Source organism: Macaca mulatta, chromosome 2 (assembly GCF_049350105.2).
Source record: "Macaca mulatta isolate MMU2019108-1 chromosome 2, T2T-MMU8v2.0, whole genome shotgun sequence".
In the NCBI taxonomy this organism is placed as follows: Eukaryota; Metazoa; Chordata; class Mammalia; order Primates; family Cercopithecidae; genus Macaca; species Macaca mulatta.
Window position 1 is genome coordinate 165,807,248 of NC_133407.1, and position 144,179 is coordinate 165,951,426.

Sequence of the window (144,179 nt, forward strand, 5' to 3'; positions counted from 1 at the left end):
AATATTAGCTGAATATTATGCTTAACTCTCAGTTACTTCCTCTGTGCTTCAACTTTCCTACTTCAGTGATGTCTCTATAGGTACAGTGTTGACCCAAGTTATAATTACAGAACATATTAACTCAATTAAGTAATACCAGACCTGTCCTGTATCATCTACTTTATCTCCAGTTATGGGAAAGGTGTATATCCTACATTAATATGTTTTCCAGCAAATTGAAGTTTAATTTGTAAATAAGAACTATTCATTGTAACAATTTTGATGTCAATTTTAGAAACTATACACTGCACCCCCTGTATTCATAGAGTACAATAATTGCTATTCAGCGATCAATGACCTAGACCATCAGTATAAGTAAGAATCGTACTCTGAGATACTGTGCAAATGATTTCAGGTCTTAAGTTATTTGAATGTGTTTCCAGGTGGCCATTTAGTGACTGTGCAACTACCTGCATAGATTAACATAATGCTGACCATTTAAAGATGTTCACACCGATCCATTCAAAGATTTATATTCACTAATGGTAGTTTATGTAATGTGGTATTTCTTGCATAGTTACAGGTAGTAAGTATTATGTTTGAACCTACCAACACTAACTCAGATTTTATATTGTGAACATTTGTAGAAGAGTAGATATATAATGTCTTATAGGTTACCAAAGGATTATATTATGTATAATATCTTACAGGTTACTAAATCCTGATTGTTCCTACTCTAAATGCTTCATAAGTTATTCCATTTGTTTTGCTAATTTCTCCTCCTCTTTTCCCAGAGTTCTCATTTTAAGTAAAATGCATAGGCTTTACTACATGATTCCTTGCCCCTCCCTACTTTTTGGTGCCTTAATTTTCTGTTCATGCCAGTTTTGAACTGACCATGAGTTAAGTTGAGTTTCCCCATGGATCAACAATGTGCAGGTAGTTGATTTGGGAGATAATCTCAGAAAAAAATGAGCAATAGAGTGAGGAAGTATGAGCAGGCATACAGGGAAACCAATAAAGGGTGTGTTGTGTACCATTAGTGCTTAGACCTAATGGAAATCACTGGAACTCTGTGAGAAAACCAGTGTCAGAATCTTCCTACGTAAAGATGAAGAAGTGAGGGAGCAGGGCCTTTGTCTCCAACTTCTGTCTGTCATTGGATGGGAGCTATTCCCCAGGGCATTTACTGCTCAACACTTTTAACATGCTACATGAAGGCCAAAAGAAAAGAAAACCCTCAGGTGGAGAATCACAAGAACTTGCAGTTTGCCATGGTCGGCAATTTCTGAAATGGCATGTCCCAAGTGAATGCGAGTAGTTTATCAATAGTATCTGCAACAACCAGGTCACCAGTAAGGAACCTGTGACTACGTGGTAGCCTGCTGTATTTATTTACTCTTTCTTTTTTGAATTCCAAACTTTTTGTGACTAGATATTATTTAAAATTGTCAGAACAACCTGTGATTCTGACATAGGCTAGAGCTACATATGGCCACTTTATTAATAACATTTCAGCTTAAATTTATTTCCTTTCTGATTTTAATGTGCATATGTTAGATGAATAACATCATAAATCTGATTTGTTTACTGAAAGTACTTGACATGAGTTAGCCAGTTCTCAACAGGGTGCCCCGTATGTGGAAGACACGGTTAAGATCTTGTTTACCTCTGACAGGTGAATTGCACATGCCCTGTAATATGCAGTACCTCACAGCCGTATTCATATGGCATTTTGCATAGTCTCTGCCTAAAAAGCATCCTGTGACTTTTTCTTTGGTACCATGCTGCTCCATTATATGTGGTAACTTTCCACTAAATGTCTTTGTCCTCTACCCTCTAAGTACATATCATTTGTGTATGAGAAAACCATCTTTTCTTATACACAGGCAGCAGATGTGATTAGAGGGAAACCTAATTTATCTGGGGTACTCTAGAAATGGAAGGAAATTACTTCACAGCAACATTTACAAATGCATTCATCATAGGCACCCAGGCATTCCAACACTACCAGATGATGGCTTTGTGATCTCTATGTGGTAAGTGTCGAACTGCTTTCTAATGGGCTATATAAATTTCCTCCGTTTTATACTTATGTGTTGTGCTTGGAATACAAGACAAATGTGTTGGACAAGGGGAGGTTGGTCAGGTATGGACAGAATTTTATCTTTGGAGTCTCTAATAGTGTTTCTAATTAGTGTAGCAAAGGCCTCTGAATTATTTGTTAGGTTTATCTAAGTATGACTGTTTGGAGAAGATACAAAGAATGACTTGTTATCCCTTTTCTCTTGTGGTAATACATTTTTAGATCTCATGTTACCTTGAATTGATTAATTTGTACATTTATGCATAATTCAAGACTTATTTGATCATATGCTGTGTTAGGCATAAGTTATCTGTGTTCACTGGACACCCAATACCCATCTTATCTGCTGTATGTACATGTCCTCAGGTGGTTAAGCGAGAAAATACGAGGGGGGAAAATGTAAAAGAAAATGCTGAGTGAGTCCTGGAAGTCTTATACGTGTCCTGTAGGGGTGAAAAGAGGAGAAAGTAGGAGAGGAACTTAGATTTTAAATGCAAAACAGAGTGGCAAAACCGGGACTAAAGAAATCTGTTAAAAAAGGTAGCTGCCTTCTGGTCCAAGAGCTGAGGGTCAGAAACATTAAATGACACTGGTCTGTTGCTTCTGGGTCCAGATATGCGTCTCTCTGAGACAATAGACGAGCCCCTCCGAGCCTCAGTCTCCTCGTCTGTGAAAGGAAATGTGTAGATTCGATTATTTCTTCCAGGTCTGTACTCACATGAGGCCATCTGGCTTTTAAATGCAGGCATATTCATATTTTCCTTACCTTCAATTCATATTCTCCCTTTTATTCATCTCATTTCTCTCTCAACCACAACAAAACACAGTTTAGTAATGTTTGTTATCGGCTCACTTTTCTTAGCTGTACCTAATTAATAGATCATATAAACAAATATAATATACTGAGAAGTAGAAAAATACCTGTGTTGCAAGACTAATGTCATTATACATAGCAAAAAATTCAGAATACAAAGAACATATTACCATTTATAAACATTAAGGGGCAGGAAATAAATGTCACTGATGGAGATCTATTTATACGTATCAGACTATAACCTGGTACTATGTATTTCATTTTTGCATTTTGCCTTTCTTATAGAAGTTTCTCAGAATGTTACGGAGATTAGAAATAAATGAATGCCCATAAAAATAATATCTCCAGGCAATTGCAATATCTGATGTAAAGAGTATCTGCAGGTTGTGAATTTTAACCACAGCTGGCTTGCAGCTTCTGCAAATGCTTATAACAAAACCCAGAGGCACTTAAATTTGATGTATTCAATGGTTTGGGGAGCAAGTGGATAGATGTTCTCAACTTATATTTAATTGATATATAATAGATTTAGTTGTAGTCAATTTTACTTTGGATAAGATGGAGCAAATCCAATTTTGCTATGTTTTCTTAACAGTTTGGAAAACTAACTTTGGGGAAGGAGTCAGAGAAACAAAAGATGAAAATACTAAATGGAAATAGAATTCAGGTGATATTAGGTTTCCTAATATCAACAGACAATATCAGTAGGTTTTCTCTCTCTTCAAATATACACGTTTAAACTTGTTTTAAAACCAGAAAATGTGGGTATCTATACATTGAAAACAAAACTGGGACGTGAATGTAAGACAAAACTCACATAAACAGACAAAAAATAACCCTTAAAAATGACCATTGTTATTTTTACAAAGGAATTCTGTCTTACACTTTACTTTCACAATACTGGGTTTTAAATCTAACCAAACTAATAGAAAAAAGAGACACTGGGAAATCTGTTAAATATTTATTTACTAAAAACATAATTTTTCAGAGGGCAGTCAGGGAAGACAAAGCTGTGTGTTAAATATGAGCTCCCTGTCCAAAAGAGAATATACATTGGCTCTGCTTTGCAGCTCCCCACCCCCATCCCCGGCTGCAGATAAAGAGCTGAGACCTTACTCACATGCAATTATTAACACTCCCAATAAATCCTCAAGATCCCGATCCTCTTGATATATGTCATGGCAGAAATAGCTCAGTACACGAAACGACAAGAAATGCTGTTCCTGTCAGTGGAGAGATACTGTCGTCCACGTTAAATCACAGGCAGATGGAGGCACTGAGAGCCTGAGTTCATAATGCCAGGACTTCATGTCTACCAGAGTTCCAACTCTATCTCAGACACGTGTTCTTCACCATGGCTTTGACAGAGGACACTGCATCTGAGATAATGTTGCCAGTGATTGGATCCAATGCCTGACTGGGTTTCTGACTGGTTTGTCTGTCTGTTTTGTTTTGTTGGTCTTTATATAAACTTTTGACACACTTCTAGGACCCTGATCAAGCCATTTCATCTTCATTCTCTGCAGTTTTATCATTAGGGAGACAAGGTATAGAATATTTACTTTGTTCTACAGGAACGCTAGGGAAATTATACAACCCCATTCTTCTCCAGTCACTAGGGAATACAAGTTCATCTGTCAAAGGAAAAATATCACCTTCAATATTGCTATTCTTGGATCAGGCTCATTGGTAGCCTAAAAATAGAATCACTGAGATCTTGAGAGAGGACTTTGGCCAAGACACTTCAGTACCTATTCCCCATTAGGTGTGAAGTGACACCTTGGGAGTAGAAAGAATGTTATAGGGGCTAATAAGCTTCTAAAGGAGATGAGATAATCACCTGTAATCATTAATGGTGGTGACTCTCCTCTACTTTGCTTCCAGGAGCAAGGAGTGGTGCATTCAATTAGTGGACAGTTAAATTTTTTTCTCCGATCCCTATACATGTCATGCAAAGTGAACACCACAACTTAGCTGGTAAGAATTCCCCAAAGAATATAGTGCCATGAGGAAGGGGATGAGGACACAGAGAGAGGGCAGTAGGAAGGCAAAGCAAGCTATAGTTCAGTTAGCTATTCTGTGACAGAAAGAGAAACCACAACTCAAAGATTATCAACCACGTGCTGAGTGTGAGCAGAACATACGATTTGCAATCAAAATCAGACAACGTGCTACTCTCAAATGCCCAAGTCAGGGTTTTAGTTATTTTATTGAAGGTAAATCTGGAAATGTCATGGAAAAAGACAGACTCCCTCTATGAGTAGAACCATGGGACTTTCCACTTGAGACTGTGCAAAACAACAACAACAAAACAAAAAACAACAAAAAAATGACCTTTGCATGATAGTCTGGCCCTGGCCTTCCAGTCCTTCCAGGGCTATGAACAGGCACACAATTTTGCAGTGTGAAAAGAAAAAAAAAGTTAGGTGGAGATTAAGATGAGTGTTTTTAAAAGCAAGTGAGAGTGTATATGTAAACTCTGAAGGTGGACCTGGTACCACGCTGAAAAAGGGATGAGATAAATAAAGGAGAAGAAATAAAAAGTCATGGACTTGAGAAGGGACAGTCAAGTGAGGTGCAGCCTGGATGCTGATGTGGGGGTATGCTTGGACAGCATATGTAAGCAGACAGTAAGCACAACTGAGATTGTACTCCCATCATTTTTATAGCTCCGTTAGGAGGATGCCACTTTCTATCCTTTTTTGCTATTCTTTTTCTTTTTCCTTTTGCCAGTTTTTTTTTTTTTTTTTTTTTTTTGCCAGTCAGGTATGAAAGCCCAGGGTGCCTTGGTACTAACTTAAGTTGCTTTTGATTTATTGTCTGAAGCCAGGTTTTCAAGTTCCAGAGGCATTTACTTTCTCCTAGCCATTAACCATTTGGAATAGTAAACTCGCTGTTCTGTGAATTTTTTTTTCCAGTTCCAGATGAACGACTTTGACCTCTTCTCTACATGGTGAAAGAATTAGAAAATATAACCCAAAATGAAATGGCAAAAAAAAAAAAAAAAAAAAAAACACAGGGTATTTTGAATAAATGCAGATAAGAGGGAAACTATAGCCTGGCATTTTGCAGAAGATCTCTATAAAGACAGGACAGTACAATAAGCTTGGGGTAAATGGAAAGCACTAGCAGTCTGTGGGTGAAGATATAAAATGGTCAGTCAGTCCAGTTTCAAGTCAGTCAGAAACACTCACACAGATACTGACATTTCAAATTCTTGAAATGCAATATTGCTATTTTCAAACTATTGAGGTTCATTATTGCAAGCATTGTAGTGGGGGTGTTGATGCTGCTGCTGCATCACACAATACTGCCTTTAGGAATGGGTCAGGTTCTCAGTCTACAGAACTATGGAATAGAGGTTTGGTTTAGTCTTATGGCCAGTGTGAAACTTACAGTTAACCACTTTGTCCCGTTTACCTGGGCTTCTGGGCAATTCAAAGCCAAATGTGCTGCCTAATTCAAATGTATAGACATCTATTGCGTACTGCCATTTGTTTTCTTTTCCAACTACTTTTTGTCACATTTGATCTACTTCTTTTATGTATTTGTACGTATTTTTGAAACCTGACACAAATTTTTGGAATGAGGCTTATACAAGTAAATCAGCTTATATCACTAAATATTAAAGGTATACACAGGGGGTGAGGACACTCATGAGAAGGTATACCTGGGCACTGATCTGGTTATGTGATATTGGCTCTCATATATTACATATTTTACCTATTACAGATAACCTTTCTTTGGCTCTTACCATGTATCATATGCATTATTAAGCACTTTTGATTACTAGTACTTTATTTTCATAATTTCGTTTGCACTTCATTGCAATTCTATGTTGTTATGCACTTAGTGACAAAACGGATTCAAAAGAGTTCTATGTTTTATCCAAGATCAGTCATCTAATGAATGATGGAACTGGGTTTCCAGCCAGGGCAAGGCTTGCTCCAGAGTCTATTCTCTTAACCCTGGGGATAATAGGTCTGAATTCAAATCACTGTTCCATCATATAGTAAAGATGAAACCCTGGTTAACGACATAACCTTTGTCAACTTCTGTATTTCCAGTCTCTAAAATGAGAATAGGAATAATAATAGTACTTAAATCAAGTAATATTTAAAACTTTTAGAATGGGGTTTAGAAAGTGCTCAATAAATTAAAAATATTAACTATTGTTATATTTAAAGAATACATACATAGTGTACATAATTAAAATTATTTTCCTACCAGTAGAGACATTTTTTCAATATTCAGTGAATCACATCTCATAACTCCCGCACATATGCCCCGGCAGTGACTGTTCCCAGGAGAGCCAGTGTTGGAATGCACATGTCGACATTTCAAATGTAAGGTTCTGCAAGGTCAGTGTGTCCCAGGAGAAGGCCAGCTGCCAGGAGACCTTGCAGGGCAGCATTTCCAGGGTGAATTCATCACAGCTGGAGTCCAGACCTTAGCATTGCAGGTCCCAGTACTTGTTCTGGTTAATGCCCCGAGCTGATTATTTAGGGGGGATGACTTGTACCAACTCACAAAAGACTGAAGCACATAAATTAGAAAGCCACTATAGTAATTTACAATGAAAAATATTACTGTTAACCGGACCAGACATTTGCATCAGTCTGGCCAGTGAATTTCTGCCCTGCACACAAGCTACACAGGGAGTCACATTAACAGAAGGTTGCTTGGGGAGCAGGATGCTTGTTTCAAATGCTTAGTCTCGTCAGGTGCTAATGGCAGCATGCATCCATCTCCATCTACCTGTCAGAAAGAACAGACATTCTGAGCAGCCCAACAATGCCGAGATGTCCCTTCCTTGGACAGGAGCAGAATAGACCTCTGTGTTTTCATATTTCTATAGTTATGGCTGACCAATCTGTGCTTTGGATTGTTATTTTCTTTCTTTAGGCATATTAGCTATCACAGGAAAGGTTATTATGGTCCAGAGCCATCCTGCCTCTTAATGGTAATATGGCTCGATTTCTGTTTATTTAATAGTTTAACATTTAGAGGGCACCTTCATTGTTAATCTTTTCAAATTCTTGTGGGTGCTTCTTAAACTACATACACAATGCAGACTCTACCTAATGTTACTACAGCATCATCATTTTCTGATGGTTTTCTCACCATCCATGTAAATTCCTACTAAATGAATCTCCTTCTCTCTATTAAAATACACTAAGGGCCGGGCGCGGTGGCTCAAGCCTGTAATCCTAGCACTTTGGGAGGCCGAGACGGGCGCATCACGACGTCAGGAGTTCGAGACCATCCTGGCTAACACGGTGAAACCCCGTCTCTACTAAAAAATACAAAAAACTAGCCGGGCGAGGTGGTGGGCGCCCGTAGTCCCAGCTACTCGGGAGGCTGAGGCAGGAGAATGGCGTAAAAACCCGGGAGGCGGAGCTTGCAATGAGCTGAGATCCGGCCACTGCACTCCAGCCTGGGCGACACAGCAAGACTCCATCTCAAAAAAAAAAAAAAAAAAAACACTAAGAACCTATACTTCAGCTGTCATAAATGCCAGTGTTACCAATGCCCCATAGGTTGTTACTAGCCTTCTTCAATATATTTAAACAGTAGATCTTAATATGTATTATATAAACTTGATATTTTATTGATAAAAACTTTATGGAATTATTCTAATTATGAGACCACATTAATCACCACCATGTTAGTAAGATCCTAGCACCATTTTTGACCTTCTTCTTGCTTCCCATAACATCTAGAATAAACTTAAATATTCTGGGTATGGTCAAGAAGAACCTGCATAATCTTGCCCTGGCTGCCTCTCTGAATTAACTTTCTCCCACTTCTCTTTCTCTCACACAGCCTCCTTGATGTTTTTGGAATATGCCAAGTGTATAGCTACATCACATCCTTTGCCCTTGCTCTTCCTTTCTCTGGATGGGTCTCCCTCTAGGCAACTGAATCTGGTTCATTATTCGCCCTGTTCAATTCTGTTCAAAAGTGACCTTCTCAAAGAAATCTTCTGGCCATACTGTCTAGCATAGCATCCTCTCACACTTTATATCCTTATCCTGCTTTGTTTTTCTTCTTTGCAGTAATCACCACCTGATATATTATGTGCATTATTTGTCTTTCTGAACAGGATATATTTCAAGTGGCAGAGGATCTTTTGTGTTGTTCACTAACTGCTGAATACCAGGTACTTAGATAATATTTTTGAACGAAAGAATGAACTTGGTAATATTTTGGTGATAATCAGATTTTCCTATTTTTCTTGTTGTGCCAGCCATACAAGCTTGCCTAGAATGTTGTATTGGTGCTAACTTTTCATTTCTATGTTATTTTATCATGGTTATATCAAAGGAAGCCAGGGTAATGGTCATACCTGCCCAGAAACTCATTCAAAGCGAGTATCCAAATCGTATCCACTGTCAAGCAGCTTCCATGAATTGTTACTTAATTCTACCTATTCCATTTCTTTTGCAACTTATTTACCTTTATATTTCCTCACTATTAAGGGATCTCTTTTATATCATCCTTCAAATAGTCATCAATACTTTTTGACATTTGTTCTCATGAATGATAAAGTGGTGAAGAGACACTTCAAAGAGTCAACAAGCAATTACTGAACTCATGTCTCTCCATTCTCCAACAGCTGATCTGCTCTTGCTTTCAGGCCTTCCTACTACCACCCTCTTACGATTAATCTCATCACCTTATGCTGTAAGTGAGAAGCTGTAGTGTTTGCTCTCATCTGACTTTCGGAGGACTTGTTATAATTTCCCATTAAGTATCACAGTGTGCATGAGTAGAACTGTAAGATTGTACTGTCTTTTTAAAAGTGATTCTCATTTTTGTACTGTTTTCTACCTTTTCCCACCTTTATTTCCCAATGATATTAACATGAAGATAATTAACTAGAAAGCCTAAAACTTTTCGTTTTTACTCTCCTATCCTTCCCAGGGAAAATTTGGGATTTTGAACACTGTTGACGTATGCCACGTGTAGGTGTGGTTGGAGAATCTAATTTAATTTGATCATTAAGGAGAAAACTAATTTTAAAACTACATTTGAACATAAGGTTTTCGGGGGGAGGTATGTGAGGCCAGGACTTGTTGGCCTATTAAAACTCCACAGATCAGTTTATAGATTGTTAACTAAGGACAACTTTATTCTTCAGATCTGTCTGTACTGAGTGGCATGACATTTTGCTAGACAGCAGGTACTAAAAGATATACTCATCCTTCAGATTGACTCATCCCCAGACTACTCAAGGTATGCCACTGGGGTATCTTTGAGCGGGTTCGCTGATGCTGCTTGGGATAGTACACAGTATTAAATGCAAAAAGGAGACGTTTAAAACCATTAAAAATGCCATGAACTGTGAGAAAAATATGAACTCTATTTTAAAGAATCATGGTTATAAATGCATTGGCACCTAAGAGTGAGAAAAAGAAATATCAAGTTTGTTCTTCAACTATTTATATGTATATAAAATGTGCCAGTTAACTGTGTGCATGTGTGTGTGTGTGTGTGTGTGTGTGCATGTGTGTTTCTTAGTATGTATAACATATGAACCCAGGAATATGGACTCGTGACTTTGTTATTATGTTTATGTGTCACTTAACATGAGGACACATTCTGAGAAATGCAGTGTTAGGTGATTTCATCATTGTGCAAATATGACACATAAAGTATATATACACAAATCTAGATGATATAGCCTAGATTTTAGCCTGGGAGCAATAAGCTATACAATAGAGCCTAGCCTACACACCTAGGCTGTATTGTATAGCTTATTGCTCCTAGGCTAAAAACGTGGAAAACCTGTTATTGTTCTGAATACTCCAGGCAATTGTAACACAATGATATGGCAAGAATTTCTGTACCTTAACATATCTAAATATAGAAAAGGTACAGTAAAAACATACCATAAGAGATAAAAAATGAAGCACCTCTATAGGGCACTTACCATGAAAGGAGCTTACAGGACTGGAAGTTATTCTGGGTGAGTCAGTGGGTGAATAGTGAGTGAATGTCAAAGACATTACTGCATACTACCATAAACTTTATAAACACTACACTAAATTTATTTAAAAGTTTTTCTTTCTTCAATAGTAAATTAACCTTAGCTTCCTATAACCTTTTTTACTTTATACATTTTCAAATTTTTAAAAAATTGTTTGACTCTTGTGTAATAACACTTGGCTTAAAACACAAACATTATACAGCTGTGCAAATATATTTGTTTTCTTTATATCATTCTATAAGCATTTTCCCATTTTTAATTTTTAATTTTTTTAACTTTATAAACATTATTAACAACTAAGACAAAAGCATACACATTAGCCTAGACCTACACGGGGTCAGGATCATCCATAGCACTGTCTTCCACCTCCACATCTTGTCCCACTGGAAAGTCTTCAGGGGCAATAACATTCATGAAGCTTTCATTTCCTATGATAACAATGCCTTCTTCTGGAATACCTCCTGAAGGACCTGCCTGAGGCTGTTTTGCAGTTAACTTAAAAAAAATAGGTAGAAGGAGAACACTCTAAAATAATGATAAAAATACCTTCTGGTAAATACATAAACCAGTAACATAGTTGTTATCATTATCAAGTATTATATATTGTACACAATTGTATGTGCTATAGTTTTGTGTGACTGGAGTACAGTGTGTTTGTTTACACCTGCATCACCACAAACACATGAATAATGCATTGCAATATAGTGTTAGGATGACAATGATGTCAGCAGTCAACAGGAATTTTCCAGCTCCATTATAATTTTATGGCACCACCATGGTATACGTGGTTCATCATTGAGGGAAAAGTCGTGTGGCACATGATTGTATATGATCAACGTGGGTAGGCTGGTAGACTGTTCTTTGCTCTAGGATGGTAACTCCTATCTGGACACTTTTCATTTGTTACTGTTTGACCTCTTTGCTTGCATTACTCGCTATATTTAAAGAAATAGATAACATTCTCTCTGAGGTTGATTTAAACCAATATCCTGTATGTTGCTGCTACAGCTTCCCAACATTTTGTGTAGGGGGATGCGATTGAAATTGTGTTTTAATATGGAGCCACACTGTTTTCTTTCTCTGACCCAGTCTACAGTCAGCCTGTCCCATGGCTGCCATCACAGAGAATAGCTGTGTTGGAGCTGTGTTGTGGTAGGAATCACTTCTGTGCTGGTAGATTTTCGAGGATTTCATTGGTGATGATCCTGTGTTTCCTTTCTATGTGATAGCTGAGATGATATAAGTCAGCCTCTCAGATAAGGGAAGAAGGTGATAACCTGTATGATAAGATTTGAGAGGTAACAGGAGAGCTATTTTATTCCTAATTAATTACTATGTAAGTATCAATGTGTCTCAAATTTCATTTCCAGAAACATTTCTTTTCATGTAAATGTTGCCCCCTCTCCTCTCTGAAAGGATCTAGTCCTCTTGGCAAGGATTGAACACTGATGTGATAGAGTTAGTGATACTATTAGCATCATTTGGAAGAATCTGGGTTCTGAAGAAGACACAATTGTGGAGAACCATTTACCTCTTATAAATTTTAGGCAGAAATTTTCCTCATGTTACAATTATTAGGTCAGATAAGAATCCCATGAAGATGGAAGCAATACTTTCACAACATCTACCATATCTATTTTTCCACTGAAGTAAGTGAATTCAGATAAAGCATAGAACAGTAGCTATGCTGAGACAATAACATATCAATTCTGCACATACTGAAGAGCTAATGATGACTGTTGTGGCCCTGTTTTTGTTTTCAAACAGAGTGGGAAAGGATGGAAGAGTTTCAGTTTCTATGTCTTCAGTATATGGCATCCTGAGGAACTGAGAGCAGTTAAATAAGTTTATTCTTACCATCAATAAGAATTAACATGAAAGCATTTATTATGAGTTATTCACTCTTCTTGACCACTGAAAATATCTCAGCAAGAGTCCACTGTAGGTGCCCAGATAATCAAAACCAGAATAAATGTTTTCTGGTCTTCGCAACAGCCTTATAATTCTAATAATAAAATTATTATTCAAATTGTGATAGACCCAATGGCTTACCATGATAATAATAAAATTATTATTCAAATTGTATTTAGTTTTTTGATAGTAAGTGATTTGCCACAAATTTTATACTTACTCATTAACAAAGCAAGACTTGAATTCAAGTATTTCTCATTCCAAATCACATATTGTCAAAAACCACACTCCATTGCCTTCTTAAGCAAGTTTGAAATGAGAGCTAAAGACATATTGGTCATTAAAAATTGTGATTTATATGGGCCAAGGGGGAGGGGGAAATGGGAGAATTGCTGTTCGTTAGGTATACAGTTTCATTTATGCCAGATGATTAAGCCCTAGATATCTACTCTAAAATATTGTGTCTATAGTTAATAATACTGTATTGTACACTTAATATTTTGTTAAGAGAGTAGATCGCATTTGAAAGGTTTTTAACCACAATAAAAATAAATGCATACGTACAAGTATTCTAACTATGAAAAAAGTCAATAAATTATAGATGCTATGATAGGAATATGTGTTGGCTATAATGGAATCACAGAAGATTGTGATAGTCTTTCTACCTATTATGATGTAAGAGGAATTATGGAAAGCTTTATTAGAGAAGTATACTCAAACTATTTTAAAAGATGTGCAGGAGGTTACCAGGTTAACAAACTATGAAATAGAATATTCCACACAAAAGGACAAGAGTGAGAATTATAAAAGGGCTTATATAGTACTTTTTATTTGAAAACTGAAAATAATTCATGTGAGACAGTGCAAAAGATACTGGTATATCTACCCCCAAGATATAGCTTAAGAAATAAATAGATAAACAGATTAATAAATACATAAATAAGGTGATGCCAATTTTCCTTATTAGGTAGGATAGCTTCCAGTAAAGTATTAGGAAGTAAAAATTTGAGTAGAGAATATCACTCTTAACACTTGGATTATAGGATTGACTAGATTCACGAGATGGCTGGAGAATCTTCTAAGCATGAGCATGTGGCCTCATTTATGATTCTTAGACTAAGATATTCTGTGCTTGAACATTTATTTTGACCTAATTCATCACCAGGGTCATTTAACTCTTATTGTATGTTCCACCCAGCACCTAAAAATCTTATACTCAGAGCTACATCTTATTATAAAGTTTAATGAATTTATTTACGATACTTCTCCTACCACACATATACACCACATGGTGTCTTATTTGCACTTTTCTTTTGAGATATTTACCCCCAAATGGAATGAACCTATGTTCATTGCAAATTTATACTCCCAAACTGTGTAATAATGGAAATGAAAGCCTTGTACAGAATTAATCACTGCTAATACATTTGTGTATAACTTTCCAGTATTCAAATGCATATTTTACCTATTTGAAATTGTGTTGAAATATAATATTTTTCTGACTTTCTTCCCTGTTAACATGATAACAAAAGCATTTCCCATCTTTTTAAATTCCTCGACCAATAGCATTTTGATGGCTGCATGGTGGTGTGTCTAGAAGAATTATCATTTTCTTAATATTTTCTCTATTATTGAACATTAATAGTGAGACATCAGATATAAATATTCTGTGGTCAACTAACAATTACTGTTGGCACTGTGTGTGTGTGTGTGTGTGTGTGTGTGTTTGTGTGTGTGTGTTGTGGCAGTTGTTGGTAGAAGGTTTGAGCTGAGGGAAAATATGCCATATCTCCCCCCATCTAAATTTAAATAGGTTTTAAATTAATTCTTGGCTGATTCTCTGACCTGAACGCTGATACCAAGCTAAGAGGGAGGGAGGGGATGGAGCTAAAAAGAGCTAGAGCTTGAGGAAAAATGAGATACAAGAAAGGTATAGAGAGGTACCGGGGAAAGAATGAATTTGAATAGAGGGAAAGAAAGAAGGATGGTAGAGAATACAATGAAGTATTTTGCCAATTATTTCTCTACGACTTGCCAAGGTGGCCGGGATGGAATTATACTTTCAGAATATGGCATTCAGTTTGCTATCCATATCATTTCCTTATCCCAAACTCAACTCAACTGTTCCGCAGAAGCATGTGAAAGTACGTGTGACATATTCCCTCTTCTGATATGGGTAATTGTAGCATTTTAGGAGCTGGCCTTATTGCAAAAAAATAAATAAAATAAAAAATATGTGTTCTGTTGCAAAACTCTGGAATTAGATTTCCTGCTGCCCTTTCACCTCCTCAACTGCCTGGTATACCACAGCCGTCTTTGTGATGGCAATCCTGAATCCTTGGCCGTAAACCAGCCGTGCTCCCCTGGGGCTGCACACAGCAGTACTCTGAAATTCCTACTTACTAGCTCCTTCAACAAGACTGATGCTGAAAGGGTTTTGCCTCTGCTTTCAGCATTCATTACATCCCTTATAAATGAAACATGAATGTAACTCATATTTCTTCTAGGGAGAGAAGTTTTAGAGGCTTCATTTATTCATTCATTCAACAAATATTTATAGGGTCCCTTCTGCACTAAAATACTATGGCAGGCACTGTGTGGGATACAGAGATGCATAAGTACAGTTTCTACCCTTAGGAGTTTAGTCTACTACTAAAGCCTATTAATTTTGCCTCTTCTGTATTTTCTTTATCCATCTACTTTTGTCTACCCTAACTATAAGGGTCCTAATTCAAGCAACCATTATGCTCTTTCTGGATTACTACATGTTAAGAATTTGATGAAACTGAAATTATTGTTATGCTTAAAAACATTCATTGTCAGGCCAACTTTCTACATCCTTACTATGAACTACAGGGCCTTATAGACCCTATAAATTAAAACTGAGATAAAATCTCCTGCTTTCCCCAATTCTAGCCATCTTGAATTTTTTTTAGTTCTTTGAATGTGCAGTGATCTGTTTTTATTACTAGGTTTTTGTGTATCTTCTTCTATTGTTTTTTCTTCTTGGAAGATTTTGCCCACCTTATATTCATAACCTCCTCCCCTATTTACCTACCAAAGTACTATTTATTGTTTAGGTCTTAAACTAGATATAAATTTTTTTTTTTTCTTGAAATGGAGTCTCACTCTGTCACCCAGGCTGGAGTGTAATGGCGTGGTCTGCTCACTGCAACCTCCTCCTCCTGGGTTCAAAGGATTCTTCCACCTCAATCTCCAAAGTGGCTGGGACTACAGGCGCCTGTCACCACGCCCGGCTAATTTTTATATTTTTAGTAGAGACAGGGTTTCACTGTGTTGGCCAGACTGGTCTCCAACTCCTGACCTCATGATCCTCCTGCCTTGGCCTCCCAAAGTGCTGGGATTACAGGCGTGAGCTACTGCGCCTGGCCTAGATATAACTTTAACTACAAATATTTTCCTACGTGCTCATGTGCCTCTCCCATCTGCAGACCATATTTGGTTCCCCTTCCTTGTGCTCTATGACACCTTGTACTACCATCTTCATACCATTCATCATACTTCTTTATTGTTTCCCTGCATGAGCCTCTATTAGGTTACACTTTTCATGAGGCAGCTACAGTGTCTATCTTGTTTTCCATTGTGTCCCTATTATGTACTAGAGTGACTGCTATACTGTATTTATAACTGGAAACATTTTAATTAAAATGTTGTATTAATAAACCTGTAGTACCATTCAAGATCCCTTACATACACCACTAATGATCCATATACCATACACATTAATGTGTTACATATTGGGTAAAACTATATATGATTATGTGGTAGGTTCATAGGAAGTGTTATAGGTGTTACAGGCCAAAATAAATCTCTGTGAATGGGAGAGTCATGGAAGACTTGCTGGGATTAGGAGGAAGTTGAATAGTATCATGAACAAAAAGCAGAATTATGTGCAATCAAAATTTTGACTTTATGTATTGATTGGGTAGGAAAAATTATGTTGAGAAGAAGCAAGTGAGAAGATTGAAAAGGAAAAGTGATAATTATGAAAGGATGTGAGTGCTGGGCTCTAGAGCCTCAGTGTTCTTCTGTGGGAATTGGAGTTCCATTTACCTCCAGTGATTATTAAGCAGGAGAGTGAAATATGAACACAATGTTTTCAGAATATTGAATTGGCAGTTGTGTGTCTGTTGGATTGTGGTGAGAGAATAAAAGGACACACTAATTATAATGAGTGTTCTGATTCTCATTAGAGTGGTGGGAAGGAATATGACATAATATTCAACTTGACTTGGAAGATGAGTTCAGCTCTTAATTAGGTAATAGTGAATCAAAAACAATTACAACTTTATAAGCATAATTTTCTCAAAAATATGAAACTAATGAACAGTTGACAAATATTGGGATATTACAGTAGAGAGGGAGTTGTGGGAGTGATACAGATTGTCTTAGAGTAATACAAAAAGTCACAGATTGACAGGTTGGCAGGGTCATTGGAAATTATTTAGAGTAAAATACTTTTTGCAGGTGAGCTGCAAAGGACTTGTAATAAATTTGAGATGATTCTATACATATTGATAGAAGCTTTCAGAGGGTATTGAAAATTAAGAGAGTGAAAGCTAAGAGAAATCAGGGTGGAGCTACACATTTGGAAATTATCATTTGAGCGTTTGTTGTGAAATCCCTGAGTGAGTGTTCCTTGAGGGAGAAGGCATAGATCTTTAAGTGCTAACTTTATTCACAGTAGGTGTAATAAAATATGGTATATTGTCCAATTTATCTACAGTGGCTTGTTAAGTATATAATTTTAAATTGGCATGGTGCTATCTGAAAGAGGCAAGGAACAGAAAAGAGTAGAAATTCCAGTTCTGAGGATCTAACATTTTTCATTTACTTTTTAATTGATACATAATAATTGTACATATTTACAGAGTACAATGTGATTTTCCATACATGTATGCTTTGTATAATGATCAAATCAGGGTAATTAGCATAACTATCACCTCAAAAACATATTGTTTCTCTGTGGTGAGACCGTTCCAAATCCTATCTTGTAGTTATTTTGAGATATACAATATATACAACAGGTATATACAATATACCTGTCTTGTAGTTGTTTTGAGATATACGATACCTTATGGGAGTACTCAGAGTGTGGAATGTTTTATCTCTCTGAGAAGGGGTAGGATGAAAAAGTTGGGCAACCAGTTGACGGAATCTTGGAGTAACTCTGAATGATTACAGCTTCTATGGCATTCACACTGGTGTGTGAAGATGTTGTTAACTAACTTTCACATATTAAATGAAATGTTAACAAATCATGTTGAGCAATGTGGTCACAGACTAAAGAGATAAAGAAAAATAAGAGATGGAAAAAATCAGGAAATATATATGGATCTAAATGAATTAAAAGCTAATGTATACTGAAAACTTCCAGACACACTTTTTCATGTACATTATTATACTAATCTTTACAATAACATGGTAAAGATGAGAAAGCTCAAAGCCCTGTTTAATAACTCATGTAAGTAAACGTATGTAGAATCTGGAAAGCATGGGGTGCAACGGAGCCTATGTAATTGTAGAATCTGAAAAGAACTTCACTGAATGGAGGGATTAAATAGGAGGTAAAGGAAGCAAGAAAGGGGCAAGGATGAAGGTAAAGGAAAGTGTGTACTGGCGAGAGAATCAGGAGAAAGTAGGCTAGAAGAATTCTGACAGTGTAAATGAGAGAACTGTATGTGGCCACCAAGTCCTATATTCTCAGAATATCTTCCTCACTTGCCAGACATCTTAAAAGCTGGCACAGTTCACTCCCAAAAAACATTAGTAGTCTGTTAAGTGGGCAGGAGTATTTTCCAAGTGGAAGTCAGAAGCTCATCACTGACATGTATGAGGTATTCCCAGGGGGCTTTTTAGAATAGCTTCAGGCCCCCAAATCTCTTTACCTCCCCCTAATATATGAGAAAATGAAAATGTGGGGAAAAACTAAAAATAAACTGGTATCTGTAAAGTCACATGTAAAAAGATGTCACCGCAAATACTATCAGTAGTCATTACTGCAATGGAATGAGAGTACCTCGAAAGTACAATTCACAGGTTCCTCAGCCTGCGTGCTTCCTTTAATATGTGGGTGAAACGATGTAGAAGTCCCTTCCACTGGGAAAGCCATAGGATGGAGGGGAGAGAAACCTTCCTGGTCCCCAGTGACCTAATAACATGAAAAGTGATTTCAACCCATGGGCAGTAAATCTCCCTGGCTAAAAGGATGAGCACTAAATGAATTTCTTGCTTGCCAGCAGCACACAGCAGAAACCTTTAATATGTGTGGGCCATTTCTGAGTAACCCTTGCCTTCTTTGACATGCCACTATTAGATGCTGGTGATCCATGTTGCTACTGTGCTGTATACAGGCTGGCCTAGACTGGTTTTTAATTAAATCCCCCTAAAGGATGGTCAAATCGACCTGTCTTTGCTGAAAGAGTAGTTGTGATCCAGTGTCCTGAGAATACATACTCCTCTTGATGGCCTTCGTCTCTCCCCAGAGGCTGTCTCATTGCATCACTGATCAATGTCTCTCTCTCCAGGGCTTCTAAGCAGAAGCATGACGAAGACAGAGAATGAAAACCCAGTGCGGTTACCATAGCAACATTTTCAGAAAGAAAGGAATGAAAGAGAGAGAAAAAAAGGAACTCTACTATTATTTAAGTCCTGAACATCAGTCAGTGAGCTGCCTTTCAGGCAGTCAGTGCTGGGGGTTTATTTCCCTAAGAATCTGAGAAATAGGATCAGAATCCCTTCAATTCCAGCTTTTTCCAGTAGGGGGTGAAAACATTAATAGCATGAGGCATAGATGAAGAAAAACAGTTATACAGGTACATTCTTTCTCTGATATCGGTCACGCTATTAAATACAGGCATATCTTAGAGCTATTGTAGGTTTGGTTTCAGACCACTGCATTAAATAAAATATCACAATAAAGTGAGTCATGAAATTTTTAGTTTCTCAATTCACATAAAAGTTATATATATACTATACTGTAGTGTATTAAGTGTGCAATAGCATTGTGTCCAAAAAACAGTATACATATCTTAATTTAAAAATACTTTATTGAAAAAATTGCTAAAGAATGCTAACATTTAAATGAGCCTTCAGCAAATCGTAATCTTTTTGCTGATGGAGGGTGTTGCCTCTATATTGGTGACTGCTGGTTGATCAGGGTGGTGGTTGCTGAAGGTTGGGGTGGCTATGGCAATTTCTTAAAATAAGACATCAAAGAAGTTTGCTACATAGATTGAAGGCTTTAATGAAAGCCTTCTCTAGAGCTTGCAATGCTATTTGATAGCATTTTTTACCCACAGTCGAACATTTTTGAAAATTAGAGTCAGTTCTCACAGCCCCTGATTCTGTGTCATCAACTAAGTTTGTGTAATGTTTTAAATGCTTTGTTGTCATTTCAAAAATGTTCACAGCATCTTCACCCAGAGTAGATTCCATCTCAAGAAACCACTTTCTTTACTCATCCATAAGAAGCAACTTCTCATCTGTTCTGTTTAAGTTTTATCATGAGATTGCAGTAATTCAGTCACACCTTCAGGTTCCACTTCTAATTCCAGTTATTTTGTGATTTCTACCACATATGCAGACACGGTCCCTCCACTGAAGTCTTGGACCACTCAAAGTTATTCAAAAGGGTTGGAATCAACTTCTCCCAAACACCTGTTAATGTTGATATTAACATTAACCACGAATCACAAATGTTCCTAATGGCATCTGGAATGGTGAATACTTTCCAGAAGGTTTTAAATTTACTTTGCCAAGTTCTATTAGAGGAATCAGTAACTATGGCAGCTATAGCTTTACTAAATATATTTCTGAAGTTATAAGTCCTGAAATTTGAAATGGCTCCTTGCTCCATGGACTGCAGAACTACTGTTGTGCTAGCAGGGAATAAAACAACATTAGCCTCCTTGTACACTTCCGTCAGAGCTCTAAAATGAACAGATGTACTGTTAATGAGCAGTAATCTTTTGGAAGGAATCATTTCTGAGCAGTAGGTCTCAACAATGGGTATAAAATATTTAGTAAATCAGGCTGTAAATGGGTGTGCTATCATCCAGGCTTTGTTGTTCCATTTCTAGAGCATAGGCAGAGTAAATTTAGCATAATTCTTAAGGGTCTTAGGATTTTCACAGTGGTAAATTAGCATTGGCTTTAACTAAAATTTGCCAACTGCATTTGCCTCTAACAGAGACTCAGTCTGTCCTTTGAAGCCAGACTCTGGCTGTGAACGCTCTAGATGGCATTTTCTTCTGATAAAAGGCTGATTTGTCTGCATTCAAAATGTATTGTTGAGTGTAGCCACCTTATCAATGATCTTAGCTGTATCTTATAGATAATTTGTTGAAACTTCTATATCAGCACTTGCTGTTTTACCTTGTACTTTTATGTTATAGAGACAGATTCATTCCTTAAACCTCATGAACCAATCTCTGCTAGCTGCAAACTTTTCTTCTGAAGTTTTCCCACTTCTCCCAGCCCTCATATAATTGAATAGAGTTAGGGCCTTGCTCTGAATTAGGTGTTGCTTAAGAGAATGTTGTGGCTGGTTTGATTCTACCCAGGCCTCCTAAACTTCCCCTATATCAGCAATAAGGCTATTTTGCCTTTTTATCATTTGTGTGCTTACTGGTGTAGCATTTAAATTTCCTTCAAGAACTTTTCTTTTGCATTCATAACATGGCTGTGTGGCGTCAGAGGCCTAGCTTTCTTCCTATCTCTCCTTTTGAAATGTCTTCCTCACTAAGCTTTATCATTTATAGCTTTTGATTTAAAGTGAGGAACATGTTACTCTTTCTTTCACTTGAACCCTTAGAGGCCATTGTAGGGTTAATATTCACCTAGTTTCAATACTGTTGTGTCTTAGAGAATAGGGAAACCCGAGGAGAGGGAGAGAGATGAGAGAATGGCCCATCCATTGAGCACTGGGAACACACACATTTATCAATCAAGTTCCCCATTCTATATGGGTGCAGTTCATGGCACCCCAAATCAATTACAAAAGCAATATCAGAGATCAATGATCACAGATCATAATAATAGATATAATAATATTTTAAACGTTTGAAATAATGTGAGAATTACAACAATGTGATGCAGAGACACAGACTGAGCACACGCTATTGGAAAAACAGTACCCATAGACTTGCTGCATGCAAGGTTGCCACAGACCTTCCATTTGTAAAAAAAAGGTGGTATCTATGGCATGCAATAAAGAAAACACAATGAAAGGAGCTATGCTTGTGGTGTAGTCATCTATGAATGTTTATTCTGGTATCCTGATATCTTCACCAGCTCTGGCAAAGACAGCATATAAAATGTTTATTACCTTGCTTCATAGAATGTATTGGCATCAAGGGTAAACAAATAATGAATAATTTTTCTAAAGAAAGGAATATACAACACGCAAGTAAAAAGCAAACCAAAAGCAAACACTTTGAGTGGCTATAGATAGAGAAATCTCATCAGCACTGAGTGGTGTTAATTTGAAGCCATCAAGGAAAGCATGAATGGTTTTGTAAAAGGAGAGAAACATGAATTGACAGTAACATAATATGGTTTTCCTAGTTAGGGTGAGATAGAATAAAAACTTCCTAACTTCCGGATGTGATAGGTTAAGCATGCCTCAGATAGTGGAATAACCTGGCTCTCCTATTATCAAATGTCTACGAAAGATAAGAAAGGAGTTTGGTAGGACAGGTAGAACAGGTGAATTAGTGAAGAGCAGATCAATTTATATTTAGTTTGAATGTCATAGGGAGTTCTAAGATGTTCTTGAGTCCCTTGGGGGGTCTTAAGCAGGAAATGCTTGAGAAAAATTTCATGTAGCAGTGTATAGAATAAATGTCTTGTCTAGGGAATAGATTATACTAAAGACAGAGAGAAGAAACTGAAGTAAATTAGATGTGCTTGTGCCATGTGTGAGTAAGGTGAATCTAGCCATTCTAATAATGACAAGATAGGGATTAATTGAATACTTACCATAAATGGGCTTCACATATGATAATAATGTCCACCACCATTCGTTAAGAGTTCACAATGTACTAGGCACAGTATTAAATGTATTTTAAGTATTATCTCACTTATAATCTTCATGATAAACCTAGGAGGTTTTGTTAGAATGACCATTTTATAGCTTCTTAGCTATACTGTAGCTAACTTCTTAGCTGTAACTTCTTAGCTATACTATACTTAGCTATACTTAACTAAATATCAGTGAGGTTAATTATATATAACTGATAAGCATGAGACTTGCATTTGGACCAGACTCCAAAGATCATGATTCTTCCTTTGTAGCACATTGTATGTGATTCATATACGCAACAAGTTGTAAGACATGAAACTAAAAGAGATTGCCATGGCTTGACCTTAAATAGACATAGATGGTAAAGTATAAAACCCCAAAGAATGAGGATAGCTGTAGTACCATAAGAAATGAAAAAGAGATTTAGAAGACGATACTTCAGCAGGTCATTTTTGCTTTGGGGAAAGGCTGTCCCTGTGTTTTTTACTGATTACATTTTAACTGATAGTAACAGGGATAGCACTGTGTACCTTTTGGTAAGTGTCCCACAATTTGCAAATTTTCAAATATTTCATGGGCATGCAGTTTCTGGACGTGCTAATGTATCCCCCCAGGAGGCAGAAGAAGGTTAGCCTAAAAAGAGAACCACCAGCAGCTGTAGTTAGATCCTTCTTTCCACCAGCCTTCAGCAAAGTGTCCTTTTAATTTTCTTTAACCCTTATCTTGCAAAGTTGAAGGCTTTTGGTTTAGAGTTTAAAAGAACTTCCATCACTAAGTATTTAATCCTTAAATCTTAATATATGTGTTTAAAATTCATCCATGCCTCTATATAAAGTCATGGGAAGGAAGAAAGCATTTCATGTTCCTTTGCATATTTTCCTCAATTCTTTCCCCAGATGATAACCCTAGGGTCTAATAGCCTGCTTTCTGCTTCTCCACCTAATTTGCATAGCATACACTTTATAGTACAAAATGTCCATTGATGGGTAAGAAAGAGACAAAAATAGTGACCGTTTCATGTCATCAACAGGGGAATATGGGTTTGGATTTAGTCTAATTCCGAACCAGTAATAAGGTGGATTAACACTAAAATGCAACAATGCTGACATTAGCAGCTTTTCTACTCCTTGAGGCAAAGCAGTTGTTGATTAGCAGTGTTTAGAATTCAGATTCTGGAAGCAGAGACCTACATTACAGTCCTGGCTTCACAACTTCTTAATTCTGAGACCTTGGGCAAGTTACTTAACATGCTTCAGCCTTTGTTTCCTCATCTGAAAAATGAAAATAATAGCAGCCTCAATTTATATGGTAATTATGATCAATGAGATTACATGTAAAATGTTTAAAACAGAACCTGTATCCTTATGTGGTTGGAGACTGATGCCGCTGTTAAGGGCAAAGATGGCTAGGTGGGTAGTGAATTTAACATAGCAGGAGAGAGAAAGTGTATTGTTTCAGAGCCACAGTGATGACTTCCACATGAAGAGACATGAGGTGGGATTAGAACAAAGCTGCAGAATGGACTTTCTCAAATTTATACTACTGTGCATACAAGTAGTATGTCCTGGAAGCCATAAGGAGCGACAGAACCTAGCAGGGAGAGAATGTAGGTTTGGGTGTGCGGAGGGTGGGGAACAGGCATTTATGCGCATGCACATTCTTGCACCTAACATTAACACTAACTTGCGAAGATGCGGTTTTTTTTTTTCCTCCTTCCTTTATCGTGAATATGAGTAAAAAAAACAAAAAAGTATCAGAGAGCGGCTTTGATGGTTTTAACACCTTTACATGCACATATACAAAACAAGCTTCCCTATAAGAAGCAAAAGTGACAACAGAAACTGTTGGAATCATGCTCTGTGGAGTTACAGGAGAGTATTGTTATCCTGCCTTAGATTCTGTTCATCACTTGGCCTGTCAGTTACTCTTTGACAAATAGTTTCTCTAATTACTCTGGTTCCTATGAAACCACATCCTGGGTTAGATTTGTTTAAATATTACAATGTCTATATAAAGTAGAGTCACCCTTTTGTCTAGGAACAAAAATCCGGAAGGTCTATTATTTCAGAGGTAATTAGTAGAGCACTTTAGACTCTTTATAATCACAAAGTCTAGGTGTCAATGACTTCAGGCTGTCCAGGTGTCCAAAATTGTGTCCAATTTAACAATCTGTAACTATTTCTCCTTTATGTGTTTTTATTCCCATGTTTTTAAGCTTGGAATTGGATTGTCCCTATGGTACATCATCCTTTCATTTTTCAAGCTAGTAATCTCCTATTGAGTTTCAATCCATTTTTCATATGGGCTATAGGTTTAATACACTATACAATGTGTTCCTTTCAATAGCTTCTAAATAATTAATTAAATGCTAATATTGCTTTTTTCTTAACAATTGTTCTTAAGTGTTAAATCAATCACAGATTAATTGAAACTTCCTCACCATTTTCCCTTTTCTCTCCATAAATTAGCTTTTACTTTCATTTTCTTTCATGGACCTTTTTCCCCCTTCTCCTCAGGCATTCTCAGAGGGCATCTAAAGTTCTCTGGCTCTGTAGTTCTGAAGTGTGCAATTTGGAAGGAATGTGGGTCTGGAGGGAATTAAATTAACTAGAAGCACTCTGATTTTTTATTAAATTGCTTCTTTCAAAGATATTACAGAAGAACAGTCCAGGTATTCATTTTTAAATTTTCTTTAAAAAAAAGGGAAAAGGCATTAAAGTTCAGATGATTTTAGTTCCCTTTTTTGCTTTACTTTTAAGGTCTATACTCAAAACACCTTTATCACGTTTTTACTACAAAGTTCCAAACATGAAGAAAATACATTTATTGAATTTAATTTGGTGAAAATTAGAGGTAGGAAATAAAGAGTGCAGACCAACCGTCCAATAAAAATAATGTGAGAAGCCAGCACAGTAAGGCATTGATGAGCTATATCCTAAAGCAAAGAGTGAAAATTCCAGATGATTGAGGATTTGGACAGCGATCAGACATCAGCCGAATAATGTGCAGAAAGAACAAAGAGCACAGTCCTGTGGAGGGAATTCTGAGTGTAAGACTATAAGAATGAGCAAGACTATCACAGCTTTGTGCAGGTTGGGTAGAAAAATTCAGAGAGGCCACAGTGGGTAACAAGTAGGCCACCAGTCAGCATTTGTTTTTTCCCTCTGGAGGACTGGTAAAAAGCAAATCTGTAATTGTGAGAAATGAATGAAATAGTCAACATGACTCAGGACTTGGCTGGACTGATACGTCCAGTCCTGGGACTCAACAGGAGGCTATGCCTCACCAAACACCCCAATAGAAATGGGGAAACAGAATCAGTCACCCAGCGGCCATTGAACATCTACACATTTGACTTTGTAAATTATATCATGTGAATGGCTAAAGGTTTCAATTATTTTCATCACTTTTAGTTTGCTTGCTTCAGGTAGGCATCCAAAAAGGTACAGAACATTCAGAAAACTGAAACGATGGTTACAATTTAGAAAATGCAAGATTGTTTCTGCTGAAACAAAACTTATCCTGCCATTCTCTTCTTAAACTAAGTTAATAGATTTCGACTCTTAGTGTAAAATCCAAGCTCCTTAAAATGACTTGGAAAGTCCTCTTTTGGGGCTTGATGTTCCATTTGACTGATTATTTTTATTGTTTCTTCACACCTTTTTCTTTCAATCATTACTGAACAATTTAACTTCTCTTAACAAACACAATATGGTCCACTATGATGTGAGACCATGTGGCATGCTGTTCCCTCTGCTTCATTATAACCTTGTTGTCTAGCCCCTCCTACTTTAAATTCAACATTTGCCTCAAGTATTAGGAAACTCAGAAAACCTTACCATGTCTGGTCCAGCTGCCTCTCTCTAGTCTTAGTGCTGACTCCCCATAGCATGAATGCCTTTGTATTTGTTCCTCACTCCTGTTAGACTATAAGTAGCTTTAGGGGGGTACCATGTAGACCAATCCACTTTTTCTTCCCATTGCCAGACAAAATGGCTGTCATCTAAGTATGCATATTAAATGTTAGTTGAGTGAAATGTCAAAGGAATAGGATAATTAGGATAGTTATGCTAGATAGTGCTATCATGATTGTGTCCCCCTAAAATGTGTATGTTGAAACCTCATCCCAATGTAGTGATATTAGGAAGTGACCTTTGGGAAGTGATTAGATCTTGAGGGCAAATCCCTTATGAATAGGATTAGTGCCCCTCCATTATTTGAGTACACAGCTGGAAGTTACTGTCTGTAAGGAACAGGCCCTCGACAGACACTGAATCTGCCAGCGCCTTCATCTTGAACTTCCCAGCTTCTAAAACTGTGAAAAATAAATGTTTGCTGTTTATAAGCCACCTAGTTTATGGGATTTTGTTATGGCAGCTCAAATGGACTAAGACAGAAGGGAAAGCTACAAAGATAAATAACAGCACTGAATAGAATGAAAGACATAGGCTGAGAGTATTTGCAAATTCAACATCTGATCAATTGATGAAGAGCACTATTCTATAAAATAAAAAAAAGCCAGAGCTCTCCTAAAAAGGATAATCTTCCTGTATAAAGTTTCATCTTTCACCTTATTATATGCTGTGATGGTGTGTTTGTGTGTGTGTGTAACTTTTCTCTAAGTCAGAAACTTGGTGTTTATTTATTTTTTAAATATTACAAAGGGCCTGACAGAGTGCCATGCGTACAGTAGGCCTTTTATAGGCTGACATTTAATAAAATATTTATTGGATGAAATAACATTGGAAGAAAGACTTTGCAAAACTGTTAAAAACCAAACTATGTCAAAGCTATAATCTATTTTTTCTGTACACCAGTCATAATATTTCTTCAACGTAAAAAGAAACTGACATTATAAAGGATGAGGCTATCCCCCATATTTCCTTTTATCTGTCAGTGGAATTAAATGTTCTTTAACAAAAGGCCATCTCTAGTTGTGTGTATCCATATCAATGAATTTAAATACTTCTTAAAGTGTGAATGTTTGATGTCAGGCAGAGAAAACGTAACTCCTAAAATGTTTAATTTTTAATTCCAAATTGCGGTGGCATTATATTTTAAACATGAAGATGAGAATTGATTATTGTGGAACCCAGGGCAAGATTGTCCTGGAAATCTGTACATAATTGAATAGAATAATGATTTGCAAAACGTAGTTCTCGGACCAGAAGCATGGGCATTCTAACACCTCGTCAGAAATGCAAATTCTTGGGCCACCTCAGACTTACCAACTCAGAAGCTCTGGGGGTGAGGCCCAGTGATCTGTGCTTTAACAAACCTTCCAGATGATTCTAATGTAGTATAAACTTTGAAGTCCATTGGAATAACCTTTCAGAGCACCACTGGGAAGTTCAAAGGGGACCACACAGCACTTGAAGACCTCAGGATTGTCTAGCCTTGTGCATTCCCTAAAAATGGGCTCTTCCTAACACTGAAGCACATTTCTGTGCTCCCCTCAAAAGCTGGCCCCAGACCTGTTCTGATGGCCAGAAAGCAAAGTCTATACACTCAGGCAGTAGAAAGCATCAAGAATTGTTTATAATGGACGGGAAGAAGGTCAAATCCTACCTGACCTTTTTGACTTAGCAAGTGTTACAATAACTAAGAATAGACAACTTGTACAGTAAGTTGCTCATCGAGTTGAGAATGATCATAATGCATTTTTCATTCTTTCATGCTGTATTGTTGCACATAAGATGATAAAACAACTGGATTGTTAGCAAATTTATGTTTTGATATAATATCAATCAGACAATGATTTTGATTCTTCAGTGCCTTTGAGACAATGAATAACTGCCTTTTTTAAAATGTCAGGTATCTATACAACTGCATTCCTTTTCCATTTTATTCTCTTCCTTAAACTGTTTTGTTATGCTGTGTTCTTCTTGTCCTGATCTCTTTGATGATCTCTTGTATAGCAAGGAAGTTTAATGGATTATTAAAGCTATCTTTGGGGATCATATCAAAGTGAATGCCACTCAAAGTTTCTGAATACCCTAAAAAAGTTGACTTAGACTATGATTTCAGTACTCTGAAGCCTTGTAATATTACATGCTGTTATTTTTGGACTCCCCTATTTGGAGCATCCAATGACAAAAGTCACTTGAGAAACAATACATCGTAAATGGAGAGCTCTATTTTGGTGGATGATTTTTTCTTTCTTTTTTGCTGTGGGTGATTTTGGTGGATAATTTCTTTCGTTCTTATTTAAATACGTATGGGAGAAAATATGACTCTTTTGAATAGAATCATATGGAAAATAATCTCTACCCCCCAGATCAAAGAGCTGAAGTAAAATAAAGCTTTCTTTTTTGATACATATGCATATACTTATACACATCACACATGATAGAGAGAAAATGAAAAGTTATAGCTCCATTTTCTTGTATCTCTAGGAAGCTATAAAAGTGCATATGTGACTCAGGTCATCTCATAAAAAAATAATATGCAACATATAAAATACAGAGATATTTAATAGGGTTATAAAATCTGGGCTACCTACTTATTTTCTAGTAGCAAATTTATTCATTATTGTCACTATTAATAATAGTAATATCATTATGAATCTGTGCATATATTAAAACAACACTATTTGCATTATCCACAGAAGATAATTTTCCCTCTGGGATTTAATTGTGGCTTTTGAAGAAGGAGAGAAGTGCAATCATTATGAAATGCTGAGAGAGTCATACCTTTCTGCTCATGGGTCTAACACTCATTAATATTGATGTGAAGATTTTCTTTCATGTAGGAGAGGATGGGGTTAAATAGATGACTCTGTGATGGGTACGACATGTGGAAATGTGTTTTGCATCACAGATGCTGACATGTGGATTAGGAGCTGGGTTGCGAGGAGGAAACAGTTCTGTCTTGAATAAGAAAAGAATTTCCATTTTGTGTGTGTGCCCCGAAGTGGGGATTCCACTAGTAAAAGCTCTCTTCATGTAACTCATGAGGTCTCTGGCGTGTTATCTGAAGAAAGATCTGGAGACTCAGGATAACTGTGTCCAAATGGCAGGTTTTTTCTTGCTCCATTATTGTGACTGTGCTTAGTTATCGGCACACAGTGCACTTTGCCTTAATCTTGGACTAGGGTGGCATTATCTTCTGCTTGGGTTCTCTCAGCTGAGCACAACCTATTGAGGATGCAGCAACAGACTATTCCTTTTGAAGTCTGACATTTTAAGCCTTGGGTCTCTTTTGCTGGAGCACACACCCAGCCACATTGTGAGAGTTTCATACTACTAAGAAGTGATTTTGTGAGTAGTTGTGAGCTAGTTATTAACAGAAATGGGTAAACTGGGTCAGCCCCAAGAGCGAGGCACGTAATTTTTAACAGAGAACACAACCTCTGTATCAAGTTTTAAATTATGGTGTTTTGTTGTTGCTGTTATTTTTAAATAATGAAAGAGTTTTCCACAGGGTTACCTCAGAGAACTCATGACCTAATTGAATGAGGAATCACCAGGACTGGGACAACAGATGACAAGAAAGAAAATTCAGGATACAGCTATCTTTCATATGAGTCATAAACTAAGGTCTTGACATAGTACCTTGGACACTTTTCTGAGTCAGAACTGCACCACTGCCCTGTTTCAGTAATAACGTGGGGATAAAATAAAGCATCCTCCAAGGAGGCATTTAGTGGTGAGCTAAGGCTGAGAGCCTTCAAGGACATTTATCTCCATAGTAGCAACGTTTGACTCTTTGTGGTTTCCACAAATCTCTGTAAAAGGCATTGATCGCCACTGACAGTATGATTAGAGGAAGCACGGATGCATAGCATGTTTATGATTAAAAAGAGAAAAAACAACTCACGTATTTAACACATTTCATGGGTAGGTTTTCATTCTCCCGAGAAAAGAGAAATTTTACTTATTTAAGAGATATTTTCTACTTTTGATCCTTTTCTTATATAGTGTTGGCTTTCTTTAATATATAGCCCAGTCTAAGGACTAAGAAAGCGGCACTTGTCCTGTGACCTTAGTCAATTCATTGTACTTCTCTGCTCTTCATCATCCATGCATTTAAAATGAGGTTGTTCTTCTGATATGCTGTCCACCTCAAATCTATAGGATTCTAGGATGCAGTCACTGTTTCACACAGCTCTTCCAATGTGTCTTTCAGAATTTACTCTAAAGAGTCTAATGTGGCTTGGCGCAGTGGCTCACGCCTGTAATCCCAGCACTTTGGGAGGCAGAGGCAGGTGGATCACGAGGTGAGGAGATCGAGACCATCCTGGCTAACACAGCGAAACCCCGTCTCTACTAAAAATACAAAAAATTAGCCAGGCACGGTGGCAGGCACCTGTAGTCCCAGCCACTCAGGAGGCTGAGGCAGGAGAATGGTGTGAACCCGGGAGGTCGAGTTTGCAGTAGGCTGAGATCACGCCACTGCACTCCAGCCTGTGCGATAGAGCAAGACTCCATCTCAAAAGAAAAAAAAGAGTCAAATGTCTGTAGAATGTTCATCATTCATACAGTCCCCAACACTTATTGAACACCTATTAGTTACTTGGAACAGTAAGTCACTCTTGAAAAGGAAAAGGGTATGTAATATAAAATTGTGTAAGACATAGGCTCTTAACTCTGAGAATATTCTGTATCTTATGTAATACAAAGTGAAAAGTGTTAAATTCCTTAAGGAAGTTACAAAGATGATTATCATATGCACCAGGGTTTCTCAACCTCACACTATTGAGACAGGATGGGTAATTATTTGTTGTGGGAGGCTTTCCTGTGCATTGAGTATGTTTAGCAAGCAACTGGAACTTCTTCTCACTAGATACCAGTAGGATTCCCCCAGTTGTGACAACCGAAGATATCTTCAAACATTGCTGGATAACTCCCTGGGGAGAAAAATTGCCCTGATGAAGGAGTAGTGGAGTAGAGGAGGGTAGAAGCTATCACTGCACTAGAGGAGAAGAATAACTTATGTCAAATTTTCAGAGAAGATGCCAAGAGGATTCATTTGACCTGAGCCTTAGAATATGGGGAGTAAGTAAGACTATAAATAAGGTTGTAGTCATAGTTAGCAGGACCTTGATCTTGCCACTGGGGAGCACCCAAGGTTTTGAGGTGAAGATTGAGGTAGAGAGTCATTATAAATAGGATAGTGGTTGATCATGGTCTTTGCAGTAGGAAAAATCTGCTTTAAAATCCCGGATCCAAAACTTTACCAGTTGTATAATCTTGGGTAGATAATGTAATATTTCTGACTGTGATCACGATTAAATGTAATATGTAAAGTTCTTAGCACTATGCCTGGCATAGAAGGCATATGGTGTGATTATCATGTGAAGCATGCATCAACCATAGGGTCTTGATACCCTGAAGTCTGTTCATGAGTTGTCAATTGTGTTGTGATTATCTTGTTATTCATAATGAAATACTAACACATGTGAATTATTTAATGTTATATTCAGTAGAAAGGAACAACCATATTTCTACTAAACACTCCAGCTCACTGATTTGATTTCTTGACTATTAGAGAAAAAGATGGAGTTAAAGCTAGCCTATGAAAATTGAGACTTCCGTGTGTATTTTGTGAAGGGGTGTCATAAGGAAATGCCAATCTTAATGTGTGTCGGACTTGCTGCTTAGGCAATTGCTCAGTCTGGGATTAACAACTGCACTTGCCTAGCTGACCGAGTGTAACAGTTTTCAGTGCCGAGATGATGTTGGAACTTGGAAATCTGCCCTCAACTATGTGGTCTTCCCACTGCTGGGCAGAGAAACTTGGGACATGTAGATGTCTGGCCTTGGGCTTCTGCTTGGCTACTAGCCATAGAGGAAGAATAGGACTTAGAACTGGAATCTTGGATATTATATATATCCAAATATATATATAATATATTATATTTAATATATTTAATATATATAATATATATACACACACACATGTCACACAAGTGTGTGTGTGGGTGTGTGTATACATGCATACATACATGTATGTATATGCTCACTATAGAAATCTAGCTTTTAACATTTTTCAATAAACTTTATTATTAACCATTCAAATCATTTTGCTGGCCCTGCGTTGATTCAGGTATTGTAAAGATTGAAACTGATAGTATTCAGTTTTTAAACTTCCACTTCTGCAATATCAGTGTATTCAAGCCTTGAAATATAGTATCATGTTAGAGCTAAATTAAGGCAAATTTATATAATGCCAAAAACTGATAGCAGCCAATTCTCCAAGGCCAGCATCTCTTCCAGGCATTGAAAGTTTTATTCTACTAGGGAAAGATTTTGCTGCATCACCTGTTAAGTTTAAGTCTTTTTTCAAGGCTGAGTACTAAATGCTCTTGCTGCATAGGTCTGATGCTGTATTGGTGCCAGACCCTAAAACACCTACATGACTATTGCTGCTCTGGCAGTGGCTACTTAGCCATCTCTGGGAGAGGCCTGCCTGAAGAGAAAGGTGGTAAATGTCACAATAGGAGATTAATTATATATGTTCCGTGTGACATGACATCCCATAGGACTTAGGAAGATGCTTGTGGTTTCATAAAGTATACTGTAAATATCAGTCTTGGCTTTGGCTGTGACCCTGCCAAACACAGGGCTGATGTCATTTGTCATATTCAGACATTGCCTTTTAAGAAACATCCTTGTACAGGCTGTTACCAAGGTTTGATGTGTTTGATGGCTCTGAGGAAATTGTTGTCCTTATAACAGGGGGATAGAGAGAGACAGGAAACCAGCAGGGGGAGGGAGAAGAGGAAGTGAGCCATGGGATGGAGCAAAAACATGTCACTCAAGGGAATGAGTAAATTATGTTCTTGCTTTTTGATTAATGAAAGTTACTAGACAGATTTCCTTATGTCTTCCAAGACTCTCATTTATTACCCTATTTTTAATGAAAAATCTGTGAGAAAAGAGAACCTGAGAACTTGCCGGGGAGAAATTAGATACTTCCAGTGTTTAACTCCAGTGAGGTTTATTGACATTCTTGTTGAGAGACAGGAGAATTAAGTAAAGGGACAGGGGAAGATAATGAGAAGGAGTAACGACACCATTTCACTGTGGCCTGATTTTTAGCATACTAGACGGTTTCACGGCTATCTACCACTGCGCTTCAGATTTGACGCACACATCAGTATTTGAGCTAAATCTGTATCTTATTTTTGTCATCTGAGTGATCTTTCGAAACCCCAACACCCCTTCGTTGCAAAGCCTAAATGATTGACTTGTATTACTGAATTTATAGTTCCAGTTAATTCTGTGCATACGATACTCTTCTCAGGCTAAATAGAACATATTCTTGCTTACAGTAGGCAGATATTCAGAGCACGAAACCTCATCCAACAGAGGGGCTACAATACATTACCATACATATGGCCACTGCAATGACCAGCCAGTGACTGCCATCATTTAAATAATTAGCTTTATTTTGGAGAATACCCCTTCTACCTGGGACCCTGAAGGTGTAATTCTGTTATTGCCTTTGCTTCTTTCTCTTTCTGTGAATTAATATATTGTGTAGCTTCTTATGGCTGGTAGTTTAAATCCCTAGTGGCAGTAGGAAAGACATGTGTGATGGGAAAGTCCTGCTGAGGGGAATTGAGGCTTAATCTCCCATTGCTTGAGTCATGATAATCACGTGTATCCTGAGCTGAAGCCACATATGAGGATCCTATGTGGAAGTAGATTATGCTATCAATCTTCCCCATCACCTGTTTTACCTGCCTTCCCCACTCTGTTTCTTCATTTCTAGCCTCTGTGTTTTTTTTTTTTCTTTTCTATCTTTTGTTTTCAGATTTACTCTGAAGTTTTGAATATGAGAAATGCTTCTAAGGCTCAGCCACATTGCAAGCAAAGAATTGCCTCTATGTGATTGTCTTTAGTTTGATTAAAAACTAGTTGTTATTCTTCCCATTAATTTGTTCATTCTTTCATTCATTCATCCATTCTCAACAATTCTTTATTGAGCATTTACTGTGTATGAGATACAGAGCTGAGATGAGAAAGAACAGCCTGTGAGGCACTTAGAAATCATTACAAGGCAGTATAGTGAGTGTTATAGAGGGAATATCTGCCAAGTGCCAAGAGATGCCATTAGAAGAAATTGCTAACAGGAAGGGAAGGGGAAAGATGGGAGAAAGTACCATAGAGCAGTAATGTTTGAGATAAACTTAATGGATTAGTAGGTGGGTATATCCATTCCAGTCAGAAGTATGTACAAATGCCTAGAAGCATAGCAGAGCCTTGCACCATGGCATTCAGTGAGAAAAGTAATTTAATTTGCTATGTCCTGGACCAAAGATCAGAATGGAGTGACTGGAGAAGGGGTTAGTTATATAGTGAGTTTGCCTGGGGCTTCCTATCAGGTTTTTTTTTGTTTTGTTTTGTTTTTTCAATTTTAGTAATGGTAGAAATGTGTCATGTGGATTCAAAAGAGGAAGACATTCAAGGCATGGAAACCTATGTGGAGACAATTGTAATAATCCAGGCCTAAATAGAAAATTATAATCTGATAATTATAATTTATCACATAGTAGATATATGCACATAATAGATATATGTAGACAATAATGTGAGAGGATGTGATGTTTAGCCTTTTGTTGGAAGGTTAGAAAATGTTTTTTGCATGGGGATATTTTGAACTAAGATTTTAAGGATGGTGGCCTGAGGTATAGGTTAGAGAAACTTTTTAGATAGGATAGGATAGGAGAGAAATAAGATCTGGTCTTATCTAGAGAGATGGGATAGCACTGAGGTGAGAGAGAGTGAGATATCTATTCAATTGGTGTTGCTGGAATAAAATATGGAGAAGTAAGATAAACGAGGCTAAAAATGTAGGTAGGACTAGATCTTAATTAAAATTAATTTCATCATCAGTGTTTGGGCTGTATCTTGTAAGTGATGGGAGATATTGAAAGGTTTCAGCCAACAGAGACAGAGGAGGACTGCTTTATAAATACCTCACTCTTTCAGCAGTGTAGAGGATGGATTTGAGGTAGACAGGCTTAGAAACAGAGGGATGAATAGGAAGCCTTTGGAATCGCCCAGCAATAAATGAGGAAAGTACAAAATGGTGGAAATGATGTGAATAGAATCGGGACACAGTTACCAACGCAAATCAAGTGTTTGATTACATATTCACTTAAAAGCTGGTGTCTTTGGGTTTTTTTAGAAGCAGAACCTGAGATCAGAATTTAAATAATTTGGTTTGGAAAGGAAGAAAATGCAAGCACAAAAAATAAGAAAGTAAAACGGAGGAGGAAGTTTAGCAAATAAATGACATATTTTCAAGCAAATTACCAGTGTGGGCAACCGGCACTTAATCCTACTGAAGAACTTCATAAGGCAGTATAGAACACTATACTCACTATCTAGATGATGGGATCATTTACATCCCAAACCTCAGCATCACACAATATGCTCATGTAACAAACTTGCATGTGAGCCTCCTGAATCTAAAATAAATGTTGAAATTATTAAAAACATGTCTTATAAGATATGTAAATACGTCCCACTTAAGGGGAATGGAGGTAGGATATTTATAAGCCTACTCTCAGTCATGGGTCAAAGAAAAGGGAGGTTAATTCCCTGGCACTTCTTGCTCTGCTGTGTAGAGAGATGCAGATAATGGCATTAGCAAGTCAAGCCAACATGCACCGAAATGGTAAGGCAGTAGGAATAAAAGCAGGACAGCAATATATTCTACCAAAATTGGAAAGAAACTGGGATCACTCCCATATTTTTGTCTTGAGGCAATGGCTACATGGGAATACCATCAGTTGAGAGAATATAGTTTAATGCATGGGTTTAGGTCATAAAAACAAAGAAGACTTAATTCTGGACATATTGTCTTTAAAGTCTCTACAGGATATTCTCTACAGGTGACTATTGATTTCAAGCTCAAGGAAGTTTGGACAGGAGATTTAAATTTGGAAGTCATCGGCATATAGGTAACGTTGAAATAATGCAGACAAATGAGATAACTCTGGTACATTACTCAGTGAGAAAAAGAGTGTGCCAAGGAAAGAACCCTAGAGATAATCAACATTTCTAGGGTATTGGGAAGAAGAGAGAACTATAATGGAGATAGGGTAAGATGAGGAAAATGTAGAATCACAGACACCAAGAGACTGGAGAGTTTCAAAAAGGAAAAAGTCAGCAGTTTTAATTGCAGTTAAGAATAATATAGAGGCTTAATAATATACATCTAATAGACATTTATTTGGCCTTTAGTGATCCTAGTAAGAACAGTTTGTAGTAGAATGATAGATGTAAGATTATAGTGGGGTTAGTCGTGAGCCTACTTCTCTTCTGTGGATGAGATAGAGATTAGATGGTAGCTGCTATAGGGAGATTTAATTTCAAGGTAGGATTTGTGGCATATTTATAAACTACAGAAAGAAGAAAACAGTAGCGAGTAAGCAATTGAATGCAGTGGGAAGAGGACTGCCTAGCAGAGCAAAGTCCCAGAAGAGGCAGGACCAAATGGTTTAGGTGAAGGGAATTCCTGGCCAGAAGTGTGGAAGCCTCAACATCTGAGACCGGGAGAAAGGGAATAAGGAGGGGTGTGGGTAAATTTAACTTAGTAGAAGGGGTCAAGTGGAATATATAGAAGAGTGTACCTTATAGCCTTAGTGCTCTTGAAGATTTAAGAGGCCAGATGCTTTGCTGAGACTTCATGGAGCAGAGTTCAGTATGAGGCTAGGCTAGAGAAGAACGTCTAAGGTTTGCAAGAGTTGTTGTGGAAATGGGAGAGGAAACTATCCGAGTTTGATAAAATGATTGCAGAAGGCCTGCTGATTTTGCAGATTAAAAATTTGTAGTGGCTAGGTGTGGTGGCTCACCCCTGTAATACCAACACATTGGGAAGCCGAGGCAGGTGGATCACTTGAGTTCAGGAATTCGAGACCAGCCTGGCCAACATGGCGAAACCCCGTCTCTACTAAAAATCCAAAAATTAGCTTAGCATGGTGGCATGTGCCTGTAATCCCAGCTAATCAGGAGGCTGAGGCAGGATAATTACTTGAACCCAGGAGGCAGAGGCTGCGGTGAGCAGAGATCATGCCACTGTACTCCAGCCTGAGTGACAGAGTGAGACTGTCTCACAAAAAAAAAAAAAAAAAAAAAAAAGGGGGCAATGTGATTACCTGATTTTTCTCAGCAGTACTCAGCCATCTGAGTGTAGGAACAAAAAAAGATTGAATTATAATACTGGTCTCTGCTTTCTAGAGCAGGTGTGACCCACAAGAAAGAGATGCATATGATCCTTACTTTTTCTCTCACTCTTAATGTTCTTTTAATTACCACATTTATTATATGAGTGGTCTACATTGTTTCCTTTGCTTTCTTAATACCCACCTGCTCCTTAGATCCTGAAATCCTTAGATCCTGAAAAAAACATTTTTGTCTTTTTTACTCATCTAAAACTTCTTCCTTTTAGATCAATACTAACATATTACTCATCAAAGCCAATGTACATTTTCCCCATCCTCACAGCCTTTTCGATCTCTTTGCAACATATGCCAGCATTGATTATCCCTTGTTTCTAGAAAAAAATCCCTACGTTAGTCAAGTTAACCTAGATTAAATTGTGGAAGCAAATAAATCTGAAAGTTCATTGTGGCTTAACACAATGAAAATGTTATTTTGCATTCATGCTACGTGTTTAGTGTAGGTTAGGGATTGGGGCACAGTGTACAGAGCAAACACTCCAGAACTCAGGTTGTTGGAGAATCCATCTTACGTGCAATCACCACAAACTTCCGCAATCTCCACAATTACTAAGGTAGTAGGAAAGGATTTTGGCAAGTCCTATACTGTTTCTTAGAGCTTCCACTCAAACGTGACACACATTAATGCTGTTCACATTTCACTGGCCAAGTCAAATTGCTTGGTCACTTCTAACAGGAAAGTGGCAGAAAAATGCAGTATTGTTTGATATGCAAAAGAGAGATATTTGGGAACCTCTTTTACCTACTAAGTGTCCATATATGCCAAGTTTGGTTTTCAGCCTGGTATTCTTCACTTTCTTCCCAAAGTACTCTCTCCTTCGTTTAGCTGATTTCCAGATTCATGATCCTTGTCCTGACTTACATCTTTATCTTGTCCCATAATGCTAAATGTATCCTGAATATTTCCACTTGCATGTTTTCCTGTTATCTCAGTTGGAGAGTATCCAAAACAGTGTTCAAAAACTGACTTTCACTTATATTTCCTATTTTTGTTAATTCCTTCTCTGGGAGACCCTTTCTCAGAGCCTCAGAAATCTATCTAGATCCTGTTTCCCTTGAGATCAGCATCTGTTTTTACTTCATTATTCATGGATATACACATAGTAGGTGTTCAAAAAATTCCATTTGGTGATTTTATTTTTGTAATTTTTTCTTCTCTAAAGGAAATCCTTTACTCATACACAGGCACCCACCTCCAGTCACCAAAATGTATTTCCCCTCGCCCCCAACATACCAAACAACCAATTCTGTTACAGACACCTGATAGACGTTTTACAATTTGACCCACTTCTGGCACTATCTACCTAGAGATAGCATCAAATCTGGCAGATTAAATCCTCAGTCCCACAGGACCATCTCCACTTCAGATGGCAATTGCAAGTCCCAGGTTGTGACCTGTGCTTCTAACTGACTTGCTGTAAATTGGGGTTCCCATGACCTCCTCCTTGGGTTTGTTTAATTTGCTAGAGTGGTTCACAGTACTCAGGGGAATACTTTACTTACGTTTACCCATTTATTATAAAGGGTTTTACAAAGGATACAGCTGACCAGCCAGATGGAGAGATGCATAGGGCAAGGAATGTGGGAAGAGGCACAAATCTTCCATGTCCCCTCCAGGCACACTACCCTCCAGGTACCTCTATGCATTCAACTATCCCCAAACTCTCCAAATCATGCAGTTTTGGGCTTTGAAGTAGGTTTCATTATGTAGGCATGATTTATTACATCATTGGCTATTGGTGATTAACTCATTCTTTAGCCTTTCTTCCTCTCCCAGTTGTTGGGGAGTGTGGCTGAAAGTTCCAACCTTCTAATTACAGGATTGGTTCTCCTGGCAACCAGCTACCATCCTGAGGCTGTCCAAAAGTCCCCAGCCATCAGTCTTCTTATTGGCACACAGAAAGGCACTGTTCAGTTTGGAGATTCCAGAGGTTTTAGGAGCTGTGTGCCAGAAAATAGAGATGAAGACCAATTATGTATACTTTATTATAAATCACAATATTGTATCTTCACTTTTTTTTCTTTAGGCTTCAAATAACATTAGAACCAGTTTCTGATGAAACATTTTCTCTCATATACAATTTTCACTAAGGACAGAGTAGAATCTTCATTTTGCTATTATTTTTACTTTCAGTACAAAACGGGTATGAAGAGTTCATAAATTACAAGTGTATCAGTAACTATCACCCAGATAAACAAATGGGACAACATCATTTCCCAGAAGTTACCCCATGCCACTGTACCCCCACAGACACCAAGAATAAGCACTCTCTAGCAGCGTGGATTTGTTTTGTCTGCTTCAAACATTTGTATACATGAGATTATATGATATAAACTCTGTTTCTGGATTCTTTTGCTCAGTATTTCATTTGTAGGAATAATTCATCCATTTGTATATATCATTGTTCAATAGTATTTCATTGTAAAAATATACTGTATGTGTTCATTCTACTGTAGATGTACATTTGGGTTATTTCTAATTAAATGTTATTATGAATATATTTTCTCCATACATTCTTATACATGTATTTTGTTTAATCTGTGTGTGTATGACCATTGGTAAAACAGCAAAACTGCAGGGCTCATATGTTGAAATTGAGTTGTTATTGCCAGCTTTTTAGTGAGATTATACAAATTTATACTCCCTCCAGCATGTATAAGACTATCAGGTGTTCTGTGTCCTTGCCAACATTTGAAGTATTTGTCTTTTATTTTAGACATTTTGGTGGATGTTTGGTGGTATCACCTTGTGGTTTTAATTTGAATTTTTCTGATAACTAGAGAATTTGAGCACTTTATGTGATATCACTATTTGAATATCCCCTTTTACAAAGTAACTGCTGAAGTTTCATGTCTGTTTTTATATTGTCTGCATTTTCTTATTTATTTCTAGGAATCTTTTACATGTTATGGATATGAATTCTTTTGTAATTATACTTTACATTATATACTAACATCAATTTCAGATGGATTATATATCAAAGTATGTATGATAAAATAGTAGGACATCTTTAAGGCAAAGATTCCTTAAATAGAATAAAAAAGTGCTAATCATAAAGAAATAATTGAAAAATTGGACTACTACATTAAAATAAAGAACTTCTATTCAACAATCAATATTTATTTCTATCTAGGATATTTGATTTGTGTTTTCCTCTTCCCAAGACACCTCAGTTATCTGCCTATGAAGATGCCCTACTGTATCCATGTGTTTTTTTAAACACATACAGTTATTAGGGGTTACATTATAGTTTTAGTTTTTTTTTTTTTTTTTTTTTTTTTTTTTTTAGGGTTTGGTTTGAGAAGTTCCAATCTTAAGAAAATTAGTTGATGAGCTCAAGAAAAAAAAATCAATATTCAGACCCTCCCTAAACTTTTAACTAAGCTGTATTCCAATTGGAATATAAAAATTGATGATTTTGGAATGATTTCTCTGCTTTTTCTTTTCATATAAGTTTAAAGATGGCTTCCATATTGGAGTTACATTGACTGTGAAAGACAGGAATATGTTAGATTGTTCATATTAGGTTGTTTTGGGACATGTTTTGATTAGCAGACCAGTGACCAAATTGTTGGCCACTTAAAAAAATATATGTGTTTTGGTAGAGAGAACTGAATTTCCTTTTTGTTCTAAATCTCTTAAATGAAGCTCCATTTGATAACTTATATGGAAGGGAGAAAGCTAAGAGCTGACTTAAGCTTTGGGGTCAATTTATTCTATGTAGACAGTGGGATCCCAGAATGTAATTTAAAAAGTCCTATAATTGGATTCAAGAACATATGGTTGAAATCTTAACTACATCACTTAAAACCAGGTGACTTTAGACTGGGCTCATCACTTTTTTTTTTTTTTTTTTTTGGTCTGTTTCCTTATCTTTCTAATGAGAAGATTGTACTAAGGGTAAACTTATTTTTAGATACCTTATTATTGTTAAACTGAAATACTTGAAGCTGTCGGAATCCAATTTTAAAGAGTTTATTCAAGCACAAAGTTTTAGACTAGCCACTCTGGAAACACTAATTCCAAAGAAATGGGATCACTGCTCTGAAGCAAAGTAAAGGTCTCACTTACCTAGGCAGAAACAAAGAAGTTTAGCAGGATTACAACATTGTATACACAAGGCTGGTTCATGAGTTACCGCAATTTGATTGGTTACAGTCTGTTCCTTTTGGGGAAAGGTAAATTTAACATTGCATCCCAAATGATTTAATAGTCATGGGAACTTTTGTGCCATCTGGTTTGAGTCAGGTGCAAGAAAAGATATGAAAGAAGTTAAAAACAAAAGATCAGTAACTAAAAAGAAGGGAGTCTGATCTCTGGTGCTATTCAGTCTGTCACATTTTACAAATAAAGAAATGTCAGAAAGAAGGTTAATCTATAATCAAAGAAGCAACAGTTACTGCTGCTTGCTTTGTGACTCAGTCCTCATAATCACATTTTAAGGCAAAAAATAATTTAAAGTTCCAACAGCTTTATTTTGAATTATTTATTTTCACAATATAGTGAGAAATAATGACTTTTTAAAAAAAATGACCGTAAAGAGATAGTGAAAATGTAGTATTTGAATAGCCTTTTCTATATCTGTAAGAGTTTCTTGTTTCAATTCTGAGACCATCTGGAAAAAAGAATGAGAAAGCAAGATCCTACTTCGATTATGATCAGGCTACTTATTGAGGGTTTTGTGTTTAGTAAAGGTATTCCATCTCCAGAAACAGAAGGCAGAGGCAGTGACTAACTATCAGAATCCATGATGTAGAAGACAGCTTTCTTTAAAACAGTAGCCTCTATTCATGGCTACTCTAGCCAGAAAAAGGAATTAGAGGTAAGAACCCTAACAGACGAAATTTTAAAAAATAAAAAGAATTGTTATTGTAAAGAAAGAACATTACCAAAAGACTGAATACAGGATAACTTCTACAAAAAACTGAGAAAGAAGAACTACAAATCCTCAAAAATTTTCGCCTAGATAAAATAGAAAATACTGTATAGATGGATTAAAAGGAAGGGGAAAATGGAATGAATAATTACAAATATGTGAGCATGAGGAACCGGCAAAGAAAAGATATATAGCCCAGGGCTGAATAAAAATAAGGGGAATAGTTATGGGACTGTGAATTACAGATAGAACTTAAAGTGAGGCAGGTGGGATTGAGAAGATGGGAAGGAGAAGAGTGAAAGGCAGTGGATTTATGAGTCACTCACTATGAACAGGACAAGTTCCTATCTTTAGGAGAGCAATGATGGATAACTAGTGGGAAACTGGCATTGCTTATATGTTAATTCTCCTTAAAACCTATCAGGATGAGCTCTTCTTTCTGTTGGAATCATTTCAAAAGCCCCAAGGCCTCTGTGGGAAGGAAAAAGAGAAGGAGGCATTATACAGTAGGAATGAGGATTAGGGGTGGAGAACAGCTTGGGGGAGGGGTGCTGTAAATAGAGTCTCATTAGCACAGTCTAGCTTGGTGCCTGATTAATTATGGAGCACTTGATAACGTCCTGAAGTCATGGAAATCAGGAGGAAAAGTACAGATAATTGAATGGAATTGAAGAACTGGCAGTGTTGAGAGCATCATTAACATATTTTTGCTGTTGTTGTTCTTGGCATCTGCCCTTGTCACAATTGACTCTGGGCTTCAACAACTGAAAATTTTGGTGGAAGTGAGGAAGAAGAGATAAGAAGAAGAATGGCAAGCGGAAGCTGTTATCTTTTACAGAAACCCAGAGATCTACTGGTGTTTGCAACCAGTCTTATTCTATTGACTAGGACTTGCCTTTAACTCTTTGTATTATAAAGAATTAACTTTTGCCTAAAGCATGTCAGGGCCAGTTTCCTGTAGAATTCAGCCTTAAGTATGTGACAATGGTTCACAAGATAAGTCATTTGGAATTGTGTTTAGAAAGCTAATACAAATCACAAATCTCCTCTGAAGCTATCCCTATTGGGATAGCTTTGCCTGCCATGCTGACTCAGACAAGTCAAGTTCTATTTTCGACAATGAAATGAAACATTATCAATGTGCAAGGTCTGAGTACACATCCCTTTGCATGGCGCAGTGCATGTGAATTTTTTGGTTGTCAAACATTTTATTCCCCCTGTAGATATCTGAGGCTGGTTGTTTATTAATATATCAGAGATAAAATTTAGAGGGAAAATTTACAATGAAAGTATTTTCAGAGTAGTCTAGGAGCAAATTTGACAAATTGAGAAGTTTGTACTCATGTCTTGTCTCCTCCTGGATGAGGAAAGTGGTGTATACCCAGGGACTATGGTGCAGTTGTGCATAGAGACTGAGCTGCCTTCTGAGATTCAGAATATGTTCCAGGTCAGTGGAAAATTGCTGGACATGCTCAGTTCTGCCTGTGGCCTGCAGCAGGGTGGTGTGGAGCTGGGAGGCTGCACAGAGAATGCCAAGGTCTGAGGAGCAGCAGCTGCCTTTGCTGGCTTTTTAGTACAGATAATAAAATAGCTTGGAGAGTATCACATGAGATAGAATTGTTCTATAGAAAATACTGCCACTTGGGATACTGCCAAGCTTTATCTATCCCAAGTGTTTTTCTACTCAGTTAAATTTTTTTCTCTTCTCTCTTTTTTATTTTTGTTAAAGAAATAGAAGAACCAGTCCAGATTGAATAAAAATTGACCTAAATGCTCATTAGAACACAAGCTTACTCGTCCCTCTTAAGATTTATTTTATTTACACAGAAATCACAGTAAAACCCTCCTTGTACAATAGCCCTGGGGCATGGATAAACTAAGGGGCTGGACCCTAGAGAGAACTCCCAGGCAATGGATGAAGAAGCACAGGAGTGCCATTAGTAGCAGTTTCTCTGCATTTCTTTCTCTTGAAAATGTTTACCCAATGTCTGCTTTGCCTCAGCCAGAAACTCTACTTTTGTTTGTATTTGTTTTCCCCGTCTTAGTAGAAATTCTACTCACAGGTTATTTTATTTATTTATTTATTTATTTATTTATTTATTTATTTATTTATTGAGACGGAGTCTCGCTCTGTCCCTCAGGCTGGAGTGCAGTGGCGTGATCTCGGCTCACTGCAACCTACGCCTCCCAGGTTCGAGTGATTCTTCTGCCTCAACCTCCTGAGTACCTGGGATTACAGGCGTGAGCCACCACACCTTGCTAATGTTTTGTGTATTTTTAGTAGAGATGGGGTTTCACCATGTTGGTCAGGCTGGTCTCAAACTCCTGACCTCGTGATCCACCCACCTCAGCCTCCCAAAGTGCTGGGATTACAGGCATGAGCCACTGTGCCCAGCTCACAGGTTATTTTTTAAAAGCACTTCAATATTTCTCTTGGTGTTGAATAGCATTGTTTCAAGAAGTTTTCCCCCATGAATCACCCATTTCTTTCAAAATGGTAACTGGTACAACAAACCAGAAGATCTAGAATGGTTTGTGTATGAAAACTGGTAGGTCAGCTCACATCGAACACCTGTTCTGAACAGGGCAGCATACTGTGTTCCAAGAACTACTGGGCTAGATCTTGACAAGATTAGTGTGCAAATTTTCACAAATACCCAATTACCTAGAATATTTAAGACTAGCTTTATGAATCACACACACACAAAATTCAGGCAGAAGTCTTATGATTCATCCTACCTTCTTCAGTTTTGTTTTTGTATCTAGGTCTAAAAATCAGGCTTAGACAGCAATAGTGACTACTTCACTTTTCTTGTTGTTCTTGTTTTTGTATTTATTCAGTTCTGGCATTTCACAGCTTATCAACAGACACAGCTTAACAAGAGTCTCCGAGATGAAACTTCTAAATTAGTCAAATTCATTCTTTGCTGAGCATCATGCTTGCTTCACGGATTTGTTCTAGAATGCCAATGGGAATTCCTAGGACGGTGCAACCTCATCTCACCATCACTGTGAGCCACTAGGAAAAATAAATGCATACAATCTGTACCGCAAGGCCTGAGCAGAGAAGTTTTCTCTTATTGATTCAATACTCACAAATTACTTATGACACCTAATTTAATAAATTGCAATTTCAGTAGATTACATGCTGAATTCATGAGAATCAGAAGGAAAAGAAGTTTTATTGTCTTTCCAAATTTTATTAGGAATTTTGAAGAAAAGCAACATTAAAACTTAGACAATGGCTTTTTGAGAATATTTATTTTTTCCTTTAATAGCCTGCTTCATTGTTGAAATTAGTGCATACCTAAACAAATGTTCAGGCAGAAAAACAGTTCTCCACCAGGGATTTGTCAGATCATTAGCAATGAACGTACTTCTCGGTGTGTATTTCTTTATAACTCAGGGTGATCTTCAGTTAGAGATTGGCATGGTTTCGTATAACTTAATATGGGAAAGGCTACAACTAGACACTGCTATGATGAAAATGTAACATACTGAGATAAATCAAAACATTTCTTCTCTGTTTCTATATCTCGCACATCAGAGCATTGTCTTCATTTATAAATGATACTCCATTGTGCATATTAGTTTAACTTGTGGTTATATGTGCATGGAACTTCTCTTTGACTTTAACAAATTCATTTGCTAAAATTTTTCTTGTAACCCATGTTTTATTCTCTTTTATTTGCAGGAATAAAATCATTTACTAGTTTAGGAGATTTGATGAGCATGCTTTGTAATTTTAGAATATAAATGAAATTGTTGTTAGGATTGGCACCTCTGAGCCACAGCTCATGGCGATGTTTTATTAAAGTAAACATCTAGAAGAGAAGAGGAGTAGACAATTAGACATTCAGATGTTTTGTCAACATGCTGTTAAGTGTCCAAATGTCTTAGAAACAGCTGATGTTTGATGATTTTCTTTATTCCCACAGCTGTTTAGTGTTGCATAGGCTCAGAGAAAACCTGTTAATTTGGAGACCCTGATAATATCTTATAACAGTGGATTTCAAGTTGCAAAGCAGAATTCATAGTAAGAAATGTATTTTATATTGTGACCCACTGTGTTTGTGCATATTCACACCTACATTCACATCCCTTCCAATATAAATAAATAACTGAAACAACAGTTTTACAAAATAATACATAGCCTTTCTATGTGGGGTTTCTATTATACTCTATTCTATTCTTTTCATTATATTGTATTCTACTTCATTCCATTCCATTATTCGAAAACTGAATAACTCTGTATTAATTCCATCATAGGTTGCAATTCCTATTTGGAAAACTTTTTATTAGCTTGCACCTGAATTTTGGGTTTCACACTTATAAGCCAGTATGGATATGACTTAATAGTATATAACCTCCCAGTGAAGTTCAGAAAACTCCTGTGTTATAAGCTTTGATCTTGACAAATACACTATGTGTGTTCACAATGTACATCCTAACATAATGTAAGGATACTTTTAACCCCTATAGTGTGCCCATGAAGGAAAGAGAAGAAGGAGTAGTTAGGGGACAGGGCCTCCTAAGATCCATTGCTTTTCACCAGTTTTAATTACTAACCTTAGTTAGGATTCCCTAGAGAAAAAATCAGCTGTCAATAGCACCAGACAAGATGACAATCACTTAGTATTTGTCAACTACTGATAGCCATCATTTCCCTATGTCATCCTTTAGTTTATCAGGATGGAGGAAACTCAGTACACCACATTTGACTCTACAGGTAGGGGATGATTTATTGCCCTGCTGTGGACTCAATATTTGTGTTCCCCAAAAATTAATATATAGAAATACTACCCCCGAAAGCAGTAGTATTAGGAAGTGGAGCCTTGGAATGTGATTAGGCATGAGGACAGAGTCCTCATGAATGAAATTAATATTTTTAGAAAAGAGGCATGAGTGAGCTCCCTTGTTGCTTCCACCATGAGAGAAGTTAACAGGCAGAGATGGCCCTTTCTCAATGACAAACTGGGCCCTCACCAGACACAGAGTCTGTGGCACCTTAGTGTTGAATTTCCCCACCTCTAGAACTGTGAGAAATAAATTTCTGTTGTTTCTAAGCCACCCAGTCTATGGTATTTTGTTATAGCAGCCTGAATGGACTAAGAATGTCCCATTGTCTGATGGCTTTTTAATCTTGTCTGTATCAACACTTGGCACCTTAAAATCATCTGCTAGCACTAAGCATATCACTTGCTTCGTGTCTTGGTGACCTAAAGGTGAAAATGTCAAAGGACATCTTGTTTCTCTGCCAGCCTCCTGTCCAAAGTGTTTAGGCTTCTCATTCAGCTCTGACCATTAATCTGACCACATTACTTTTATAGACCTAAAGCAAATCTCTCTAGGGTCCTCATTACCTTCGGAGGTCACAAACAGTGAGATCTTTAAACAAAGTTACTCTTACCAATCCTAGAGAAAAAATAACATCTCTCCTGCCTTTAATGATTTCTATAGAAGAATAAACCTCAGGCCTTCATAATTTACAGCAGTATTTTTTCCTGAAAGATTTTATTTGCTTCTTTCTTAAATCATTCTTGCTTAAATTTAAAAATATTTTCTTATTTTGTCTTCTTATGGAAATGGAAAACAACAGTTTCTTACCACATTTGTTAAAACAAAAACAATTTGAAACCCTACGTATTTATGCATTTAATTGCAGGATGAATAAGAGCAACCTCTTAAGTTCTTCCTCAAATGTTTTCAATAAGTATTACCCTTATAGTTGCATGACTTTGAAATTATTTTAATGTCTTCACTTTTATTGTAGAGGCCAGAAATCTAGCCACTATGGTAGTCAGTGTATGGCATGACTGTGTGTGTCAAAATTCCTCACCATCCAGTCACACCTCCCAGCTTTAAAAAAAAAACGCTGATTTAAATTGTGTTGCTGCAAAGTACGTATTTCTTCAATAGACACTTTTGACTGCATTGCTATTTGGCTAATAAATGTTCACTCTGGATTCGTCTATTTGTTTTTCTTCTTTAGTTTATTTTTCCTTTGTAACCATAGCATTACTCATGTTTATTCTTAGAAATTTTAATTTGTGTGTAACTACTACTCCAATTTCTCAGGATAACTTTGAATCCTAATCTGATTTCTTTATTAATTCTAAAGTTTGTATAATCTGAAATGTTAATAATCATCTGTATTCTATTATTCAGATAACCAATGAAATAATCTTATTTTCAAGGCTAATATCCCAAACACCAATTGTTAAGTGTTTTCAAGACAATGATATCAATTGATGGATTCTTGGCATGTGTCTACGGCCAGCTCTGACTATATCATGCAGGAAACTAGTAGTTCTGTGATCTTGATACTCTTCAGTATATGGAATTCCCATGGTAGTTTCACATTTACCAAAAATCATTGAAATATGTTAAGAATTACAAAACGTTATGCCCATATGGAAAATGCATTGGCTGCCATTTGGTTTTCAGATGGTATACTGAAGACAAAGTTGAATTTAAGTTGTTTCTTGTTCCTTTTATAGAGTATCACATTTGGTCAGATTTAGCTCATTTAAATGTTATTGTGAAGTTATCTAACACATTGCAGGTACTAGCTGTACATACTAACTGAACTCTTGGATAGACGTGTTGGTTAGGAGAAACATTTGATTGTGTTCCATAGTTACATTGGAGACCAGGTGATGGAGACATCTGGTAATGAAAAAATACAGGGAATAAAATATTCTCCTAGTTTGAAAATGTCATTTTAGTCTTTCACCTGCTTTCAGGATAAAATGTACAAGATAAAAATGAAAAGATAACAAGGAAATCAAACATAGTCTTCTGCTAGATAATACTATTACAGATAGTTAATGGTCCTTGGACTGGGGTGAAGAGTGGGGAAAGAAACATTAGGAGAAAGCAGTGCTTTGTGAGTCCTAAATATTGAAGGACTAATAACTCAGAAATGATGCAATGTAGACAACCTCCACATGTATGATGGAGAAATTCATTAATTATCTCTCAATTATTTCCCCAAATTTCTCTAAATGATTCTTGGCTATTTATAGTTTATATATATATTATACATCCACTTCAACATACATCTTGTACATAGTTCTTTTTCTTCTCTAGGAATGACGTATTTTCAAATATATTATGAGCAGGAATGCATAGACTTGCTGATAAGGGAGATATAATGTAAGGATTCATATAAATGAAACCCAGTGGAGCATATTTAGAGTTTTGTTCATTCTGTTAGTCAAGTTGATTCCATCACTCACTAGGTATTTATTAATTTCATATTTTGTGCAGCTGGACATGGAGGTAATAAAAGGAAACATTGAATACAGAGTCTGCCTCCCAGAAGTGTACTGATTACATAGGAATACAAGTCATATTTTTATGAAACAGTGCATAGTAACAAGAGCTGGTATATTTTAGGCCAAAATTAGCAATAAAGAAACGGATATGAGCTTCTGTGGTCTGTGTGGATTGGATAAAGCTTCAGAATTACCCACCTAAAACTGTGAGCTTCCCCTAGGCCAAATTCTAGGACAGTTTTCTTTTTAGGGAAGAAAAATTTGTGAAGCTTCAGTCCATTCATTCAGATGACTCAAAATCATGTCAGTATGGCTACAGGTCCTGCTATATCCTGTGCCCAAGTTCTAAGGCTTGGGGACCCCAAGTTGTATCTGGGATAAAGCCATAATCATATACAATGCTGCCAATTATTTAATCTCATTCTGTACTTTTATGCCTTTGATATTCAAATAAGTAATGTATAATATAATTGCCAAAGCAAATAATGAATTATTATATTTTAGGTAACCATGTTTTTGCAGATTTGTGAACAACATGTAGACTAGAGGTTGTAGCCTAAACCCCCTTAGGAGGATAACCCAGGGTGGTGGATTAGAAGATGAATATGTTGGAAGGCTCAGAGCCTCCATTTATGGTATTTTTTATTTCTGAAATGTTTAATCATGTTTACAGTTATGTCAACTCAGGTAGAATTGCGCCAATGGACTGAACAAAAAATGAGGGTTAAGCCACTAGAGGACAAGAGGATGAAAAGAACATTCTATAAGAGGGGAAAGCAAGATAGGTCAAAGGATGGGACTGGTACTCCACAGGGCAGACACCATGCTGTATTTTTCATTGCATATTCAGTGCCTAACACAGTAACTTGAATATAGTAGATATATAACAAAATCTGCTTAGTGACAGAGTGAGAGAGAATATCAGATTTGGGATTCTGGAAGTGGAGTAATTTTAAATGATGATAAAAACAAAGAGCTGGTGCCGCTAGTGGATGTCACAATTGAGGAGATGCGACACCAGAGCATCTCCTGGACATTGAACGATTGCAAAGTCAGAATATTGCCTTTAGGGGGTGATTTCATCACTAAAAAAGGAGAATGGAAACCTCAAATATAATAATGCAGAAACCAGGTTTAAAGCCCACCAGAGACCAAGGAATAAGAAGATCACTCATCCTAAACCCCAGGTGGAGTAGTGGGGTGCAGGGGAGGGACACGTAACAAACTTAGCAAAGACTGGATGTTGCATGATAATTTTGGTAAAAGAAATTTAGCAAGAGAAACAAATGGTCCTAGTAAAAAATGAGAATTTGTTCAAAACCAAGTGGATGTTCCACATAAAATAGGAACACATAGAGCCACTCTTGGAAGAAAGAGCCTGGGAGGAATGAAAATGATTGGAATAAGATCAGTTGCAAATCCAGGAAATACAAAGAAAATGTGAAAGTAATAATAGAAATTAGGGAAAATACTGCAAGGGAAAATGAGAAATATACAGATATGTATTTTGCTACAATTACTAAGTATCCAGGTGGAAAGATCCAGTGAGTAGATGAGCACAAATGAATGCAATCATTTCAAATATTTTATAATATCTGTCATTTTGATTACTTTCTCTTCTATTTTAAATATTTTGCAAAATAAATGGGCACTATGACAAAATAAACAATGAGTCAACATTGGAGGTGAATTTAAGATTAAGATATTAAAGATAGAATTTTGTGAGCAATTATTATGTGTTAGGCAGGCTTTGAAGAGCTTTAAAAGCAATTCATGTAATCCTTAAAAAGGTATTGTCATTAGGTATGTATCAGTATTGTCTCTAATCCATGGAACACAATAAAGGTAAATAAATCAGCCTACATTTACCCAGAAATGTAGTAATGTAGCTAGCATAGGAACCTACCCAAAGTTTCCAACCACTGTGCTATTTAGCTTCACTCTATTACTGCGGTATTTAATATTAAACCTCTCTGACAACTATCAACCTTTCCCTGTGATTGTGGTACTCTCCTCTTGGCAAAGAGTATTCATTTTTCTACATTTAGCAAAAATGGGTAGAATGTTTTAAACAATGGAGTGAGTAAACACTGACAGAATAATGTGAACCAACGTGCCAGTATTACAAAGAGATGACAGATGACATATCATCGTTCAATGCGACAATAAAATGTGATAGATTTCCTAACCACCCAATCTTTCACTGACAAGCTAGTCCCTTTCTTTCTGATGTAGCTTGATTGTCTGGCCTGCAGGATATGGAATAGCCCTAGTGTTAGAATTTACTATGATACACAGTTCATCACTCAGGTGAGATGAACTAGGTTGTAGATAATCCCTAAACTTTCCCTAAAATTCTCTTTTTTGTCTGTGCTATCCTAAGGGTACCCAATATCTCCAAAACTAATTAATTATAAGACCCAGGAAATGAGAGGTGTGTCTAATAAGATTGGAAGATTTAAAATCCCTAGATTGTAAGCTACTTGAGAGCTACTAAGAACGATGATCAGATCATTTCTTCTAGTGCCTTGCCTAACAAACAGATTCTCTATTAGTGTTTACTGAATTTAATTAAATGTAAGTAACAGAGAAGAAATAAAATATTTTATATGATATGTATAAAATTCTAGACTCTTACTAGCGTTAATTTAAAATGTTGATTTGGATCCATATTTATTTACTTGGAGTAATGTTCACAGTATACTGTTGGATGAACAAAAAGGGATCATTCCAAAATATAACATATACTAACATTAATTTATGTTTCCTAGCTAGAATACTGTATATATATAGTTCTCTATAACTGGACAACTTTTAGGCCATATAATATAGTGGTTCAGTATGTGGGCTTTGGAATCAGACCACCAGGATTGAAAATCATGATACCCTTTCCTTCAGTTGAGTAACTGAATAAATTACTTAATTATTCTGTGCCTCAATTTTCTGACTGTAAAATGGGATACCAATAAAACCTCATAGAGTTATAGTAAACATTGAAAGAGATCATATGTATAAAAATATTTAATGTCTGGTTTATAGTAAACATGAAAATAATTTATTATTATTATATCTTGTTATTATGGAAGGAATGTAGAAGAAGACTTACCAAAATGTTGTATTTTTTCCTCTTTTATTACTTTAAGAACATTATTTTATAATTAGATAACAATAAAGTATTTTTTTCAAATTTTGAGGAAGATAATATATTTTGTGTTAGAAGGAAATTTAGACGGTATTTATCCCGTTTTCCAAGTACAGGGACCTCCCGATGTAACTTTCCTAACATATTAACATTCAACCTCTGCAGAAGCTCCTCACGCTACCTCTTAACTAGACTGTAAGATTTCTAATGACAGATCCTATATCTATATCCTATATCCAGATCCTATATTCTATCCAGTCTTTTTTGAATGCCCTATGGAGTAATCACTGCATAAATTGTACTTTAATGAGGTATGCTTAGAGAAATCAAGAGCCTTCTGTCATTTCCCTCCCAAGGTATAACTGCCCTACCATGGGATATACTCCGGTTTTTAGTACAGTTCTCATTCTCCCTTCACATCTGAGAGGATTCTAGTAGCATGGCTTCCCGGGGCTTGAAAGAAAAAATACCCATCCCTAGCCACTCCCCTGGGTCTTTTTCACAAGAAAAGGTTATATGAAATTTTAACTTTTCTTGGCATCATTAGCCTTAACATCTGTCTCTCAAACAGCAGCCGAGTCTTTAAAAAGCAGATTAAGAAGATTGCGGCCGGAGTATAACACCAAGGATTGTCGTGAGGGACTATCTACAAGGATTCTCGACTCTCTACCCCTCACAAGTTGCCCTACAAAAATAGTTAATTCAGTAGTTCTCAGAATCAACTTGGCATCTTGGGAGTGGGAAGGAAAAGAAAAGAAACCTGTACTTTAGAATGCATGTTCAAGGTTACCTGTAGGACTCAGGGTTCTTAATTTGGGATTGATAGTCTGTTAACAATTCCCCAGTCTTTACTCAGACTCAAATTACTTGTGGCCCTAGCCATGCCCAAGGCTCTTCCAGGAGTAAACCTTTAGCTAGTAATCTCCCCAGCCTTTGGGTAATACTGCATGCTGGAAGCACTTTTAAGGGAAACACTAAAATACTTGTGGAAAGAATAAAGTTAAATTAGTGATTATGTAGCATACAGCTCTCAAAGAACTAGAAGCCATATACAAGACTAAACAATACACATGTATTGAAAAAAGATTAGACATATACAAGTGACTTTCTGCCAGGTGTTAAGCAGGTTGGACTTGGTTTTGCCCCTTCAAGGTTATGTTCACTCTGTTACTGTGAAGTAAGCCCTACCCTTTGAGCAATCATGAACACATGAGCTTATAAACCTGCTCACATAGGGCCAGAGAATAACAGCAAACAGCCTCAACTCAGGCAACTCCTCTGTTCACTAGGAACACACTCACAGCCTTCCTGTTCCTCCCTTCTCTGGGTGACGCCCAGGATTCCTCCCTCTTCTTATCTGCCTGGACTTTGGGCACCTCTAAGCTCCATCCTTCAGTTGACCTCTCTTGGCTTGCCCTATAGAAAGACACTGTTGCTCTTCTGAGACAGTAATTTAAAAAATAGCAATGTTGAAGAATATGTCAAAAGACCAGGAAGATGCCATTACAATCTATTTGTAATCTTCTGAGAAGCTCTTTCCATAGAAGAAATGAGGATATTGTTTAACTCTGGGAAGTGTTAGATTATTCTGTTTATTCTGATGTTCTCAGAAGATACGAACTTTATTGCGGCTTTCCTTACATCACCAATGCAACATCAGGACCCAGTAGTAAACACACATCTCTTTGTAGCGTTGATCCTTATGTATAACCCAAGACTGCTAGTAGCCTTTGAAAATTGTTGAAATCCATGGATGCCTACTTGGTCTTGTCTGGGCTACTTGTGAGAGCTATACCTCAATTTCCTCATCTATAAACTAGGGATACCACTTTTTCCTGCCTCGTACATGTGATTAAAAGAGGAAGCCTTCAATCAGGGTTAGCTAGTTTTGCTATTTTCCTTCCTTTACTATCTAGATGTTCTTTTCCTCCTCAACACTCTCTCCTTCCCCACCTCGTGAGCTTATTCCATTTTTCCAGCTTTTAATTTTGACAAAGCCTTGTGACTTTAGCGCCATCATCAGTTCTTCAGAACTTCATTTGCCATTTTTATTAATTTCATATTATTCATTAATTGACATATTTAAATAAAGAAATTCAATTAAGAGTTACATAAGTCTCCTGTTTTCCTTGGTTACTATAGCATTTGCCAAATATTGCATATACTTTTTTTCTCTTAAAGAATAAACAATGTTCAGCATGCTATCTCCAATTCCATTGTGGAAAATATGTACTTTAAAATAATCGTGATTATAATGGTTTTACTTTGAATATGTAAATATAACAAGTATTATCTTAAAAACACATTTTTACAGATGGTGGTAAAAGCTGAATTTCCACTATTGTTGATTTGATTAACATTATTCTTACAATCTTACAAGGGACAATTTTAGCATTAATTGAGTTTATAGGAGGCTCCAGATAGAGGCTTTGCTAGAGATATTGTTAAAACATGATTGTACTCTTAGGGGTCAAGAATTTAAAATAGCTCTAGCTGGCAGTAATCTGCTTTTTGAAAGAACATGAATGATTGAGCATGAATATGTGGGGCCATATTAAAATTGTTTGAAAAAGACTAAAGACTACTCTGTTTTTTCCAAATTCTCTATTTTCTCTCAACTTTGCACAATTCACATAGCATAACACAACTGAACTATCTGGAAATTTTTATTTATTTATTTATTTTTTAGAAGGAGTCTCGCTTTGTTCCCCAGACTGGAGTGCAGTGGCAGGGCATGGTGGCGAGCACCTGTAATTCCAGCTACTCGGGAGGCTGAGGCAGAGAATTGCTTGAACCCAGGAGGCGGAGGCTGCAGTGAGCCATATTTTACTTTTACTAGGGCATCTCACAGCATGAACATAGAGAGACTAGGACTTACAGATATCTTTTGCACAATTACAGTAAATAAGATGAAAATATGCATTTTTATTCTACTTAATTAACTGAAAACTTTTCCTCGTAGTAAGACAATGACTCTACTTTGTGAGGAGATATTCTTTTACATTTATTATATTTAATTTTTATATCTGTTGGTATTCTACTCATCTAATTTGAGATGAAATAAGCTGGTCAAGATTTAGGTATTTGTTCAAGCAGTTTTTGAGGATCCAACATATGCCAAGCCCTCTCCCATAACATGGAGATAGAGATGAAAAAGACATAATCAATATCTTTCTTGAGCTTTTGGTGTAGTGGAAGGCACATCTACAAACTAAAGTAAATGTCAAAACATTTTTAAGTGCCCTTTTGGAATTATATAGAGGATACAGTAGTGGCTTTAAGGAAGAGGCTGTCAGTTATATAAGGAAGTATTGTTTAAAGGAATGATTCTTAAATTCAGTTGTCAAAAATCAAGATTACCCAGTGAGGAGAAGCAGGGGAAAAAAAAGAAAATCATTCTAGCAGAAAAAAATTTAAAAGCATAAATCAGTGTGGGACTTGGCAAATCAAGTTTAGTAGACTGTGGCATAGATAAGGCTAGGAAACAAGCATCTTCAGGCAATATAAGCTTTAAAGGATCTGATTTTGAAGAATATGATCTGATAGTTGTATATGAAGATCTTAAAGAGGGTAAAGGATAAATTCAAGATAATATGAAAATAATTAGTCTCCTGTTGTAATCCAGAAGAGAAATGTAGAAGCCAGCAACTAAGAGTTCTTGACAATAGAAGGATCTGTTCAGGAGCTTTATAACGGAGAGAGATTAGCAAAAACTTTGACCTTAATTGAAGATAAGGGATGAAGGATAAGGCAGGAATGGATGAGTTGGTGATGGCCGTAGGCAATGTGGTTTTGGGTCACTCAGTGGATGGTATTGTCAATAATTGAGAAAGGGAATGATTTAAAAAATAGAGTTTTGGGAAAAGTTCAGTTGGTGGCATAATAAATCATCTTCAAATTTACCAGTTAAAGTAACAAATATATATTACCTCATTTTTTCTTTGGGTCAGAAAATTGGGAGCAGCTTAGAATAGTGGTTATGGCTCAGGGTCTTTCATGGAGTTGCATTTAACATGTTGGCCAGAGTTGCAGGCATTTGAAAGTTTAACTGAGGATCAACTTCCAAAATGGTTTGCTCACATGGCTGTTGGCAGGAACCTAGTTTTTTGTCACATGTGTTTCTCCATAGATCTGTTGTGTGTCCTCATGACATGGTGGTTGGCCTTTCCCAGAACAAATGATCCAAGAGAATCAAGGAAGTCACAGTGTTGTTCATGACATAGCCTCTTGAGTCACATATTGTCAATTCTGAAATACTGCTGACCAGTAGTTACATAGTTCAGCACAATTTATCATGGGAGAGGATGTCAGAAGGATGTGAGTACCAGGAGGCATGGATCATTAGGGCTATCTTGGAGGCTGGGCACCACAAGGCGTATGAGTTTAAGTGACTAGAAGTGCCAAGCTCAGTAAATAGTAAGCAGTTGGATATATGGGTCTGGAACACAGCGGCGGGGGAGATCTGTTTTGAGAAAAGAGTGTTTAAAAGGATGGGAGTTAAAGTCAAAAGCATTTGAAAATGTCTGCATTCAAAAGCTGGTCAAAGGGAAACTCTAACTTTGAAAATCTGAGAAGGAAGGGATCCAAGGAAGGAGGACTGTAGCCACAGGAAAAATTGTCACCCTGAAACCAAAAGTGTTGAGTTTCACATGGTGCAAATAAAGATTAGAAAAAGTACATTGGATTTGGTAATTGTGAGATAACTAATGACTACTACTGGTGAACTAGGAGAAGAATAGAAAACCAATGACGCAGCATATGAAAAGAAATTGAAGAAATAGGGGCAGTAAGTAGTAATCATATTTTCAGGGTCTTGGCTAAAAGAGAAGGAGAAGGAGGTAATGGCAGTAACAGGGGAGAGGATCATGGATGTGATGAGAGGAAACTGAGGGTGTAGGGAGGGGAAGACAAAGCATTTAGGAAATAGAGAGGTGACTGAAGGACGAAGGCCCTAGGGGACACAGATTTTCATAGCAGGAGTCCAGGTAGAGGGCTTACACTAAATTTGGATAAAAGTTTCCTCTTCCTTTGAGGTGAGTTTCTGAAAAGATATGAAATAGGTTATGGGCATTATTAGTGGGAAATTGAGATTGTTCATGCTGGGGAGAATCAATTTTCTCTGAAAAGTATAAGAGTTCTTGTGACAATGTGATTTAGAGCAGTAGAGTTGAGGACCTAAGAAAATGGGTCGTTGAGAAGAGCCTGTGAAGAGTGGAAATGGGTGACCACCCCAGGATAGCCAAGTGTCTCAGGGGCTCCAGTGAGATTGAAAATCATATATTTGGGCCGGGCGCGGTGGCTCAAGCCTGTAATCCCAGCACTTTGGGAGGCCGAGATGGGCGGATCACGAGGTCGGGAGATCGAGACCATCCTGGCTAACATGGTGAAACCCCGTGTCTACTAAAAAATACAAAAAAAAAAAAAAAAACTAGCCGGGCGAGGTGGCGGGCGCCTGTAGTCCCAGCTACTGGGGAGGCTGAGGCAGGAGAATGGCGGGAACCCGGGGGGCGGAGCTTGCAGTGAGCTGAGATCTGGCCACTGCACTCCAGCCTGGGCGGCAGAGCGAGACTCCGTCTCAAAAAAAAAAAAAAAAAAAAAAAAAAAAAGAAAATCATATATTTATGGTGACACTGATGGGTACTTCTGAACTTAAAAATATGGAGTTCAGAAAACTAGGAAAAAGAGGTCATGTTGTTTGGTGGGTGAAACCAACTGTGGAACTGGGTTGCCTGAGTTTAAGTACATTTCTGCCCATAAATTTGTGCAATCAAAGGCAAATTAACCTGTTGGGCTGTTTCCTCATCTGCTAAGAGGAGGTAATAACAGTATCTGACTTACAGAGTTGTTTTGGGGATTAAATAAGTTAATATATAAAAAACATTTATAAAAAGATGGTATATGGTGAACATTCAATAAAAAGTTGTTGTAACAAGGGTTGTATTTTATTGGAATTAAAAAGGTTTACTTCAAATCTTTCTTTTTTTTTTAATAAACAGTATAGTTTAGCTTTAAGCATTTTCAGAAGCAAGTTTTAAATAAAAAAAATAAGTTTTCTTGGATGATTTTTAACCTGACTTTGTAGATTAAGGAGTTTCATTTAAATGCTGAAAGAAAATACAATGACTGATCAATAAGTCAACAACTAAACCCACCACATTATACAAGACACCAAACACTCCTGTCTGCCTTGTTACCTGCCCCTGCTTTTTGCAATGCATTGTGTAGGTAGTCTAGACCCCATGTCATTATGACTACTATTCTTGTACTTCCTTTTTTTTTGAAGTCTGTTAAAATTACTCTTTTTTTTAAAAAAAAAATTGCTTTTCTTTATAGAGATCCTTCTGTTAATCTCAGGAGGTTCAGCATTCTGAAACTAAGCATAAGTATATACATCAATTCAATGCTCAGTAGAATTTCATTTTAAAATTGCTTTTCGATCTACCAGAAATATCTGGAAAAGCTTGATGAAGTGTAAGAATTGTGTGAACTAAAGCTCGCCTTTAGTATCTAATGTCCATGTTTTCCTATGTGGTTATGGCCGGGAGAAAATTTTTTAACTTTTTTTATTCTAATGGAGAAGCTGAGTTTTCTGAAATGAGATACTATGGTCATAAAATGGAGCAGTTGGCATGGATGCAGGTTAGACCATTTGAGAAAGGTAAGTACATTTTCAGAAAGGACTAGGAAATAAGACAGCCCAATTTTTGTAAGAGCATCATCATATCTTCTGTGTGAAATAGATTACAGGATTGTACTTCATTCTGGAATGATCTGGACATTCGATTTTGTTTTGATGATGAATTTTCTCCTTAACTTCTCAAGCATAGGAAATAAGTAAATTAGCAACTACTTTACAAGTCATTGTGAAGATTAAATAAGTTAATATATGTAAAGCATTTAGAGAATTATTTTGAAGAATCACTAATCAAACTACATTTGCAAAATAAATTATAAATATTGAAAAGAATCACTAGTGTGTGAATGCAATTTTTATATGTGAAATGAATGGATTATGTAGTTCATTTTATATGTATATTAGTTGTAACTGTGGAATACTTTAGAGATCAGCTAAACCTTAACAATGAAGAGGAAACTCTAGGATGGGAAAGTAGTTTAAAAACATCAAACAGGTTATTGTCATACTATATAGCTTTATGTCAACTAAATGCAGATAGTGAAATGTTTTTGATTTTTTTTTAAATTGGTGCTATGACCCTCTTGATGTTGAGGTGTGACTGACTCAGCTTATCACGGCTGTGATCCTCAGGCTGAATAAGCATAGTGATGCACACTCCACATTTTTGGGTGAGCCCCGTGGATTTGCTGGCTTTCCCACATTTGCTGCACTTGGTGCAGTGCTGTGCTTGTAGTGGCTCACATTGATCTCTTGATTCTGTGGTTAATGAAGATATATTTTGCAGCACAGCCTACAGATTCCAGGGCTCAAAGGATTAGTCGATAGTTTTCTGCGGCTCTGCCGTTAGCAGAGCAAACTGTCTTAAAGACTTAGCTTGTTTTCATTAAGCATGTGCACATTTTCTTATATTTCAGGAAATTTGATGTGCTGCCATAGCAGTTGGAGATGGCAAGAAGTAGGCAACTGTGATAAGGTAGAAACATAAATGGACTGGGGTTCTAACCAGAGCATTACACACTGAGAAAACATGGGCAGAATTAAAACTGTCTGAATCTGAGTCCTCATCTATGAAAAGAAGACATCTCTTGATACCAATATCATAGGATCGTTGTAAGCATCAGAGAGTAATCATGAGAGTAAGAGAAAGCATTTTGAAGTTTAGGAAGCATTATGTGTGATCTTTGGAATAGTTATGAATCAATGAAAAGTTCAGAATATTACTTTAAAGTATACATAGGAAGAAAATGAGACATATATTGATAAGTGAAAAGAAGTGAACAGTGAAAAACTGGAGTCACAGGCATGGGAGGAAAACAATGCAGAAGAGTGAGAGAAAAAAAGCTGTAGCTTTACCGAAAAATCAAATATGGTTGCATGCAGGGGAAGATAAATAATGAGGCAGGATAGGAAAAGCATTAGGAAAAACAAAGGGGAGTGTTTACTTTTTGCAGCTCCAATCCACTTGGACTGTTGTGCTGCTGACATTTTAGCTATTTCTGTTCCAAGGGACTATGAAGGTCTGTCCTCAGTAATGCAGGTTCACAAAGCTCATGCCATAGCAAAATGAATGACCCCTTACTTTTCCAAAAGCTCTTGCTGGCTAAATGCAACAGACTCAAGGCTGTTATCTCAGTGGGCCATACACGTCTCATGGTCATAACTCTGTCAGCAGTACCCACTTAGCCAATTGTGTTATCACCACAAACCTCCAAAGCATCTGGCAAAAGGTGCTTGCCATTATCACATTGGTCTACTACTATGTTTATATGTCCCTAGAAAGAGATGTGTCTATGGTCACCAGCAGCTGAACTATTGCATTTAAAGGAAAAGAGCAATGGAATTTGGATAATTTTTAAAGGAAATATTTGGCTACTCAAGAGCTGGCCTATGCAAAGAATTACAAGTACTGTGTTCATTTTTCAATATGTAGGTATAAAGAAAAGAAAAGAATGTTTGACTTATTTCACTGCCCATATGTGAGGGAATTTATTTCAGAGAGATAGGAGAAATTAACATATAACTAGCTGTGTAACGGAGACGCAGATGTATAAGAGAATGAATTTTGTCTGTTTTTTGACTAACGTATTTTAGTCCCGTCTATCAAAGCTAAATCACTTAATGGTAAAGTTGGAAAGAAACTGGACTTTAGTTCCAGGTAACTATTGGGTAAATTTGTCCAGAGTTTCCTAAAATTACAAAATGAATGGATGCCTGGTTTTATATTTAATGAATATTGATTTGAGAAGTATACTTTTTTTTTTTTTTTCCTTTTTACCCTTTAAGTAAGTGAATACATCAGGTAACTTTATGAAGACTCTAATTTCTTCACTATGATTTCACACCCTTGTGGATACTGAGGAAGCATATGTTAATGATGACATTATGATTCACTTACAAGTATAACACATCTACTATTGGGATTACCACATTTGCTGATATAATCTAAATTAACCCTTCAGATTCACATATGAAAAATCCCAAATGTCTATAAGCAAAATGAAGTGGTTTACCCCTCCATAAGAACTCATGTATCCCTTCCCCAAAATTATTTTACCCAAAGGGCGTTAAATATTTGTTGCCTAAATCCCAACAGAATGCAATTCAGGAATAAATTCTAAATAAGGCAATATCAAAAAAATAATTTATAACACTGCATATGTCTTCTAAAGTACAGGACATTCTTAGAATTCTAGAATTTCACAGTCCAAGTTTTAAAGATTTATAAACAACCCAAAGGTATATTTCAAGTGATAATTTATGATATTACCAAGTCTAGAATTTGGAGCACATGGTAGGAGCCTGGTATTTAGAAGCCAAACACTGGCTCACGACCCAGCAAACCACAGTTCAACATGAGTTCCGTGTTCCCCATTTATTTCCGTGGGTTCTTCAACTCTCACTGAGGATCTGAAAGGGTTACTTTACATCTTATGGGGGAAGTAATATAATGTTAAAGAGTTTGGGAATTAAACAAGGTCTCAAAAGTAAATAGTAAGAATATTGAGGGTGATTTTTTTTTTTAATTACAATGACTACACTATCCTTATCTCAACCCCTCACTCTTCCCCAAACCCCGGAAATTTCTGCATAGGACTTAAGCCAGAGTTACAAGTAAATATCAAATATTAATTTCTTTCATAAGTAGAGAAACTGTGATTCAAACCTATATCTGACTTTCAAACCCCTAATTCCTTTTACAACACTCTGCCACACTGTTTGTTATACATATCATGTTCGGGAGTTTGGTTCTCTCCCAACCTCAGATCCTAAAACCCTGCTTATCCCTCTGTGTGTGAGCTCCAGAGGTGCCTTAAAGAGTACTTAGGTACTCCAGGTATCTACTCCTCTTTCTCACTGAAAACACTGTGCCCTCTTGGGATGGGACTTCCTGGTAAAAGATAAGAAAGCCAGGGACTCTGGGGTGCTGCTCTACTTTTATTTTTCAAAGATTAGACACTTTTGTAAACATAAGACTTTTGCTTCTGGGGAGTTCAGTGCTGGCTTTCTGGTGTATTCTGCTTCTTGCTTTTGTGGAAACAGAGCCCTGGGTCACTCTTAAAAACACACTCTCCGGAGAGAAAGTTGTGTGTCTCTCATATCCCACAGGCATCCCTACATTTAGGCTGAGAAAGCAGCTACTAATGGAGTTTAAAAGGTTACTGTCATTAATGAAAAATAAATTTACAGCAGATGGCCTTCCTTCAAAGAAGGAACACTCAGAATGAACATTGTTAGATGAAATGAAAGACAGATTAGTCTTTGCAGTGCTTTCCTAGTGTGTTTTTCCCATTTCTGTTCATAAATGTCTGCCACCTCGGAGTCCTCCCTGGAACCTGATTAGACTTCAGGGTCTTCATAATGTTCGAAGGCGAGCTCCGATCAATTTCCTGCATCTTTCCTGCCATGGTAAATCATTTATTGGGATGAATGTTTTACAAAGCCAGGCAAGAAGAAAACTCATGAAAAATGAATATGGTAGAGTACACTATGCTGTCCTGCAGCGGTCTTCCAGGCTTCATCGTGTTTAAACTCTCGATGGCAGTGAAGCAGGTAGAACATTTCCCCTCATTTGGTCTCTCTGTGGCCAGTTGAACTCAATTAACACATGATACCATGGAGGCCAAGAGGCTGCATTTTATTTCCTCACATATCATTTGATTCACTCTATTTAGAGGCCACAGATTTCTTAGTCTGATATAGCAAGCAACAGGGACAGTTAGTCATCACAATAGGGAGCAAGCCAGAGGTGGATGGATTAATGTTTATTCATTCTTACTGAAGACAAAGCAAACAAATGCAAGCAAGGACACTGACTCCCTGAGTAGGTCACTAAGCCTTATTTCTAGGAACCGATGAAATAATATGCACATTTAAATTTAACAAATTCAAACTTATTCTTTAAAAATAACTTACTTTAGCCAGTGGGCAGAGTTAGAAGAATTGGTTTTCTAATAATAAAGCTATTTTTTACACTTGAATATTTGAGATATATCCCCTGAGATTATAAGATGCCATAATAACTATTAAAAATAAGGCAAAGAGAAAACCAGCATTAATAACCACAGTGACAACTGTGGTCCCCACCTGCATGAACTTTGCCTACTTTTCCTCTTGCCTTTGTCAGAAATTCTCATACTTCTGATGTTAGAAGATAACATGAGGGATGAAGATACTAATTTGTGTGCCCTCGATATTATTAGACACATCTTATAATCTGATTTACTTTAAACCTTATGGCCACCTGTCAAAATGGGTATACTTATTCCCATTTTACCAATAAAGAAATTAAGTCTACATAATGTGTTTAAAAGTCATATAATTAGTGAGAGTGAACCAGACTTCAATCAGCATGTGTGTCCCAAATTTAGATGATGCCTTGTAGACATTCTGAGTCTAGTTAAGCAGAGATTTAAAAAAAAAAAAAAAAAAAAAAAAGCTAGAAACATGTCCAAAGGAGAAAAGAGGATGTCAGTCACGTAGGGAGACTGATATGGTTTGGTTGTATCCCCACCCAAATCTCATCTTAAATTGTAGCTCCCATATTCCCCATGTGTTAGGGTAGGGACCCCGTGGGAGGTAATTGAATAATGGGGGAAAGTCTTTCTCATGCTATTTTCGTGATAGTGAATAAATCTCACACGATCTGACGGTTTTATAAAGAGCGGTTCTACACATACTGACCTGCCTACTGCCATGTAAGATGTTCTTTTGCTCCTCTTTTGCCTTCTGTCATGATTGTGAGGCTTCCCCAGCCATGTGGGACTGTGAGTCCATCAAACCTCTTTTTCTTTATAAATCACCCAGTCTCGAGTATTTCTTCTTAGCAGTTTGAAAATGGACTGTTACAGAGACAAACAGGAAAGATCAGAGACGACCAGAGCAACATTATAGAACAGAGAAGAACACCAGTCCTCTGATACTATACCGAAAGAATATAAATTAGAGGAAGAACCTTCTAAATTGCTCTTGCAGATGATGCCTTTCCATGGTTTTACCATTTTGAGTGTTGTTTTGTTTGTTTGTTTGTTTGTTTTGACAGAGTCTCGCTCTGTTGCCAGGCTGGAGCGCAGTGGCGCTATCTTAGCTCAATGCAACTTCCGCCTCCTGGATTCAAGCAATTCTCTTGCCTCAGCCTCCCTAGTAGCTGGGATTACAGGCACACGCCACCACACCCAGTTAATTTTTGTATTTTTAGTAGAGGCAGGGTTTCACCATGGTGGCCAGACTGGTCTTGATCTCCTGACCTCATGATCCACTTCCTCAACCTCCAAAAGTGCTGGGTTTACAGGCATGAGCCACTGTACACAGCCTTGACTGGTTTTTGATTAAATTTCTTCAGAGCCCTACTTTGGGAATTTGTGAAGATACTGTGATGATGTCCTTTGTCAAAAGCAAGAACTCAGAATACTTCTGATTGTCATGTCATTCCCAGAAGCATTTAGTAGATTTGAATTAATAACTCTTTTATATACTTCCATTCCTTTGCTCCACCCAGGCCATCTGCTACACTGACTTATATTAATCTAAAGAGAACTTTACATTTATCAAATCATTACTTGATTTAAGAATATCATTGGCTCATCCCGATTTTCAAGGTTTTCTGATATATGTTCACACTTTAGCTTTCCAACCCCATTTCCGGCTCCTTCCCCAACACATATGCTGGCTGCATTCTCATCAGTTATATCAGGCACATCCCCACCTATTCACCTTCACTTCAGTGCTTCTGTGGTCCTGGAATTTCTTTTCATTTCTACTGTACAGATCTGAATCAAGTCTTTTAAAAACATGTTAATACTTACAAAACATAGGAAAGTATAAAGAACTACTAAAAATGATCTTTATAATCTCAAAAACCAGATAACCACTGCAAACTTCTTTTTAGCCTTTGTGTATATTTTCTTCAATTATGCACACATGTTCTTAGGAAATACGGTTCATATTATGTAAGTTTTTGTGCTGTTTTATTGATATGGTAGTCACTTTTCCCCCATCACTAAATATTTTTTAAAATTTTGACCTGGCTCAGTGGCTCATGCCTGTAATCCCAGCACTTTGGGAGGCAGAGGCAGGTGGATGACGAGGTGAGGAGATCGAGACCATCTTGGTTAACATGGTGAAACCCCATCTCTACTAAAAATACAAAAAATTAGCTGGGCGAGGTGGCGGGCGCCTGTAATTCCAGCTACTCGGGAAGCTGAGGCAGGAGAATGGAGTGAACCCGGGAGGTGGAGCTTGCGGTGAGCCGAGATTGTGCCACTGCACTCCAGCCTGTGCAACAGAGAGAGACTCCATCTCAAAAAAATAAAAAATTCGTGATTTAATAATATTCTGTTGTACTTAATTTATGAAAGTGGTACTCTGTCCTTTGACTGTTTTACTTCTAATTTTCCATATATTACAAGATGTCTATCTTGTAATAAATGTACTCATAGTACATTTTTTTGTGTTTTTCATTCTATCATTAACACAGAATCTTAGCTGTGAAAATAGTGTTTCTAACAGCAACATTCTCATGGATCTTAATAAAAATATTATTGACAAACTTCCTTCCAGAAAAAATTATTTTAATTTATATCCATGTTAAGAAATTATGACAGTTTATCTAAACTCACCCTAATTTTTTTACTCTGTCAATTTTAAAATCTTATTTCATTATGACTTTTACTTATTTGATACTTATTAGGGTTAAACTTTTAAAACCATATTTATCAGTTAACGCTTTTTTTCTGTGATTTCATTTTTATTGTTTATGACTATTTTCTGGCTTTCAAACAAGAAACTAAAAAAAGTAAAAAAAAAATTAACATTACCAAATTTTTCCTTTTTTAAGTTTTTAAATATTATATTTTTTAAATTAGAAAAAAAATTGGCAAATCTAGTTAAAAACATCATTTTAATCAGTCAGTGCTCTCTGGCTGCTTTTTTTAAAAAAGGAAAGAATCTGTGCCATACATAGAAGAATGGTTGCCCAATTTTCTATTTGTGAAAGAGCTTAAATCTCTGAGCCAGCAACTAGGAAGTGAAGGAGTAATGAACTGTTTTTTTTTCTTTCTTTCTTTTTTTTTTTTTTTTTTTTTTTTGCTTTAGGTAGGAAGCCTGGTTTAATGCAAAACAGGGAGAGACTTCCATCTATTTTTCTTAATCTTGTTCCAGGCCCTGGCCAAAAAAAAAAAAAAAAAAAAAGTTTTCTTCCAATTTTAGTTGTCTCTAAAATGTGAGGCTGTTTTTTTTATTGGATGCTCAACCAATTGCTGGTTCCCCATTGAACTTATTCCTAACAAAACTAGATTAGGGATCATTTGTTCTTCATTTTAATGTTAGAACACACCCAATTTAACAGTACTTATTTCTGTGGATTTTTTTTTTTTTTGGTCAAGAAATAATATTACAGTTTCCCTGAGAGCATGAAACTTGAAAGATTATTGAATATTGGTAGGTGATATGTTTGTGACAGAGAACGTGGAGTCTAAATATCAGCTAAACCAGTCCATGACTTCTGGAATGTGAGAGAATTATGTTTTAATTGTTTTGACCCTCAAATTTCTCAACTGTAAATTTTCATAGGGTTTTGATAGGATGAAATCACGCATATTAAACTCAGAATTTCCATTTCCTTCATATCTCTTTTTACTATTTAAACTTATCCTTGAAATCCTGATTCACATTCTTGTTCCAATGTGTAAATGGGAAATGTTCTGAGTGCTTTCTTTCCTAAATGCATGTCTTTTTGGAGCCATAGACCCATGTTGTGAGCTAGATTGTCATCAGAACTTGATAGAACATATATTAGATAATTTCTTATACTATCCATGAAGAATTTATCTTCTTTAAGTCTATGGTAGAATCTGTTTAATTATATTAAGTAAAAAACACAGAAAATCAGCAAAATTCTTGAATAAAGCCAATGACATAGATGGACACCCAGTTATACACACCATTTCCCTTCGAACAGTCTATATGTGCTTCAACCTCATGTGTATTTTACTTAGATAGAGGAGTCTTGAATCAGCCTCTGGCATATCTGGCTCAGTGCTTTCTGTACCTATGGAGCCAACTTGCAAAGCTAATGCCCAGGCACCCAGCCATTGCACATCTCCTTGGGGCAGCTGTTAAGAGTGATGTTGCAGGACACATCCTTAGAAATGAAGGCTTCACAGCTGCTTGTGAAAATTTCCTCTGATTTTCAAGTGGTGATATAATTTCCAAATTTTCCAACTTTCTTTAAGGGAAATTTCCCAACCACATTACAGTATATATGAATCCAAGGGGAAAGGGGCAGCCACTTCATCCCTAGTTAATTTCAGAATTTCTTTCTCCCAAAATGTATTTGGTAACTAGCAAACATTTCCTGCATCCAGTGAGAATGGCTTATTCTCTTTCTTAGTGTTCTGTGTTGAGTTTCAATATCCTACCCTTTAATTAAAAACTCACGTTTGCCTCTAGTATGCTGTGAAATAGATCCTGGCAACACATATTTTAGTTCTCTATGCTAGCCCATACTTCTTGTATATAGCCAAGGCATGATAATTCTGTGAGATTTTTGCTGTACACTCTTTCCCTGTACCCACATCTGTCTTGTGCCTTGCCTTTGGAGTCCAAACTCACTGTACAGATGTAATACTTTAATAGGCCAATAACTGGAAGCATCAAATTTATAAAGAACACATTTAGTGATAAGACAATGAATCAGCCACTCTATATACCATTTTCCTATTAGATATAAAACTTACTTACTTCCAAGATGCTTTCTATTTTATGGTTACATTTTCATATGACCATAATTAGAAATTCTAAAGAAATAGTATCTTCCCAATTACCACAGGATTTGCACAAAATTTACTGATGCCCAAGGCATGTTTTCAGAGTTGGTTGGTTTCAAGGAAGTTAATTTACAACTGATACTTGTGAGTTTCACAACACTGAGTTCCTTTTACTTTACTTTAAATAATGAGACTGTTGAGAACATTGACTGGGATATAGAAGTTGAAAACTTGATTGATGATAAAAACTAATTATCCTTCCTTGCTCTATTTCTATTAATGGGATATTTACAGCAAATTTCTAGGAGTTTGTCTAAGAGAGAGACGAAAACAGAATCTATGAATGAAGGGTTTTATCAAGTGTTTCCCTTATCAATTGTCAGTAAATCATACCAGCTAAAAGCACAGGCTTGCTCATCAGATTTCGAATGTGTCAATATGCACAGTGATGTCTGAAGGACTGTGAGAATCACCTTTGACCATAACTTTTGTTCAGACTAATTAACTGTATTGTTTTGCATGATATCATCATAAAAAGATCTTATTTCTTGGCTTATATTTGTCACATTCTGTGCAGACAGTGAATACTGATCTATATTATCCCACATAAGAGATTCCTTTTAATCATTCTGTTTCCATTGGGTTGACAATAATGTTGTTAATCTTTTATAATGATAACTTAAAGTAGCAAGATATACTACCATAAGAAGATACTTCTTTCTTCACTGATATATTACCTAAAGAATCTTGTATTTATCTCATACAGCATGAAGAAGGAGCCAAATTTTGAACTGTGTTGTTCGATGAATTCATAGAAAACTACATGTTCATATTAAAAGTAATTTTCTAAAAAAGTATGAAAATAATAAGACTAACTTGTATTTAAATAACATATCAACTTTCCAAAGTTTTTTCTCCTTAGTATGCTTTCTAAATCCTCAGAACAATTAAAGGTGGATAGATGTTGGTATTCCTGTTATAAAGACGAGGAAAGCAAGACACAGATGGAATAATGGATTTGTATTAGAGAACGGTTATTAATGTTTTCTGGATCATAGACTCTTTTGGGAATTTGATTCTAACTATGGCCCCTCTCACCTAGAAAATGTACATAGAAAAAAAAATAAACATTGTTTGTATAGAAATTCATGTTAATAATCTCTAGCCTAGGTAGCAAGTATTAGCCTGGCCAGAACTACAGTCCTGTTAACCTGACTTTTAAACCTTGTTCTCTTCTCTACTTCGTCTTCCATCCTATCTATTAACTATAGCAGAAACATGCTTTTATTGTTCTGTCTCTCTTAATCTTTGTTAAGATTAATATATTTTCTTTAAAAGCTTACTGAATATTTCTCCTTTCTATACAAAATGTGATATAAAACTTCTATAAATTAATTCTTCTCGTTTCCTCTTCTACACAATTTCTACTGTTTTTTTTTCTTTTTCTTTTTTTTTTTCATGCTACTTCCCTAGTCCCTATGGGATGTGGAGACAGCATATGATGATCTGACAGTTTCAGACTGTACACCTTGTGCTTCACACATCAAAGAACAGGGACTTAGTAAGCTGTGCCTTGTTTTCCTGTTCTGCCACTGAAAAGCAATATATTAATTAGGTTTCTAAATATTGTTCTTGTGATGTTAAGGTTCACTTGTGGAATAAGTCCTTATGAGTTATGGGAATTCACTTTATGTAACCTTCAATTGTTTTTGAGCTTTAAACAAAAACAGAAGGGGATGAGGCTAGAAAGATAATGCATAACACTCTTAAAATACTGACACCAAAAACATGTCTGTCCTTAGTTATCTAATTGCTTTTTTTCTTGTTTCTGTATACTTTCTATTTTCTGTTTGCCTATAATACTCTAAAACATATAATAACATCTTTTCCTATGTCTTTTTCCCTTAAAGTAAAACTTTATTAAAAAACTAATTGAGGGCTGTTATGTTTTATCATTTACTCTGTATCATTTTTATCACGAGATTTTAAATGAAGGAGAGTCTGTGAATTAGACAAGCTGCAAACACTTTTATATTGAGTACTTAAACACAATCATTATAATTAATTTTAATACAGAGGTTGAGTATTCTACCATTCCTTTTAGCAATTTTAGTTGAGCGATGCACAATGCCATAGATTTGAGTATATGTTTGTTTTATTTGGGTAATTAGTTGTCTGTTCTGTTCTACTTTTCTTTCAAGGTTGAGAATGTAATAGCTATCTACTCCTCACAACCTATAATTAAGGCCCTGTTTCCCCACAGCTTATGCCAAGTGACAAGTTCTACATGTTCCCTGCTCAACAGCAGAATTTGAACTGTGCTCAATCCTATGCTCCTTATTTCATCCCCTTGGTGGAGAAGATATAGCCTTCATTTTAATGTTGCAGTTGACATTTTTCTTGTCATCGTTACTATATCATTGCTGCTTCCTGTAGGAATGGTGAAAAATTATCAGTCAATCCAAGCAATCTGGAGTTGTGAGAAAGACAAGGCAGAAAGAGGAAACTTGAGGGGAAGTAAAGAGTGGGGATACAAGATTGAAGCTGCTTGTCAGGAATAAAAAGTGAAAGGAAAGAAGTAGCATGGAAATGGAATCCATGGCATTTGCCTCAGCCAGCCTTTTTAATAATATGTCCAGGTTGGAATTTAGAGGTTTAATTTCAGGATCCATCTTTCCATTCGTTTTCCTCATTAGCTTTTTATTTTGGCTTTTTCATCCTAGTTTTTTTGTTTGTTTGTTTTTTTCTGTTTGTCTCTCTCTCTCTCTTTTTCATATGCTGTTTTCTGATTGTCTTGGAATTTCATTCTTATTTCCTCCCACATTCTGTCTACTGATAGCTACATTTAACAGATCACCCCTAGTTACTCATACATTATGATCTGTGGAACTCTTTCCTCATTAAAAATTATCATAGCTTTCACAATATGGTCCAGCAAAACATAGTAAATAATCTTGTGTAGCTCTGACTAGCCCAGGTTACAAGAGCCATCTATTTTGGTAAAATATATTAGAGTATATACAGAAAATAATAGAAAAGTTACTAAAAAGTACCATGTATGAGTAATAATTTATTTGTAATAATTAATATAAAATATGTTTAAAATCTTAAATAGATATTTATTTTTCTTGCTAATAAGGTTAGTGGTTGACATCTTTTGTCATTGGTCAGCTGCTTAATTATGTCAAAGTCAATAAGTATTTCTGCAATTTTTTTTTCAGTGATTGTTGCTGCATAGTTTCAAGATAGCTGCTTTAGCTTCAGGCATGATGTTCATATTAAAGGCAGCAAGGCATAAGGAGAAGGAAAAGGGATTATGCTACCCATTACTCTAGGAAAACCTAAAAGCCTTCCCAGAAGCCCTCAGCAAACTTTGGTTTGCATCTCACTGACCACATCGTTGTTGGATTCTGCATCTCATGGTCATCCCTACCTGCAGTAGGTGATACAAAATAATTGTTTCACTTTCACAGCCTTTATAGAGGAGGTGGCATGGAAGGAGCTTGAGAATTATGAGTGAGTTCACTGATGAACAAGGTCAGCCACATTTTTTTACTGGAAAATCAGTACAAAACAGTTAAGCCCACACACACACATACATAGACAGTCAAGATAACAATAATAATAATTTTTTTAAAAACCCTGAAAACCCAAAGGAAGAAACTGTAGCCTGGTACCTTATTCAATATTGCTTTCATGGTAAATTTTTATCTGTATATCATCTCTCCTTGTCTAAAGTGTGAATTAAAATTCATCACTTCCCAGCTTCTGACTGTCTGGCTCTAAGTAAAAGCTTAAAGATGAAGATACACTAGTTGTAACTTGGAAAGGATCAACAAGATTTCTGATCTGAACTACCATAAATTATTCTAGAAATGTGGCTCTTCTTTAATTTCCCTGGACTGTCTAAAGAGTTCCTTAACTAATTGTCTTATTAGCCTCACTCTTTATGCCACTGAAGGCCATTTTTTTGGTTTCCTTTTTAGTAGAGAGAGTGAAGAATGTATAGGTGCCCACATGTTATCTTTCTCATTGCCCCACTGTAGAGCATAAGTTCTGGCATATTCAAGAAGTCTGATGGAGCAGCGACTCATCTGACTGGTGGGAAGAACACACTCATGTGGTGCCTTAAACAGATAGTAAATCTGGGTAGGCATGAAGCAGTTCCATGAATCCCCAAATCCATTTATTATTATTGAGTTAGAAAAGATAGTCAGGCAGTGTGTTCCTGTGAGCATCTAGGGAAGAATCTCAGGAACATTTTCTGAGTCCTGATGCCCTCAGTTGCTTTAGTTTAAGCCTTTCTGCTTCTGTAAGGAACAAATTGATGAATTATAGGTCTGCAGTGAAGGGTAATCATTTGTTAGCTTAAGTAAGGTGCCATGCCTTGATTGCAGTGTTCAGTATTGAATACCTTCATTGCATCTCAGATCCAGTCGTTGAAATGTAAATTATGTGAATTGTGTGTGAATTTATAAAAGTCAAACACACTATTGAATTCAAGTCATGAGTTGTGAACTGAAGGCAGTGGGTTTTAGATTAAATGAACACTTTATTAGACTTGTTGGTAGAGAAGTGAACATGTTTTTGTATGCCTACTATGTGTTAGGCTAAATAACCCTGTAAAGTATTTTCCATCTTCGTTTTCAAAGATGAGACGTTAAAGCTCAGAGGGACCAAGTAATTTACCTAAGTTTATAAAAGTGAGAACAAGAAGGTATCCATTTCCTTTTGTTCTTTATGTTACATAATTTAAATATATTTACACTTATTCTTTCAGACATATCTGCATTTTATTATTTTACAAAAGGAGATATCATGGAACTTTTCCATGTTTGTGACAGAAGTCCCTAGATATACACCAGGATGGTACTTTATTTATCCTGGGACCTGTGAAGTTATTCAGTTTCCTCCTAGAACAATTGTATACCTAAACCTAACACTACTTCCCCCTGAAAGCATCCCCTGGCTGATGATGACACTTAAGTGAAAAGCTGTACAAGATTCCTCTTGACTTCCTAACATACAATATATAAGCACACTTACCCTTTGCTGATTATGAATTAACTGATGCCACAGCTTTGCTGTCCCAGCTGATGAGAACCTAAAATTAGTGCTCCCAGGTGTGCTGTATGGGCACAGAGGGCAGGTACATTCTGGGAGCCCTTCCCAATTCCTGGTTGCACCTTCTTGAGATTAGAAAATTGGCAACCTGTGGATGCTGCGGAAATGCCGGGCAAATCTCATTTGACTAGAAAGAAAGGAGGCAAAGAAGTCACTTGTTTTGTTCTTGGATCAAAAGATTCGAGTCTCATGTTTCATCAGCCTAGTCACTCTGGGAATTCATTGTCTCACCTCGAGGTCTGGCATTAGCCTTATTCTGAGTGGTGTCCCGCCTAAGTGCACTGGACCAACTGTGAGATCTTGTACAATGAGGAAGCACTCTCTGGCTTTGAAAGCATCTCAGACAGGTGTGAAATGTGAGATCTGATTTTATGAAATACATGATCTTCATAAGCTCAGTATAGGAGTCAGAGGGTAACTTTCTTTGTTCAGAGTTATTCTCATGTCCCAGTGAAGTGAGGGCATTACTCCTATCTGCCTCGTTTGTCTCAGCCTTTACATAGTAGATTAAGTGGATTTCCCAATATCTGGAGAACAAGCAGAAGGAGATGCTAATAAAAAAGAGATTGGTTATGGTGCTTATTCTCACTGACAATGTTCTTCTTGCTTTGTTGGAGGAATGGGATTATTCTGAAATGCCTCCATGCCTAATTTTCTCTTCCTTGAAACACCCAGGGAGACAAATGAATAGTATTTACCCAAATTATATAAATCGTTGTATTTCATCAACACAATTGTTCCTCTTGACATTTGTAGAGTGCCTTTTAGTAGTTGTTACTAGATTCAGTGCTCATAATTTGCTAGTAAATAAGAGGAGTTTGTACATCCTCTTCACAGGTAAGATCTTTGAAGTATATAGGGTGATTAAATATGCATAGGTGGGATAATGAGGCACCTGGCTAGTCTCATCTATTGGCAACAATTTGAAAGATTGAATCACTCTTTCCTTGAATATACATTTCTTGTGTCCAATATATGGCAGAGACTATTCAAGGTGATATGAATGAAAAGATAAATGAGATAATAAGGTACTCCTATCCTTATGGAGCTCAAAGACTAATAGTAGGAATCATGAAAACTACCAAGGACAGCACAGTGCTCCAAGTGTTGTAATAAATGACTGTATAAGCAGGATGATGGTGCCTTGTAATAGATGTACTTGGGGGTTAATGTGTGAATTTCACAACATTCTATGTAAAACCATGTGTGTTTATGAACACAAATATGTGTTTTATGTCTATATACTCTTTTTTTTCTTGAGAGAGAAAGTCCAAGCATTACTAGTATAAGATATTATAGGAATCAGGATGAAGTGTTAAGGCAGCCTATGGGAAGAGGCTGAGAAATTTATAAGTACTGCCTTGTCCCAATTTTTTCTCTCTCATGAAGTTGGCAAGACAGAATTGCCTATGGATCCTAATACCTAACTAATGCAGAGCTTTCTGAAAAAGCTGCCTGCATACCTGACTTAGGACAAAATTTAAGCCAGGACTCTCTCCCTCATAAGGCTCCGTCATACCACCTGCAACCCCATGAACAAAGTTGGCCAATGTCCCAAATTCTGTTAGATCGTATTACCCACTCCTTCTCTCTGTGAGACAGAAGATTTACATGGGAGATGGTGAGAGACACTGTTGGTGATAGAGTGTAGGCAAGAGAGTGGTGCTCAGAAAGCATTCGAACAAGCTGAAACTTAAACCACTAAATAAGTTTTTACTAAAGAAATAGTGGCATACAGTGTTTTAAAGAAAGGCTGGTGGCACAAGTTTCTCTGTTACAAAATAACTCTCCTTCAAGTGGTGTCTAAAACTTTTACCCCTATATACTTTAGTACCTAGAATGCAGTTTTAATCCAAAAATAAGATGAGGTCCATAGATGACTTACTTGTGAGCTGTTAGTCCTTCAATTTGAACCTTGCTATTGGGTTAAGAAACCAAACAACAAACTGGTTTCTGAGGTAACATGACATAAACAAGATAGCTTTAAATGTTGGAAATGGGCTGGCGTTAGTGCTATTCAGTCAGTGGATGACACTACAAAAAAAGGTGTAAAAACCATGATGAACCAGTCAGTGTTTTAAGTCACACACACAAAAAAATAAAACAACTCTGGCTAATTTAAGCAGAATCAGCAGACAAGCATCCCCAGCTAGTTAAGGAATGGAAGCTGTGTTAATAGCTAAGGTTCTGCCACGAGATGTCAGCTTAGAATGCTACCACTGATAACTGACCACGGGACAGTATGCGTAACTGCTCTTTCACTATGTCAGCTTCACCACCAGCACCATGAATTCCTACTCTTTGAGAGTCCCATGTCTCCATATTCCTACTGTCAGATTCAAGGTCCTGAGCAGGGGTCTCTGGTTGATGGAATAACCTGGCTACCACGAAGAAAGAGGAGGGAATGCTTGAACACACTGGCCTTTGTAGCAAGAGAAAAGGTCTTGTCTTGACCAAAATGTGTGTATCGAGGCATAACCTGAAAAAGAATGAGAATTCAGCTACTAGTCAGTCAGAAACACCACCATAGACATCCACTACTGGTTGGAAAGCCTTTTGTTCTTCCTGACATCTCAAATGTGTTTCCCTCCTGTATGTTGGACAAACTCAGAAGCAGGTGAGGAATATGATATTGAGTACAGAAGCAGGTAAGATTTTTAACAGACTCAGTAACTCTCAAAGAACTTTTGAAGACTTGAAGTATAGGGACAAGTGGTGATGAAACTGCTTGATGTGGTCGATCAGTAGGTCAGCCAAGTCTGCCACTGATGGAGCTGTGACCTAGGAAAATTCATTTCATTTTGGTGATCCTCAATATCTTCACTAACAAAATGTAGGGGGTATTTCTAATTGCCTGTTAGATATCCTCATGTAAGTATCCATATATCTATCAAATGTTTATTTTGTACCTTCTCCATGCTAGTCAGCATTCTAGGCAGCAGATAACAGTGGAGAGCAAGCTGAAACAGGTTCCTGCTTCTTAGAACTCGCTAGACAGACTGGTACCTATCTAGCAAGTACAGGGTGATTAAATATGCATAGATGGGACAATGCATATTATAGATAGACTAATATATATCTAGTCTAGTGAGCTCTATCTAGTGTATTGTTGGTCTAGATAGATACTAAACTTGAGGGAGCATCAGGGAGAGTGAGAATCAATAGTTCTATTTTTGATATACTAAATTTGAAATGACTATTAAGCAGCCACATAGGAATGTCAGAGGAAAGGAAAGGAATAAAAATATAATTTTAAGTATATTATGTGTTATTTAAAGCCATAAAATGGAATTAGTTCATTCAACATGTGGGCCCAAATTTAGAAGCGAAGAGGGCTGAAGACTTAATCTTAGAGAACTCTAACATTTAGAGATTTGTTATAAGGGAAACTTGTTAAATAAATGAGACTCCCATGGTATAGGAGGAAATGTGGAAACTTAGGAAGAAAATGACTCAGACTTATCAAATGGATGTTGTCTTTGGCAAGCACTCTTTCAGTCAAGGGCTAATGATGAGAACACATTTGAAGAGAATTGAGGAGATAATGGGCGATGAGAATGTGAAAACACTAAGTGCATTCAATTCTTTCAGGAAATATGTTAAAACACTGGTGCCAGATGCTGTTGTCACTATTACAGTTCTTTTCTCATTATCTGTTTTTGGGTTATAGGGTCACCTATTGGAAGTCCTCAGAGAAAACGTTGTATTGGTTGAATCTAGGTCACAAGTCTTGCTCTGAACGAAGGATAAAAAACAAGGATGAAATTCCATAGTGGGAGGTGAAATCTTAGTTTATAACAAGATTCATACACTAGGTATTATCAAAATTAAAGCAGAGTATTCAGATGTATATCCTCCCGAATTAACAGAGTCCACTGTTTTCTCCATTGTGTCTCTTGTACCCATTATGATCTTCATTCCAAATACAACTGCTGTCGTATTGATCACCATTCTTTCTCATCTGTCTGTTTTTTTCCTCCTCCAGTTTCTAACTGTCATAAACTATTACCATTAGATAGTTTTTATCAACATTTTTTAATCATATTACTTCCTGTTAGAAGCTCTGCACTTTCTTCTCACTGTCTAAAGTCCAAACTCCATAGTCTGCGATCCAGGCCGCTTCATTATTAAGTCACAACCATTTCTTTCTAGTCTTATTTTCTGACTTACATCTAAGCATCTCTTGGTCCCATAGGACTGAGTTACTGTTTCATGTGCATACTTTATTTCCATAATGGTATTCATTGTCCTTCATGAAATGGCCTTTATATCTCTGTCTACTCTTTTGGTAAACCTTCCAGAATTCTACTCCAGGAGAACAGAATCTATTATTTTTTCATAATGTACCTAATGTTATCTAGCAAATCATTAATATTTATAAGTTTGTATGTAATATGTATATTGTGTGTATATATATGGAGGGACATTACTTTCCAAGTTGCATTTTTGGTTTTGTATTACTCAGAACACAACTAAATAAGCTCTTCTTACTTGAACTTTCCATGTCGTATAGCCCTGTGCAAAACTAAAGCCCATCCCAAACTCCCCCAAATTTTTATGTATTTCCAGGAAGATTACATTTTTTGGTCATTTCTGCCTCTGGAGTCATGAAAGCTGTCTTTTTTCTAAACAACATTTAATTTAAATGAGAAACTTGGCTCTGTCTCATTTTCCCCAGGAATCAATCAATTATCAATCAATCAAAACAATCACAAAAAGTGAACCAAACAGTAACAACAAGAACTCACTGAAGATGTGGCAGGTCGTAAGGAGGGTTCTAATTTCCCCAAGACACAGACTCAACTTAAGATTACATATTAGGCATTCCTATGCTTATTGTTTTGGCTGTCCCACAACTGAAAATTCCTGATGAATTTCCTCTGTATGTAGCAACCACATTTCCACTGTCTTCTGAGTGAGCCACTTCCTTTGGTTCTTTCACTTCTAAATGCAGTTTAGCTTTAGGCTTAGTTACTCAGGTCTCTAAAACACCTACGATTTAGGGCTCATCTTCTATACAAAGTGGCCTATCAAGGCACGTTTTTAAAAATAGTTCTCTTCTCAAAAGGAGCTATTATATGTCAGCCGTTAACAGTTTATTTTTCACCTTGTTACGTCTTTGTAACACTTTTCTCTCTCTCACTGGGCAGCAGATTTTCCAGCAACTAGAGGTAGGGTCTATTGATGTGTCCCATGGAGTCAAGCACAGTGTCTGGCACATATTAGGCATGGAATAATTATATGCTGAGTGAGGGAGTGATTGATACTGAGTGTTGTTTCAAGGTGTAAGTTTGTATTTTTCTATTTCTTTAAATAGTTTATTCTAAACTAATCAACGTTTACTAATTATTAATAATTATGACATAATATAGCTAGTTAAATAAATATTGACTGAAAAGGAATAAACAGAGACTACTCACCAAAGTGGGAAGCCCATTAGATTGTATTGAGGTCAGAGTCAGGGACATTTCTGTTTGGCACCAGTGTGCTGATTGGTCTTTGTGTTAGTTTCTCTTTGCCGTTACTACTGCATTGAAATAAAAAACAATCAGAAATCTTCCGACTGAAGGATAAATAGGTGATATCCCGTAACATTTATGAAGAAGCATCTTCTACCACCTCTATTTTCTTCTCCAGCGTGTATATCAGTTCTGCCCCATGGGAAAGTATTGCTTCCTTCAGGCAGGCACTGTCTCGTGTTCCATATACAGCACCACAGCTCTTAGATATTTCGTAGATTTTGTTAAAGTGATTTGATTTGAATTGAGAAGTTTCTCTGAACCTCTTGGTATTGACTTTCCTCTTTGTTTCATTTTAGAAATGGCTAAATCTGTTGTGTTCTCCAGAGACCAAAACATACGCCCAATGGATCGAAACAAAAGCTTTCTTTTTCTACCTTCAATATGAAAAATAAAAACAAAATCAAAAGAAAATGAACCTTGTCTATAAAGATTAAATAGTAAAATACCCCTTTTTAGATGAATCAACCAAAATAATACTCTAAAGATCAAGATATTTAATCAAACAAATAAATCAAATGCTAAGTTAAATTAAAGGCCATCAAAGAGAAGTAGTTTTCCAGATTTTTAATAAGAATAAAAAACTGAATCATATGTCAGAAATGGGAATGTTTTATCTTTGCATAACAGAGCAATGTTTCACAAAATGTGGTCTGCATGAGGAATAGTCCAGGGAGGGAGAACTAGAGGCTTTGAAACAGAGGAGCTATTTAGCCACAGTAATGCCTGTGATGGAGAGGCAGATACTCAAAAGTGAACACAAGTGCACTGTTTTGAAATATGCTAATGAGATCCATGCAAATAGAAGACTAATTTATAAAATGGAATTTACTTTGGTTACTCAGATAAATAAAAGATATTTCAGAAATGTTTTAATTCCTCCCCTCCCCCAAAATTAATGTGCTGAGTACCATTATGATACCTAAAGTATATAAGAGCTAGTGGAATTCATTGTTGACCAGGTGGATTTTGTTTTATTTTATTTTTTTGAGCCAGTTTTGCTATGTTGCCCAGGTTAGAAATCTTCTCCTGCTGAGTACCTAAGACTACAGGAGTTCACCACCATGCCTGGCTCAATCATGTAGATTTAAATCCCAGATATATTACCTACTGCCTAAGTAAAACAAGACAAATCACTCACTGGATGCTGAAATTTAACTTCTTAATGTCTGAAACAAGGAGAGCAGTACATTCTTGAAAGTCTTATTGCAGGGATCATTTGACTTAACATGCAGATTATCTAAGACAAGTGTCAGTGAACTTTTTCTGTAAAAGGCTGGATAGTAAATATTTTGGGCTTTGCAGATCAGATGGTTTTCTGTTGTTACTACTCAACACCTGCCGTTTTAGTGCAAAAGCAATCATGAGCAACATGTAAATAAACCACTAGGGCTGTGTTCCAATAAAGCTTTATTTACAATAAACAATGGCCCACATTTGCTCTGTAGGCCATAGTTAGCCATCCCACGATCTCGAGCAATGGCTGATGTGTTGGCAATGCTCATAATTTAAATATAAAAAATCACCCACCACAGTGTCTGCCGCGTAGGTAATTGTGAATAAATGCATTAAGTCAGTCAATCAATCAGTCAAGAAATCAAGGAATGACTATGGCCTAGTGAGTATAATTATTATCCCCAACCTCATCACTTAATATTTTACTACTTTTCATGCATGTCATTTTTTTGCTGTTTTAATGAGATCATTTGACAGTTCCTACTGATGTTCCAGATACAAGAAGGTGCTTATGCTGTCAGAAATTTTTAAAAATACTTTTCTTGAAACAGTCTTAAAATAATTGGCTTAAGATATGGTATTTAGGAAACTCAGTGGTGAAAATTGGAAGAAATCCCACGTAGCAATCGTTTCAAAACAATATTCCATGAATGGCTGTGTACTAGGAGATATTCACAGTGTTCTATGGTAAAATATTTTTGAGAAATGATGTGTTAAAGGAAATTAAGCAGGCTTCTCTATCACAGAAATTATCATGGCCTTTGGTGTTAAAGAGGGGTGGGGGAATACATTCTGTACAATTTCCCATTTATTATTTAACTAGACAACTTTTTTCACATACCTATTATCATCGTACATACCTGTTTCACATACCTATTACCACCTTTGGAAAATCTTATTTGGGAAACACTGCTCTGTAATATATATCAAATGTCAGTACATTTGAAATAAATGGTATGAATGACCTCCTCAGACAAGGAACTTAGCAGACCAAAAGAGAAAAATGCTGACAATCTACTGTTTCAGCTTTGTATTTTTTATTGAATCATTTATTCCTTCATTTATTCGATAACCATTTATCATTTATTGTATTCAAGGTACATCCTTATTCCTTTTAAAAATTTAAGGGTAGCTTTATGAATAGAAAGTTTAGAGATTCTAACATAAATGGCTAAAATCTCAAGCTCTTTGTTTCACATCTATAAAAAATTTTCTGAGTTTCATGGGAAGATAAACTTTTATTTCCAAAAGGAACTTCAAAGTTATATGAAGATAAAAGAAGAGCTACAGTGAATGAACTGGAGTAATATTTGGCAATAACCTGCCAGGAAGCTCATCTGAATTAGAAAGAACTCTGATAACGAATCTCTCATAGTTTAAGTCCACAGAAGCTTGAAATAGGGTTGAAGCAGCCTTGCTGAAACTAATACACTTGCATTACAATCATTTTCAAAATTTGATAATGAATTTTATTTAAGTAGAAATTAGGAAGATGAATCATTTTCAGGCAACCCTCTGTGGGTCTGTACTCTTTTTACTGGTCTCAGAGAAACACCACAAAACACAAAAGAAGTACTTCAACTAAGGAATTGCTATAAATTCAGCATCCTCAATTACCAATGTTTTTGTCATAGGGCTTTAAAATGATGTTGGTACCAGAAAGGAACACAAATTGTTCATGAGTATTGGGAGGCAGAACAAAGTAACTTCTTTCTACTTCCTTCCCATTCCTCAACAGGCACACATACACAAAACTTAACTTTTCAGAATGTCTTTCAATATAAGGCATTTCTTGACTACAATTTAGTTCTATCTTGTATGAGGTTATCCTGAAATAATACTTTCTGTGGGGCTAGTGGAGCAAGAAGTTGAATCTACAGAGCTTTCCGATAAGTCATGTATACATATACATTTAGTGACATCATGATGTTATTATATTATGTATATTTTACAGTTTGTGCTTCTACAGTGTTGGTGCTAAGTATATTCCAGACATTCGACTGAAGTCTGTTTTTCAATGTGAACTTAAATGGATAATTAATGTTACCCAACCAAAACTTAACAATGTTGAACCATTCTTTGATTAATGTAAATTACAAAAAAGCAATACAGAGAGAAGATAGCTTCTCCAAAATAATTATGGATGATCTGGATTGCAAGCCCATTGTGGTGAAGAATACAATTGCCTAATATATAATGTAATTTCTTGAAGATTTGAGGTAATATGTAGACCTCTCTTAACTTCAAATCTTAGAGAAAAAACTGTAAATCCCCTTAGGAAAATAATTGAATAGGGCTGTGTGGAGAGTGAAATTTGACATTTACATTTAAAATTGTGATTCTGTGACCTGACCTTCCTGGAGGTTGGGGGGAACCTTCCTATTAAACTCAGTGGGTACCTCAAAATGATTTAAATGTTGGCAAGTGAAAGGTTATGTATGAGAGAACTGGCCAAGTCCATGCAGAGACTATTTTTTGTCTTTCCTAATTTGGTAAATAAGTATTATCATTCCAGAATCTATCAATATTGATATTGGAATCTGATATTAAATGCAAATGACTCAACTCTGCACATATTTCTCATTATTTTTCTTATCTAGAACACTTGAAAACTGGATTTCAATTGTGGTCACATGCTTTCTTTATGGGATATGAACAGAGAATACAAAATATTGAGAAACACCTAGGAAATAACCTGAAATGAATTGATAGAATTAATGACAGAAATACAGAATGAATTGTGAAACAGGAAAGTAACTTAATCTTATTAAGCCCAGCAGAGCCAGTATAATTAAATAGCAGCTATGGTATCATTTAATTATTTTTCCTAAACAGCACTATCATTATATATAACCAAGAAATAACTTTTCTGTATTTATTTGACAGAGTAGCAAAAAATGAATGGAACTTACATTATCAATTGCAAAAGTGGCATTACAGTGGATTGGAAGTAATTTAAAATTACACCTAATAGAACAAAGCACACTCTAAATTAATGTATAGTGCTACTAGGAAATAAATGAATTCTTTACTCTTAAGTCTTTTGTTTTAAAGAGAACCTTTAGCAATGAAAGCCAAATAATTGTCCCTAAGACCATGAGATGAATCAAAGTAGCTGTAAATGGCTTTCGTGATTACAAGAAAAAAGATTTCCTTCTCTTTGAATCGTTCTCCTTTTATGCAGTCCTGGCAGAGTCCTATTGTATGACATAGAGCCTCTTAGGTTGTTTCTAGCCATAACTTTGACATAACTATTCTCCTTTGTCTGGTTTCATCATTTACACTGCATTCTCTTCTCTTTACATCCTCTTTCTTAAGCTGCTCTTTGCATGCCTGCTTCCTACTGTTATAAGTGAATATGCTATGACTTGTAAACAAGGAACTGCTATAAGCCAATTCATTAATGAGAGTCCTGCCTGAAGTTCTCCTGTGAAAGATAATAATTTGTTAGCCTCACTAAAATCTTTTTCCTTCCTGAGAAATATCATTCTGAGAAAATATTGATTGAGGATGGACCCCTGCTAGGTAATACATGTACAATTTATACATACTTGAGAATATTCAAGTGCACTATCTCTTTTTTGATAGTCAGTAATGACTAATAAACAAAAACAACCTCATTTTAAATAAACAGATATTCTAAATTGACAACGGAGGCATAATTCAGCAAGTATGCTAAAATAATTATTTCCAAGATAGGGGATAGTAACCCAAATTAAAACAGACACCTATATATAAATTTATATTGTTTTATTTAACTATTCTAAAATAGAGTCTTTGCCCATATGATTCCTTACAAATTAAATGCTATTCTCCTTGCTTATTCAAATTAAAATAATAATTCATAGCAATCATAGGTTCTGTCGTCTCATGTTATGGCTAAAAGTTCTAATAAGTATGTATTTCTTGCCTTGCTTTCTTGACCACTTTTATTCATAGATAGCAAGTAGAAAATATATTATTTCATTCCAGCTATATTTGATTTTAAAACCGTTGCTTTTGGAGGGATGGCTAAGCATGACTTAGTATTTCATACCTTCAGGTGGCACTGTTATGTGACCCTTCAGGGCCACTTCAAACATCCAGTCCTTGGTACTGTGTCCCTCTTCACACTCTATGTTCTTTACTTCCAAGTTTTAGCCCCGGCTATCTTAATCATCTGGCCCCGATCTTTACTTTTCGCCTTTGCTTTTAATTTAACTCTTAATTATAAATTGTTTTTCATTGTTCAGTTTTTATTTTTTTAACTCTAAGGCTGTAACCTGAACAAGTTGAACTCTACTTCACATCCTGGGAAAGACAGACTAGACTTCTCTGCTCCTGCATTGCATGGCAGCTATGTTGGGGTGAAAGTCAACTGAATTTTGAGTTAGAAGATATAAGTTGGAGGGTCAGTTTTAATTCCTAATACATGTGCAACGGGCATAATATGTCTGAACCTCTATGTTCTTTAAGCCTATGACCCACCTCAATATCTTAAGTGTGGGGTCTGTTTATTAATACCATTTACTGAAAATAACACTGTGACTTTTTATGATATTCTAGATGTATATTGCATCATGTGTAAATCTACTGTCAGAGATGTTGGATTTCCGAGTACAGCTGGAGCAGAGGAAGGAAGGGGCTGAGTGCATAGGGAGCAGATTAAGGACCTAAATGGAATTTAGGGATGGTTCCCAAAGAGAGGATAAGAGTGGATATTTGACTATTTGACAATACAATGTATAGAGCACACAAAAGGGGATAATGAACTGAAGCCAGGTTTCAGGTAGTGTGTGTGCCTTTGAGCCAGCACTTATATGTATATCTAGATAAGGCTAATCTGGTTAGTGAGGCTTGGGAGAAACACTACATGCATTGTGGTCATATTGATAACAGCTTTATGATGTGTGGATTTTATTTCCTTTTGTCTTTTTTTGTTTGAGATGGAGTCTCACTCTGTCCCCAGGCTGGAGTTCAGTGGTGTGATCTCGGCTCACTGCAACCTCTGCCTCCCAAGTTCGAGCAATTCTCTTGCCTCAGCCTCCTGAGTAGCTGGGATTACAGTCACGTGCTGCCATGCTCAACTAATTTTTGTATTTTTAGTAGAGACGGGGTTTCACCATGTTGGCCAGGAAGGTCTCAATCTCCTGACCTTGTGATCTGCCCACCTTCCCTCCCAATGTGCTGGGATTACAGGCGTGTGCCACCATGCCTGGCTCAATGTGTTGACTTTTAAGAGGTTTGTCATTTCTTAGGAGGAACCTAGCTATAAACTGATAGGAGAGTTGGGTGAATCTAAGGAGATTAGAGAGTATTGGGAAGTTGTATATTTCAGCTGGGCTCCAGCTATATTTTCAGTTCCCCAGAAGGCCAAAGCAGAAGTTCCATTGTATGCATTAGGCCGACATGAGAGGAATGGACTAATATTTTGACCAAGCAAACACTGCCTCATGTGCATATCTAGGCCAGAGCTTCTGGGTCTGAATCAAATGTTAGCTCCCAGAAAAACTATTAAGTGCCTTCTAAGGAAGTTAATTTTTACTCCGTGTTCACTCAACACTATGTTAAAATTTCTAAAATAGAATTTAATATCATAGCATTTCCATTATTCATAATTCTGTCTTCCCTTTAGATTATGGGTTCTTAAAGGAAGCCATAAAATTGCTTTCTGCTCAAATTCTTCAGTGCTCAGTATGGTGCCTAGCGTAGGTACACAAGAAACGCTTATGGAGTAAATGAATGAATGGATGAATTAACAGAGCATCATTCCAGGGCTAAAAGACATACCTCTGAATATTGTTTATCCTGAAAATGCGTGCCTTTGTCACAATATTAACTATGGATCATGGTAGGGATGATTCAAAGTCTGTGATAGGTGCTGGGGTAAGGAGAAGGGAGGCATCAAGGAGATCTTCTCCATTTGCCTTAGCTTCTTTCTGAAAAATTTGGACTAAAAATTTTATCCCAAAAAATATCACAGTGCCGTAGACTGTAGTGCCTCTGATTCCTTCTAGTACAGGGCTAGGGAAATAGCTTTGAGCATATGTCCTATTCATGAAAGGTTCATTTTCCATATAAAGTTGACCCATGATGTGTTATGAATGTGAATATTCCACTGTAAGTATCAGTAAAAATGATCAGGGAGAAAACAAAGGGCTCTTAAATTATTTTTCCTAGCATCAGATTTTGCCACTGAGGACCTAAAGGAGGAAGAGAGACTGAAGCCTCTTACTTCTTACGAATTTCTTTTGCTCTGGAATCACTTTCGTTTACAGTGATCCCGTCAGTTTTGTAAATAATTAGAAAGCACTTTGCTGAGGGAAGTGTTAGTGGCTGCATTAGTTTGGAGGCAATTTGGTTTAATCATGTGGTTGATGATCCCGAAATGCTCAGCAGTCCCAGACTTCACTGCCATAAACACAGGGACAGGGAAGTATTTTTTCCCAAACTTAACTTGTAACAAATAGTAACTTTTTTTTCAGACTTTTTATTCTTAAAATCCACAGTTAGGGACTTTGCTCAAGTAGGACTTTTTTGCTTAATCTTCACACTCTCCTATTTCAGAGTGCTGAATTATCAAGTAAGCCAAGAGAAGATTATACTAAAAATGGGACTCTCAGAATTGTGAACTTATTCAGCAGAGATTTTACAGGAACCTTGGGGGATTTTATTCAAACTTAACTTGAAAAATTTTCAATAGTACTCTCTGGTTTTGGAAAACTGCCTCTCAAAGTTTCCTCTTTCTTCTTCTTCTTTATCGTGTATAAAGATACTTCTATAATATTAAAAAATGTAGAAGTAAAATGGAAACTCATGGATGTAAATCCTCAGTGAATGCTCTTAGTCTGAGTTTACAAAAAGATTTATGATAAAAGTTGTTTTGGAAAAAGTAGGTTCAGGCATAGGATTTCATAAAATTCATTCATTCAGCAAAAATGTGTTGCATGCCTACTCTGTCCCAGGCTTGCCAGACTTTCCAGACACCCTCTGTAATAATTTGAAGTAGAGCCAGTGAATCCAGCTTTGTGATTTTTCTCAAGCAGAACTCAGAAGCTCATTTATAGAAAAAAGCAACTACAGCATTACGCAAGATTGACAAGATAGGATGTGGGGGAGAATGAGAAAACACTGCATTCCCCAGTGGTGAGTGTGAATGATGGAAGTGGACTTTCCTTATCCTGGATGCTCTTCCTCCAGACATTTGCATGGTGTTTCCTCCCATCATGTCTCCTCCTGGAGGGGCTTTTGCAGGTAATCCAGTCTAAAACAGCACCACCCTTACATTCTCTACTCCCCTATGCAACTTACATTTTTAATCACTATGCAACAATGTATTTCTAGTTGTATTTTTATCTTTCACCATAAAATGTAAGCAAAGCTTCCTGAGGGCAGGGCCTTGATTAATTTTGTTCATCTCTGTATTTCTTGTGCTTGGATCAATGATTGGTGGGTAATAGGACCCATTAAATATTTGGTGAGTGAAAGTATTTATTCTAAGCTGAGAAGTAAATAATCCTGGAATCCTGGCATACCTGTAAGACTTGGAAGAGCTGAATTCTGACTACAGGCAAGTTTGTGTGTGTGTGTGTGTGTGTGTGTGTGTGTATGTGTGTGTGTGTGTGTAACAACTAACAGGAAGGGTATAAGGTAGGTGGAAGGGCAGATATACCTTCAGAATTAAAGAGTTGAGGATCAGAGATCTAGATCTTTGACAAGAGCTAAAGGAAAGATCATGAGGGCTAAGCTCAGGTTGCCTTAAGTAGCAGGTCATTGAATTTCAGGAAATCTAGGAGGTGTGAGACAAAGAGTCCAGAAAAGAAATTAACATGTACATTTTAAGTCACTGAGAATTATTGCAGAGGGCTGATGGAGAAGAAAACCGAGCTCCCGATGTTGAAATAGGCAAAGCTACTCCAAATATAGGACTGGAATAGGGGATCCAATGTTTGATGAGAACTTTTCTATGGTTATTATTCAGTTTTTCAGAGAAGTCTGATTCTCAGAGGGCTAAATGCCCAGAGTTACATAATGAATAATCATCATAGGCAGGATTAAAAAATGGTTCCGTGTGGCTTCAACTCCCACAATTATTCTACAAGATGCTGCCTCTCCCCACTTTTGCCCTCTGGGTACCATATCTTCTACTCTCCCTCATTTTCTTTCTTTCTCTTTTGAATATACTCTCATTGTCCTAAACATGAAATAGTCTAAACGTGTTTAAAAAGCCACTCGAAGCCATTTTTTTTCCTCCTTTTCCTTAGTTTGAAGGGAATAGTTAAGAAAGCTAAAAGGAATATAAGGTAAACTACTTTTCAGAATCAGCAGGGTATTTAGCTAGTATTTTCTGTGCATAAAGGAAAAGAAACCATCTGAGAGCAAATCACAATAATAAAGGTAAAATGTTGTCAACATTTGTTTGGAAAAATAAATGCATTATAGCTTAAATTTCTAGAATTTAGCCAAAGAAAATTACATTTCCATTAACTTAGAATACCCTGGTTCCTAAAGATTCAGCTACTGCCTACAAAATGTCCCATGTGACATATTTAGGGGTTATGAGGATAATAGTTGCTAAAAAAAAATCTCTAGGAGGTTTAAATTTTTTTTACTATACTTTAAGTTCTAGGGTACATGTGCACAACGTGTAGGTTTGTTACATATGTATACATGTGCCATGTTGGTGTGCTGCACCCATTAACTCGTCATTTACATTAGTATATCAATAAAACAGAATTTTAGCTGAGTTTCTAGAAACAGTATCATACATATTTTTAATTTTAGGGAGGAGTGGAGCTGACTAGAGGACAAAATAACAGGATTTCATAAAACAGGGAGCCCGTTTGTTAGAAAGGCAAAATGAAGTAGTATATTTTATTATACTGATGATCATGTATTTGAAGTATCATCTGACGTCTGGCATTTATCAAAGATTATTATAATCTGGTTTTTGCGTAGATGTGCTCATAGATGCCTGTGAGGTTCATAGTTAAGATCGTGTATGATGAGGATGCAGTCATAACTTTTAAATTACCTTTATAATACCCATTGGTTTCATTTTTTTATTTTTATAAAAAAAACTTTTTGTTTCCTTTGTTCATTTCTGGGCTTGGTTCTATAATAACACAATGGTAGACTTCAATTAGAACATTTCAAGTTATTAAGTTCTCCACAGTAAAATGAAGTAGAGCTATGAACAACTAACTGAGAAAAATTCATCTACCCATTCCAAATGATGTATTGATCCAAGCATATTTATTTGGTACTCCTAGGATCTGAGGATGCACAAATGAAAACAGGCAGAAAAGTCTCTGTCCTCATGAGAACTTATATTTGAGGGCGGAGGACAGACAATCCGTGCACACACACACACACACACACACACATGAACACATACATACACTGCAATTCAAATTAGGTAAGAGCTACAAAATGGGCTGAATGATGAGAAAGTACCAGGGTAGTAGGGAGCTACAGGGATGCTAATTTAGATAGTTTAGTCAAAGTTGTTTCTCTGAATAAATCACTGTTAAGCAAGATGCATTTAGAAAGCTAACAGGAAGTAAGAGGGCATCAATATGTTTGGAGCTTATTAAGAATAACTTATTAGACACCAAGCATTTCATAAAAGTATTCTTATGAGCTATTTCAAGCAATATTTACCATAACACAGCAATATAAGAATTAGTGTACTCATATAAGCTGGGGAATGCAATATACAGAAAGACTGACTACTTTTTCCAAGATCATGCAATTTCTAATTGAGTCAGGATCAAAATTCAGATCTGCCTAAATTTAGAAACCATCTTCTTTCCATTATAGTGAGGTGTCTCATAGATCAAATAAATTAATTCTTTAATGCTGTTTTCTTTTTCTCTCAAAAGTAGTTTTGTGGAGAACGAAATTTTCTAGGCAATTGTTCCTGGCCTCTTTGTAGAAGCTATATTAGAATTCTATCTCTCATCACCAATGAAATTTCCTCCTGTGCTTTAGAAATTGCTGAACACTGGAGACAGAGATAACACGGAGTTACTAAACTTAAGGCTCTTTCATACTGGGGAAGGGGGAAAGACAAAGGGACAATTTCAAGGTACTATGATAGATGCTAACATGGGATACTGTGAGGAGAGATGGGAACCACAGTCTTAAAAAGGAAAGAGGAAAGGAGGGGAGTGTATAACTAATAGAGGTAACAATTTTCTGGGTCTTGAAACAGCCAAAAATACAAAATTCAGGGAAGTAAGGGACTGGGAGTTCTATTAGTTTCTGATGGCTGCTATAACAAATTAACTACAAACTAGGTAGGTTAAAACAACAGAAATTTATTCTCTCACAGTTCTGAAAGCTAGAATTGTAAAATCAGTACGACTGTGATAAAATCAAGGTGTTGGCAGGGCTGCACATCTTCTGGGGCTGTTCTGGGAAAATCTGTTTTCTTGCTTCTTCTGGCCTCATATGGCTGCAGGAGTTCCTTGACTTATAGCTGCATTGCTTTAATCCCTACCTCTCTCTTCACATGGCCTTCTCTGTAGGTATGAAATTTCTCTCTTCCTCCCTTTTGTAAGGGTGCATGCAACCGAACCTAGGACTCACCCGGATAAACCAGAATAGTCTCATCTCAGAACCTTTAACTTACTCAAGGCTGGAAAAACTCCCTCCCTTCCTCCCTTCCTTTCTTCCTCCCTCCATTCCTTCCTCCCTTTTTTCCTTCCTTTCTCCCTTCCTTCCTTCCTCCCTCCTTCCCTCCCTCTCTCCTACCCCCCCTCTGTCTTCCTTTTTCATCTCTCTCTCTCTTTCTTTTTTTCCTGTATTAGGTAACATTTACAGATACTAGAGATTAGGATGTGGTTATCATTAGGGACGGTCATTTTGAGCTTCCATTAAGGGTTAAAGAAAAATATCATGCAGAGGGAAAAACAAAACAGAGGTTTAGAGACTGTCAGAGTACCAAGCATTGGGTAGGTTCCGACTGAGAAGCTGAGGAAGACCAAGGGAAGTCATTGAGTAGTATCAGCTTTGTACTAATTTTTTGGAAACATCACTCACAATTCATTCATTCCATTATTTATTATGTATCTGATTAAGCTCTGTGCTAGAAACTGGAAGGACATAATGGTGGGACAGTATCAATTTATTGTCCCTGCTTTTATAGAGCCTGTGAGATCATGGTGGAAATGGGCCACTAAAGACACACACACACAGATTATATGATTACACACTGTGATAAATCCCGTGAAGAGTAACACAAGGTACCATTAGGACTGATAAAAGTCCAGAGAAAACCAGTACTTTTTTTAGGATAAAAAAAGTTCTAACCCATTGCATATTGATATATATCTTATATAAAATATTTTAGATAGTCCATTCTTTCTGTAACACCTATACACCTGTCCCATCGTTTGTTTTTGTTTATAGCTTTTACTCTTTTGGGCCCAAAATTCTTCTTCATGTGATATTGCTTGAGATTTATTTGCATGATGTCCTCGAGGATATGACATTTGAACTGCAGTCTAATGGACATGTCGTAGTTAACTAGGTAAAAGGTGGAGGGAAGCAGAGAAGAACGTTCTGGACAGCCATGAATACTCTGGGATGAAAAGAATTGCATTGAAGGTGTAGAATGAAGATCAGTACAAGTACTGTGCAGAGAAAGTTCTGTGCAGATAGAGGGAGAGAGACTAGTACAAGATGTACCAGGAGAAGCCAGATGATGAAAGGCCTACTAGACCACATTCAGATGTTTTTTGTTGTATAAGCATTGGAAATTAAGGGAAGGTAATTTTGTGGGGTTTTTTTGTTTTGTTTTATTTTTTTTTCCTTTCTAAATTTTGCCCACATTAAAATTTGCTCTATTTGGTGTACTGTTTGATGAATGCAAGTAGTCATGGTAACTAAGCCCACAATTAAGATATTGATCAGTCCCTAGACCTTCCTAGCATTTCCTCATGTTACTCCTTTGTGGTCAACTCTTCCCTCTTTCCATGGGCCCTGGCAAACACTGATTAAACAAAGGGGTCTTGCAGTCATGGAAAAAAGACCAGGTGAAAAGATAAGACTGGAATTCAAATGAGAAAAACGATGACCTAACACCATGGTAGTAGAAGAAGTGAAAAGGGTATAAATTCAGGAGATATTTAGAATCCAGAATCAAGAGAGCCTGATAACATTAAATATTGTAATTTGGAGGAGAAGGAAGGGTGCAGGAGATCTACAGGTCAATGGCTTGGGTAACTAGGTAAAGATTGTCTTTAGGTGGAGGCAGAGTTCGGCCTGTGGTGCGAATGAGACATCTAGGACCAGGTGCTTGGGAGAATTTTGCATCTCACACCCATTAAAGTGGTTTCAACTAAAGATTTACATTTGACAGATGACCAATTTTGAAAGGAACCTGAGCCTTTTTGTCTCCTCACTAGGTAGTGAACATTTTGTAAAATTAAATGTAATAACAGTATAAATGGTATACTAACGGTGTGCTAAACATTGTTCTGTATTTCTAAATGTACATGTATTTAATTCTGGAAACAATTCAAAAGTAAAAAGCACTTGTATTTTACAGATAAGAAGCCAAGGCATAAAGATACTAAGAAATATGGTCGAGGTTTCACAACTAGTAAGACTTTGTAATACAAGCACGTTATCTTAAACTCAATTCCTAAAGACTTGTTCACATGCATTTTATTAGATGTTTAAGACAATCGTACTTGTTGAAGGAAATTAATCATAATTATCTATGAGGCTTTTAACAATATAAATGCAATGGGTATTCATGATCCCTTCCACCTTACCTGACATATGAAAGCAAGGGAGTAAGGTCTAGAAGACTCTTTTTAATGTCCACACCTGATTTTGGTACATCCGTCCTTCCCTCTTTCATCATTAAACGCTACCACTCACACACACTTGAATGTTGACAACCACTGGACTTATGGTTAGTGTTCTGAGGTTGCTAATTCATTGTGGATATTAATGGATCATAGAAGTATGCTACAAGAATGTGTGAACAAAAAACCTTTCTGGACTAGAGCATGCCCTTAGTATATTCTGAGTGGACACCTGGCATTTTTTGCATAGGGCTGCATGATATGGACTATATTTTGGCCGTTAATATCATACATTGGAATTTATAGGCATAATTAATAGGTAAAATTATCAGTTTTAGTGTAGTCATGGGGTTATATGAACAGAGTTCTAGAAGTTTATTTAGGCTGCAACATGTTACATACACTGCATATGTAGCCTGCTTTTTTCCATAGGCATGTTTTTGAAATTCATACTGAAATTTTGTATGTATTTTATTATATTTTGCATTTTATAATGGAAATGAATATCTAAAGAAATATTCTCTTTTTTAAAAAACGTAGACCTTCACAAACTGAGCAAGCATTTCTAAATTATCTATTTTGTAAATCTACATATTCATATAATGCATTTGGATACATGTAATGATATTCTCTTTTTCCACATTTATGTTTATGGAGATGAATCTTCCAATATTAATGTGTAGAAAACCCTAATAATTTTTCATCTCTCAGTTTTGTTGTGTAATTCAAAGATTTAAAGATCTCTCTCATATATTCTAAAGAGGCAAGAGTAAAGTCTGATTATTTTGTATTAACTTTGTGTCATTATCAAAAAGCAAAAACAAAAATAAACTAAAAGTAAACAATAATAGCAATAAAACATGTCAATAATGTTGATTTCTGTTGCAAGACCTAGGTTACATTTCAGATAAATGTTTTATTTCAATCAATATATGTTAGCTCTTTTAAATATTGCAATCACCTTTTCCAGTGTATCTAAAGCAACACAACTCTTACTGTTGTATTGTGCCTATTTGCTTATTTAGTATTCGCCTATAATGAGAAACACAATCAAATTGGTAAATAGATCATTGGAAGTGACTTTACTAATTTGTATTTGACTTTACTAACTGTATTTGATAATACAGTACTAATATCAGCATGGATTTATAATCCTCTCTTATTTCAAAGATTGAATAATGATTGAGTTATAATATTTTGACCTTCTGTTCATATTCCAGAGGATTATGGCCCAGACATCCCAGGTGGTTTTAGTAGAATGAATAATGTATTCTTCCCCTAGAGGAAGCTAAATGCAATATGCCAGAGGTATGGTCTCAGACATTTTAATTTTATGCTATTTTTAATTTTTTTTTCCCAGGTTAGCCTTTAGAAGAGTAAGATAAAGAAAAATGGGTGGTCATGAAAGTGATCTCTTGCACAAAATAATCATAGGTTGTGAGATTGTGACCCTGTTCCCAGGCCCCTTGTGATATAGACTGTTTTCTCAATACTTTATAATGTCCCGACTGCTGCTTTTGGAGGAAACAAAACAAAAACAAAAACCAACAGAGAATGAGTAAAAAAGAAAGAAGCAAGTTATATGTATATGTATATATATAACTTGGCAATGATCTTACACTGTTAAATCCTATAGAGAAATAACATGGGGAATGCTTATAATGTAACATAAAACAAGATTCAAATGTGTGCATGTTTTATCATTTCAACTGTTTTTCAAAATTTCCAAATTATAAGCATAGGGGGAAGAAAGCTGGAAGGAAATAAACCAAAATGTTAACAGTTGTCATATTTTGGCAGAGAATATATATTTTTTCTTCATATTTTTCTAAATGCTGCATTTTCTAAAATTTTAAATGAGTTTGGCCAACTTTTATAATATAAAAAGACACAATTTGGTGACAGTAGCGATGATACGGTTGGTGATCCATGAGTCTAATCAGAGTTCAGGCTAAAATATATGAAAATGAGCAAAAATGTCGGCTCTGTCTTTAGAATGCATTGCATTCTTCCCATGAATTCCTGCCTTTTCATCCTCATTACCATCACCTTCCTCCCTCCCTTTCCCCCAGTCATCAACTCGAAAACCTCCAAGACCTTCTTCTGAAAAAAATCTTTCTAATCTTTCCACCCTATGTATATCTAGAGCCTTCTGAAATCTCTACTCAGGAGCAACACATAGCTTTCCCACAGCTGCTTTCAGTAGGGCATTTGCAGCTTGTGTGGTAAGCTAATATTAATGGATGATATTGTAGTGCCCTTTTATCATGGTGGGATTAAGACACTATGAGAGATCTCTGGGGAAATATTTTTTGATAAATGGAGAATTTTAACCTTAATGTGAATTCGCAAAGATTGGGATCTGAATTCTACCTCTATCAGTTCATACCTGTATAACCTTGGGGAAGTTGCTTAACCTTTTTGTTCTAAGCCTCAATTTTCTCATAATTGCAATGGGGAATATAATATATATTTCATCAGTTTACTGTGAAGGATTAGTAGGTACAATAGTTCATCTGAACTAAATGAACTATTTGGACAGTATCTCTTATTCCTCAAAACAAATTGATAAGGTAGAGAATATTGCATCATTGCAACCCAGCCCTAGCACAAGAATTAGTAAAGAACTATTTACCCACTCTCTTATCCAATTCAAGTTTAATTTAAATGAACTGTAATATTTACAGAACATTTCTTTCTTTCTTTTTTTTTTTTTTTGAGACGGAGTCTCGCTCTGTTGCCCAGGCTGGAGTACAGTGGTGCGATCTTGGCTCACTGCAAGCTCCGCCTCCCAGGTTCATGCCATTCTCCTGCCTCAGCCTCCCGAATAGCTGGGACGACAGGTCCCCACCACCATGTCCCGCTAATTTTTTGTATTTTTGGTAGAGACGGGGTTTCACCGTGTTAGCCAGGATGGTCTCGATCTCCTGATCTCATGATCCACCCGCCTCGGCCTCCCAAAGTGCTGCGATTACAGACATGAGCCCCCGCACCCGGCCAGAACATTTCTTATATACTAGGTTATATTCACGTACGTTCACTTTTTATTGATTATATTTTGCCTAGTGATTAACCAGTACCTGGAAATCAATGTATTAAATTTGATCTACAAAAGGACAGAGTGATGATGAAGCCATGGCATCATTCAAAAAACATTTTAGATAATTCAAACCATGATTTTTGTGACTTCTTGTCCCCTCTCAAAAATGTGTCGCACTGGCTATGTGGCAAAGATGTTGCAAAGTCATAACTTCATTCCATATTAGCAATCATTGGAAAGGTTAAGGTTTAAAAACAATGAGATAAATTAAAAATAAATTAATGTGAACCTTTACTGGCCCTTAAATGTAGTCCCAGAGCTGTCTACACCTTGGAGATTGCAAAGAGATGAGAGGGGAGAGCAGATAAGTATTGGTTTTCTTTTTTAAATGCGTTTTTCTGAGGATCAGAGGATTTCTTATTATATCTATTTCACCTTCAAAATGACATCACTGAGTTCCCAGTAAAGGTTACTCATGAATCTGAGGATTTGCCTTTCTGACTCAGAGTTTACTGGCGTTTGCTAAATGTTTGGCTTTGTATTTATCTTTGCCTTTGACCATGATTAAAGTAACGCATTGTCTCATTTATTAGATAGCACTTGCTGTGCTGAATTAAGGTTGAATCATTTGACATTGCCCCCCATAGTGGCTTGAATTACCAGTAATTCTTCTGAAATGCTTTGCAGCCAGAACCTGTTTCTACAAGATTTTTGAAGCTTTAAGTTGTCTGAGGCCATACATGAGCTGTTGAGTAGTAGCCTCCTTTGCTTCACTCCAAACCAATCCTTCACATGTTACCTGAGGCATTCCCTTAGTGAGAGGATTCCTGAAACGTTGATTGCCCCTTGCATCCCTTCTTCTTGGCCCTGTTTCTGTAATTACCACATTTGGGAAACACAGTGTATAAGTGGAGCTGTTCCCCAAGTTATGAACGCTAAAATATGTCTTCCTAGGTCCTTGTGGAAAAGGTCAAGAAATTAATTTTGGATGAGTATCTTCACCTTCTTAGCCAGTTGCTGTGTTAATGATCTTATGACAGATTACTCCTTAAACTGGTCCCAGCACAGGTCAGAGTGGAGTGAGAATATTCTCTATTTAATGAGGCAAAGATCAAAGCCCCTAGTATTTTATCAGTGGCAGAAAGATGGAAGTAGTCATCAGGGACAGAGAATGGCCAAAGAAGTCTAGCACCATATATGGAGCAATGTGTCCTCCTGAGAAGATAACAGGCCTCCATGAATCTAAACATTTTTCTTTGTGCTCAAGGCTTTTGTATTCAGCTTAAGAAACTAATGTTATATTGCTTTGTTTCATTTTTTGCTTTTTATTTTACATTTTTTCAAAAACACAAAAAATTGAAAGAATCAAATCATGATCACCTCTATACTCACCACCAAAATTCAGTAATTAATATTTTGACATAATTACCACCAATGTTGCTTTTCTAATAGATAGATAGCACTACATGCTTATCAAGCATCTCTTAATAATGGCAAATTCACTATTATAAAATCTAAAAATATAAATAAAATAATAATTCCTTAAAGCATCTATACTGTGTATTCGACTCCTGCAATTGTCTCATTAATATTTTTATAACTATTTTTCTCCAACTGGTAACTTTTCTGATTATATTTCTTTTTTCTTTTTTAATCTAGGCAAGTCCTCAATCCTTTTTTTAAAAAAAAAAATATTGACTTTTTTTTTTTAAGAAACTAGATGAATTATCTTGTGACATACCACTTTCTTCATTGATCTGTTTCTGGTGGTGTCTTTTAACTTGTTCCTCTATCTTCTGGTATTTCCTGTAAATAGAATGTCTTGTCTCAAAGCTTAATTAAATCATGTTAAACTTTTTTTTGGCAAGAATACTTCCTGGATGGTGCTGAATCCTTTATATTAAATCCAAGTAAGAGGCATATTACTGCAGGTTATCCCACTCTCAGTGATGCTTAATTTGCTTATTTGGCTAAAATCATGACTGCTAGATGTCTTCACTATACAAATATCTTCCACCATCAATATTGGTAAAGCAAACTTTAGGGTGATATATTATCACTGTTTCCATGTGCCGATCCCCAACAAACTTTGACCTAGTGGTTTAAATACCCAATGATGATCCTGACTTTCTGAATCACTTGTTTATTCATGGTAACTGAATGGAGATTTTTCCCGTTTTTCTCAATCTTTCTACATTTATGTTTTCATATTTGAAGGGAAAAAATTATAAATTATTTTTAACCCTTATAAATTCTTAGTTGATTCACTCTCCTGAAAATAAAAGTTAAATTAACAAGAGAACAACTAACAGTTTACTGAGATGCATTGTATCCGTCATGCAGGGGAAAACTCAGCTCCAAAGTATCCCTCTCTCAAGGCAGGGATTTAGGGTCCTTGCTTAAATAGTATTTTAACAAAAATCAATACATCCTATAATTACAAGATAAAGAAGAGAAAAGCAGCAGTCTTTGAAAAGGTCGGAATATGTTGAAAGCTAATAAAATCTCTTCCCAGAGTTCTCTGGTTGCTGATGGTGGCTTTTCTCAGCAGGTAAGCAAGTGCTGTCATCAACAGGAAAGAATTTAAGTCCTGCCATTAGGCAAATAGAGACTCCCTGAGTTTTTAAGTGTGTTTAATAACGGTCATTAACAATTTCATTTCCTTTACATTCTTCTGTAATATTGTTTTTCCCTCAACATATGGGTATGTAATCCAGTTCTTCCTAAAAAGATAAACCTTAAAATGTATTCCTGGGAAGTAACACTGGCACTTATTTCCTCTGCACTTGGACTTGGTCTCTGACTTTTTCTCAACTTAGCTGTTTAGGTAGTCATCACCTAACAGCATGCTAAACCAAACCTGTTTGCCAATCTGACCTAGTTTGACGGACTCCAGCTAAGATGACTGGTTGCACTTCAACTCTGGGTTCCTGGTGAAGTATATTAGGCCTGCAGTTTGTAATTGTAGTTTTGTGGAAGTTGGTCAAACTTGGAGAGGGGTGAGTAGCAGAGGGAGTTGGATGTAGTTTGTAAATATTTAAGTTGTTCTGAAGATGATAAAGCCTGCGTGCAGTTTGGAAATGCTGACATACCAGAGAAACAGACATGGATATCTGAGAGGTAGAAGTGGATCTTTGAGAAACAGACATGGATCCTCTCAAAGTTTCACTTCTCTGTTTTGCTTTAGTAAACTTAGAAATTTTAAAGAGTGAGATAGACTTGAAAAGAATGTATGGTGAGTTAATGTTGCACTTGATAAACTTACAGAGAAAGCCATGTCCTTAAATATGTATAGGAAAAGACTGACCCATCACCGAGTTATGAGTAAAGATAGTATTAATAGCTGAGGTTGCTTTTATCTGTGCTATTGATTTGTTTTCCTTACGTACTATTCTGAGTGTCTCAGTTGTTCTGAGTATTGTCCAAGCAGACAGAGGTTATTCTTGAAAATAAAATTTAGTTATCTAAAAAAGAGCCTCTTTTCTATAGGTCTAGATTGCATCTTGAATTCCCACCAAATGCTTCTTAATGTGCATAACAACAAAGTTGTGGTGTCCTTGCGGTGGTACCATTGACTCACTATCACACCTTATCACTGATGCCAAAATGATCCTCAGGGCACATGCCACTGAAAGCAGGTTAATGTTTGGTGCAAAGAGAAAAATGATCCTCAGAATTTACAGAGCCTAATTTTGATCTGCTTCGCCTTCTTGAGTGAAGAGCAGCTACTAGCTAGGCTGCCTTATTGCACAGCTCCAGGGGGAGCATCATTCGGCAGGAACCGCCCAGGATATGGAAAGGAAGACAACGTAGAACTTTCTTCATGCTCTGCCAAGAAGGGTAGAAGAGACGATGTGACAATTGGACCTAGTAGGTTTGCACCTACTCCCTAAGCAATGCTAGTGACCAACTTGCTTTTCTGTCTCTTTCATGCCTTGAGACTTCTTTTTTTCAGGCTCCTTAGCTTTGCTTTAAACAATTCTCAAGGCATCCCACCCTAACTGGTTAAACTTAGGTGAATCTATCTAGCAATGTGGAGGAATCATACCCAAGAATGCACAAAATGTTACATTCAGTCACCTGGGGCATTTTCAAATCTCTGCAGTGTAACTATATGGGCAACTATAGAGAATCAGACAAACTGAAATTGGCCAAACTTGTAACCACATGAGTTGACTCTTTATGATGGTTTGAGACTGGTGTGTTTACCCACTTGGTAACATCAGATAAAAGCAGATTTTTAAGTAGTTCTATTAAGAATGGACAATAATTTTCTTAGCTTTTAATTACATACAGCATTTCATTGTCCTTCAATTGTTTTAAATCTGTATGGACTGTTTTCCTGAATTGGCATTTTTTTTAAGGACAGGGGCTATGGTAGCTTTTGTTATTTACCCCCTATAGAATCTTGTTCAGAACAGAGTGCAGAGTAAGCACACACAGAACTCTTGAGGGGTGTGTGTAGGTGCGCGTGAGTAAAATTTTGTTCTACCATTTCTCAATTTGGCAGGAAGAGAAAAAGGTTAGAATGATTAACTGAATATATTGGAAAAGCAAAGTATGAACATGCTATTTGTAGGTATTTCAAACATAGAAAAAGAGTTTGTGATATGTAATGAGTGGAGGGAAAAGTGGTAAGACATTTAAAGACTGCAGTTTCTAGGGAGAAGGAGAGATTCAACTAGAGAAGATTTCAGCTAGAGAAGTTAATATAGAGAGTATAACAGTATCGGAGATATGAAAGATCAGTCATGCCCCTGTTTGGTAACCAGGGAAACAGAAAAATCCGAGAACAGTAGGCTGTCGAATATCTGGTTATAGCAAAGTGATCTAGGGAAAAGGTAGTAACAAAGTTGATTTTCATAGGCTAAACTGTGGGGAAAAAAAAAACTGTGGGAAAAAATTATATATATATATAGTATTGTGGAGAGATATATATCCTAGTATTTTAGATATATAATATATATAATATATAATACTAGGTGTATATATGTATACACACACACACACACATATGTATGAGCAGAAGTACTCAAAATAAGTCCAAAAGTCTGTATATGATCATTAAGGAAAAATAAGTACACCCACAAAATGTGTGTGTGTGTGTATATATATTTCTTCTAAAGGAAAGTTTGTACGTCTTCTAAAGGGAAATTTGTAGCCAGGTAGATATATTTTCCTTCACATATAAGTGAATAGTTTATTGAACATTAATGGTGGTAAAGAGAGAAGGAACACAAATGATGGGATGTTAGGAAAGTGAGGGTATTTAGTGGACAAGGAAATAAGCCAAAAAAGAATGCCAGACAGAAAAGAGAAAGGCAGAAGAAAACACTTGAATTTCTCACTACTGTCCTAGGGCATGAAAAGCAGAAGTACTCAAAATAAGTCCAAGAGTCCATATGTGATAATTAAGGAAAGATAAGTACACCCACAAAAACATGATCTTATTATTTCATATTTATGTGTGGTACTACATAGGAGAGAGAGGAAGATGAGAGGGGAAGTGGGAAGAGAGAGAATGAGAGAGAGTGCCAAAGTAAAGTTCAATTATATAACCATGTAGCTCCACCATTATGTAGAATATGTGAATAAAACACTGGAGCATATGTCATTCATCAGAAGACCTTTCAAAACCTTAGACATTGAGAAACATATCATAGTAAAATGACAGTTATAGAAAAAGTAGACTATACAAAAGCACTCATCCAAATGTACACAGAAGAAATTGTGAACTAATTGCAGTAAGTGAACGGTTATTTCACAAACAGCATAAGAAAACAAGTCATTTGCAATGAGAGGAGGAAGAGCTAAGACACATTCTGTCCTTATAAGCCTCTAATTTGCAAATCTCGTTCACAGCACAAATTAATTTGGAAGGCAGTTTAGAACTTGGAATACATTTTCCCATAGGAATAATATTTCAAATTAAGTTCCCAGGCCTGTTCACAAAATGATTCTTATACAAATATGAATCTGCAGCATAGTATCAACAGTAATATCTTCCTATTTCAACTGTTTGACTCTAATTAACCACCAGATACAAGATTATATCTCTGATGAACTTGGTAGGTTGAGGAGCTCCTAGAGTACAAATGACCTGTTACTTTCCATATGCCTTTAAGAGAGTCTGTTTTCCATTTAATGAGTCAGACCACTTTAGTTCTCTACTTGACTTGCTATTTCATTTACAGGAATTATTGATATTTATGTCATTTAGAAGTAATACATCTTGGGCAATCATGAAAAGCTAGCATATTTATTTCATCCCTGGCTCTTCAAATGAGTTAAGAAGAAGGCTGTCTCCAAATATAGTCACATAGGTCAAGACCAAAAAGTGGGTTATAAAAATTTGTTTTGGCTAGTAAATGATGGTGTATAAGTGTCACACAATTAGAAGTGCATTGCTTCTTATGGAGCAATATAACTTGAAAGGAACAGACAGATTTAACAAATATTTTGGTAGCCTGGATTTGGCTGCATTTGAATGTATCCAGCCAGTAAGAGAACACACACAAAATGAGAAAATAAAATAATATTACATGAATAGAAAACGCATAATAAATTCTACACAGGTAGAATTCAATTTTCTCAAATGTCATTTTGACATCTGGCTCTGTATGACAAGACGTTTTCCAAATCCTCCTGACAACCCTTAAATATTCTAGTTTGCTGATACGGATAAAAACAATCTTCTGAAAACAAAAAAATACTATAAAACAAATGTATTCAAAAGTTCCTCACCATGGAAATACTCAACCTTTATGACAAACAAGTTTGGGAGGGGCAGGAGAACGACCGGAGAGAAGAGAAGTGTTGGAGCAGATTGCTAGAGAGTGAAAGAAGGAGAAAAGTGCCAGAGGAGATGTGTTCACATAGGACACAGGTGGCAACCTCAAGGGTCATCCAGAGGATGGGTCCTCTCTGCAAAGCACTCCAAAGGCTGCCTCCTGCTGTACTCAAGGATTTGATGTTTGTTCATGTTAGCTGCGACTTCAGAGCTGGTCCACGTGCTTCTCTTGTCCAGGTCTCTTTGAATGAACTGTCTTCAAGTCAGTCTTTTCAAGGTAAATCAGAATTCCTCCCCACCAAAATACTTTTTTGCTTGCATTTGGTTTTGATTCTCCTGAAATTGGTGATGCAGAGTTGTGATAATGCAGATTTCATGGAACTGAGTTTTGTCCATCTTAGTCTATAGAACCTATGGAGGGTCCTTGGCCTAGCTGGTTCCATCTAGATGCCAAGGATGGTCACTTCTACAAAGGAATCCTGTACTTGGCTCTCTATGTTCTCTGTATTCTCTTTCTTTTCTGTAATTTTTTCTGCCCTAAATCTCTACTTGGATCTTTTCATGACTGATGCTTTCTTATCATTTGAGTGCAACTCAAATACCAGTTTTCCACAGAGGCCTTTTCTAACCAGCAAATCAGAAGGATACTGGCATATTTTATCTTACTATCCTGATTTGTTATTTTCAGGTAACTTATCACCACCTGGCATTCTTTTTTGTCTTGTCACCAACTGGCATTTTTAAATTTTACATATAAGTTTATATGTAATATATATGTATATACATGTATATAGAAAGAGAACTAAACAACAGTATGAAAAATTGATTGTATTAAGTACTATTTTTAATAGATCTTTTAAATGTTTTATTGATACATATTAGATGTGTACATGATTGGGGGTACATGTGATAATTTAATACATTCATATAATTGAATCAGGGCAATTGAGATATCGATCAAATTATGGATACTTTTTGAAAACAGATTTGTTGGGGATAGAGAATCAGGTACCAAACAGGGTAACAGGGAAATAAAATGGGTGTTAAATTTTCAGTTACTTTAATTTCATCTAATACCAAGTCTTCTCTGTGAACCTCTTTCTTTGTCTTTTATTTCCCCCGATTTCTTGGGAATTGAAGAGGAGCTGAGAGGTATAAATGTCTAGGGTGAAATGAGAAAATGTAGTAAGTAGGGGGAAAATAGGAAGGGGATTCTATGCTTACCAGCAATGATATGAGAGCTGTGAGACACTTCCGTTAAGAAACTTCCATTGTTATGCAGGGGAGAGCAAGAAGGTTAAAGGGTAGGCAACTGATGGCCATGCACACGGCAATCAAACTTTCAGTTTATTCGTAGGTTGACATTTAATTTATTGTCCAATATAGGATACTTTTAGAGTGAAACAAGGTGTTGTTAATAATTAAGAATTAAAAATGACAGATTTAAATCAGCATATGTGATTACTTGCTGGGAGATTATATCATCTTACTGTCTTTTTTTTTTTTTTTTTTTTTTTTGAGCAAGGGTCTCATATATCATCTTAATGTCTTTTATATAGGTACCATATAAGGACATTTACCTTGTTTAAAACAAGGTAAATGAACAACCATGGTGGATCTGTGATGGAAAAGATAAATGGTATCATTTAAGGACCTGAGAAAATGCTTTACCTACTCCACACCCTAAAATAACATCTTCAAAATAAAATGTAGATATGCCTGGTAGTCTCCCCTAGTAAAGCAAGTTAAGCTTCATCAGCCATTCAGCTTTAATGTAATTAGATTTATCTAAGTATTTTCTGAACTAAGTATTTTCTGAATTTTAGTTGAGATTCAGAAATTCAGAGATCCTAAATCGTAGGTACCAGAAAGAGGTGTATGTGAGTGTGTGTGTTAGGAGTTGGGGATTAAGAGAAGTCATCAAGTAAAAAGTCAAAAAGGAGCCATAGGCCTTCTTACATTTAGGTCACCAGTGTACCCATAGGACTGGCCTTGATTATAGCAAAGAACTTCTACTAATGACTTCTATCTTTTTACTATTATGGAATTTCACTATTTAATTCTAATATCATTCAATCTAATATCATTCAATCAATTTAATGAAAAATTAATTTTTTTCAAGTTTTCATGACTGGAGAGAGAAAAGCAAAACTAAAAAGAAAAAGAGCAGACCTGAGAAGATTAAATAGTACGTTAAATCCTTTGGGATCTGTGAATAAAGGAAGTGCTAGATAAGCACCATATCATTATTACAGGTTTCCTCTGCTTAATTTCTATGATTGCATTTTAGTACTACCAAAAAGTAACATTTCAGAAAGCCTGGCCTCATTTCTCAAGATATTTCAGACATATGTTTTGCCTCAATATGTCTAGATGTAGTCTCATTCCTCCATTTCATTTTACATTTATAGACTCAACCAACATATATTTACAGTGTATCTAACACTTCCTGAGACGTTCACTGAGCACCTGACTCAGAATTAAACTTTTAACATTTTGTAGGCCAACCTTAAATAAGTGATAGAACAGAAAGGAGAACAGAAGGCCTATTGTTCATTGCTCTGCAGAGGAACATGAAAAAAATGGATGGCTTGAGAAGCTATGGTAACTAAAGCTGCTAGCAGAGAAATCTAACAGTCACAGAGTGTTCGTGAAGCACTGGGCTAGAAGAACAGATTTCTGATTTATGCTTCAGAGTCTGGAGATCGTGAAAATCTATTTGAGAGAGTTTAATGTGAGAAAGTCATACACTCTGAAAAACTAAGTTTGCAGAAGTCACACTGCATATGAAATAGTCATTTACACATGGATTGTGTTTAATTACTTAATAGATTAGAAAGTATAGATTTATGTCTGTTTATATAGTCTATCAACAAATTCCAATTTATTTAAATGCCACATAGGTAATGCAATCTAATTACTCCCCTATATGGACTAGGTAATTTCCTATGCCATCTATAGCAATCCTTACACCCACACTTAAACAAAACACCAAATGCAGAGTTCTATGGATGAACAAAAATGTTGGCTCCACTGGCCACACTTACCCCACCCTCACTTTCATCTAAAGAAATGGGAATAAATCCCGCAACTATCTCCGCAGTTCTGAGAGCAGCAAGGTATGCCCTCTTGCCATTTTCTCCTTCTCATTCTCACAATAGCAGTTATAGAAAGAAAAAAAAATGCTTTCTGGGAATTTTTCCAGAAGAGAAAGAGACTAAATAATACACTCAGTGGACAAACATAGAAAATAAGATCTAGAAATGGAATATAAAAAGAGATACGGAAAGAAGAGAAAGAAAATGTGTCAAAGTAGTTATAAAGATTATAAATATAATAGTAGAGAAGACAGTTTTTAATCCAGAAAAATTGACATTAAAAAAACTAAATTCTAAGTAGGAAATCAACCACTAGCTCAATGATAAAAGAAAAAGTCAAAAATAAATGTATAAGTAGAAACATTTATTGAAGGTTATGATCCTGATGTGTAAAAATTTAGTTCAGCATATGACCATTCTTTCCAAATAACATGAAATATCTACTTTTCAGATATTAGAATATTTCCAATGCAAATCAAAACCACAAAGAAATATCATCTTACATCAGTCAGAATTGTTATTAGTAAAAAGTCAAAAAATAACAGGTGCTGGCAAGGTTTTAAAAAAGGAACACTTATATACTGTTGCTGGGAGTGTAAATTAATTCACCCATTGTGGAAAACAGTGTGGTGATTCCTCAAAGACCTAAAATCAGAACTACCCTTCAACCAAGCAATCCCATTACTGGGTATATTTCCAAAAGAATACAAATCATTCTATCATAAAGACACATGCACCTATATGTTCATTGCAGCACTATTCACAATAGCAAAGACATGGAATCAACCTAAATGCCCATCAGTGGTAGACTGGATAAAGAAAATGTCATACACATGCACCACAGAATACTATGCAGCCTTTAAAAAGAGTGTGTCATGTCCTTTGTAGTAATACAGATGGATCCAGAGGTCATTATCCTTAGCAAACTAACGTAATAACAGAAAACTAAATACCACATATTCTCACTTATAAGTGGGAGATAATGATGAGAACACATGGACATATAGAAGGGAACAACAGATACTGGGGGCTTTTTGGAGGATGGAGGGTGGGAAGAGGGAGAGGATCAGGTAATGTAACTGATGGGTAGTAGGCTTAATACTTAATACCTGAGTGTCAAAATGGTCTGTACACCAAACCCCCATGATCCAAGTTTACCTGTATAACAAGCCTGCATATGTACCCCTGAACTTAAAGTAAACATTAAAAAAAGAAGTGAATCAGAAATTCAAACTGAAAAAAATAATTCAAAATACCTACATGCTTAGAATTCTGAGAATTAGAATGTGTAGGTAATATATTCAGATACTTTACATTTTGTTTAATGTTCATTTAAATGTCTGGGTTCTGCACAATGTGCAGTAGAAAACCTAAGAATACTAGGAAAGTTATAAAGTGTAAAGAAAAGTACAAGAAAAAATATGTGTGAATAGGAGCTTTTTTATTTTTTAGATTTAAATTTGGGTATTACCAGCATTTTTCCTAAAGAATTTGAAATGTGACATATCTACTTTGTGATCCCAGCTCCACCCTCATTTCATGCTGGGCTTACTGACAGATTGCTCATTTACTTACCTTTCCTGGCAGAGCAAGCTGTGATACATCACTGGGAAAATTACATGTGCTTTTACCCTACTTTTTTTCATACATTCATATATTTGGACTATGGGAAAAAGCTAGAGAATTACAGCATTTGCAGTTCTTAATAGTTGACAGGTCTACTAACAACATTTTTTCCTGTTGGTTCTGTTTCTATTCTACACCTGATCTAAAGATAAATGAGAGTACATTAACTATTTCTAAACACCTTTTGTGCCAGCTCAGCAATTTCTTCTGCCAGTGTAATTTTCTGTGTCTGTTTCTAAGAGATTCTATTCTGAATTTTTCTGAAATAACAACTTGCTGTGACCTTGTGTACTTGGACAAAAATCCTAGTAAGCTTTTTGACATTGAAGGAAAGTCTTGGAGAACCACTCTGTTGATTAAAGAAATTTACTGGACAAGAGGATTTGTTTTCCCTTTCTGATTTAAGTTCAGTTTTCCCCTTCATTTGCTAAAAGGTTTGCTGTCTTAAAGCATGGAATGGATCTTTGCCCTTTGCCATGCTTGGACAGAATGGACTTGACTCCAGACTCTCCATATAGACACTGTGTAAACCTCAGGACGAGGCTGGACTGGACTTAAAGCTTCACACCAATAAGAAATGCTTCTCTATGTTCTGGCAATCTAAAAGATGGGAAGATGTCTGATAAGTTTGGAATCACTGTCTTCTTCTCATTCAAAAGTCCCAAAGACTTTTGGGAAATAATTGCTTCCCATGAGGAAAATGAGAAGAAAAGGCAAAGGTAATTATTTATGCAGTATTTGTGCAAATATTTTATCTACATGTGATCCCATTTATACTTCAAGACAATCTTCTTTTTTTTTAATTTATTTATTATTATTATACTTTAAGTTGTAGGGTACATGTGCATAATGTGCAGGTTTGTTACATATGTATACTTGTGCCATGTTGGTGTGCTGCACCCATCAACTCATCATTTACATCAGGTATAACTCCCATCTTCTATCAAGCAAGATATACACTAAGAGACTCAAAGGTGTGACGTTTAAATAACTCTTCAAAATTACCCATACAGTAAGTATCAGAGCTGGATTCAAGATAGTGGAAGGAATAAATAGGAGAAAATGAAAAACAGAGACATAGCACTTTTGGCCAGTATAATTCTGGTTTCAAAAATTCTGTCCCATTCTCAGAATATATATTCAAGTATTTTAAAATATGTTCTATGTGAAAATTGCATTTATAGCCTGACAATGACATCTCTTAATCCTTTTTAGTTGTAATAGGGAAAAGCTGGTTACCAACCACTGTACGAATTGAAGGAAAATATGTTGTTTTTAAGAGAAATGGGGACGATTAATAGGTATAGATAGATAGGTAGATTTGGAATTACATTTTTATTTTAATTTGATCCCATCTTCTGTCTTGGACATACAAGCAATGTGATTGTAGCATCTGTTACCACATTCATCACCCGAGTTGATTTAGCCATTCTGGCTGCTTGCACCATCTGACACTTAGTCTGTGACACTTAACCTTCAGATAGAGATCCCCAGTGGATGGTGACATTTTCATGGATTAACTGAACCTTTTACCCTTTATCTCAATGCTTTTATACTCTCAGACACAGCCTTGGTTGCTCTGTATTTACTACGTTTTTATTTTGTTCTTTTCCAATTGGGTATTGACAAATAACCTCAACCCAGTGTTACCTTGAAAACAAATCATATCAGAATGTCAGTAAGTGGCTTTCTGATGAATTTGGTTAATAATAATTAAGCTAGGTGATCATTTAAGATCTAGTCATCATTCGTATTTACTCTATGTTTGATTTAAAAGCTATTAACTCAGAATCACAGATTTGCATTCAGTGTAGTGGTATGAAACATTAGGTCCAAAGTCAAAATAGGTTTAAGTTGTAGCTTTACAATGAGCTGGTCACATGACCTTTATCCAGGTAATTTTTTTTTTTTTTTTTGAAAACTTGGTTGTTTCATTTGAAAAATGATGGACAGGAGGAGTTGGACCAGACGGCTTCTACCATCTCTTCTACCTTGAACGTCCATGAGAATTCAAGATTTCTTAGCTCTCTTTATCAATCATAAAGTCCAAAATTCAAAAGTACTTCCTTCATAGAAGAAGCATGTTCATCATATTGACTGCCATATTACTATACATAGTTGTAACAGTTGTCTATTTTTGTCTAACAAATCACCACAGATGTAGCAGCTTCAAACAACACATATTTATTATCTTACAGTTTCTGTAGGTCAGAAGCCTGGGCATAGCTTAGCTGGGTTCTTGTTCTGGGTTTCACAAGGTTGCAATTGTGGTACCATATGGGCGATGTTTTCCTTTGGAGGGTCAACTGGGAAAGAATCCACACTCAAGTTTATTCAGGTTTTTGGCAAAATTTATTTTATTACAGAGTGTGACTGAAGGTCTCAGCTTTTTTTCTCACCATTGGCTAGAGGCTGCCCTCAGGTCTTAGAGGAACTGCAGTTTCTGCCATGTAGGCTTTTCCAACATGACCACTGCGATGGCTTGAATGTTTATCCCCTCTCAAACTCATGTTGAAAGAATGTGGCAGTATTGAGAGGCGGAGTCTTTAAAGAGATGGTTGTGACTTGAGGACTTTACCCTCATGAATGGATGAATGGATTAATTGGTTATCATGGGAATTGAACTGGTGGCTTTCTAAGAATAAGATAGAGACCTGAGCTAGCATGCTCAGCCCCCTTGCCATGAAATGTCCTTTCCTGCCTCAGGACTCTACAGAGTCCCACCCAAGGCTCTCGCCAGCTGCATCCCCTTGATCTTGGGCTTCTCAGTCTTCATACCTGTGAAAAAAATTCATATTTTTTATGAATTACCCAGTTTAAGGTATTCTGTTATAAGCACAGAAAATGGAATAAGACAACCACTTACTTCAAGCCCACGAAGAGAGTATCTAGTGCCAGTCTCCTAAAATGAAATCTTCTAAATCGTAACATAATATTGATGGTGACATCTGTCATCACCTTTGCCATGCCATAATTGGAGGAGTGACACCCCATCACATCTGCTATATGATATTGGGTAGAAGCAAATCAAAACTCCTGCCCACACTGAAGGGAAGAGGATTCCATAAAGGTATGAACAAAAACAGGCAGAAATCACTGGGGTCACCTTTGGTTCTATCCACCACAATAATATCAATAATAGATACTATGTCTGAACCTTCACTTTGTTATAGCACTTTCTAAGTCTGTACAATCATTGCTAATTTAATCTTGACAAACATATATGTGGTACTATTAATATCTTGATTTTATCTATGCAAAAATAGTCTCAAAGAGGATCAGTAACTCTCCCAAAGTAACCCAGAATAAGAATTCATTTTTGTATTTCTGTTTGGGTTTTCAAAACTTTCATGGAAACTGCATATATTCTCCTAGCTATTTCATATATAGTTAAGGAAGCCAACACTTACGCACTCAAGTGTACTTTGATTTTCCTTTCATTGTCTAAATAGCTAAGCTCTACTAGAAACATTAGATAGATGAGAAAGTAGCGTACATCTTTTTAAATCGTCAGAGTATCTTTTATACTATAGATATGAGGGGCATGCTGACATTGGGAAGGTGGGAGGGGGTTTGAGAGCTCACATGCTGCTCTGTGTAAGTGTTTCGATGACATATTTTAGTACAGTTGCAACAGAATATAGGGAGAGAAGGTGAAAACCCATGATATTGTCTGTTGGAGCTATTTATCTCTGGCACACCATGAGCATTTGGACAATTTGCTTTTCACAGCTCTGGGCACCATGTTAGACATCTCTTTTGCATGCCTGAGGATTTGGTCTCCATTTGCTCTTGCAGAACTTTACTAGGGAGACCTGGTACGGGAGATGTTATTAAGTGTGGAACTATTGATAATCTACACTTGCCTTTCCTCTGGGATTTTTTAGGCTCAGTCTTGCTGGCTGTCTGCACTTGTGGATGAATGTGTCTCCAACACAAACCTGATTGTAAGTAGCATTGCCTTTCAATCAGGAGTTAGTTGGGCACATGGGAAAGTTTAAAGGAGGACATAATGGGCTTTCCTCAGCTCTCCCTACTAAGGCAGTACATGCAGCTAGAATCAGGTTCATCAATACCAACGAGAAATATTGGGTTTAGTCTAGTTTTCAATTCACTTAGCTTCATTTTTTAAAAAATAAGAGGTTTATCTTTGTCACATGGTATATCTGTCATGATTAATCAGATATATTGAATGGGCAAATGGTTTAATAGTTATTGCAATTTGTCACATCAGACATGGCTTATCATGCATTATTAATACTTAAATGTAAAATTAGTTAAACTGGGTCTGGCTTCTGTTCAAGATAGTTTTTTGTTAGCAGTAGCAAGTTTGAAAGAATGCTCAAAGGGATGGTTTAACCAATCTTACCTTATCCTTTCCATTTCAGTATCAGGATATCCTCATATGATAATTAAATTGAGGAAATCTTTATTTAGCAGGAGGGCAAACAGCCATCCCATTGAGAGGCGAATGTTTCAGACTTCATTAACATGGGGACCCAACAGGTCATATAATCTAGAAAAGTGCAGTTCTTTTTTTCCTAAAGCAAGATGAGAGTTCAGAGATGAATTTATTTTTAATACATTTTATTTGCAAATGCTAAAATGTATTTATTTTGGCACTTGTACTCTTTTTCTAAATTCAGTAAACATACGTTTTACCTTTAAACATAGAGAAAAATCTTTGATAGCTGCTTCAGAACTAGATATAATTACAAAACAAATAGGAGTCATGTTCGTGTCTACATGTTATTGTCTGCATGTTAGTGTCTACAAAAGAGTGACAGTTTACTTTGAGAAGTATGTGGAGATCAGATATTATCTGTTTCTACTCAGTCAAGAAAGGACTTCAGTCTTGTATGTTTATCATTAACACCTACTTGGTTGATTTCTCAGGTGTTTATTCTAACAAAAGAGAGACAGTAGCTTATCTCAAGATAATACAAACTTAATTTGGGGCAATGGTTGCTGCCTCATATTTGTAAGTCAAATAAGACTTCCTATTCGAACTACTTACATCAGTCCACTCTAAAGAGATGCCCATCTCTAGCTGGGAAGGGTCCTGGTAGTCAGTAGGTCCAATAATCACTTAGAATATTAACTTTCAAACTCCAGCCCATTTTAAGCAGACCAGTTTTATACTGTTCATACCTCTTGAAAACTGAATTATTACATATGTTATCATGAACAATTGTATTCCCATATAATTATCTGGCAAAATCAGTTCCTAAGATATTCATCAGTGTATGTTCACTGATCATTTTTTCCCTTCGATTCGTACTGAAAACTCATTATATAATTAGAGTCCTACTAGGTACAGTGAGATATTAAGAATTAGCAAATGTGAGCCAAGTCTGTAGAGAAATCACGATATACTTGAAAAGATTAAAATATCCAGATTGTGTAAACTTATAGTTTGGGACATGTTCATACTATGTTCTTTAGAAATTTGGAGGAGGTGGGCGAAGGCTGAGAATGTCAGCTAAGGGCTAAGAATGTCAGCTAAGCCCTTATGAAAGAGTTTGAATTTGAGCTTGGACAGGAAGATGGCTGGGATTTAGATGGATGAAGGGTCAAGAAAGAGAATACTAAGTAAGAAGAACAATATGATGAAAGGTTTTTGGCTAGAAATATGGTATATGTTACAGAACATGAGAATATTAACTTGGTTTGTTTAGAAAAAAGTGCCTTAGGTAGATAGGATTAGGTCAGATGTCAGAAGACTTTTGAAAAGTTTAGACAAAGTTAGATTTTGTGTGCCGATTGCTTAGGAACTCTTGAAAATCCTCTTTGCCTCCAGAAAGTTGGCATGTTGCAAGTAGATATTCACCCAGCAGCAGTATAAGGAGTTAATTTTGAGACATACACTCATGTTTGTGCCCACTTGACACATGGGTTCTAGGCTTAATGGTGTGAAGTGTCCCTTTGTAAAGTACCTCTCTGATATATAGGAACCATAAACATGGTTAAGAACTTCTTACATTCTGTGAAAAAGATATTGAATCATGATAGGTTAGTGCAAGCAATAATCACCGAGTGTTTGCAAATCCATCAGGAGTCTTAGAGATTTCTTGTTCATTTCATGAGAAACGTAAAAATGGGAAAACAATATTTTTTTAACCTGAATCTTTTCAAAATTTATCTCTGAAACTCGAAAAGGTCATATAGTTATGCCCTCCTGTCAATAAAGCCTAGAAATACCTTGGCCACCATGTTTTGTACATGATCACTACTGATTGGGCTTGCCTCAGTTTTAGACCTAATGCATTCTTTATGAATTAGCGTAAGCAAAAGTGAAATGGCTCTCTGGAAGTTATGTCAGCAAAATACATTTGCTATTTAATATGGTAGATTTTATGTCAGAAAGCAACTGGATTATCTTCTTTAGGATATATTCTCAATGTACTTCACTTTGCTTGTAGTGATGATGTAGAAAATAATATCCACAGCATATGTATTCACATTTTCTTGTTATATGCCTTTGATATATGCAGTTCAGTCAATCCTTCTTTATCACTTATATAGAAATTCACATTCAGTCTTCTTCATGTGATATTTTCATGGCTAGAATACTCCCCCTCATATATGATAGTAGCTTTCTCAATGATATTCTGTTTTCTATAGAAGAATTCCTTTGAGGAAGAATTATTTTTTATTCAGCCAGAAACCTATATAATTATGGATTAAATTCCCAAGGAAAAATAATTGTGTAAGCCTAGCTAATATTAGTAGGGTTATTTTAATCACATGAAAACTTTTTAGTGATGTGAAATATTTATATCATTTAGTGGCTATTCTGCTGTTATTGCTCAATTTTAAAAGAATTGCTTAATTAATAGAACTATAGAGAGTCAGAAGCAGCATTAGGCTTCATTTTTTCCAAGGTTACCTGACAGGTGGGAAGCACCACAAAATGTTTGATGTGCATTTTATTTAATTATGTTCAAGTATGTAAATGTCTTTAGGATAGATGTAATCATGTGACCAGTTTACCTCTGTCCTGAACACTTCCTGCTACATTTACCTAGCTGTTTCCTACCTTGATGTCACCTTCTGAAGGCATTTGTGTCTGTATCTCTGTATAGATTCTTCTCTTCGTTTAAGTGATTAAAAAAAAATATTGGGCTAAGAGTGGGTGAAAGATCTCCAAAGTAATTTCTGAAATCTAAAAATATGGGTCTCTTCTTGGCTCAGAAAATATCTAGGATGACAATTTAACATACTTTTCACTAAACTATAATTTACTTGGTATTTTCTATGTGCATAATTCATTGCCATCCATTGCCAATTTATATAGAGAGAAAACTTCAGAAAGTTGAATTTTATTAACATTGCACCTGTGGTCTAAATTTAAAAAAGATCTCGAGGAAGATGCAAAATGTTTGAATGAATCATTTCTTTTTGTTATTTTTAAAAAAATATGTTACTATTTATAAAACCTCAATACTACCTGGATTTTCTTTAAGTGAAAAATTCTACCCACCTGTCATCACACCTGGATGTACTGGATGGCATGCTCTGAGGGATTCCTGAGATGCCTGGCATTTGTTTGGCTTGTGTGTTTGGACCTGGGTCCGTTAGGATGGGAAGCTTCTGATACTTGGAAGCCCCTTGAAAGGACTCAATCTTTTAGAGTGTGCCTAGGAGCTGTTTTTCCTCCGAGCTGCCTTATTTTTGAGAAACTCTAATTCCTTTTCAAGGAGAAGCTTTGAAGGAGTGTGTGTGTGTGTGTGTGTGTGTGTGTGTGTGTGTGTGATTGTGGCTAGTTTACACTGGAAGCACAGGCACAGACTAGGAGAGAAAAACAGAGACAGTCTGAGACGCAGGAGAGGCGAGTTCTCAATCCTAGTCATACAATGTCTTCAGAAAAGTGGGCGTAGGATTCTGGGATTCTGCTGTCTGCTATTCATTCTGACCACCAGATACTGTTCTCTCTTACTTCCCACACCAATAAATCATTTGAATGCAAAAGCAAAAAAAAAAAAAAAAAAAAAAAATGCTCCTCAGTGCTAAGAAAAGTGAGATGGCAAGAAGACAATGAGGCGTTGGGAAAGACATTGGTTCCAGAAATTGGATTCTAGGCATGCAGTGCCAGGATGGCAGACTTTTATTTAATTTTATAGAAAAATGTTCGGGTTATTTTACACTGAGATGTGAAATCTCATTTGCAGCTAAGCCCCGGAGGGAGTGAAAGGAACTAGGAGAGCTCATAAAGACAAACGCAATAGGATTAATAAGAAAAAGGCCGAAGACATAAGCCTTTATTGTAGGAACTCAGCGCTAAATTTTAGCATTGATGAAGGGTGAAATGTCGATACTTATCCAAACAGTTGTGCCTTCAGGGTACAACAACTGAAGGATGATGCCTTCATAGACTCATGCTCCTTGGGTAGGTTATATGCTCTTCTCAAAAAAGGGGGCCACTCAGATAGAACAAGGAAAGAACGTTACTGTGTGGCAGTAAATCCTGAACCCTCATTCACATAAATAATTCTCAGAATGTATTTTATATAATTAAAGCAAAGTTTAGGGTTGAATAATAATGCATTGAATTAGGGATTGGAAAATCATTTGATAATCAAGGGTCTGAATATTAAATTATTTGTTTATATATTTATAGCTTGAATAATACTAATTAGGCTTCTTAATCTAGAGAGTCAATTCATATGAGAGTTCCAAGTCACTCATGAACATGATTAGAATATAAGGTGGTAATCAAATTGTTTGCTCCCTAGTTTGTTCATTTTTTTATTTTATAAAGGTTGATTGCCACAAAATAATTTAGGCTAAAAATGTGGCTGCTGAGGCAATTTAAATAACTATACCAAAGGGAACATCATCTAGTTATTTCAACTGCACATCGGTACCTATTTTTGGGGTAGGATTTGAAGCACCTATTTTGTAACTGGATAATGATGATGTTGACTTTAGGCCAAAAAGAAGTCGGGTGCTGGTGATTTTAATCCCCAAAGGGCTTTATTCATTTTTGTAATTTATGGTGCTGAACTGATTTTTTTCAGTGTTATTGTTCTAATAAAATAAGTATATTTTTAAAGTATTGTTTTTAATGCAATATTAATGCCAACAATTGACAGCAGTATAGCTATCAGGTGAAATAGTTTGAGCATTGTATACATGATAGGTAATCATACAACTATGGTTTAGAAATAGTGCTGGGCATGAGGAAACTTCTCATCTATTCCTAGCATCCTTGTCTCTTTACCCTTTAGGTTTTGTAGTTATAATAATAGATACATACTATGATTACAGAAATATAAACTATATGTCAATATATATAAATTCCAGAACATGGAAGTGTACACTTTGGTTTAAGGCAGTAACATATGTAGGAAGCTTTTGAAATTTACATATTTTTAAAATGTAAACATTTAGAAGTTTGTTTTTGATAATCTGATAAAAATATCAATTCCTCCATATGCATAAGTAACACCAGTATACAGGTGTTACTTTTTATGAGGCTATCTTCATGAGGTGGTGCCAATTAGGATGGTCAAATCTTTTTTCCCTGTTTCATTCAACAATGCATTTCTGACCAAGAAACTTATATGTAAATGTAAGAATACCTTCTTTTAATGTGTAACAGCTTTCTTCAAATAGCAATGCCTGGTCCTGATGTATCTATTAACAAGATAGTTTTGCAAAAGTGACACAAGATTTTAATTTAGTTAATAGGAGTTCCCATTCGTAAGGCTCTGAGGTATAAAATAGAGTTGTTTTTGAGAAAGGTGGGCACGACATTTTTAAAATCAATTTAGAGGAGTTCACTGAGGAAGAGATTACCCTTATGGATCACATTTCCCACGTCTATATTCATTGTGGCTATCATTGTCATCCTGGTTATTTTTGTTGTCATCACCATCATCATGTTCAACAACATCACTATCTTCAGATCTTAGATCTCCTGATTAAAAATGTTCCTCATGTACATAGCCAAATCGATTAGGACCAAAATATTCAGTTTGGCTGTTTCTTGTGAAGCTGTTTGGCCTCACATGCAGATGCTGGATCCAATATTTTGAGCATCCACCATGTGGCTTGGTTCTAAAGATGAATCCTGGCCAGTGTGAAGTACTGAATGTTCTGGCTCCATCATATGAACACACATATAGCTTATAGTCTTAATTTTACAGCTTTACTCACTGGTTCCTACTTCTTGAAGATATAAAAGTGAGATATGGCCAAAATTTGTCCATTTTTATTTGAGTGGGTCATCAATAGAGCCATGCAAATGACAAGGTCCTGTAAACACCAGCCACACTCGTGGCTGGGCTGCCTTAATGAGCCAATTGGAATAACTACATCCAATTCAAATGGGGACACAGGGATGAGGGCTAGACTCTTGCCAAATCATGTTACTCCCAGCTCTCCAATTTTGTAGCATTTTTATTTGAACTTCCTCTTCAACACTCAACACTGATTACTCAGTGCATTTCTCCTGGAAATGCTTTTTCTCTGTCCCTTTATGAGTAAAACAATAAAATCCTTTGATCTTTTCTTTTTCTCCTGCCTTTTTCTAAACACTTTGGGACTCTTGCATTAACAGTTCTAGGGAGAGAACGGCTCTTTTCTTATTTGTATAAAGGACTCATTGAGAAATGGATGATAGACCTGGTGACAAGCAAGAGAAAATGCAATTGGGTGCCTGAAGGAAGGAGTGAAGATCTGCCCTCATCTATCACCACTGATTAGCTGCGGTGTGAGAGAGGCAGAGACAGAGACAGAGAGAGATCGGAAATAACAAATAGATTCTGGAGAGAGGCTGGGCTTCGCTGCCTGTTTTTGTGGCTCATCAATCATCTCCGGTGTGGCTGATAGGTGGCTCTGTCACTCCTACCGCCATCCCACCCACCAGAAAATCTGTAACTGTGACAGGCACTCCCCTGTCCACAGTCCTTTCAGTAGCAATAGAAGATTCAGCCCCTGCACAAAATGTCTAAGATTAGGTGTCTCATTCTCTGATATTTCTATTCTGAGTTACCTTAGGAGAGTGTGTTGATATGATTCCCATCCATTTGCTCAGGCTGTGGCCTTGCCAGTCCCACCTTGGGGTGAATGTTGGGAGCATGCTTGTCATGTTTATTGTGCAAGCACAATGATAGGCCGACATTACATAAAACATTTACAGGAGGTGGGGTAGGAGTTGGGAGGGTCCATAAAACTGTTGAAGTCATCCAAGTGTGAAATGGAAAGATGAAGAAAGTGTTTTCCCAAAGCCATTTGTATCTGTCATCTGTTCTGGGTCTCACTTTTAATGTGTCTCCTGTTCAGTCCCTTCCTCCCACCTTCGCTGCTTAGGCTTTATCTTCCTCTGGGAAAACATATCTGAAGAGGCACAGTTGTAAAGAGAGTGGCATCTTTGTATACAACAAAAACTTTTGTAGCAAAGTGTTCTGTTGACATTGTACACTCTCCAAGGAATTTACTGGCTTGTCATTCATTTGAGCATGAACATGTGAATGTTTACCAAATCACATGGTTTATCTTTTGAAATGTGTATGAGCGAGAACATGTATGCTTCTGCTCTATCCTGGCTGTGTTTGCTCTGAAGGAAAATCACAGCACTTCATACCACGTAAAGACACTATTCGTTTTCTTCACCCTGATCCTTGGTTCAGTTTCCATTTTTCTCTAAATTATAGACAACAGACACCTTAATCTCACAGATTGATATGAGTTCTCAATCTGTACAGGCTGATTCTTGAGTGTTGATTAGCTGTTTGTGTCTTTTGCATTTGTCCTCACAGAGAATTTTTCCTACTCAACAAGACATGGATGAGCTTCAGTGAGGAGGAAGGAGAGGTCCTAACACTCTGTGTTTCTATTAATCAGACAATGACTAATAGGATTTCCACTTATTTTTTATTTTTTGATCCTTGCAGGATCAGTGTGAATTGGGCATCATTAGTCTATCTTACACATATAGAAAGTGAATCCTGGACATGAACTAAAGAGACTGCAAATGGTCTCTTCTTTTCCTGATTTGCCTACTGACTTTTCTGCTATACAATGATGCCTTGATTGTCTACCACTCCCTTGGAGTCCTCAAGCATGATGTGCCCATGTTAATGCTCCGCTATCACTTTGGAAGACACTCAACAACCATTTCTTTTGGGTACTTCTTTGAGAACTTCAGATTTAACCCTCAACCTCCTCTCAGCTCAAGTAATTAGAAGATAAGACTATAAAATAGTAAGAATACAGCTTAAATGAGTAAACTAGAATATATACATAGAACTGATTAGTATAGATTCTTATGTCATTATTCTAATAATATTATTATTGTTCATATTATGAAACTTCTTTTTTTGGGGGGGGGAATAGAATTATTTTAAGAATCACAAAGAAAACTTATTATTTTAAAAGCATCTTTTATTTTTATATCCAAACAGTGTTACCCAACTTGATCACGCTCAGTTTATTCAAGACTTGATTCAAAATCACATTTTTCTCATTGTGAAAACATTGTGGATATGAAAGTCCGAGAGTTCTGGGGTTTATAGCCTGGTTCAACCATTTACCAGTTGTTTATTCTTGTATCCATTGGTTAATATCTCGGATTCCCAGTTTTCTCAGCTGCAAAATTAAAATGTTAAATTATGATTGAATACCTATTTAGCACTTAGCATAATACCTAATATATTGTAGGGGTTAAGTAAAGACATGATAGTTTATTTACTTTAAAAATATGATTTTTAAAAATCACTAAAAATTCCAAAGAATGTCTGCTAAATTATTTAAATCAGTATCAAAAGAGAAATGTAAAATTGTCTAATTATTTTTATAATGATATAACATGAGCATATTATAAAGGAGTATGATTTGGTTAGGGAGATATGTGCTTTGTTAAAAATTCAGTTCTGTTATTTATAGCCAATTAGACTCACAAAGCATATGCTGGGTGGGCAATAAAGAAGAATGGTTCGCTAAAGTTATGGTCTGTCAATACATTTAGAGTAAGATTGACTAGAAAATTTGAGAACATATAACCCAAGAACATGAGAATGAAAAGTGTATATAATTATTATTTACTATTGCTTTGTACAGTTTCACAGTTTTGTAATCAGTGTATCCATTTTTAAATGGAAAACCCTTGAAGGAAAGTAACATTTATTTGTATGCGTGGTGTCTTGCATGGAACACACTGTGGCTATATTTGAGTAAAACTTATATTCTGGCCACTCATCTGAATCAATGTCTTTCTGTGGTTATTTTTAAAGATGTCTGGCAGTTTAGGCACATTGGCTGACGCCTGTAATCCCAGCACTTTGGGAGGCCGAGACGGGCGGATCACGAGGTCAGGAGATCGAGACCATCCTGGCTAACACGGTGAAACCTCCTCTCTACTAAAAATACAAAAAACTAGCCGGGCGTGATGGCGGGCGCCTGAAGTCCCAGCTACTCGGGAGGCTGAGGCAGGAGAATGGTGTAAACCCGGGAGGCGGAGCTTGCAGTGAGCCGAGATCACGCCATTATACTCTAGCCTGGGCTCAAAAAAAAAAAAAAAAACAAGAAATATCTTTAGGCCGGGCGCGGTGGCTCACGTCTGTAATCCCAGCACTTTGGGAGGCTGAGGTGGGTGGATCACGAGGTCAGAAAATCGAAACCATTCTGGCTAACACGGTGAAACCCTGTCTCTACTAAAAATACAAAAAATTAGCCAGGCGAGCTGGCGGGCACCTGTAGTCCCAGCTACTCAGGAGGTTGAGGCAGGAGAATGGCGTGAACCCGGGAGGCAGAGCTTGCAGTGAGCCGAGATGGCGCCACTGCACTCTAGCCTCGGCGACAGAGCAAGACTCTGTCTCAAAAAAAAGATGTCTGGCTATGTTAATCCTTTCAACAACCATGCTAGATTAATGGACAAGTAATTAAATTAATGTACACTCTTCTTGCCTACTGTCATTAAGAAATTGGGGTAATTTTAACCTCTGCCCACATATTTCTTAGAGAATGCACCCTGCTTTAAGGAAGTCCAATATAAACCCCCTTAAATTTGCAAGCAAATCAAGGGCCAATGTTTATTTTCTAAAAGGATGTCCATATGGTGTTTAGAATGACTACTTCTAGGAATACAGTAACAGTGTTGAAGTGAGAAATGCTTGTGTTTTTAAGCTGCATCATCATACCAGCCATTGTTGCACATCTCTGTGGCACTAACTCCTAATCTACACACTGTAATTTTTTTCACTCTTCTACTTTGAAAGGATATATTTTGAAGTCAATGTAATTGGCGTATATAGGTGTATACTTGGTTTCTCATAGGAATTTTATTTCTCTGATTGGAGGGGCAAAATAAGCTAGCAGGAAAATGCCTTTCACAGATTGAGGCCAGTAAAGAGGACATCTGTCCCTGTGGGTTTAGTTACCCTGCCTGAAACTGTGCTAGAATTGGGAGCTGTTGTGTGCATCTTTAGCAAGTGCAGTAGTGATGGGTGCCAAGAACTCACTCTTTACTCAACTTTGCCTACTTACTTGGAGGCATCATGGGGTTGTCAAGAGGTATCATACCAAGAGGCACAAGAAAATAAAATCCTTGATTCTGGGTCAACCCAGGAACCAAGAGAAGGTGACAATTGACTGCAGTTGAGCTGCGCATGTCTGTATACCAGGACCACTGGAAACTTTAAATTCACATATGTGACTCATGTGTGGTTTGAATTACACTTATTTTGGTCAGTACTATTCAGAGTCAGACCAACTTAGATTCAAATACAGCTTCTGCCATTTACTAGTGAATTTAGGCAAAACTTCTTAAAAATGAGGGCATCAGTTTCCAATATATGACAAAAAGGAAGGATACATTCCTATAAGACATTTTGAGAATTGAGATAAAGTATGAACCCAGCAGGTGCCTGGAAAGAAAGACAACATTCAGTAAATGTTAGCTCCTTCTCACATCCATCCCCTTCATACATACATATATCAATATGGATAAGAATATATATATATTATATATATTATACGTGTGTGTATCTTAGTCTTTAGGGACAACCACATTGCTGTTTTCAAAAATCCTTTTCTTGGCTGGGTGTGGTGGCTCACGCCTGTAATCCTAGCACTTTGGGAGGCAAAGGCGGGTGGATCACTTGAGGTCAGGAGTTCGAGATCAGCCTGGCCAACATGGTAAAATCTCGTCTCTATCAAATGATACAAAAATTAGCTGGGCGTTGTGGTGCACACTTGTAGTCCCAGCTCCTCTGGAGGCTGAGGTGGGAGAATCACTGAGCCTGGGAGGCAGAAGTTGCAGTGAGTTGAGGTCATGCCACTGCACTCCAGCCTGGGCAACAGAGTGAGACCGTGTCTCAAAATAAATAAATAAATAAGTAATAAAATGAAAATCCTGTTCTTTTAAAGGGCTCCTTCAAATACAGGCTGTCGCTCAATTGTTGTATAATTTGGGGTAATATATATGTATATACTCTTAAGTGGTAAATACACCTATCTCCCAGAGTTGTTCTATGAATTAGAAATGATCATTGTAAAACACCTAGCATATTACCTAACCTAACATTGGTACTTAATATATTGCATATACTGTCATCATTTATGTCATTATCGTTGACAATCACCATCATTGTCACCATTATCATCATCACTAAACAAAGCAAGTGGTAACTATATATATATATATATATATAGCTCCCTGTTCCTTTTTGCTGTCTGATTTATAGGGAAGACAGTTTAATTCCACTGCAACCTTAATTTGCCTACACATAAATGAGGCGATACCTTTAAGACGCAAAATGAGTGTGTTGGCTGAGTAGCATTCACATGGTGGGCATTTTAATCAAGTCACTTCCTAGGCCTCCGTGTGTTTTTTCTCCATTATTTGGTAGAAAAACTCATGTTTGATTCTTCTGAGCTGATGTGAACTTCCTCTGTTGAATCCTTTCCTCTTGTTTCCTTTCTCTCTCTCCTCTTACTTAGATTGTCTTTGCCATGTTTCCACATTCCTAAGCTGACACCTTTCCCTCTCCCTTTTAAGTGTTCAGCACATAGAACAAACACATTTTTCTCCAGTCTTCCAGGTAACTGATTAACGTAGCATGTACTAAGGCTGTGTGTGTTCGTGTGTGTCTGTGTCTGTGTCTCTGTGTGTGTGTGTGTGTGTTTTACATATGACTTGCTATTGTTTTTCCTGGGTCTGACTTGGCAACTATATTTATTTGAAAAAAAAAAAAATGTGTGGTGTGCTTTGCTTTTCTAATTTTCAGAGAGAGCTCTTTTGGTTACACAGGGGTCGGATTTTCCAGTGGCTGGTGCCAGCAAGCTGGGACTGCACACAGAATTCTGTGCTAGGCAAGGAAATACTTCATTAGACTTGTATTCCACAAAGGTACTTTTGCTTCTTAACGCCTGTGATTTTAATTAAAACCTGGAAAGTAAAGAATCTTCTAGTTGTATTAATGCTTTCATTTCCATTAGGACGGTATAGTTTATAAACACTATCCAGGATTATAAATTAGTCCTCATGCGAATAAGTACACAATGTCACATAGAAAGCAAAACTCTGCCAGCCCATCTGTTCTCTCACTTTTTTTTCTTCGATTGTTGTTTTCCTCTTTGGAAACTCGTGGAGGAATAGTCTTTGATTTCTTTTATCTCTATCTACCACTTATATCCTTTAACCATGTCTCATAGGACTGTGTATGCTAAAACCAGATTTTATTCTTAGTTGATAGAAGGGAACATTGGTGGTTCATTTGTATGTAAATCTAAAGTAAAAATAAATAAAAATTCAGCCATTAAATTCAATTGGAAGACAGAATTTTCTGTTTCTATAAATCTTGATTTTTTAGAACATTTAAGCTTTCAGAATACAAAAGTGTGTATGTATTCACAGATACACACATACAAATGTGTACACATGTGTTTATATTTCTAAAGTAGAGAGGTTACCAGACACAATTACTTTATATACAGTGCTTAACTAATGAATTATCATTCTCCTTCATATACATCAAGAAATCTAACCAGATAAACAATTATAGAATTATAGTTGAGAGTCTCACAAAAATACCTAAAATTAGTATTATACGAACATGTCTGTTTATGCAAAAGCAAATGATCAATATTATCAATTTCAGTAAAAGCTTTTAATTAGAGAAAATTATATAGGGGACAAAATGAACCAGGAACTGGACATAAGTCAGTTCTATAGACATATTGGTCTCTAGAATCCTTTTTGAAAGTAGGGCAGTATAAATTATAAATAAATGTAGACATATTTAAAGAAGTAAGTATTCTATGGGGAGGAATAAAGCCCTAGCACTACTTTTTATTGATTAGAGACTTAGGTGGCTTCCATTCCATAAGCACTCAGGAGTCTGACTGCTTCCAGAGCGTAGAAGAATTGGCTTTCAGGTGTCTATTCTTTCTGCAGGTCCTCGCTGAGAACTCAGCCTCAGGTAGGCTATGGAACTCTTTTGAGTTGAGACAATTTTCAACTGCTGTTTGTGTCTTGTCTATTTGAAATAATTGGATGACACAAAGAAGTGACCCTTTTGCGAGTGTCATGGCATCTGAGTACCCACGTGGGTTACGGGTGTCACATGTGGGGGCAGGGCTCTCTCCTCTGAACATGGTGGTGTGTGTCTGTCCAGTTCTTTTTGCATAGAAAGTTAAGGTCCAGGCTCATTTTGTCTATGTCTCATAAACATAGGAGTATTGTATGTGGGAGGGTCATTGGCGCTCTCTGTGTATGGCATGATCGCAAACTGACACACAGATCGGAACACTGCTAATAGGCACATCTGTGGTGAAATGTGCCCAAAATGAACATGTTTCCTCCTAACAAAATATACATAGCACAACAAACATGTATGGCAGTGTGATTTAAAAACCCTACAAGTTACCATAGATACAAAATACCAAATTATAATAATATATACCTTTATTATCAGAAAACTTATGTGAAACATTTATTCACCAAAGAATAAATGTCTTAGACATACTAAAAACAGCCTTTGCAATCTTGATTCAACATTTTGCTATGTTCTCTATTTAGTTTCCTTCCACCAGTTTTTCTTGGTTTCTCCTGAATATGAGCATCCATAAAAGCAATAGTAATAATACTTTATACGTTGATATTCTATAGCACCTTAATTTACAAAGATTTTTTTTCACATATATTATCTATTTTTCAGCAATCTTATTTGGCTAATGAGTAAGAGTGTGTGTGTGTGTGTGTGTGTGTGACTATATGTGAAAGAAGAGACTTTATTTACTGGGCCTAACAACAAGTTCATCTAAAGTTCCTAAACAATAATGTTGTGTGGTTTAAGTATCTTATTCTCTATTTGCTTCTTTGAAGAACACTCTATGTATCACCTGATTTGCAGTTTTTGAACACATTGACCCAGGGATCATTATCCTATTGTACCTACCCCACTATCTCCATGTTTGTAAGTTACAGTTTTCCTCATAAGAGTAGAGAATTTATTACTAAAGGATATAAAAGACATTTTAGTCACATGATAGTAAGACTATTGATACTATAATTATCTATGTCTTCAAGACGCTCCCATTCAATAGGATCTCTTTTTCTCAGCCTGGTTCTGAACAAATTGAGAAGAAGGTGAAGGAAAAACAGAGGCCAAAATGTCATCTTAGTACTGATAATGACTAACTTATTTGTTGCATTTTGAGGTCTGTTAGCCATGTCCCTTTGCTAATATTGAACCCTTGACTTAGAAGTCTTACCCCTCCTGGGCAAGGCAGCCCCATCTCTGAGAAGCCTGCCCCAGAGCCTGCAAAGGTAGGTTCCTGCAGGATTCACAGCAAGGAGAGGCTAAGGAGGCTGTGGTCTCTCTCAGAGGGCTGGCCCCTTCCCATAAGAAGGAAGAGTGAATCTGAGCCAACAGCATTATTCTTCCCAAATTTAACCATCAGGTATGCTGAACCAACTCCCCAGAGGAAATACGCAAAGGGATGGATACAAGCCAGGAGTGTACTTAGGGAAAATATTCCCATATGGAAATGGGGAGCAGAGAAAAGGCATTCCTTTCTAATAACATGTTTACCTGACTCATCATATAATCACAAAATAAGTTGTAAGAATTAGGCCAAGGAAATATGGCAAAGCCTCATTTAAAACAAATCTTGGTAAATATTAAACAAGATCTGTTTCACAAGGGGTATGCAGTATTTGGATTTGCAGAAGACTGGTTTGAATCAAAATGAAGATGGGCCAGAGATTTATTTTTTGAAGTGTGTATATAATTTTTGGTCTGTTATCAAGCCTCACTTTGATAAATGGATGGGAGCTAATCGCTTAAGTGCATACTTACCAGTGTTACTCAGACAGTGCTCAGCAGCTGTCTGTCCTGTTTGTTAAACTGATTGGAACCCAAGACAAGTTCTTTGTGTCAAAGGCCTTGTAGCCCCTGTGTGATCAAACAGGATTGAAGCCTGGGTGCAGAGAAGAGGGCAGATGGATTCTCATCTTCTATCTTCTGGGCCTCGGCAAAGAAATGTTATTGAGATATGCTTCCAAGAAGTTTAAATAGAAGTGTCTGTTGGCAAAATGAAAACAAATGGAGAAGCCAGTGAGACCCACACAGGGGTCTCCGTTTCCTGCTGCCTACAGCCCCTGTGGGAGAGGCAAGCTGGCACTTTTATTCAGAAGAATGCTTCTCAGTCAGAGGCAGGAGCTGTCAGAATTAGCAGGGAGGAGGAGGTACTTTTCCCTGATAGCTTTCTAAGCTCCCTGGAATTCTCTGACATTGTTGAATCTGTTAGAGGCCAATATTCAGTCAGCTTGAGGAGATGGGCTTTTTGACTCCCCCAAGATTCTAAACTCATCAATTGGTCTAATCAGTGTATCTCCTTGGAAACACCATTGGGAACTCCACAAATGCAACAGTTCCATCCTTGTTGCTTTCTCTGACTATTCACATTCAAGGAGAATCTGCAGACAATGCATTCAACTGCTGGTTCCCTTCAGGCACTGTTTACTGGCACTTTCTTCTACCCTGTAGCTCTCAGTGCTACCCTCTGCCTGGCTCACAACTTCCTGTCTACACGTAATCTGTGGACGCTGCTTGCTGATCTCTAGAAATGGGGTTAGTTTTATAGTTCAAACTGTTGTTTCAGCAAATTTGTAACTGTACTCCAGAACAAGATGGAGATTAAGGAAGCATAGGTTGTATCCAGAATGCAAAATGGTGCATCAAAGTGATGTTCCAAAGTTGCAAAAAAGGAAGAAATTATTCTGCTCTATGAAAACTGGTGTGTGAGAAAACTGATAGCCTCTGTTTCACCGAAGAACAGAATAATAGCCTTTTCTCAGGTCAGGCTTAATTATCAGGGAGAAAATAAGGGAATATGTTAACCATCCACACTGAACACTGTATACTTGAATACGAGGACTTTTGTTGATATGCCTGAATGCTTAGGAAGGACATTAATGGAAGCAAAAGTCTCTTATTTCCTACAGCTTTGTCTCCCTTAGTGGCTAGTAAATTGTTGATTATTAAACTGATTAGAGAGGTTAGACGAATAGAACTCTGGTTTTGCAGATCAGAATGTCATGTCAAGCATGTCATATTACCCTGACTTACATGGGCAAATGTCACTCTACCTTATCCCCAAATGATAGACAAAGATGTGAGACAAAGAGCGGGCGTATAGTATAGTATTGCTTTTTCATGGCAACTTTGGAAGCTAAGCAAAGTTTTCCATCATAAGTGCCTAAAACAGATAGAAAACAAAGGGAAAAAACACATTATGCTATGAATACTCTGTGTTCCACTGCGCACCCCCCCCAAAAAAAAATGCTTGTAAAGCCCTTCCACGTATACTATCTCATTAGATTTTCACAACAACTTTGTGAAGTAAGAACTGTTTTATTTTTTAATTTCTCTCTCTTCCTTTCCATGTTTATAAAGTGGAGATCATAATATGAATTTCATGGGCTTGTTATGAAAAGGAAATGAGATTATATCAATCCCTTACTATGTGTTTCAGTTTGGGTCATTGAAGAAGCAGACACCTAGATGGAATAAATCGTTGTAGAGTTTCATTGGGAAAAATACATGTGAAGAATAGAGGAGAAGACAGCAGAGAAGGTGAAAGGAGGCTTCAGATTGCAATGTAGGTCTGACACATGTGAGCAAAGGACCACACAGATAAAGGATTGGTTTGGAAGAGCTTCAGAGTGGAATTCTGAAAAAGACTCAATCCAAATAAAAAGTTGCCTACCAGGTGTTCTGCAATGGGAAGAAATAGCTCAGTTCTAATACCCTACTGAGTCATTGTCTGAGAACAGCCTGGAGGAAGCATGACCCTGGTACAAGCTCCCTGTGGATCCCAAAGGGCAGCAGCTGGAGGCTGTCATCCCACATGGCCTCCTGGCAGCAGATGCTCTTGAAGGGAGACCATTGTGGAGTGGTGTGTGTCTATGACCCTCACAGCACAGGTACCTGGAATGTATTAAGCATTTGAAATGAGTTGACTACTATTATTCCCATTATACAGATAAGGAAGCTGTATATCCAATGGCAATGTGTGATTTGGCTAGGATTATTTGTAACAGAGTCGAGACTTAAACTTACATTTCTGCCTCTGGATCTTATGCTCTGTCAAGCACATCACAGAGCTGCTCTTTAACAGCACGTACTTAATGCATTTCCTTCTGTGACGCTAATTCCACTGGGGACAATAAAACCTCCCCTTAAGTCTTTCAGGTTGTGTAGCCTTGCTGCCTCTGCGAGAGGCTTGGTTCATTCCTATGGCTTCTTAGGCACAGTATCTTGCCCTTAGCTCTCAGTAGTCCAATTCCTGGGATTTGAGCCAAGGCAAACTCCAAGGCTGAACCTCAGCTCCCAGGAAGGCCATGTCATTCTTGGCTTTAGCATTTAGAAGACAGCATGCAAAGCTTCTTTTTGTGTGGAGAAGGCTGTGGGTATTCTCTGATGCCATGATACATTGGAACATCACTGCATGTCATTTTCACTTAAATCTCATAATCGTGTGCCAAATTCTTTTATGGCCTCTAATCTGTTTTTCAGGGAACAGATTTTAATTTTTCCTTTTTACCTAAAGAATATATATATATATCCTTTAAAATGTGTGTGCTAGCAAGTTCTTTTAAATGTCTGAGAACAGGTTTATTGTACACATCTTTTTTTTCATTTTTCAGAGATAAGAATGTAACACAGCCACGTTCCAGCCAGTTTACAGCTTAGATTACAGCAGGCTAGTTTCTAATTGTCCTAACAGATTTCTGGCTGCATTATTAGTTCTCAAGCCAAGAGCACAAAAGAAGTACAATTTCTGGGTGTTGTCATGTTTAAATAACTATAATTTCCTACTTTTAAAAATAGAGTCAAATATCCCTAAATTGAGTTGTAAGTTAAATATGCCCATGTTTACACACACAGACGTACACAGGTACACTGGCATTTTTGACTCTGCAATATGAACATGCAGACAAATATGAAAGATGTCTAGAGCAGATGTAATCAGGCCTTTTGGTAGAAAACTGCAGTACCCTCGTGTTGGAATGAAACTTCTCAGGGTTGCAGTAGTAAAGACTAAAAGGCAGATGATCTTTCTCTCATTTTTATAGATAGTCTGACATAAAAGCTTCAATCCTATTACTATAATGTTCTTAATGACCTCCAAAGCTATTTAGAAACGTTTGGTCATCTCTAAGATCGCTGGCTAATAGGCAAGGTGTTTTCAATTGAGCCTCTGAAATCTACTCTTGGAACAGACTTTCTGAGAGTGGAAAATTGATTGGTTGGTTTATTTGTTCCCTGCTTGTCCAAAAAAGGATTTGTAGTTGTCAGGAGAAAGAAGTCACACTGTTAACCTGGCAAGATGTGCCCAACCAACACATCACTAAAGTATGGTTAAAGTGATATTGCATGGACCCTAAAAGAAAGTCCCAAAGAACAAGCCAGGCTACCTGGGAATTAGATCACTACCTAATGGTCAAATATGTGTTTCTAGGTCTTTCCTCGGGCTTACCCAAGATAGGCTTTAGAACTGAGACTGGTGTAGAATTCCAGTGGCAACAATTACCAATCATAATACAACAAAAAGTCAAGTGGACAACTTTAAACAGAACTATTTAGTATTAATTAAATAGTTAAGATAGTTCCTTAGAGCTCACTTTTAGGAATTTAACATATATAATTTATTTATGTGACTTGTGCTTACTGGAGGATTTTTAAAAATTATTCTGAAGTCTAATCCCCCAAAATAGACTTCTCCTCTTCTCCACTCCTATGTTCCATATTTAGTCATCATTCTTCAAAATTACCATCACTTTATTTATTTTCACTGAGGATCTTAAAAGGTATGAGAGTGGAATGCAAAATAGGTCAACCACAGATCATGTGACTGAGTTTAAATTACCCCATGATTACCCAAAAGGTTTTTAGAGGCACCTTTAAATCTTCTTTTATAGCTTCTTATTTTATATGCCTAAAAAGATAACATATGTTTATTTATTCATTTGAGATTTTCAACCCGTATAACAAAATAGCAAATAAGACATCAGCAAAGGTGGATTTTGCAAAAGGTAGATATTATACTTCCTATTTCACACAGGTGGAAATCAAAGCTCGGAGAGGTTAACTCACTCTTTCATGTTTAGCAAATGGAACTAGATCTTAACTCTAACATCTCTCTGGTGTCTCTATTGACTATAATACCAAAGTATTTTTTTTTCATAATGCTATCTTTGTTCCCACCGTAATTCATCCTACCTGCAGTAGCCAGAAAGATATTTTTAAAGAGTAAACCAGGTAAAGTCATTCCCCTACTCAAAAATCATCTAAAAGATTCCCGTTCCGTGCAGAATAAATAAAAATCCTTGTCGTGACCTCACCATGACTATCCGTGTGACCTCCTCTTGTACCGCCCTCCTACGATCTTACAAACTCAAGCCACACCGATCCTTTTATTCTCACCTGTATAGATTCTCACATTTGCTGTTTCTTCTGCCTGAAACTGTCTGCTGTGAGATTTTTACATTGCTTGCTCCTTCTTGTCATTCAAGTCTCAGTTCAAATGTCATACATTTTGGGGGGTACATCTGTCAAATCAAATTTCCTTATGATACACTGTATAAGAAATTATTGTTTTCATTTATTTGCTTAGTTGTCCATTTTATACCTCTTCTCAACAATCACACCCTCAAATACAAACCCCACAAAAATTCTTTGTGTCTTTCATTCTTTGCTGTGTCCCCAACATCTAGGACAGTACCTGAGAGTCTTCTACATTGTACTTAGTTTTCGAAGTGAACTTAAAAACTCAAAGTCTCCCTGCACATGTTCACAAAATCTTCAGACTTGAGCGAGAAAGTAAACATTAGTTTTTAAAATAAAGCATTAATGATATAATGCTAAATGATAGTGTATAAAATTACATACAGTATGATTAGAAATATATATATATATGCAGAAACTGCAATGAAATAGACCAAATACTAACTATAATAACACAATTTTTTGCATAGTGTGACATATTTTCTCATTTGTCTACAGTGTACCTATTTCACTTAAATAATTGGAATAAAATTACTTTTAAAGCACAAAATAAAACTTAAAAGGAGAAACTATTTCTCAGTAACAAAAGGATGGTTTTCTAAATTTTTTCTGCTTTGCAATGTGTGCTAATACCAATTTTCACCTGCTCTACAGGCCATATTGCCTCAATTCTTCCATAGTGTCTCAAGTGATGGGTTTGAAGTTTTCTTTTTAGAATGTAATTCAGTTTATTTATATCTCTGCAACACTCAGTACTACGCATAATTCTCTAGAAATTCTGTAAATGATGCGGAATAAGTAGAATTATGTTCTGCCAGTTTCTGGATAATTCCTAGATGTTTATTGCTGCTTAAGTTTGCATCGGATTTTTTGGCAATTCACATCATCAAATTAGAAATCTAGTCCATAGGTTTCCCCCATAGGCACTAGCTAGTATTGCTGTACTCTCTTACTTCATAGTTGTATGTGTAATTTTGTTTTTATTTGCCAATAAAGCCTAACATCATAGCTAAGTATATTTCATTGATTTAGATTTGTATCATTCTTCTAACATTTTGGATTATTTTAAACCCCTATTCTATTACTCAGCTGATTCATTATTCCTGCCCCCAAATTCATGTGATGTACAAATGTGACATTCCCTTCATTGTATTGTTTTTCACTTTATTTTTATTTTCTTAGAGAAAGGGTCTTATACCATTTCCCAGGCTAGAGTGCAGTGACACAATCATAGCTCACCGCAGCCTTGAATTCCTGGGCTCAAGCAATCCTCCCAACTCAGCCTCCCAAAGCACTTGGATTATAGGCAAGAGCCACTGCATCTGGCTTGAATTGTTTTGTAAAATGTTGAACAGGTTAAGGAGAAGAACACAACTCAATTCAAAGCTTCTAAATCCTGCTTAGTTAATACTGATTTGCCCATCATTTGCATGCTGTGGTTGCCATTGATCAGTCAGTTACAAATCCAGCTACTATTACAACCCAGTCCACATATCTCGATTTTTAACAGGAAGGTGGTCATGAGGATGGTAGGAAGCATCTTGCTAAAATCTAGATACATAAATACCTGCTATATTTCTCATGAATTTAAAATATTAATAATTATATGGAGAGAAAGGAGCTGTGAAAATTCTGAATTATTCTTAGTGAATTCATGATATCTCTTAATGGCCATTGCATTATTTTCTAAGAATCAGTATCAAAATTATTTACTGTATATAATTCACATTTTCTCTTCTGAAAATCTGGTGTTTGCTTATCTTTGGTCTTCATCCCACTTATACTTCTCCATTATTTCTTTAAAATCATTCTCAGTAATTAATTTTCTTTAATAGTAAAGTTTATCAGTACCCCAAGGTTGTAATTTGTCTCAGCAGGAAGACTGAACAGCATTTAAAGCAAGTTTTCCCCCAATTTTTTCACCTATATTGAGCTGCATATCCTTCTGACAGATGTTTATTCTACTCTTTTCATTCTCAAGAACATTTATGCCCTTTAACAGAGAAGCTATGAAAAATCAAATTTAAATTGTTCTGTTTTCTTTCTGTCAAATTTCAGCATTTTAATATCTCTGCTCCATAATATAAATCTCTTTTCCTTGTCCTATTTCTCCTAACAGAGATCTTAACATTTTTTGCTATAATGTCATTTTACGGGCTTTATTTTACCCTTTCTTCCTCACCTTGCCCCTTGTTTGAATCAGTAGGCTAGTGTATCTGTTTATTGCCACATATAATTTTGTTATTAATCCAAAATATATTTATTGGGGATTTTGTTCCAATCAAAAATTTTTTTCTGGGTGCTATGGGGAATATCAAGGTAGAACGTGGACCCTGACTTTCAAGGACCTTGTAAGATTTTCAAGATGGTATAAGGTGAGTCTTATATTATAGCCTGAGTGGTTCTGCTGAAAAGGTCATTAGTTATTCTTTGCCAATGACAGCACCAGAGGCAATGCTTATTGTAATGTTTAAAATCATGATGCATGTTATAAAATGTATTTGTATGTATTATCATTTTTATTCCCTTTATCATGAAGTCATAACAAACACCCCATTTATAGTTACCGCACACTTATTTATTAACCTATTGGTTGTATACCTTAGTGATAATTTTGGATGAGTTTTTCCAGTGTTGCTCTTTTTACATATTAATTGTTTCAGAAATAGTTGGAGAAGAATGAGAAACAAGAGTAGCACCTGGCTTTATAATTATAAACCCATAATTTTTTAAACTAACCCTTACAAATCTCTCTCTGAACCAACTTGGTGTCATACCTTCTGGGGACAACCCACACTAGTGCCTGCTGCTCAAGTCAACAGCAGAGCGAAGCCCACACCTAACACAGTATTCTATGAATGGGAGTTGACATTTGATGGGGGCTGGAAATCCCTGTTTTGTTTTGTTTTGCATTGCTTTGTTTGCCCACAGGCTTATAAAACATCTTCCTGTAAAAGTAACCAGGCTTATGGATGGGCTTCAGTATAAGTAGATGAAATACACTTTTTCTCTGTCTTTCCCCCTAAAGAAAGTGTATTAGAACCAAATGAGTTAATGCACCATTACAGGGATAACCTTGATTCAGTCCCTTGAAACTTCTGAACTTAGTTTTATTAACTAGTTAATTTCACACTTAACAGCAATAATCCAATGTGTTGAGAAGCTAACTTAAATCCATCCGAGTGAAAATCATGGATCATTTAGGCAATGGCTCCAGAATAGAAAACAGAAGTATTTTGTCTTCTCCAAAGAAGAAAAAAGAAGCTTCAAAGAATTGATTAAATTGTCCAAATTGAAATGAAAGACTCAAGAAGTGTCAAGACTCAATAGATAGTAATTGGTTCTGACAAAACAAGAAAAAACTATTCAGGAATTTTAGAAAAACAAACAAACAAACAAACAAAAACAGTAACAACTTGTACACAGAAGTTTACCAAATAATTATTTTAACATATTTTCAGTCATGTGTATCAATTGTTAATTCTGCAATTTTGGTTACTGTGGCTTTATAATAGTCACAAAATTAATCCAGTCAATTTATAAAAATGTTCATTTGATAAAGCATTGATCTGAAACTCTATAGTTCTAGAAATCTATTGTCAGAGTTGAACAAACCTATTTTTTCCCCTCCTATCCCAGTAAACCTTCTAGGTTCCCACAGTTTTGCTCATAGGCATGCATCTACAAATTTTCAGAGCATGATTCCAAACAAATATGCTTAAAATACCCCTTTTCAACAGTTTTTATTTTGACTTACAACATCCAGAAAGCAACTATGAACTTTTAAAAATAAAATTGATTGGAGCTATTTGGAACACATTATTCTCATATTCTCTTTTTGGCCCCAAATAAAAACTTTTCAACCAGTATCTGAGACATCCAAGGACCCAATGGTCGAGAGTATCAAGTTGGCCCACTGCTTAACGACCCATCAGGTATTGTACCAGGTGTAAAATAAAGTGTTCAGGACAGGTACTAGTACACTACATAAGCCTTATGGACATTAAAAAAATATGAGCATATCCTCTGGTTTATAAGATGGCTGATATTTCTTTTCCTCCAAATTTTCCTCCCAGACAGGGTTGAATTTCCCAGCTAACAGTGTATAATATCACCAAGTATACATGGGCATTGGCACGGAAGAAATTAAGACAGGCAGTTTGACTCTTTGGATTCTCAGGAACATCTACTCCAGGCAACATAACATTACACGGTCATGAGACATATTAGAAAAATAACCGTTGAAAGGAAGACAACATATTTTTCAAACTCTAGGCAAGCCCAGATGCTTCTTTGGGAAAGAATTCTAAAGCTCAGGCAACTGCAAATGCTTCCTTTTTCAGACTATCATCTTCTTGATGTTTAAAAATATAAAAACACATTAAAGGCTTACTCAAAATGCATCTGGCTGGTATAAATCAGATGTTTGGTGATGGGCAATATGATATGTGGAATATTTTTACCCATTAAGAATGACCTATTTTAAACTTCCCAGCACTCCTTTTTTCTTGTACTTAGGAAATATTTTATTGCTCTGTTTCATGTAATTTATTTTCTATGCATACATATACTATATATGCAAAAGTTTTATTTATATTTATTTATTCACCTCATTCTGTATTCACCACACACTTATTTCAGTCTCTGAAGAACTTATTATAATAAACAATGCAGTAAAACTTAAGTAGCTAATCCTCAGCATTTTCCCCCAGGTGCCATTATTCCAATTTCACAGATGATAAAACTGAGGTAGAGAAAATAATGTATTTATAACTTCAAAATAAATAAGATTATAGCCAAGGACATTTTTTTTTTCATACCACAGAGCTGTTCTTCTGGTTACATATTTCCAGCCTAATTTCAAACTCAAATTTAATCTTGTTCCTTTCTGATTTTTGTGTTATGGGTTTTGTTTTTATGTGACCACTGAGCTGTTTGCTTTTGACACCTATATATTTTTGGCTTTCCTAACAATCCATTTCTTCACCCCTGATCTAATGGAATGTACATTCAAGATATTCTGGTTTTTAGCTAGTTCAGTCATCAGACCTGTAATCTTTTGATCCTGTATGTTCATTCCTAGATTAATGTCTGTTTTGGTGACATCAGAAATCCAGACATCAGAAAGCAGCACTGTGGGCATTTTAAACTTTATTCAAACATGAAATTCGACATCAAATCCATTTATTTATGTTTGCAGCTGTACTTTCTGGTATCTTTATCAACACACATATCTCATATACTCCAGGAGCAAGTAATTTTCAAAGCTGAATTGCAACCTATGTGCAGCATGGTGTTTCTTAGGTACCCCTATCAACTGAGACAAGAATCCAGAGGGAGCACAGAGCCTGCTAACAGGTACCCAGTGACTCCTTCCCTGGGCGTTCCCAACCATGTACTCTTGACAGCTGGGAAACCATATGCAGATCTGTCTTCAGTGTGTCATCCAAAGAAACTGTAAAATGTCCTCATATCATCATTCCTAATATGACATTCTCTCACTCAGAGTTATTTCCAGCATTCCCATTAAAATCCCATAAAGCAGTGTTTTCTTGGCAAATTTATAAAAAAGGAATATCTTTCCTATCTGTAGGGAGCTTAATTTAACTAGCAATCTAAATGGATCCAAGCAAAGTATCATGGAGGACATGCCATTGAATAGGATGGTATTATGTCTTCTACCTAGTTTTATGGCAGTGTACACAAGGGAGGGAAAAATGAGCTGGTGCATATAGGCTGGCTTGATTTCCAAAATCCAGATCCTCTTGAAATATTTATGGAAGTGTTATTGAAGAGGAACAGGTGTGTTTTTGTCCAGAGAGTTTCAGAGAGCTGATATATTGGGAGGGTATGCTAAAGGATTTATTTCACTTTGAACTGGGATCATAGTGGAACAGTTCAGATTTGTTTGCAAGCCTGCTGAACAATCAAAGCAAATTGGAAGCAGTCTTTTCCAGATATGATAAAATGGGTTTCAAACCACCCTAAGTTTCTAGTCTGAGAAAAGAATTCTGCATATTCAGACCCTTGGACATAACATAGCAACCTATATCGAGGGCATAATATGTGTAATCACGTGACCTTCATGAGGAAGAAAGGAAATGTAATTGTTTGAAGCAACAAGAGTGTAAGGTTATAGAGGATTATGGACACAGTGTCTACTTAACTAGAGTTTGTATATTCTGCCTAAAGATCTTCAAGTTAGCCAAAGAATATGAAACAAGAAGTATGGTATTAGCCAAATAAATCACATAGAGCAGCTTGATTTCACAAACACTTATTTTGATACGCTTGCTCTAACACCTTGTCATTTTTCCCACAGCTTGGAAGTGAGGACACACTGGATTTTTTTAAGCATCTGCCAGAGTATAAGAGCCCCTTCCTGTGATCTTGGAGATGGCATTTATAATTTTGTCACACCTAATTCATAATAGCTGATATTTATTGAGTTGCATACTATGCCAGACCTAGCATTAAGTACTACCCATATATAATTTTATTTCATAATTTTATAGGTAAGGAAATTCGTATTTTAAGGATGCCAAACCGAAATCCAAATTACTTTCCTCATTTTACATACACACACACATATACACCTATATGTGTACATACATATATGTACACACACACACACATATATTATATAATTGTATCTTTTTTTTTTTTTTTTTTTTTTTTTTTGAGACGGAGTCTCGCTTTGTCGCCCAGGCTGGAGTGCAGTGGCCGGATCTCAGCTCACTGCAAGCTCCGCCTCCCGGGTTTACGCCATTCTCCTGCCTCAGCCTCCCGAGTAGCTGGGACTACAGGCGCCCACCACCTCGCCCGGCTAGTTTTTTGTATTTTTAGTAGAGACGGGGTTTCACCGTATTAGCCAGGATGGTCTCGATCTCCTGACCTCGTGATCCGCCCGTCTCGGCCTCCCAAAGTGCTGGGATTACAGGCTTGAGCCACCGCGCCCGGCTATAATTGTATCTTAAGTGAAATAATCTCTATGTTCCTCAGTTTACTGAGTGAGTACTGAACCTGGGGGTTCAAGTTCTCAAATTCTATGCCACCCCAAGCTTAGGTCATTTATTGCTTTTTATTGTTTGTATGTATATGTGTATTTTTGAAATTGTTCACTATCTTCTTCTCACACTGAGGACAGGTACAGTTGTTTTGTCTCCATATGTACCTGGCTCAAGGTAGTCACTGGGTTGCTGAATATAACAATGAATGGCAGTTATGGACACAAGTCTGAAGGTAAGGATGAGGGCATAAAGACTTAGGTTCAATAACTTGCTGAAAATCACACACCCAGCAAGTGTCAGAACCAAGGCTTGAGCCTAGGATTGTTCAATTCTAGGATTTATATTCTCCTTGGTGCTTTAGAATCCCTGAGAATTAGAGAGTCTGTCTAAAATGTTACATTATCAAGAGAGCTCAGGTAATTTTATTTACAATAGTCAAAGCATTTGTTTGTTGTCTTGTGCATTAAACAGCTGGTTGATGGACTGATTTGGGCCATGATTTTTCTACAGAGGCAGTCCTGGTCTAATTTCATAGGAGAGTAGAAAGTGATGATCATTTGTAATCATGTTGAGGCTAGTTATTCTAAATTGATGTTTTATAATGCCTTCTTTTGATGTTAAAATATTCCAATATGGGTCTTTCTTTTTATTCATAAACCACATTATCTCTACATTTTCATTTTTATTTATCAAAAGTCATGAGGAAAGAAACACTGGATAGAAGTAGAAAATAAGAGAAAAAATGTAGAAGGAATAATGAAAGGCAGAATAATAATAACAGGGACAAGAAAGAAATTCAAATCCTGAGTCAAAGGATCCTCAAAGCTCTCACAGACTAAATGTCCATGACTGTTTAGTTTGAACATAACTCATCTACTGGAGATTGATTTCTACCAACTTGAGCAGATGGAGGATTGTGAGCTGCTTAAGGAAAAGCATAGATATTACAGCTAAACACATCAGCCTTGAATCTCGTCTCACACTTGTAATTGGTGTGTAGATATGTAAGTTACTGAATTTTTTTAAGCCTCAGTTTTCTCATCCAAAAATAGGAATAAAAATAAATATCTGGTACACAAGCTTGTTGTAAGGATTTAATCAATCAGTTCTGACAAGTCCTTAGAAAATAAGTAGATAATCAACAAGTGCTTATGCTCTCTTGTAGAAAACAGGCTATGCCACAATTATAAAAATGGTTTGGAGGTTCCTATTGCATCTCTTAGTTTTATCTATGTTCTATTTTTACTTGCAGTTTCCCTGGAGAAAAATAGCCAAATATGTAATAATGTTAATAAAATTAGTTACTTGGCATCATTTTCTACGTGTTTATATATAAATATTTCTGATGCTAAATGCTTTACACATATTGCCTAGTTTAATCTTAAAAACCAAAAAGGAAACTAAGGATCTGAGACATTAAAAAAAAAAAAAAAAAAAAACTTCTCTAGGATACATAGACAGGAAATGGCCATAAATGCTAGCACTGAAATATAAACCGGTGCCATTACCTGATCAAATATTTCCCAAAACTTTCTTTTGCTTACATGGCAATGGTCAACTGTCACAACTGTTACTAGTATTCCCACTTTACAAATGAGAAAACTGAGGCTTAGGAAAATTTTCTTCAGGACTTTTCATATTTTGGCTCAATGTTGATACCCAACATGCATTATGCAAAGCCTTCGAGCCTTCCCTGGGTCAGTATGGAAAGGGAAAATGTTCTTTCTCCTCTCTTTGCCTTTCTGAATCTCAAGACCCATCTCAGGTATTATCTTCTCTGTGGGCCTTCAATCCATATGCTCTTTTTTCTGAATATAGATTTTTCTTGCCCAAAGCTGGAATATTGGCTGTTTTGTTTAACAACCAGGCTCCTGAACCACACTGAGGATTCAGTAGGTATATGAACATAAATTTAGATACAAATTAAGAGGTACTTAAAGAGTACCTATTGCATGAAAAACTCTGCACTTGATGTTGCTTAGGATATAAAGTTAGGCCAGATATTGTCCCACCTCTCAAAAAGCTTATACCATTACCTACTACCCCCTATGTATTTTTAAAGATCTCAATAAATACTTGACATAAATAAATAGACAGATGAATAAATGCTGTTGGGACAATCGTTTTTCTAGACACCAAAGAGACTTCAAAATAACAGAATACACATCCTCTTCCTTCATATGATTTAGAGGCAAGCTGAAAGGAGAATATAAATACTATGCAGTGGGTAGATCCAATTACTTTTTGCCACCTTAATGGGGAAATTGCGACCTTTTGGGTTCAGAGTAATCCTCTGAGTGAAGCCGCAATATGACCTTGAATAGAAATGACTTGGCCTACTTGCTTCTGACCAAAAAGCAACGAGCTCTGGCGTTTGTGGGAAGCTGATCTGTAGGAACCACTAAACAGCTTCCACATTGCATTAGCACCCATTTTATGAAACAGGAAGACTCTTAATGTTAATTCTGTAATTTGAGAATTAATATTGTGGTTTCACATCCTGTAAATTAAAGGTGTATGATGACCAAAGAGCTGGCACACAGAACATCCAACAGTGTGCATCAGAATGCAGACAGCTCAAGACATAGCCAAGGACAAATGGCTTGGCTGTGCCAGGGACCTGCTAGGCCTCTCTTTACTTCCTGGAATACATGGCTACACCATCTTTCCTCAAGTGCCTTCACCTCAGTCTTCATCTTGACCTTTGTTTTAGTACTTCAGTTTGTACTCAGTTAATATATACCTGCCAATACGTTTCCATTGATTGCACAGAAGCTAGCTGTTAATATAACTTCAGAGAACTAACTTAGCCTCAAAGTAGTATATGCATTGACTTTGTGTAGAAAATTAAAAAAAAAAAAAATTTTCTCAAGGCCTTGTTAATGGACTGTTTGTCAATTTTGATACTTTGATGAATCCAACCACAGTAGTCGTGCTTCAAGACGTTTTAAAATTGTAGGGAAATGCTGCAGTTGGCATGATAGCAGTATTTTCCTTGAGATGGGCATTCAAAACCATGCATTCAGTCTTTCAGCCTTTTGCAAGGTTAATGCACATTTTTCCTCTCAGTTGCTTATAGATTAAGTCAGGAGTAAGAAGACTTGTTCATATAATTTGGGGAATGAAAGGTATTAGTAGATTTTAAGTGTCATTAAAGTGAAAGCCATTCTGTTTCTCTTATTTCTGTATCTCTATTCCCTAGAAAACAGAAAATTCTTTATGTATATTTGTTAACTGAATAAAAAAGAAATACCTGGAGCTTTTAGGTGTGTATTAGAGGCATTGTTGGCAATTTAATGATGCCACTTTACTGTATCTCTTTTAAGGAAAGATGGGCGTATCTACACAAGACATCTCTGTGGGATGGAGTGCGTGGGAGGGCCTGGGATCCAGAGGGAGAATAAAAAATATTTGCTAACATTTCTGTCTCTCTGGACCCAATTATTTCTCACCTTATTGAGGAAACCAGTCCCTCTTAACATCCTCAAGAGTAGTAAGTCATTGGTATAAATTGAGAACATCTTCAAAATACATCTACCTCAAAAAATGACCAAGATTTGTATGACAAAAGTTTCATTTGTAGTTTTATTTTGTGTAATTTATGTTGCTCTCCTGGGGTCTTCATTACTCAAAGAACTGTAGCCAATTTCTGCCACCCCTGAGGATGTCAGAAAAGATGTCTACCTTTATGACTTCTTGATTTAGATATTAAAGGAGCAGATTTCCTTCAGAAATTTGGTGTTTAATTCTGAACAAGCAAAGGTCTCTGAGTCATTCTGTTTCATATCATGAATTTTATCAGATTTAAAGTGTTTCACTCTTTATTGCTGTGTGCTAAATAGGGTTTCACAAAAGCTTAGGATCTCAATGGAAAAATCCATGCACTCACATGCTATGGGAAGTAAGGTTGGTCATTTGCACAGGGAATGCAAGCTTCAAAGAGTGTTTGAAGAAGAGGAGAGGTATGGTTAGAAGGAAAGAATAGAGATTCGAGGGAGAGAAAAGATATGTGGTTTGGCATTGACAAGGACTAGCAGAGGAAGCGGATACAGCACACGGTCAGAACTTAGATCTGTCGAAAACCACCAATTTGTATAAAGCCTAGTAAACAAAAATAAACTGTCTTAAGGAGGATTGTAAGGCAAAAAAGCTTCCACCCTTCTGGTACCTCCTTGTATTCCAGAGTGTATCAAGGTTGGCATTATGGTGTACTGGAGGCTCCAACCACTAATTAAAATGGGTGTGCTCATGGAGATATGTTTTGGCTCCTAAGTTTGCATTTGGGAGACTTGGCTCAGCATTACTGATTGCATAATTAGTTTACCCATTTTCATTTCATGAAGACACCATTTCCAACATCTATCTAACACCTGCTTTAAGCCCAATTGTATCTGAAGGAAGGAACTGAGAATATAACTTTCTGTTTCTTCAGTTGACCAGGGAGTTAATGGGCTTTGAAGGGTATGCGGTCACTGCAACATAGTCTGAAGCAGCAACTTGTGGCAATCTTCTTTAGAGACACACATCTGTAACTAGCCCCTTCTCGCAAGTCTGCTCAGGGTGACATTCAGCCTGTTCTGTTCAAGGCCACCATGTATTCTTGTGGACTGAACAGGGGGCATTCAGTGCCACAGCTCAGCACAGAGAAACTAACCCAGATATTTTAGGGCACATTTTTATAGCTAATGAAAAT